At 32.3% G+C, this 132,500-nt stretch overlaps 1 protein-coding gene across 1 annotated transcript; it reads right to left on the bottom strand.

Moving 5' to 3' along the window:
- Positions 1-12,822: 12,822 nt before the first annotated feature.
- LOC140450897 (sodium-independent sulfate anion transporter-like) lies at positions 12,823-122,167 on the bottom strand. The gene is made up of 9 exons (XM_072544580.1): positions 121,963-122,167; positions 41,991-42,154; positions 40,718-40,926; positions 38,766-39,000; positions 36,166-36,386; positions 34,512-34,866; positions 30,245-30,547; positions 18,071-18,216; positions 12,823-13,894 (listed from the first exon to the last, which is right to left on the bottom strand). Exons 1-9 carry the CDS (start codon positions 121,989-121,991, stop codon positions 13,535-13,537), a joined length of 2,022 nt encoding a protein of 673 aa, XP_072400681.1. The 5' UTR covers positions 121,992-122,167; the 3' UTR covers positions 12,823-13,534.
- Between the last annotated feature and the right edge of the window lie 10,333 nt (positions 122,168-132,500).

Below are 132,500 nucleotides of genomic sequence, written 5' to 3'. Positions count from 1 at the left end.
CATGCAATCCTATTAGAAGTAAATGTAACATTATTTACAACTTCAAGATTTTGCAAATTACACAAAATTTAATAAAACTATTTTCTTTGAAACATTTTTTACTAAATTATACAGGGTGTAACATCAGAACGGAGTCAACTAGGGAAACTGCTACAAAAAAAATTCGTAGCTCCGTAGTGGCTACAAATTTAAATTGTTAATTTATATACCGACAGGATATATACCAACTTGGATCAATTATTACTATTAACAGCCTCAACAATTATTACAAAGGAAAGTGTGTATACACCAAAGAATAAAATTACGCTAATAAAAGAATAAAAATTTATGTAGCCTAAACGCTACTTAATGAATAAAGATAAGACTTACAATAACAGTGTCTGGTCTCTACTCCATTTCGGAAAAATCGTCCCCACTGGAACTGCCGGTGTTGGCTGTGATAATCACCGGTAGGATATTTTCTTGTAGGTTGTCAGCTATCCACATTTCTTTTTTAATTCTGATGACATGCTGTATATAATTTTGCCACGTTCAGCAGAGACATTGGCAAACGCTTCATGGATGAGTTGTTGCACACGATCTTTTTTAAAGTCAGTGTTTCGGGCTGCAACGTAATGTTTAACTTGACTCCAAACCATATCTATTGGATTAAGCTCACAGTGATAGGGAGGCAATCGTAATACTTCTACGCCGTATTTCTCGACCAAAGTTTCGATGTTATACTTGTCGTATATATCTGCATAACTGTTTGCTACATCCAATAATTCTGACTTTAAATAATCTTCTTCATAAAATATATCCTTCTCTCGTAACTATTTTTGAATTTGTGGTTTGTTCCAGGAGCTTTTTGGGAAATTTTATTTGAATGAATTATATGGAGCATTATCCATTACTACCATATTTTTTTCTCCTTTTGGGAGGTTTGCGATTAGTTTATTTTCAAACTAGTCTTCGAAAGACTCGCCGTTCATTTCGTCATGGTAGGTGCTGAATCTTTTTTTGCTAAAAGTACACATTCTGAATTTGGTAGAAAACCTCTATCAGATCCAACATGTAACAAGACAAATCTCGGACCTCTTTATTTTGGATCATTTAGACCAGTAGTCAAGCCTTTTAAAAATGCATCCTTATAACTGGTTATGGTTGAATCCATCCATACATTTATTTACTGTATGACCGATATTTACCCAACTTTCATCCAAATAGAAAATTTTGTATCCTTGATTTCGATAACTCTGTATTTTTCTAAGAAATTTATGCCTCCAATTTATTTTGTCAGGACGTTCCATCATTACTGCTTTCTTTCCTCTTTTTTCATCAACAAACCCCATCTCTCGCAATAGTCGATATAGAGTACTTTTGGAAAATTTAGGCAAATGTTCGTGTAAATTAACGGCATCCAGGATAGCTTTGATTGTGGGTTCTTTAAGAAAAATTCCATGTGAACAAGTGTCTAGTCTTCTCAACTAGCTTCTGATATTCTCATCGTAGGTAAACTCCCGATTGGTTTCCTTCTTGGTCCGTTTATGTGGATTTTTCAGAATTTTGGGTAAATCTCCATTATGATCCAATCCTTCCTGACGAATTTTCCAGACTGTCCTATCGCTAACACCCAGCGCTGTACTTGTTGTAGAAACAATTTGTGTTGGAGTCAGATCGGAATTTGGTTTTGTTGTATATATCAACATATTCAAAATAATTTGTCGCGCATATAAATCTAAGATTTGTCCTTGTTTGAAACTTTTCACCTCTAAATGCTCCATGTTTTTGACACAGTACATAAAAAAGTTTAAAAATAAATTTCACTTATTTTTTGACAAGTTAACGTACCTTCTCGAATGCACACACAAAACAGTTAAACCGTTTCTACAAACTGCAAAACTGCTATAGATATACGCACTCGTATAACAATTAGTAGATACTATTGTCAGGAAAATTCTAAATGGGTATTTAATTACAACAATACCGAAATTTCTACACGGTTAAACCATTTCTACAAACGCCCATTAGTCAGTAAGCTATTCTACGAATTCTACGACTTTCACTTCGGAGGTCATTATCAAAATAGAAAATATTAATCAATTACAAAAATTTTGTTGTTAGTAAAAAAATTCTTCTAATAATTAAATTTAATCTGACTCATTCATATCGGCAAATCAGACATATTAAACATTTTAAAGTAGAAGACATCAAAATGATATTGCCAATATTTATGAGTTGCAAGGATTTTATTGAAAGAGAGTTCATTCAATTATATGAAATCAACTTTAACTTAAAAATATCAGTCACAAAAATCATATCATGTGATTAGTGTTTTAGGTTAAATCTTCGTATTTTGTGCTAAGGTATCTCCAGTTACTATATGGATAACTGTTAATGAAACACCCTGTATAAATAATACTAAAATATAAATGATTTATCCTCGATATATTTTTGACTTATCTACTAATCGTGGCATTTTCTTTCTATTCATTTCAATTATATTCAAAAGGTCTTGAAACATCCATTTCCGTAAATATGATAACAAGAGATGTAAGAAATTTTCTATTCGTAAAATACAACAGTGCTCAACAATTGATAAGGATCAAAGGAATATTTTACTCCAGAAATAGCCGAAGTTTGTAAACATTTAATATAATTAAAATTATATTAATATATACATCGGTTTAGAACGTCTTTCGACGTTGTCCGATACCTAAACACCATCTCTTCCTATCTTCGCAGTCGTTTGTTGTTAAAATTTCTTTCGCTCATGGACTTGTTTACGCCGTGTTGCCATTCTAATCTGGGTCTTCCTCTTTTCCGTCGACCTATCGGTTGCCATTCTATTACTTTTTTGGGGAGTCTTGATGCTGGCATCCGTTGAACATGCCCATACCACCTTAATTGTTTCTTCTCTATATCTTGAGTTATATTTCCTTCTATTCCCATACGTTGTTTTATTACATCATTTCTGATTCGGTCTCGTCTGGAAATACCTAAAGATCTTCTCATTGCATCCATCTCTACTGCTTCTATTTGCTTTTTGTTTTTTTCACTAATTCTCCATGTTTCAGCGCCATAAAGAAGAGTAGTTTTAATCATGGTCTCATATATATTAAATTTCCTTCCTTTCGTTTAAAATCATATTATATCATAAAAAATCATAAAAATCATATTAATACTCCGACTTTATTATCAATTTTAAACGAAATAAAATAAATTTTGCCATTATGGCCATTTTTTACTAAGGTCAGCAAAAAGTTGAATATTAAAGTCGTCTATTTTCATTTATTCTATTCAAGTCATCTTGATCTCAACAAACTTTTAAAATATTTGAAATCATAATTATGATCCTTATCAATTGTTGAGCACTATATTACGACGACATCCGAATATTTTCTGGAACAGTCATTAGGGCAAATCAGTGAATGTTACATAGTGCAAAATTGCAAGTGCTCCGTATGTAAGGGAGTGTTAAGTTCGAAGCCGACTCTGCCACGTTGAGGCCGACGATGAACTAGCAACGCTGCAGCGTTTTATTCCATTTGATTAACATTATCCGTAACAGCCAACGCTGAAATCTACTGGTGAATCCGTGTTTAGACCATATAATACGTAATGGACAATCATACGACCTACTTCAAGGTAAGGTGCATGGAAAAAGAGTTTCAGTAAGAAGAACAATATAATGTCTTCATAAATGGTTTAACAGGTTAGTGTTGAACATCCGTGACTGATAGGTAACATAAGAAGAAAACGAAATTTTTGTCGATAGACAATATGGCAAGCGCTGTTAGACTTTATTCCGACGTTTGAGTTTCTGCAGTTGTCATTGGCGCAGTTATTAAAATAATAGAAGCTTTAATTATGCCACAGAATATTTAATCCAATTCATGGGAGACTATTAAATTTAAAGTATGTAAGCAACCGATTATATTTTCGTTTTCTTGTGTTATTTCTAGTCGCGAATAAAATATTCATCATATTTTTTAACCATTCAAATGCATTGCAAAAGATATCTATGTCTACTAAAGGTAGCTTGTTTTATAATGTTCATATAATTTTTTTTAAAAGATTTTGCACCAGATAGGTGATTTTTAAAAGCAAAGTAATCCTAAATTAAATATTTTCAGAGGTTTCCCTCGCAGATAAAAATCAAATTCTCCGTCTCTTCAGTCCCTCGATTCTTGAATATTTTCCGTAACACAGGCCATGCTGTTTCTGATATTAACAACTATTTTTTCAAAACGGTCAATAGCATAATGCCATTAATAATGTCACAACATGTTGTGACGGGTAGCTTTTTTAGACAGCAGACTAAGCAAAACTCAGCTTTAATTAAAATAAAATATATTTATAACTAGACTTCGGCAAATATGCAAATGAAAATGTAGAAAATATGCGCTTAAATATGCACGTGTTTACCCGAAAATATGCAAATATTTTACAAAATATGCATACAAATAAATAAAAAAATCGTAAAATAGTAACAATTTTATTAAAAAAAAAAGTGTACATAACTAAATATTTCCTACTATTCATTAAGATTTACATTTATTTTAAGTAACTACATCATTTTTAAGTATGAATAAACTTATTTAGAATTATGGTAACAATAAATGACCAAGTGGTGTTCAAAATTTTCTAACAAAAACTTGTGGCTTCTGTCTGAGTACATATATTTATATATGGAAAAACTTCGTTCAACATCAACTGATGTAACGGGAGCATTTTTCAAACTAACCAAAACATTTGGTTCTAAATTAATTGATTCCGAAATATTTCCAGCTAGAACACTGACTACTTCAGGAAGAATATGGTAACCTTTATTTTTTTCCATAGTAGCTTCAAATTTTTTTAAAATATCTTTTCCAATATTACCTCTAACGTTCCGACAACATGACGCAAATTCTTTTATTAATGCTGTACTTTCGAATAATGACAGTTTTGGTGATTCTAAGACTAAGACTTTCTAAGAATGTTGAGGGCTACTTAAATTGATCTTCTTTGAAATTGTAAATGTTTTGTACCTGTAGAGATTACGTACTTAGATCATTTTCTTGATTAAAATGACTACAAAATTTTATACAAGAATTGAAATAAATTGGTATGTTTAAAAATTTTCAAATACAGTATAAAAATCTGAACTTTTATGCACTTTATGCAAACTTTTATACAAATATGCCAAAATATGAAATATTTGCATAAAATATGCACAATATGCAAAATATGCAATATGCATATTTGCCGAAGTCTATTTATAACAAATAAATAACAAAATAAAATTTTATTGGAGATAACAATAATCAAAAGCCAATACTACGGTGGAATCATGGCTCGACGACCACTCTTTAATACCTGCGAAAAATAAAATACAATTAATGTCATACAATTGAAACGACATATACATGAAACGGGCCGATCACCATTCAGTCCGGCGAGGAACAGAAAGTGACTTATTAACACTTAGCCACGGGAAAGAATAAATCTCTCTCACATCAATACTCCAAGACCGAGTACGGAACTGCCACTAGATCAACACTCTAGCAGAAGCGGTTGGCCTCCAGTCAACACCCAAAGAGCCGGTCGAGTTCCCACTGGATCATGACTTTAGCGGAACTCGGTTCTTTCTTATGACGTACGCTGTTTTTGTGGCATCGATGGAAGAGGACCTTGTGGTGAGAGTGCGTGTGTAGGACTACTGACGGGACTTTGCGATGCACATCGTTTTTGTAAGAGAAATCTAACCAGGACAGGAATGTAGGATCATTAAAGAATTTAACAAAACCGGCGGCTTGAACTGTGGTCTCCATGTTAAGCTTTTTCAAAATATGTCAAAATATGATGTTGTTTCGAATACAATTTGTATCGCTCTAGACTGAACGTTCCATCGTGTTTCGATGGTTTTTTAATTTATTTGTTAATTAATTACTTTAACACTGTTCTAATTGGATAAGTAGAAAAAATACGAATATGTTACCAACAAATATACGGACACCAGGAGTGCTTGACATCGCATTTTCAAAGTTGTTAATTTGGTGCGCGTTAAATATATAATGTGCACTTTTGTAAATTTCTCCAATACTAACAATAACTTTGTTCAATTGTCCACGCTTTACGACAACACCGTCACAAGTCTGCGCAATTAATTGTTTAATTGTTAGGAAGAGTCTCAATATTCCAACAGCATCTTGAAAACCCCAAAATCGTTAATGCGTTTTTCCGTCAAGAATCCAAAAGAACCAAAATTTAGTTTCATTAAATTACATACCCTGTTTTTCATTTTTTAATGCTTAAACTTAACTTTATAAACACAATAAAATTATGTATGTTTATGTTAGATTTTATATAGGGGCCGCTTTCTGAACACATATATCGGCTAAGCTTCATGCTGGGTGGGAGTATGCTTCGAAAAGATTCTAGTTACTTGTCGTTACTAGTCGTTTCCATAGTAACTGTTTGCATTTATCGTGCGTTATAAAATCAACTCAGGATATAGTGGAGTGGGGTCACTTAAAACAAATGTAATTATTGTAAAATTTAGTTCAGTTAGGTGAACATATTTTAATGAAATAAAGTTTCAACAGAAAAATGAATGAAGTTTCAGTAGAAAGATGCGAATATGAAATATGAAAAAATCAAATGCAGTTAATTGTTTTTACATCATTTTTCCAGGGAGGATGGCGCCTCGTAGCCCTCACCCGGCTCCACTGACTATGACTTATGGTCTGTTTAGGTGGTCCGCAATCGCATTGTTTACTATCTGCCCGACCCCATTGAAACAATAAGCCAATGCATTTGACTTATCATATACCATTGTGATTTAATTTAAGAAATGTGGTGTGTGGAAGAAGTAAAAGCTTGTGTATTGTTGGATATTTGGATATAATCCGATTTTATTGTTGACATCCAACTTGCTTATTGATCAAAGCCACTGCAGAGGTAAGAAGTGTCCAGCAAGTTTTAATAATTATATTTTGACGCTTACGTGTAAAAGGTGACATTTAAATATTAATGTGCTGCCAAGTGTTACACAAGTGTTATTTTTGCTAGCCTTACAATCAAAGACACATTTCAGTCACGATTACAATCGCATATAGGAAGGTAATTGGCACAGGAAAAATAGAGAGAACATTATGCAAGGCTCAATTACTGCGTATGCCACCTGTACCGATATTTTGGTACAGTCGGTTCACAATTTGTTGATAGCTCACTACAAGTTTAACCCTAATTAGAAAACTGAAATACAGAGAGGATAGGTAATACGATATAATAGTAAAAACCAACCTAAAACTGACGGTTTAAGACGTTTTCGCCTAACCCACCTTATATCTGAAGGAATACAATACCTTATAATCCTATTACGGGGGTATTTTGAATGGATAGAGATGAACGACCAGTGTCGTAGAGTATATGATTGAAACATTTATTTGAACTAAATAAATATATTTTTTAAATTGTACTTATGTAAATTGTATTTTTTAATAAAACTTATTTATTTTATTCAAAAATAAAAAGTTTCTTGCCATTTGTAAATGATACATTTATTTAATTAAGGAAAATTTCCAATGTATTTTAAATGTATCCATTATTTTCGAATCCGGAGAAAACTAATAAATATTTTTGAAAAATTTAAACGCAGAATGAAAGATTACATTATTACTCAGGGCAGAAAGTCCCTGAAAACTTCTACAATGTTTATTTTAATATGTTATGTAACAGGGGTGAAAATAAAAGAGAAAATATAGTATAATTTTTAATTGAAAATATTGCATGCAAAAGAAACTTTTTATTTATTCTAAAAAATATTTCATTCTGCCTTTAAATTTTTCAAAAATGCTGTTTAGTTTTCTCAGGATTTGAAAAAAAAATGGATACATTTAAAACACATTAAACATTTTGACAGGCGACATTTTGCGCCTTTCCCCTTTAATACCCTACGATTACAACTATTATTACTTACCTTATATAATTACGATTAGAAAACTATTCAAATTCAAAATAAATAGGATCAACTTCGGAATCCGAGTCATCTTGAGGGTTAATAATTAGCGGTTGTGTCTCTACGGTCGCATCAATTATGTTATCAAGATCCCATTTTTTGTTCTTCTTCTATTACATGCCTTACTGCATCTTTCCAGTTTTGTTCTATAATATGTTGTAAAGACTCGTATAACAATTCACGTACAGCTTGTATTTTATATAACGTATTTTTTCTAGCCACATAACTTTTCATTTGTGCCCAAATGAGTTCAATTGGATTTATTTCGCAGTGGTAGGGTGGAAGTCTAAGGACTGTAATGTTTCGCCTTTCCGTCATTTTGTCAACTACATATTCCTTGAACTTAGATTTGTGTTGCCGGGCAATTTTTAGAAGTTCTGCTTTTACCATTCCATCTTCGTAAGGCAGATACTTATTCCGCAGCCAGTCAAGAATATCCTGTTTCTTCCACGCAGTCGTTGGAAGTCTTTCTACTAGTCGTGAATGATAAGGTGCATTATCTAATACTATAATTGAATTTGGTGGTATGTGTTCAATCATCTGCTCAAAATACTCTTCGAAAACATCAGCTGTCATCTCCTCGTGATAGTCTTTTGTGCTTTTGGACTGAAATTCCAACAAACCATGCTTAACAAATCCTTTTTCACTGCCAATGTGAGAAATTATTAATCTACTGCCTTTACCAGAAGGTAGGGAGATACCAGTAGACCAACCTTCCATAAAGGCTTGCCTGGAGCTTAATATATTTTTATCTGACCAAATTTTTTTTAGAGTATGACCTGAGTTTACCCACGTTTCATCCTGGTAGAAGATGGGCCTTCCTTCAGCCCGGAATTTTCGTATGGATCTTAGATAATTTCTTCTCCAACATATTATCTCCTCCCGGTCAATAAAAAGTGATTTTCGGTCTGATTTCTCCCACCGGAAATTTAATTCTTTTAAAACTTGCCACAATTTAGTTCGTCCGATATGAGGCAAATCCATGAATTTTCCTTCGAATACCATTTTTGGCAAATTCATCAATTTCAATAGGTTTTTTCCCTCTCTTTAAGTGTTCGTTTGTGTTTGGGTTAGCTATACCGTGTTTTTTTCTTTCTGATAGGAACCTATATATAGTTGACTCTCCTACGCCAGTCATGTTGGCACAACTTTCGACTATGTTGCGAACAGTGTTTGTGGGATTCTGAGAAACCAGAGCATCGTGAACATTCAGGACAATAGTCTTCTCTCTTGGTTAATAGACAGACTTACTGACTGTACGCAACAGTACCGGTGTAAAACTTGATGATGTTGATGATGAAGCCATCACAAACAATCCAACAAAACGAGCACGAGCGAAAGGTACGTATATGTTCGTAGGTATATGGAATAAAAAATCACTCACGCACTGCATATAATTCGCAAAAGAACTATTCGAGACGATAATTACTGCCGTAGACGCGGACACACCGACGAGCCGTAAATTACATGCGATCAAAAACGTACTAAACAAAAAAATTGTTTTCGTTCGTAATAACTTCACCCTTTTAAGTTAAGTTTCGAATATAAACTGAACAAACGCGGCACGTGGCCAAAGCATACCCATTATATTATTAAAAATCTGGGGAATTCCATCCTAATTATCTTGCAACGAATAGTACCTTCGGATATGATTTCCAGGTTTTCTAGTAAAGTGGTTAAACGCGAAGATTAGTATTGAAATATCCAAAGAGATAAGGTATTATTATTTACAAAATTGTTAATAGTTAAATTCTTATTTTTATTAATATAATATAATTACATAACATTAGCCGTGAAAGTTTTAATTGTTTTTTTGCTAAATATATTAGTATTAAAATATTATTAATATTATATATATATATATATATATATATATATATATATATATATATAACAGTATTAAAAAATATTATATTATTATTTAATGAATAAACACCTCAGGAACGCCTATGGTTTACGACCGTTTTATGAGTTTCAGGCACATTTCGTGCTTTCAACAATTTATGAACGGAGAATAGATCTTTCAATCCGACACATCATCTACCGATCTATCGAAGAGGTCTTATTTTATGCAGATTTACATTCTTCAGTACTGTACCCAAAATGTACCTAATTTTATACATTTTTCCTCTCGAGTTCAAAGAATATTTTGTCTGGGGTGAAGTGGCCTTGTTCCGCTTTAAGAGCGTAGGCGCAAATTTCGGGCCAATGCTTTTTAAATGCATTCATTTTTTTCGAATCCTAAAAAAACTAATAAATATTTTTGAAAAATTTAAACGCAGAATGAAAGAATACATTATTACTGATTGCCGAAAGACTCTGAAAACTTCTATAATGTTTATTTTAATAAGTTACAGGGGTGAAAAAAAAAAAGAGAAAATTTAGTGTGATTTTTAATTTCAAATATCTCATTCAAAAAAACTTTTTGTTTATTCTAAGGGACTTTCGGCCCTCGGAAATAATGTAATCTTTCATTATGCGTTTAAATTTATCAAAAATATTTGTTAGTTTTCTTAGGATTCGAAAAAAATGATTGCATTTAAAAAGCATTGGCTCGAAATTTTGCGCCTACGCTCTTACACTATGTGGTAAGAAGCTGTGGTTTATATTATGTCTAGCTTTTCTTATACTTATATTTTTATACCACATCACAACTGTCAAAAAGTTTTCTCATTATTATTTGGTAAAAATTTAAAATAAAGTTAGTGTGTGCACCTATTTAATTGCATAAAACTTGTAACTATGTAAATTCCATGTTGACATGATAGGATTCAGGATGTGAGTCAGGAAAGTAGATTTTAATTATGTGATTATACAACATAAATTTGAATAATAATAAAACTAGAGAAACCTCAGAAATTACTAGTTTTACAGTCCATCTTTATTTCTATGGTTTATCATATCGAATACCTTATGAAAATCTATAACAACAAAAATCAGAGATTTTCTTTTTCTTCCTTTTAATATATAGGCTCCTAAGCCAATTTCTTGTTCAATAATAGCCTTCTGTATTGTTTAAATTATCACGCCGCCCCTTTCTTGGTCCTGGTTTGATGAATTGTCTCGTGCTATTCTTACTATCATATCTACTGACATTCTGCTAATGTGTTCATTCCATTCCTATTTTCGTTTTGTTACCCATGTATTTATGTCTTAACTGTTCCTGATTTTGTGCTTCCCATCCGTTATTATACACTTTCCGACTTAATATTGCCCAGAATTCTTCAATTGGACGGGCCTGAGTTAGGTCGGGGGGATTGTGATCATTTGCATGATGTGTGTTTACAAACTGAAGCAATTTAGAGAGACATCTTTGAATATAAATATTTGCGTTTAAGGCTTCGCCTCGAACAACACCAATGTAGGGCTGTGAGATAAAGCCAGCCTCAGAAATTGCACACCATACCAAAATTTTGTCCTCAAATTTTTTCTTACTTTTGAATTTTATTTCATCAGGTACATTTTCGTAATCGTTCGTGTAAAACCCATCGTTACCCTTCATCTCAGAGTTGGACAAAGTAAAATATTTTTCATCGTCCATCACGATCAACTTGTAGATAATATTGTTACTCGATAGGGTCCTGTATACTGTAGTCTTTCCAACATGAAATCTTCTGGCCAGTTTTCGCTGTGAGACCCCAATTTTGTTCTTAGCTGCTTCAATCAGTCTTGCCTCTCTTATATGGTTCAAAATCCGCGGTCGGTCACTTTTACGCAAGTTAACACATGGTATCCCTTCTTCACATTCTCTGATTGTGCGATAAATTGTCGATTTGCTTATGTTTTGATCTCGATAAATATTAACAATATCTCGTTTTGACATTCGCCAAACCATATTATAAACACCTCGACGAATATCAATTTTATAAGACATTTTGCAGAGCACAAACCAAAATATTCTGCTTTGTTTATTAAATGTCAATAACTGATGACATTTCAATTCCATGGCCTTCTTTGTTAAATGCATTTTGCTTCTCAATCAGACCAGGTGAAATTTTTCCCAAAACTTTAGGACCATACGTTAGTCCTAATTGGTGTTTTATAGATTCTTGCTTTTGTATCTTGTTTTAAGTGCTTGTTCTTCCTCACTATATTATTATGAGATCCCGCAACTTTATTTACTCTCATAACGAGTTTTCAAACTTCTTCTTCTATATCTTTATAACTAGCTAATCTATTCCCAGACATTTAAATTTTTTTCGCATTTTTCGCCTTATTATTTTCTCGTAGATTCTGACTTTACATCGAAGTAGTTATTTGGATGTGGTCATACATTTGGTTTTCTCTACTGAGATTATCATATTATATTTTTTGCTTGTTGTATTAAAAGTGTGGCTTTGAAGAAATCATTGGAGATTATCTTTTGTTTCGGCGACTAGTGCAGTGTTCTCTGCATAGCATATATTTTCTGTTTCCCATTTTGTAACCATGATCTTAACGTATTTCTTCTATTATTTTGTACATAATTATACTAACTAGCAGTGGCCTTAATGAATCATCTTGCCTGACTCCGCTTTGTACTGGTATACGCTGTGTTAGTTTTCTATTTAATTTTGGCTGCATTCGATTATGCCTGTGGGTTTTTAAGCGCGAGAACTGGGTGGAACTGGGTACCTTAGAACCAGTACTTATGCTTACAGACAGTCTCAAGCCCAGATAAAAGAAGAAGTTGGAACAGCTAGGTTAGCAGCCTACACATTCTAAGACTCAAACCACCGATACAAAGCCTAAGAACCCGATGGAACCCACAATGACGAAACGTTTTTGATGATTCGTCGTATCTAATTTATTCACATGTTTTACCAACACAAACAAAATAGTGTTAATTAAAGGTGCCAGTTTTTAAAAGAATATATTTTTTTATCAATTTAATAACTTACAGATCAAGCTTAATATAAGTTACTACTAAGTAATATGTTACAAATTTTATAAATAAGAATTTATTGTTCAAAAGGTTGGACGCTCGAGAGGTTGATGTCACAGGCTCAAAAATGTGGAAGATATACTTTACAAATTGTAGTCAAATTATATTTCCATCCTTCACATGCGGTTTACGCACTAACTCCAAGCATGCTATAATTTTGAAGGTTATCTTGATTACAAACATTAAAGAGTAGAGGATTCGTAGAAATTAATTTAAAACCCTTTAGAAATAGTTCAAAAGTTTATTTCACCATTTTTATCTTTGTATAGGATGAAATAAAAATTATTACGTTTTTAATATACCGATCTTTTTAATTTTTATTTCCTATATTAATTTGAAAAAAATTTTTCTAAAACTTGTTCGTCACTTGCTAGAATGATCTTCTAAAGAGTTTTTTGATTTATTGCAATTATGTGAGTAAAAAAATACAAAAGTGTTTAGCAACTGCCGTTTTGTTTTAGTTTTTTAATAAAGGATGGTAACAAAGATAATTAAAAAACTATTCTGACTTATCATGATCATTAATGGAGCGTGTAACTATAATAAAAAGATCCACAATTTTATTTAAAAAGTTATCAGATAATGATTTCTAAGGTGGAATATAGATAGATAAAATGACTATTTTTCTAAACATTTTCTCCTTTAATATTCTCGCCTTTAACATACTTCAACAACAAATCATCGAGTTCATTGCCGTTGTAAAATACCACGAAGCCTTTCGGAGAGAGCCCTTCAAATACTGAACACACCGACGGTTTGAGGTTAAAAAAAAAGATGATTTGGTCTCTAGTGGCGAAGTCGGAAGTTAGTGTTTCAATCACTGTGGCTGCAGTAAAATCTGCGCCGTAGATGTGCGAGCAATCGATGACCACGGGAATTCCTTGGCGAACACCATATTTGGTTACAATATGACGGACATAGTCAGCCGAGGGGAAGATCAGGCATCGGTCGGGGGTTAGGAGCAGATATTCTACACCTCCAGTGGTCTGTAAGACAGAAAAAAGTTTTTTAGTCAATAGTTAAATTTACGTTTTGATTTTTTTTTAGAAAATATTTAATTTTATTTAATTTCATTTAATTTTATCGAATTTTATTTAATTTTATTTAATTTTTTTTAATTTTATTTATTTTATTTCATTTTATTTATTTCTATTTAATTTTATCTAATTTTATTTAATTTTATTTAATTTCATTTAAATTTTATTTAATTTTATTTAATTTTATTTAATTTTATTTAATTTTATTTAATTTTATTTAATTTTATTTAATTTTATTTAATTTTATTTAATTTTATTTCATTTTATTTAATTCTTTTTAATTTTATTTAATTTTATTTAATTTTATTTAATTTTATTTAATTTTATTTAATTTTATTTAATTTTATTTAATTTTATTTAATTTTATTTAATTTTATTTAATTTTATTTAATTTTATTTAATTTTATTTAATTTTATTTAATTTTATTTAATTTTATTTAATTTTATTTAATTTTATTTAATTTTATTTAATTTTATTTAATTTTATTTAATTTTATTTAATTTTATATAATTTTATTTCATCATCATCATCATTGGTGCTACAGCCCTATAAAAGAGCCTCGACCTTCCCAAGTCTATTACGCCAGTCAGTTCTATCCATTGCCAACTGTTGCTAGTTTGCTGCGCCTATTTGTCTACCATCCTCATCTACACCATCCCTCCATCTGAGTTTTGGTCTACCCCTACTTCTACTTCTCACAGGTTGTGACATAAGTATTCTTCTAGGAGGGTTGTTCTACTGTGATCTTGCCAGATGTCCTGCCCATCTTAGTCTTCCTATTTTTATAAAGGATACTACGTCTTTACCACCAAATATATGTTTATATCTGTGATATATCTTGTAGTTGTACCCCCTTCTCCAAACACTATTTTCACAGATGCCATCAAATATTCTTCTCAGAATCCTTCGTTCAAATATAAGCAGGAGATTTTCATCTGCCTTGGAAATGGTCCATGTCTCCGACCCATATGTCAACACTGGTTGTATAAGGGTTTTGTATATGGTTATTTTTGTTTTCTGGCTTAAGTTTCTGCTTCTCATATGTCTACTCAGTCCAAAATAGCAATTGTTTGCTAAGATTATTGTTCGCTTGATTTCTTCCGTCATGACGTTCTCCTTGGTGATCAGGGAGCCTAAGTATGTGAATTTGTCCACCACTTCAAAGGTAGAATTATCAACCGTGAATTGGTGGCCGATGTTTCTGGCTCTATTGTTGGGTGTTGATGCCATTATCTTAGTTTTATTTTCATTTACTTGCAGGCCCATATTTTTTGAGGCGTTTGACATATACATATACATTTCTTCTAGCTTGCGTGTTGTGCGGGCAACTAGATCAATATCATCTGAATATGCCAAAATTTGTGATTTATTAAAAATGTTTCCTCTGCTGTCTATTTGAGCATCCCTGACCGCCTTTTCCAAAGCTATGTTGAAAAGGAGACACCCCAGCGCATCTCCCTGTCGCATCCCAACATGCGGTTCAAATGCCTGTGATTGTTCGCCCTGTATTTCGACTTTGCAAACAACTTTACGCATTGTAGCCTTAACCAATATTATCAGTTTATCGGGGATGTGGAATTCATCCATGGCTTCATACAATTTATTTCTTAGGACACTATCATAGGCCGATTTAAAATCTACGAAAAGATGGTATGTGTCGATATTGAATTCATTGGTTTTTTCCAGTATTTGCCTTAGCACAAAGATCTGGTCTGTTGTTGATCAACCAGGCCTAAAACCACTTTGATATTCGCCAACAAGCTCCTCTGAATATTTACTCAGGCGATCATATAAAATCCTCGAAAATATTTTGTATGCTGTATTAAGGATGGTTATTCCCCTATAGTTTCTACATTCTAATTCATCGCCCTTTTTGTGTAGCGGGCAAACGATCCCAATACACCACTCTTCTGGGATTTGTTCCTCATTCCAGGCTCTCAGTATGATTTTATATATATGATTAGTCAAAGTAGCACCTCCACATTTAATAAGTTCCGCGGGTATACCATCACTTCCTGGAGATTTATTATTTTTTAGGTGTTTTATTGCATCCCGTACTTCCTAAATTGATGGAGGCTCCAATGGTGTATTGTTGTTTGCTCCTGGGGGTGGTTGATTTGGATCTTCTACTTCGATAGCAAGCAGTACTTTATAGTGTTCCACCCACCTTTTCAATACTTCTTCTTTTGTATTGAATATATGCCCCTCCTTATCCTTACATAGTCCGATCCTTGGTTTAAATTATTTTCTTGCTTTATTTAGATTTTTATAGAATTTCCTTGTTTGATTTTCCTTTTTTAATGCCTCAAGTTCTTCCAATATTCTATTTTCATAGGTTCGCTTTTTTATCCGATGGATGTACTTCTCTTCTCTTCTGAGATCTTTATATTTTTCCACAAGGAAACTAAGTTCCTGTGTTTGGCTGTATACCATATATTAAAAATTTTGAATAAAATCCTTTATAAAAAGGTATATAAAAAACCCAGTTGGGCTATGTTAAATTGGCAAAACGTTTTCGGAATAAGTATTCCATCATCAGTACCAAGTTAATACATGGATGTAGCCACTAAATATGCTCAGTTGCTTTATTGAAGTCCTCGTAGACATACCGTCTCAGGACTTGCAACTTATTGCAGAGTTATATGTCACCATGTTACCAATCCAACGGTAACTTTACCATCTAAATTGTAAAACAGACATTATGTAAACTAAATTTCAATTAGCAATTTTTAAAGGGTTTGTAACCCCATATTTAGTGGCTACATCCATGTATTAACTTGGTACTGATGATGGAATACTTATTCCGAAAACGTTTTGCCAATTTAACATAGCCCAACTGGGTTTTTTATATACCTTTTTATAAAGGATTTTATTCAAAACTTTATATTTTTGTTCATTTCTCTGGTTCTTCTTTGCTGCATCAGTTTATATGCATTGTTCTTTCTTCTTTTAATGTCCTCGCACTCAGCATCGAACCACTCATTGCGTGGTGGTGGTCTTTGCGGCCCTAGAATGTTATTTGCTGCGTCTTTAATGTAATTTTTACACATTTCCCATTGTTCACTAATTGTTAGATTCTCTTTAGTTATATATTTAGTTTCGATATAGTCTTGAAACCTTTCTACCGTTTGCGGGTTTTTGAGGAGTTCAATATTAAGGCGCCTTGTTTTGGTACTTCTCTCCTTCTTCGCATTTGAGATTCTAGCCCGAATTCTTGTGCCAACTAGAAAATGATCTGAATCAATATTGGCGCCTCGATAGGTGCGGACATCTATAAAATTTAATTTTATTTAATTTTATTTAATTTTATTTAATTTTATTTAATTTTATTTAATTTTATTTAATTTTATTTAATTTTATTTAATTTTATTTAATTTCATTTAATTTCATTTAATTTCATTTAATTTTATTTAATTTTATTTAATTTTATTTAATTTTATTTAATTTTATTTAATTTTATTTCATTTTATTTAATTTTATTTAATATTATTTAATTTTATTTAATTTTATTTAATTTTATTTAATTTTATTTAATTTTATTTAATTTTATTTAATTTTATTTAATTTTATTTAATTTTATTTAATTTTATTCAATTTTATTTAATTGTATTTAGTTTTATTGAAGTCGTCTTTTGAAATCGATTTACGCACCAAAACCAAACCAAATAAATATAAACTAACATAAAGCTTTAAATTATTTTGCGAAATAAATTTTACCTTAAAATTTTAACAACCAAAATTTTTGGCTATATAATAAAAAAATAATTGTATTAATTAATATATACGTAATTAATATTAATAGTATTAAATTAAACGTATCGCTTCAAGAAAAAAATATGAATAACTCATGGGTTAAAATGTCAGTTGGTAGTTCAGATTTCTTTCCTTGTTGACGCTTGGATTTTAAATCTAAACTAACATAAAGCTTTATGCAAAATATGATTTAAATGTCAGGTGGTAATTCATTTTTTTTCCGCTGGGCGGAAAGTGGCGCTAGGAGTTATCCTACCGGAGAAACAGTGTGAGTTGTCGTTCTAGCCTTTTATATAGATATATTACAGTATAATATAATATGACAGAAAATAATATGGTAGCTTAAAAAAACACAAACAGAATGTACTCACACTTAATTTCTCCACGAATATTTTTGGTCTTGCCGCATGGTACAATATCAGCAGCAAATTGATACCGATTCCCACCAGAATGCCAATTTCCAAATGAAGCACCAAGCAGGCAATGAAAGTAACGATGAAAATGATGAAACAACTTTCTGTAAAATACAAAAAAAAATTATATTTCCATTATCTTATATTTTTAGTTAGACACTCAATTTTCACTAAATTATTCACTTCCACTTTATTTTTATTATAATTATATTTATTAAAATATTTGACAAAAAAAATGTATCAAAGGCATTATATATATATATATATATATATATATATATATATATATATATATATACTTACTATATATATACTTTTATATATTTATATATATATATATATATATATATATATATATATATATATATATAAATAAATAAATAAATAAATAAATAAATAAATAACTAAATAAATTTGTTGGAAGTGCATTCGTATGATCTTTTTAGTTCTTTACACTTTAAAATAAACCTTAATGTTTTTTACTTAAGTTTTTATAATAACTTTTTAATACATGTATTTTTATCACATGTTCTTTTGCTGTGCTAATTTTGTTAAATTGCAAACTATACCTAGTTTCAATTAATTATTTTATACAACGTTAACTCTGAATGTCCAGTTTCGTAAGTTTTTTCATTTTTTTAACATCATTGACTGCTACATGTCTTTGTAAGGTAACACACTTTTGTTGTAACTTCTCTATGGATGTTTGGTTTCATATTGTTCTTTTTAGATGAACTGATGATGCTTTCTGAGCAGAAAGCGAAACGTCTTCAATAAATAGATGAAGTAGCCACCTTCTTTGTCTTTTATTTCTCCACTTTGACCGAAAAACCCACCACTCTTCGAGTGTACCTTAGTTTATTATAAATATATATATATATATATATATATATATATATATATATATATATATATATATATATATATATATATATATATAAATATATATATATATATATATATATATATATATATATATATATAAATATATATATATATATATATATATATATATATATGTATATATATATATATATATATATATATATATAAGAATAAGAAAAAAGAAGTACTTGTGACTCGTTTGGAACAAATATATAAAACTGTTTTGGATGGGTTGGAGTCAATAATAGGGCTATTGGTTAACTATTTTTTTATTCTCGAGCTTTCAATTGTGTTTACAATTATTATCAAGAGCTAAAAAAGACAAAATACTTACAAGGTTGAACTAAAAAGAAAAAACAATTTTTGTTAACTTACCAAATAAAAATTAGTTTGGTAAGTAAAAATCACTGCTTACATCTTCAAAATATTTAATACAAAAATGTTTTTATCTAATAAATGTTTCTCCGAAAATTTTTATAATTTTGAAAACATTTTTTTTAATATAAAAATAATTGAATTTATAAATAAGTTCAAATAGCAACCAATTACAAATAGCCTCAATGTCATAAATGCCAACATAAAATTTTTATTTTTGACAATTATATTGCCAAAAGTAAAATTTCGTTTAAACATTCTTTTTTGTTTAGTAACAAAAAGAAGAAGATTTATTCACCGTTGACAGATGTCTGAAAGAATGTGACAGATATATGGAGAATTAAATATGATATTTTACAAGTTTTATATATAAATCATAAAGAAAGAATATAATTATAAATTTTGCTTAAATTTTGAATTTCAGATCTTTTGTTTAAACTCTTATCATTTTTGCTAATACAAACCATTTCCAAAAAAGTCCTTTTAAATTTATTACTTTCACTACATAAAATTTTAATGTTATCAAAATCCATAATATGATCTTTATCGATTACATGTTCTGCCAAAGCACAAGATGGTTTTTTAATTCTGCAATCACTTTTGTGAGAAATAATGCGATTTGAAAGATTTCTTCCGGTCTCACCAACATATTCAGCCTCACACTGAGTACAACTAATGCTGTATACTAAATTCGTTTTTTCAAATTTGTCTATAGGATATTTAGTTTTAGAATATAAAGATGAAATAGTTTTGATGTTCTTTGTTGCTATTTTTATATTGTCAATAACCTTTAGTGTTTGTATTAATTTAGGTGTTAATGATGGTATAACAGTGATTTTTACTTACCAAACTAATTTTTATTTGGTAAATTAACAAAAATTGTTTTTTCTTTTTAGTTCAACCTTGTAAGTATTTTGTCTTTTTTAGCTCTTGATAATAATTGTAAACACAATTGAAAGCTCGAGAATAAAAAAATAGTTAACCAATAGCCCTATTATTGACTCCAACCCATCCAAAACAGTTATATATATATATATATATATATATATATATATATATATATATATATATATATATATACACTCATAGACAAAAATATCGAATATTTTGGAATTTTCCTATTTTTTTGTAGTCACTATTATTTCAAAATAATGTTAGATTACTGATAATACTCATATAGTAGGCTGATGTACTCAACTGGTTTAAAGTATTTTGATGTTTATTTTGACGTTTATTTAGAGGTTAGTGTCATTCGTACATTTTATCATAAAAATCCTTCTTCACGTAAAGAAAAAATCATACTAATTCGGTAACAGACGCCCCTCCAAAGTTCCACGTCTTCTCCACAAATCATAAGGCTCGTCATTTGGAATTTGCAAGAACACATAGTTAGTGGAATATCGACAACTGGAAAAACATTCTTTTCACTGATGAGACCAGAATCCTATTATGGAAGCCAGATGATCTAAAACACGTCTACAGAAGAGTTGGAGAACGATTCGCCAGCTGCAGTCTCGCCCGGACCATTAGTTTTGGAGTTGATAATATAATTATTCTTTGGGAAGGTATTAGTTGTGAGGTACGTACCGCACTTGTGGAAGTGATTGAACGGATGACTGGTGATTCTTACGTTTAAAACATCCTGCAAGATCATGTTTTGTCATATGTTGGTTATATTGGATATGAAAGATTTATGTTAATGCACGATAATGCTCGACCACATGCCGCTGCCGTAGTAAGTAATTATCTTGATGAGGTCCAAATTCGAATATTGGATTGGCCACCGTCTAGTCCGGATTTAAATCCAATAGAGCACATGTGGGATGTCCAAAATTTACTTGCAAGCATGCTGAGAAAGATGCAAGCAGTAATAAGAGCTAGAGGGGGGAATACTCGTTACTGATCGTGCACTTCTTTCAGTTTAAACCTGTTGTTTAAGCAATTTAAATTATCATTTAAGTTTAGAGTAAAATAACCTTATTTACCTAATATTAAACATTTATTTTTTTCACAATTTTCTCCGCATAAAAACTTAAAATTTTTCATTAAACATTGTTAAAATAAACTCAATTTTACAATAAACGACTTGCTTGACCAGAATTTATTTTGAAAAAACAAAAATTTGAAAATTCCAAAATATTCGATATTTTTGTCTTTGAGTGTATATATGTTTTCGTTCATGACCGTCAAAGTAGGTGGCGCCTCTGTATGCTAACCACTGTGGTGGTGAAGATTTAGGAGACATTCGTTGGACTTTCCGAGTTTGAATTTGTATCAGCCTAAGTGTCTGATGGGGTGTTTGGGGTGTGTTATAGAGGTAGTACCTTTTATCGGAACGACCACATCGAGCGTCATAGACGGAAGATGGTTCTTGATAACTGGTCCTCATAAGACACCTAACTCTCACTTATGGCTCCACGTGCCACACCCTGGGCAACTGTATTGGTCTGCAGGCTAAACTAAGTGAGGGTAGCCATATATGGCGAAAAACCGAGCGATTGCCAACGTCTTTGGGCGGACGAGCTGGTTAATGGAAGGGCACTCCTTTGTCCTGAGATCGATTAATCGGTCTCAAAGGCGGATGAACCAGGAAGATGGTCAACGACATAGGGCTGGCTACAGAAGGCCACGGGAAACCACTGTAGTAAAGGCTCACAAGAGCATCCCTAGTACAATCATCATGGATAGCAATAACCAAATGAGTAACCTTACTAATCATGGGCCGAGGAAATCAAGATCCAGGCAGGGGAAGTAAAAAAATCCCTGTGATGTAAAAAACGGAACACTTTAAAAATATCACAAGAGGAAATATGAGAATTGCAACATGGAACGTACAAAGCTTACTACAATAAGGTAAAGTAGATAATACTGCGATAGAAATGGAAAGATTAAATATCGAAATTCTGGGAATAAGCCAACGGCCAGGGTCTGGAAAACAACGGACTAAAAACGGAGCTATATATTATAGTGGATATTCTGATAGAACAAAACGATATGGTGTGGCCATAATGGTAAGCAAGGAAATAGATAAATCCGTACTTGGTTTCACCCCGCTTTCAAATCGCATTATAATGCTACAAATTAACACCAATATGGGGAAAATGAATGTTATTTAAGTATATGCACCAACAGCTGACAAGGAGGAACAAGAAATAGAAGACTTCTACGAGCAATTGGAAACAATAATAAAAAAAAACAAGAAGTTCTGATACTAATGGGTGACTTCAATGCCAACGTGGGCAGCGGAAGTGTGGAGAGTTGTGTTGGAATGTATGGATTGGGAGAGCGAAATGAGCGTGGTGAAAGACTCATTCAGATGTGCCAAACAGAAGAACTGGTAGTTATGAATACAATGTTTAAATTACCAAATCGGCTCTACGTGGAAAGCTCCTGGAGACAACAAAGATAGAATTATAAGAAATCAGATAGATTACATCTTGATAACGAACAGGTACAAGAACTCTATTACAGTAGTGAAGACTTACCCTGGAGCAGATGTAAACTCGGACCACAACCCAGTAGTAGCAAATATGAATGTAAGATTGAGAAAACCATTAATGAAAAGACCTAGACCACAAATATACATTGATAAACTAAGAGAACCAAATACATACCAAAAGACTCGAAATAAAATAAATCAGAGTATTCAAGAAGTAAAACAACAAAATAAGAACACTGCAGATATTGAAACAAAATGGAAGAATACAAAGAACACAATAGAGGCTGTGCGACGAAAAACATTAACATTTACAAAAGCTGCCAAATAAGAATGGATGACACAAGACATTCTTGAAAAGATGGACAAAAGAAGAATACATAAAAACAAAACTAAAATTAAATATCAAGAAATTAATAAACAAATAAAACAGAAAATAAAACAAGCTAAGGAAACATGGATATCCATTAAATGTGAAGAAATTGAGGAATATGAGGCAAGGTATGACACTTTCAACACCCGTAAGAAGGTTAAAGAAATGATTTCAGGAAATCGTAACAAACCAATCGGGTTATTGACAAAAGCAGATGGTACCACTATAACTGAAACGCAAGACAAATTATGTAGATGGAAAGAATACTTTGAACACCTATTTTATGACCAAAAAGTAAAACAATTAGAAGTTGACGAAGAAATCACGGGACCAGAAATAATGAAAGGGGAAGTTATTTATGCCATAAAACACACAAAAGGTAGAAAAGTTCCAGGACCCAATAATATATCAATTGACTTATTGAAGATAATTGATTGATGTCTTGGTAGACCTTTTTAACTCCATATACAAGACGGGACACATACCCAAAGAATGGCTTCTCTCAACTTTTGTAACGATTCCAAAAATCGCAAATGCTAAAGATTACAATGACTATCGGACAATTGCATTAATGAGCAACACATTGAAAATCTTCCTTAAAATCATACATAACAAAATCCACATGAAATTAGAACAAGAAATAAGTGATTCACAGATGGGTTTTAGAAAGGGTCTAGAAACTAGAGAAGCTTTATTCGGAGTCAATGTTCTGACACAACGATGTCTGGATATAAATCAGGACATATATGCTTGCTAAATAGATTTTAAAAAAGCAGAGTTTTTTTGACAGAGTTCAACATGAAAAGCTTGTAAGTATTCTTAAGACCAAAAACATAGATAGTAGAGATCTACAAATTATATCGAATCTGTATCAAAATCAGAAAGCAAGAATAATAGTCGAAGGAGAACTGACAGAGAAAGTAAGTATACTTAGAGGAGTTCGACAAGGGTGCATACTTTCACCACTCCTATTCAACGTCTACAGTGAAGTGATATTTCAAGAAGCTTTATTGGATATTGTGGAAGGTATTTTGGTCAACGGAAATAGCATTAATAATATTAGATATGCGGACGATACGGTCATATTTACAAGTAACATGGAAGATCTACAGTACATATTACAACATGTATACAATGCATGTGAAAGGAACGGATTGCAAATGAATCCCAAGAAAACGAAATCAATGATACTCTCAAAAAAAACCACAAAATATAGATAACCTGATCATCAATAATACAACGATCGAAAGAGTAATACTCATATAAATATTTAGGAACGTGGCTAACCGAAGATGGAGATCAAACAAAAGAAATCAGATCTAGAATAGAAATGGCAAGAAACACGTTCATAAAATTGAAGAACTTACTTTGCAACCGTAACCTTAATCTAGAGACCCGCACAAGAATGCTACGTTGTTACGTTTTTTCTACTTTACTATACGGCATGGAAACGTGGAGAATAAAACAGTCTAAAATCAAATAATTAAACTCCTTTGAGATGTGGTGCTACAGGAGAATCCACAGAATATCGTGGACTGAAAAAGTAACTAATATAGAGGTGTTACAAAGAATGAAGAAAGAATGTGAAGTCATAAAAACTGTTAAAATTAGAAAGATTCAATATCTGGGTCATATAATGAGGAGCGAGAAGTAGGTATTACTTAGTTTAATTATGCAGGAGAAGATACAAGGGAAGAGAAACCCAGGATGACGCAAAATATCCTGCCTAAGAAATTTGAAAGAGTGGTTCGGTTGCAGCTCATTAGAATTATTTAGAAGCGCGGCCAATAAAATTAAAATAGCGATGATGATCTCCAACCTTCGATAGGAGAAGAAACCTGAAGAAGAAGAAGTGTCTGATGAGGCTGGGATAGGCTGAAATTATTTAAAACACTTTATTGATACCGATTCGAGCACGGGAAGTTTAACGAATTTGTCCTCCTAGGCCCACTATTTGGCCATTTAATTCAATATATATATATATATATATATATATATATATATATATATATATATATATATATATATATATATATATATATATATATATATATATATATATATATATATATATATATATATAGAAAAGAAATTTAATCTTTGCAGATAAGTTAAATAGTAAACTCTTAAATATTGGGGAAATCTGCAAGAAAGACTCTAATGAGTATCAATTGTTTCGCCGAACGTTTTCGCCAAAGAGAATTAATTTGGCTTCTTCAGGGCTGAAAGAGAATAAATTATAATTAGCTACCATATATTATCTATTAAAAAGATCAATAATGTTTTAATAGATAATATATATGGTAGCTAATTATAATTTATTCTCTTTCATCCCTGAAGAAGTCAAATTAATTCTCTTTGGCGAAAACGTTCGTCGAAACAATTGATATTCATTAGAGTCTTTCTTGCAGATTTCCCCAATATTTAAGAGTTTACTATATATATATATATATATATATATATATATATATATATATATATATATATATATATATATATATATATATATATATATATATGTATATATTATCATTAATCTGTATGGGCACAGGTCATACAAGTTAATGATGCTGAGCGCAGCTCAGCTCTTTCCATGTATCCATTTACTGCTAACACGCTTAAGGTCGTCACTCCATCTATTTGGCGGACTCTGCTCTGTAGTGATTCTTGTCTTAATTTCTACTCGACAATACGTTTTGACCATCGTTTGTCGGATAATCTGGCGACATGTCCTGCCCAATTCCATTTTAGAGACCCGATTTTTTCGTTAGCGTCTGTTGTTTTTGTTCTACGACGTATTGCTTCGTGTGGGATTCGGTCTCTCAGAGAGACACCCAACATCTGGCGCTCCATAGCCCTTTGAGTCACGCAAATCTATTTCACTACCTTTTTTGTAAGTGTTAATGTTTCCACTCCATAAGTGAGTACAGGTAACACACATTAGTCAAAGATTTTCCTTTTGGGGCATGTGGGTAAAACCGATTTAAATACATAGTTTAATTTACCAAACGCTGCCCAGGCTAATCATATGCGACGTGGGATCTCACATGTCTGGTTATCTATGCCCAACCGAATTTCATGTCCTAAGTGCTTATACGATGCAGTCTGCATAATATCCCTTCCATCAACAGCAATATTTCGATGTAGTAGCAGATTAGTCTTTATTTTTGTGATATAATAATATAACATTATTGCATCATCCATACGATCGGCTATAAGGACGATGTTATCTGCAAATCTCAAATGACTAAATTCTCTCCATTTATGTTGATACCATGCGCGTTCAGATCTGCCTTCGTACAAGTATGTTCTAAAAGCATCGTGAATAACTTTGGAGAGACGGTGTCTCCTTGCTGTATAAAGAATTTATTTGTTTCTTGTTCAGACAGTCTTCCGCTAGCTATGGCATTTTGGTAAATATATTTTATTAAGTTATGTAGCCGTGGTCTATTCGGTTTTCTGTCCATGCTTTTAACATCTTCTGAGGGCTTACTATATCGAATGCCTTCTGGAAGTCCATGAATATCAGTGCCAATGGTTTGTTGTATTCTGCATACTTCTCTGTTTTTATCACTAGTAAGTGGTCATTAGTGCTGTATCCCGATTTAATTCCAGCTGGTTCTGTAGGCTGATTGAAGTCTTAGTTAGCGTCCAGCATTTTTTTAATAATTTTTGTGAAACGTTTATACGTGTGTGAGAGTAAACTAATAGGACATTCGTTTTTATGATCTGTTATGTCTCCTTGCTTGTGTAATGAAACACTGACTGCATTTTTTCATTAAGAAGGAGTTTTTCCTTGGTAGATGCATTCAGTGAAAAGCTTGACTAAATCGTGGATAATTTTATTTCCACCTAGTTTGATCGCTTCGATCACTACTCCGCCATCGCCAGGGGATTTTTTATTTTTCATTTCTAAAAGTGTCGTTTGGATTTCGTATTTCGATTATTTCTGGCATTAATTCTGATCTCAGGTTTGTGATTATGGACTGGGGCTAATCTTGCCTTTCGTCGGTGCTCTCATACATTTCGCGATAAAAGGATTCGACATCCTTAAGGATTTTAATTCGATCAGTAGTAATGTTTTCATGTTTGTTTTTTATTTTGTACATATTTTAGTATTATTTGTACAAATATATATTGTACAAATTATTTTAGTTATTTCGCTTGTATTGTTTTATCTTACGTCTTTTCGTATTGACCGATGCATATCTTTATTTAATTTCTTCATTGTTGTATAGTTGGAGGCGTATTTTTCCGTCAACTGTCTTCTTTTACCCAGTAGCTTTTTGGTATTTCGACTTAATTTTTCTTTATGGGTCAGCACGGTTGGGCAGAACTCTCTTTCCGTTTCTTTTATAGCCTTCGTTATGCCATCATTTGCTTGATCTACATCTTCTATTTCATCTTGTAAGTTTTATATGGTTAGTGTATCTTCATACAGGTCGTTGTTTCTGGGGGAATCTATTTCTTTTTTCTTGTTTTTAGAATCACCTTTGTTCTTTCTAATTTGACATTTAATATTATATCACTATGACACTGCCATCTGGGCTGCCTGATTTTTTCCGGGGATTATTAGCCCCCTATACTCCAAACCTGTTCCAAACCGCTACCTTGGTTGGGTATGTTGAAGCCGCCGGAGACAGAGGGCCGTTCAGTGCTTTCGTCTTTCATCGAAAATAACTTCTGGGGTTTTAAGCCATTAAAACGCCACGCTTGGCTAGTGTGTGTTGGCGAGTTAGTTTGGAATTAGAGGAAGGAAAGGGTGGAGATGGGAGTGCTTTGGGTGTGGACATGGTTTTCCCGGGGATGGGAGGCTGAGGAAATCCATGAGCTCGCGTGGAGAGGTGTGCTATTCCTGAAGTAGATCTATCCCCTACCGGGATCGCAGAGAAGTATTTACCCGCTACCCATCTTTGACGGTTATCTATTGCAAATAGCTTCAAAAGTCGTTTTCTTAAAAATCATTATTAACTTTTCTAAAAATACACAAACTTTGATTTTGTGTGATAACAGGGACACTACCACATGTATTCAGGTACAAAAAATTTAAGAAGTTTCATTTAACAGTTATTGCAAAATTGAAATTGTTTTTTTCCCGAAAATTTTTGATCTACAACGTTATTATGCGTAAACTATTAGATCTACATAAATTCTGAAAGCACCAGCTTAAAGAGAAAGGCTTATTTCATTGTATTAAATCATTTCGCAATTAAAAAATTTATGTTAAATATTGTAAAATAATAAGCCTAGATAACTTTATTGCCACCTAGTTTAACCCCTATAAGATATATGCATATATATATATATATATATATATATATATATATATTTATATTTATATTTATATATATATATATATATATATTTATATATATATATATATATATTTATATATATATATATATATATAAATATATATATATATATATATATATATATATTATAGGTGATTATAAAACAGCAATTAACCGAGAGTTGCAACGCTTCACGTCAGAACCACGACAAAAATGAAGAGAACTAGCTGATTTCATGCAGAGGTGAAGGATTGTTGTACATACTTTGTGTGCAGGCAACTCGATATATAGTAGTTTAAACAGTCCGGCAGAAATGGAGTAGGTATTATTTTGAAAAACGAATGGAATTTTGTAAGGGTAACCAGAAGAAGTCATAGTATGAGGAGTGTCCAACTTAATACAGGCAATACCAACATGAACATCATAATATGTGCCTACACCCCACAGGCCGGGTATTAAGAACAGGAAAAGGGAGAATCTTGCAGGGTTCTTGATAGTGGAATGCTCGGGATTCCTGTACACCAAAAGTGTTTTATTGGAGGTGATTTGAATGGATATATTGATAGAGAAAGAGCGGGAATAGAAAGAATTCGTGGAGGTTTGGCAATTGGAATAAGAGATAATGAAGGAAATAGTGTGATTGATCTTGCAGTGGCATGGTATTTTTCTGTCATTAACACTTTCTTTATGAAGTCTGAAGCTGGTCCTGTTATCTATAGTCACGGGGGAAGGGAAAGTCAAATAGATTTTGTGCTGTTTAGAAGGAGTCAGCTAAAAGAGGTTACCAACTGTAAAGGGTAAGTGTGTAGCTAGTCAAAGTGCTAGAAGTTATAGGATAAGAATTTGGCAATATTCTTTAATTATAGAGTGCTGAAAGAGCTTGAGAACAAAGATAAGATAAATAACTGGTGGGAAGCCAACCCCTGCGGTGTTGAGAAGAGGTGTGCTAAAGAGGTGTGCTAAAGTTGGTGTGCGAAAGGGAGACCAAGTGCTAGGAAAAACATCTGGTAAAGGGCGTTCCTAGAGACAAGGAATCTTAATGGTGAAATGATGAAGTGCAACAGAAGGTTCAAGAGAACAACAGAGTATAGAAAGAGGTATAATATGTCTAAAAATAAGGATATGTACAAGGTAGCAAAGAGGGAAGCAAAGCGCCCTATAGGTACGGCTATGGAAAGATCGTCTGCGTAGCTACATGAAGAGTTAGAAGAACTCGAGGGAATGAAAAGGTTATACAGCATTGCTAAAGCAAGGGACAAATCATCAAAGGATTTGACCCACGTACGACAAATAGGGAGCGCGGATGGAAGAGTGTTACGAACCGATGTTAAAATAAAGCAAATATGGTGTGAGTACAAGCATCAAATCATTGATTATTGATCAGTGTAGTAGTGGTTAGTAGTGATCTGGGGGTTCGGGAGACTGAGACCTCGGATGCCCTCAAGTAGACATCGAAGAGGATGTCGAAAGCTCGGCTCAATGATAATCGACGCAGGTCAATACGGTTAAGTTTAATATTAATACCTATAATAATATTAATCTTAGCTCTATGTTTAATTGTACTAACCGCGTATACCTTTTTGAACAAACACACACACACGTACACACAGAAACTATATATATATATATATATATATATATATATAAACTTAAATTTAATTTTATTTAACTTTAAATTTTTCACAATGTCTTTCAGAATTTCAAAAAGGTAGCCGATAGCAACTAGTCCGATTTTATTTATTATAATTAAAACATAATATTTAACTTACTTTTTGATCTCCACATGGGCTTTACAACTTTCACTTCAATCATAAAGATAGTAGCAGCTATAATGACAGCACCTAGCACTGCATTCGGGATGTAGTAAAAATATTCTGTGCAAAACAACAAAGCTACAATCACAAGAATCCCAGTATACAATCCTCCAAGAGGAGTGCGTACGCCACTGGCATTATTAACAGCACTGCGCCCCAAAGCACCAGTTCCGGGATAGCCCTGGACGAAGGAATTGCCGATATTACAGAAACCGAGAGCTATCAGCTCTTGGGTGGCATCTACGGGCTTTCCATTTGCTGAAATAAAAAATTAAAAAGGTTGGAAACGAGTATTATATTATTCGTCAAGAAGGAAAGAAGCAAGGAACTCTTAGTAGACAGTAAAATGGAAAGAAAACCTAAAAACAAGAACATATTATAACATAAGAGTAGCAAAGTAACTGTTACTCCCAAAGTAACAGTAATGTAGGACAAGTATATTATCAATAACCACTTGGAAGTGGGAGTGGGAGCGAGTCATCCTTGTAGCAACTGCCGTAGAATTTCCGGAGAGATGCCGAATCTTCTACGTGACTAATTTGCTAGACAGGGATATTGGAGGCACTTCAAGCCATTGATAGAACATTTTTAAATATTTTTGAATAAGTACATATTCAGATTGTTTGTTATCTGCTATTTTTATTGGGAAATAACCATTTTATTAATTAAAAAGTTTATTTTGACGTTTTTTAAAATACAAATACAAATAAAAAACAAAATATTTCGTTGTTATAACATGTTAATACAAAAAAAAATCTTCTAATAGTTTAATTTTATCTGCTTCATTCATGCTGCTAGTTCAGACCTATTTTTACATTTTAACCCTGCGTTAGTCTGCTAGGGTCTAATAGACCTAATGGTTCAAATATCTAAGCGGCATTTATATGCACCTACTCCAACTACGCTATCGCGGCAAGTATCTGCCTGCTTTGAGTCGAGACATCCTTAGTGGAGTCAGTGTAATTTTAACCGTCAAGCAACGCCTGGGTTCTCAGACTCCACCAGACCAAACAAGAGATAGAGGTAATAGATTTTGACAAGAGCTGTAAGTCATGCCGATGCAGTACACCAGTTTACCTGTTATTTACAAGGTTATAGCTCTTGTCAAAATCGATTACCTATACATTTTATTGTGACTGGTAAGTTTATTTTTATTGGTTTTCTAATCATTTATTATTAAATTAGTCTAATATGTATGAATAAATAAAACAAATTATTATTACTTAGGCCCGCATTCAGCAACAACGAATAAACCGCTATTCAAAGAATAACTTTATGCGTAGAATAAACTCTATCAACTTCGTTTCACCAACTACAAATAGCCTTATTCGTCTTTTATTCGCCGAATAACTATGTGTAGATTTATTCGTAGTTGGTGAAAATGGCTCTTACTCCTTTACTTTTTGTCTAATAATTAATAATGATATAACAAAAATTATATTTCAGGAATAAAATGTAAGATTGTAAAAAAGAAGAGGCAAGACTTTTGGCTCTCTATGAAGAATGTACTCTGATATAATAAGCTTAGGATCTGTATCTGATGATTCTGAATTTGACAACGACCTATTAGAATCGGGAGAACATGACCTGGATTCTGAACCGGATCCGGATGAAGTAAAAACTGCACAGACAAATAAACCTAATGGTGATGGATCCGTTCAAGAGGATGCGCATTGTTCTTTATATTACCTTGGAAGAGAGTAAATAAGACAAAGTGGTGCAAAAATCTAATTAAAGAACTTGTCCTAACGTCCTAATGGCAAGTTACCAATAGAGTGCTGAAAGTACTTTATAACTGATAATATGATCAGTAAAATTGTCATTTACATGAACAAGAAGATTAAGGAAAAGTCCTTAGCATACTTGGAAAATAGTAAATATAAAGTAAAAGAAAACTCTAATTAATAAGAACTCGTCCTAACGTCCTAATGGCAAGTTACCAATAGAGTCCTGAAAGTACTTTATAACTGATAATATGATCAGTAAAATTGTCATTTACATGAACAAGAAGATTAAGGAAAAGTCCTTAGCATACTTGGAAAATAATAAATATAAAGTAAAAGAAAACAATAGTCAAGAATTACATGTTTGTTTGGTCTTTTTATTTAGTCGGTTTTTATTGGACGACTTTTGTACAACTGATGACACAGAAGTTATGATTTTTAGAAAGGCTATGGCACTATAAAGATTTCGATTTCTCTTAGCCTGCCTACGTTTTGACGACATCGAAACTCGTGCCGAGCGAAAAAAACAAGATAAGCCCGCTCCGATTAGAGAGATATTTGGTTTGTATCAAATTCGAAAGCTGCTTTTTCAACAAGTAAATATTTGACCAACGACGAAAAGCTTGAATATTTTCTCGGAAAATACTCTTGTCACCAATATATTCCAAATAAGCCGGTCAAGTATGGTCTCCAAAAATTTTTGCGTTGGTAGATGCTAGAGGTTTCTACACGTTAAACAAGGAGGTTTATGTCAGCAAACAGCCTGAAGAGACCTTTCCTGCAGAGCAACACAGATGAAGACATCGTTATTTGTCTTATTAAGCCAGTATGTAAAACTGGCCGTAATATAAGATTTGATAACTGGTTTATCAGATACAACCTTATGATACGCCTCTTATCTGAACACCGATTGACTTCAGTGGGAATTGTTCGAAAAAACAAGAAGTACACGTGCTGCCACGTCTACTTTTTACAAAAGATCGGAGAGTGCCATCTGGTATGTTTGGTTTCCAGACTAATTTATCAGTAGTGAGTTAAATGGGTAGAAAAAAGTAAAAATGTCATTTTTTTTCTACTTTCAACCATAATGATTTTATTAATACGAATACAGGAGAACAAAAAAGCCACATATAGTTAGTTTTTATAATCTAACAAAGGGAGGTGTAGACATTGTCGAGCAGCTGTTAGCAACATATGATGTATCTAAAAATTGTCGCAGATGGCCACTTACAATCTTTTTCTCCCTCTTAAATACTGCCGCTATAAACGCTTTCGAGGTTTACTGAAATAAAACAAATGATCATAAAATGATGAGGCGTGCTTTTAGTAAATTACTTGGGAAGGAGTTATTAGACGAGCAACAAGAAATAAGACTACAAAACAAAAGACCTCGTTCACTACGTAAACTTACCATCAGTAGAAGTGTGCCTGTAGACAGTGAAGAAAAACCTAAGACACGACGATGCGAAATGTACCCACGAAGATGGGATAGAAAATCGCAATATTTTTGTGTTGAATGTAAAAAAACAATATGTATTCCACATTCCGTTATGACATTTAAGAGTAAAGAGTTGCAAAAACGGACAAGCCGCAAATATTGCTACCGATTAATTCGATCTTGTTATTCATTTGTTTATTTAGAAATATAACGTTTTTTTATAGTGTATTGTTTTATGTAAAAAAACAAACATAGGATTTTCAATATGATTTTGGAGCGACGGCATTTCAGATAGTTGGGTCTACCAGACCTTACCAGACCTAAGTCGCTAGAATTAAGTACCAGACTTATCCAGGGTTAGTAGATAACCTTAAAATAATATTGTCAATATTTTTGAGGTACAGGATGACTGGGACATGGGACAGCTTTATTGGGGGATAGTTCATTATTTGATTACATGAAACCAACTTAAAAATACTTGTCAAAAAAATGATAGTCTGTAATTTGATTTTAAAAAGAGAGTTCTACCCAATCAAATCAATAAAATTTTCTCGTTAGTAATCTCTTTGTAAATAGTGAGAAAAAAAAACAGAAAAAACTCATCATACTACCTCGATATGATGAGTAATCCATTTTAGAATTTAGGCATATATTTTAGAATTTTCTTGCATATTAAGTAACAAAATAAAATAATTTGTATTTTAATAACGATTCCCGAAGTGAAAATCAAAACCTATTCTCATTAAAAATAGTAGATAACCTAAAAATGTCACAAATCAATAGTTTCAGATCCAGTTTTTTTGAAAATTCATGAGTTTGTAGTTTAAATTTTAAAAAGTAATTGCGAAAATAAATAAAATTGTAAACAAAATGGTGTGTATTCAAGGAATTATAGGTTTAAATAAACATAATCATATAATAAATATTAACATAAAATAAAAAAAAATAAATAAAAAAAAATGTTAAAGAAAGAAACAAAAATGGAAAAAACCAAAAGAGAAGGAGATACATAAAGACAGAAAGTTTCTAAAGCTCTACATTGTATATTCTAAATACTTACCAAAAGCTTTACAAATGGCGATATTCTCGAGCAATCCTACCAACGGTACAATAATTATACCACTTCCCAAATTGGACAGCATTTCCATGAAAGTATATTCTTGTACTACTGTTCCATTGACTTCCTTGGTGTATCCAAATGATGGCAGTTGAAATCCAGGCAATCCTTGTGGTACTTCTCCAATGACCAAAAATGGAGGTTTTCCCATGGAACAGTATAAGTAACCTATAAATGCACATATCACTACCAGGATGGCATTGCGACCAGTGCCAATGATCCAGGTGATGTTGTTAAATAGTTTTTGGAGTGCTGTCGGTTTTTGTTCGTCAGATCCAAGCTTTTTGGTACCGATTGACTAGAAAAGAAGATAATCTTCATTCTTGCTTTCAGAAAAATATTTAGAGTAAGTAGCTTTCGTCATTTTAATATTGTACTTTTGTCAATTTTCATTAGCCTATCAGTTTTTGCACCATCAGTAAAATGTCTTTGGCAATTTTTTTCTCAAATTACCCATGCCCAACATAATTTTTATTTATTACAAATATGATAACTCTTTTATTATTAATTTTACGCAAAAAGTTATTTGAAATAAAAAGCCCTGCATAATCTAAACCCTAAGATACACCCATCAGATATTAAATTTTATTAATATTATATGAGGTACGTAAAAACATATGAATTTCACTGAAGAGTAAAGTAGATTTATATTTCACAATATAGAAAATATACATGATTAAAAGTTGTTTGGAATTAAAAACTATATTTTAATATGTAATCATATCCTTCTATTTGAAAAAACATTTGCAAATTTTTTTTTTTTTTTTTTTTGTGGCATTGACTTTCGTCATTCAGCCAGTCTCGAAAGGTTATAATATATTCCTTAAAAAAGTATCAGATTATTTCTCTCAGACAAATGCACAGCGATATCCCTAAAACGAAATAGACGAATAATTAATAGAAGAACACGTCGAAGGAAAATACAAGGACATTCGCTTCTCGTCTAGGGGTCCGTCAAGTGCAAATTTTTTTCAGATTACCAATACCGAGCATAATTTTTATTTATTACAAATATGATAAGTCTACCGTTCCGATAGAAAAAAGGTTATTAACGCTTCAATGTTCATTAGATTTTTAATGTATTTTATTTTGTGAAAATTTGATTTTTATCGAAATGTTTGAGTTATCATATTCGTAATAAATAAAAATTATGTTACCTATCGGTAATTTGAGAAAAATTGCAATTTTTTTTTCAATTACAAAGGTATAATTACATAATAAAACATAGTTTTTAATTACAAACAACTTTTCATCATACAAATTTTCGATATTGTGAATTATAAAGGTACTTTAATCTTGGGCGAAATTCATATTTGTTGACATACCTTAATATTGATAAAATTTGACATGTGGTGTTTGCATCTCAGATTTTAGTTTATGCAGAGTATTTTTATATAAAATAACTTTTTTTTTTTCGAAAAATGAGTAATAAAAGAGTGATCATTCACAACTTTTCATAGGAAATAACTTTTTTCGTAAAATTAATAATAAAAAAGTTTGCCATATCATGCCGACTTAATTGGACACACTATCTATATATATATATATATATATATATATATATATATATATATATATATATATATATTTGATTTACCTTCATGACCAGCAGCAAAATAATACATGTTATTCCCATTACAGTGTCCCACAATCTAGTGTTAGGTAGTTCCTGCAGAATGTTGTACCACGTTTCCACAAAAGTGCCACTCTTTGGATTGATCCCTAAAATATCTTTTACCTGCGAGGTTATTATTATCAGGGCTACAGCAGAGGTGAATCCTGATGATACCGGACCAGATACGAAGTTTATGATAAAACCTAAAAAACAATGTGTTTTTGTTTTAGTCTGATTGAAGAAATGTTAGCGTTGGATATTAGATCAGTGATTGGTTTTAACACCGTGATTATTATGTAACAAAAAGATAAACGGGTTGAGAAGTTTTTAATAAAATGGCAACAGAATACTTAGTTATTAATTGTTAAAGATTATAAAATCAGATAGAAATAGGAAATATACTTAGACCACCTAAAGTGACGACTGGCTTAAAATTTTACATTATACTAGAAAAAAAAAATCAGAATAATGAGAAATGATTATCCAAAGTTGAAAATAAAAAGTAAAATATGTTTAACCTTTTTATATATACTGTTACGAACATGCATTCGGCGTGGCCCGTGTAACGGTTGCATCTCGAAAGCGACTAGAAGTTTCCGGCGATGTATCGAGCGCGAGAGAGATCAACTTGTCAAATAGGCGAATTAGAGGTGAGCTACTCCAGAATGTTCTAGTACATAGCGATTTTTATATATAAGCATACCTTCTACAACAAAGGCACGATTTTTTTAATTTACATAAAAAGGTAAAAGAGTTTACATCGACTACCAAGAGAAGGACTTTTCACACCATGCTGAACATGGATGGCAAACTGCTAGAATCAACGGAAGACAAACTGAAAGAATGGGAAAACTATATTAAAATTCTTTTTCACGACATACGAGAAGAACCAAGATTGGAAAATAACAACGAAAGGCCAACAATTCTGAAATCTGAAATCATAAATGCAATTAATCATCTTAAAACAAATAAAAGCCCAGGTCCATACGGAATATACCCAGAGACGTTAAAATTAACCAGCGAAGAAAATATCGAAATATCTGTCCTTTTATTCAATCGCATTTATGATACAGGTAAAATACCCCAAAATTGGCTTGAGTCAATATTCATCCCACTACCAAAAAAGCCAAACCCACAACACTGCAATGAGTTCCGTCTGATAAGCCTTATGAGTCATGCAGTAAAAGTCCTACTAAAAATCGTACATAATCGTATCTATAGAAAGTGCGAAACAATCATCGGAGACGATCAGTTTGGATTTAGAGCCGGCATGGGAACGAGAGCCTGTTCAGTTTACTAGTTCTCGCCCAAAAATGCTACGACCAACAGAAAGATATATTTATATGTTTTATAGACTTCGAAAAAGCATTTGATAGAGTAAGACACTACCTACTATTAGAACGTTTGCAAGAAGTCGGTTTAGATGGAAAAGACATCGAATTCTTAAAAAACTTGTACTGGAACCAATACGCCAGAGTTAGGATCGAAGGTTCCAAATCCGCAGAAGTAGAAATTAGGAGGGGAGTTAGACAAGGATGTGTTCTGTCGCCTCTGCTGTTTAATCTTTACTCCGAGTTTCTATTTAAAGAAGCATTGGAGGATTCCAAGGATGGAGTCAAGGTGAATGGCGTAAATATCAACAGTATCAGATAAGCCGATGATACAGTGTTAATTGCGGATTCCGACTTAGGTCTACAACGACTAATCGACAAGACCAACTCGACCTGTGAGCAATTTGGTATGAAAATAAACATTAAAAAAACCAAAGTGATGTCAATCCGAAAAAACCAAAACGTATCTCAACCTTGCACAATAAATGGGCACATTTTAGAACAGGTCAATAGATTTAAGTACCTGGGATGTTGGATTGATAGCAGCCTAAATCCTGATCTAGAAATAAGATCAAGAATAGAACAGGCCAGAAAATCTTTCGAAAAAATAAAAAAAACTGCTTTGTGATTCTCGAATAAAACTCGAAATTCGACTACGTTTATCAAAATGCTACGTCTGGTCGACTCTTCTATATGCAGTTGAAACGTGGACCCTTAAAACATCAACCGTAAATAAATTGGAGGCCTTTGAAATGTGGATCTACCGGAGAATACTCAAAATTTCATGGACATCGCATACCTCAAACGAAGAAGTGGTGCATAGAATAGGCAAGGAAAGAGAACTTTTTAACACAGTAAAAGTTAGAAAAACATCATACCTAGGCCACATACTGAGAAATAATAAGTACCAATATGCCCAACTTATAGTAAAAGGAAAAATCGAGGGAAAGAGAGGCCTAGGAAGGAAAAGACTATCGTGGCTCAGAAACATCCGACAATGGACAGGGCTAAATTTTGAACAGCTAATAAGAACAGCCTGAAGATAGAGAAGAGTTTAAAATTGTAGTAGCCAACCTCCATTGAGGAGAGGGCACTTTAAGAAGAAGAATACCTTCTAGGAGTGAAGTTTAGTTGATAAGAGATAATCGTGCTGTAAACTTATAAATAAATATATTTATATAAATTCGAACCACTCGTTTTATTTAATCTCGCTACAATACTTTACACATTCAAATAAATGTTTGCACTCACCTAAACCAAAGAGTCCCATCATTATTTGTATCAATCCAGCCATGAACGAGAGCAAGATCGCATGTTCCGGTCCTCTTCCTTTGATAGCTTGCGCTGCAAGTATGGCGTTCAACGCAGATGGTCCGAATGGCACATCTTTACAACTGCCAAAAATAATATAAATAAAACATCCTATAAACGAGCTGTATAAGCCATATTGAGGCGGTAAGCCGATAATACTGTGATATGCCAAACCCTGGAAAAATAAAAAAATATGATTATCATTTATTGCACAGTAGTAATTAATATAAAAAATAAAAATTAATTAATTAATAAAAAAACTTTTACCGTTAACTACAACTTTAGAAGCAGTAGCGGTTACTGCTTGGTGTAAAAACAATCTTACCATTTGCAGTATATACATACATCCCTCCTGACCATACCCTCAATGAACCAGAGTTACTCGATTTAATATTTTCTTAACTTCCCCCCCCCCCCCGTACTCTCTTGTTGGTGACTTTAATGCCCATAACATACTTTGGGGCTCAATCCGTACTTTTGGTAAAGGCAAAGTTATTGAAAACGTCATAACTGTTCAGACACCTTTCTGTTAAATTCTGGACTTTATACCCATTTTAACATCTCTTCCGGATCATTTCCAGCCATTGCTCTTAGTTTGTGATCCAAAAATTGCACTCTCTGACCTACGTGATAGCAACTACTTTCCTATAATCATATTCAGTTTCTCAATTAGCAAACCACTACTAGAAGTTTCTGGAACTTTAAACATGCTGATTGGTCAAAATTGAATTCTTAAACCGATATATTATTATCTTCCTTAGCTATTACAGAAGATATTAACATTACTCTAAATTTGTTTAACGAATTTACTCACAAAATAGTATTCTGGTGGACCTCTGATTGTAACAACGCCATCCGTTTATCCAAGAATGCTTTTAATAACTATCGGCAAAATAAAATCCAGGAAAATCTCCTTATACACAAACTTAAGCTAAAGCCAAATTCGTTATTAAGTAAAACAAAAGAACCTAATGGCAAAATTAGACTTCCTCCCTTAGACACAATGCAAATTCAATTCAACTATAGAGACAAATTTCACAAATCCAAGGCAATAAACCTAACCTTAAGATTTCTTCTCTAATCTTTGACAATGCCTCCAACCGTTTATTCGTTATTTCTTCCTGGACTTTCTAACTAGAAGAGAAGTATCGTTTATTAGAAGACTTCAAATCAATCACACCATATCTACCCATGGTTTCTTAATGTCCTCTGGAACTCGTCCAACTTGCTACCATTGCAATGTTTACCTGACTGTGAAACACATCCTCACCGACTGCAAACAATTCACCAAACTGTATAAAGCACTGGACTTGAAACCTACTCTTAAGGAAATGCTCAGCAACTCTACAGAGATCGCAAAAACTATACAATGTCTAAAAACCGCTCAACTCTATCACAAGATTTAACTAGACATTAGTTAAAGTGATATAATTATTATATGTTTTCCGAAAACTATATAGTTTCCAAAAGCTGCTCAACGCAACCACAAACTTTAACCTAATAGACATTAAAGTGATATAATTATTATTTGATTTCATTAATTATTGTTCTTGTACCAATGGCCATAGTTGTCGATGTACCTTATGTAAATAAAAAAACGTAAATGATTAATTGAAACACAGATTAGAAAAATAAGATATAATATCATCATCTTTACAGAAGTGAAACGATACCAAAAGAACCTTTTCAAAGAGAATAAGATGCTAACGAGGATTGATGATGAAATTTAACTTCAAGATTCACTAAGAATATTTATTATGTTTTATGAGTAAAATTATAGGGATCCTAAAACATTTTTTTATTAACTGTATCATAGATCTTTGACTTTGAATCTTCCATTATCCACAATATTATTTTATTCTTACAAATTATAGCAAAGAATACCTACTAACTTGTGGTATTAGCGTAAGACCGACTGTTATTCCAGCTATAAAATCACCAGCGGCATAACTTGTGTTGTACTTTGGAAGCCAAGCGAGAATGGGAAGCTTCCTGTAAAGCATCTTTTTCGTAAAGCCTTTTCTTATTCGATTTTTGGTCCATGGGACTATGTTTTTTATGACAGACGAAACTGAAGTATTTTGGTTGTCTTCTTCTAAAACTAAAACAACAAAAAATGTAAAGTAAAAGTATTTATAAAAAATATAAATGAAAATATATCTTTTCATAAGGTTTTTTGGCTGCGAGAAATGAAACACTCGCCGAATTTTTATTGATAAATGGAATCTCGTATACAACTTTTACGTACATGGATGTAGAGAACAAAAAAAAAAACAATCAAATATAAGAAAAAGAAAAAATATGTCTAAAATAATTAAACAGGGTGTCGACAATGATTAATTTTAAAATAGCTTTACTGTTCCCGACACAAAAAATACCTGGTCTATTAACTGATACAAATGCTAGTAAAAGACTAGCGGTACTGAAGACTAGCGCAAAGCTTCATACTTACTATGTTTCCTGTATTTTAAAAATGTATCTAATATTTTTAAAGTTGAATAGGGAAATTTTCGCTTGCTTTGACTACTACTGCCAGTTCATCCACATAGGCCAGGCAGTAAAACCCATTTTTGGACAGTTTTGCTAAGAGGTCGTCTACTAGTGTTGCCCATAGCAGTGGAGATAATATTCCTCCCTGTGGACAACCACTTTCTACCCTCGTAGACATACTTACCGTACCTAACGTAGACACGATGTTACTATTGACCAAGAACTTTTTAAGTGTGGTGATACAGCGTAAGGTTTGTTATTTGGGATACCTCTTGCGTGGATCAAGGTATTCCCTCTTAAAATTTATACTTTCGGACAAGATTGTTCGTAGAAGAGGTCCGGGAAGAAAATTATATTGCTGGATTAGAACCATACGTAGCTGATTGGATGTCGAAGATTCTGGGTCTATTTTCCGGCGGCTGAGGAGAAATACTTTAGAATAGTTGATTAGCACAGCAACTGAAACGCCTATACGCTGCTAAGCATATGACACAACAACAACAACAAGAGTAAGGTATATTTCAATAATTAAGTAAATCAATAAAGAGTAAAACGATGCAGAAGACATCATGAGATAACGACACGAAAAAGGCGAAAAAATAAAATTTAAGTATATTGATTATAGTCATTATCATTTGATGTGTCATATGACAAAAATCACAAAAATGATCTTACCTATAAACTGATTACTTCCTAAATAATTTGGTCCTAAATAGGCACTGCCTAAGCATGGGGTGCTTCTTTGGCTGTGACTCGTGGAAATATCCGCCGAAGAGTGCGTGAAGCTAGGGTTGTCGTAGGCTTCATCGTTTCTAGTTGGAAATTGTTGTGGATTATGCCTGCAATAAAAAAACATTTCTTTATTTGAGTATATTTATCAAACTGCTTATAGTGATCATATATTACAATTAACCATCAGATATTAAAAAATATTTGACATTTGATATTTATTAAATTTAATGAATACATTTACAGTGCTGTTTACATTCTTAAATTAAAACTAATAAAAAATCGATTAACAAAATTTTTATGTACACTGGAAACGGTTTATGTCGAGTAAATACTTTATTTATAAGTAAATAGTTTATTTTAAAAATTCCCATAATTAGCGTATCGTCTCTCGGGCTGAGGGCTGGTGAAGGCAATTAAAATTTAACGACTTTTTCGTCTGAGAATGTAGGAGTATCGAATATCGTATAAGAATATATACAATTACATAGTTAGAGTTAGTTGAGTCGAATTTGTACCACCGAAGGAAACTGAATTAAATAAAACTTTTAAAGTCCCTATTCTTGGTCTTCTCTGGGAGACTCTTCAAGAGACACTTTGAAAATCAATAGTGAAACTTTTCAAGGAATGGAATTGAAACGATCCATAACTAAGAGACTGATGCTGTCCATAGCTCAGAGTATATTTGACCCTATTGGTTTTACCTGTCCAGTATCCCTATTCCCCAAACTGTCGCTACAGAAACTTTCAGAGAAGCGCCAGGGATGGGATGTTTCAGTCGAGAATGATATGGCGGAAGAATTTTGTAATTGGGTTACTCATCTTCCTGAACTGCCGAGTATTGAGATTCCACGATGGATTCAGGCTGGACTCATGGAAGCTGATCATTGGAGCTTGCACATATGCAAGTAAGAAAGCTTATGCGGCTGTAGTATTTTTAAGAGCGGTTCGGAATGATGTTGTCTCAATTTTCCTTGTAGCAACTAAGAGTCGTGTGGCCCCTTTAAAGAAGATTTCTATACCCAGATTGGAACTGTTGGCAGCCACTATTGGTTTTGGACTTTATCAGTCAGTAAAAAGACAATTTTCTCAATATGTTGAGTCTTATTTTTGGAGTGATTCTACTACTGTTCTTTCTTGGATTCACCGTAAGGATGACTGGTCTGTTTTTGTTTTTAATAGAGTTCAAGAGATTAGAAGTTTAGTCAATCCTGAGTGTTGGAAATATGTACCTGATTCTCTCAATCCTGCAAATCTTCCATCAAGAGGCTGTGGTGTTCGGCAATTGTTCGACTCTCGATGGTGGGAGGGCCCGGAATGGTTGTACAGAAAAAGAAAATGATTGATTCCAACAAAAATTAGGTTGATGATGAAGAAGTCTGTACCGAGAAAAAGAAAAATGCCAGTTCATCACTTTTGAATATGACAATGACGATTGGCATCTTCATTACTTTTCTCAGTACATAAAACTTTTAAGAATAATAGCTTGGGCGCTACAATTTTGTTATAATATAAGAAATTCACACGAAAAACGTACAGATGAATTGGTCGCTGAGGAAATCGATAAAGCCGAAATATTTGTATTGAAGCTAGTGCAGAACGAAGCGTTCGGTTCAGATACGAAACGAATTTCCTCACTAAACACGTTTGTCGATGAATTTGGACTTATACGTTTAAAAACTCGCGTTACTGAGAGACTTGACACGGAAGATTTTCGTCTGCCTATCTTACTTCCGGGTGAACATTTTATAGTGCGTAAATTAATTTTAAGCCAACACAAAAGCTCTTGTCACGTAGGCATACAAGGACTACTTAGTTTGCTTCGTGAAAAATATGGACTTTAGGGGATAGACGGATTGTGCGGTTCATTTTAAAAGAATGTGGTGTGTGCAAGAGACAAGAAGGGAAATCATTCGAAGTACAAACGCCTCCATTGCCGGCTGATAGAGTTCGATATAGTACAGCTTTTGAAATTTCCGAAGTGGACTTAACGGGACCTCTTTACTTGAAATCGGGTGAGAAAGCATGGATTTGCTTATTCACTTGTGCCGTTTATCGTACAGTTCATCTGGAACTCGTAACCTCGTTGTCAACAAATGCCTTTATTCAAGCCTTCCGTAGCTTTGTTGCAAGGCGAGGACGACCGAGAATAGTTTACAGTGACAATGGAACAAATTTTACGGGATGCGAGAATGCGCTTTAGCAATTGGACTGGAATACTATCGCGGAATATAGTTCTACACAACGTATTAAGTGGCGTTTCAACCCCCGTACAGCTGCTAGGTGGGGTGGATTTTGGGAGCGATTAGTAGGTATCGTGAAAGAACTTTTGCGAAAAGTTTTAGGTCGAGCGTCTCTCAATTATGAAGACTTATTGACATTGTGTGATTGTGAGAGTATAGTCAACTCGCGTCTGTTAACGTATCTTTCGCACGATCCTACTGAGTTAATCGCGTTAACCTCAAGTATGTTTTCAAAGGAACAAGTCAGTAACGAGTTGCCGGAATGTGATTTGCTAGAGCAGAATTCTCTCACACGCAAAATACGGCGTTTACAAGAGTTGAGAAATTATTTGTAAAAAAGATTGCGTGCTGAATATCTGGCTCAACTTAAAGCAGGAACGAAGAAGCCGAAGGTATCTAAATTGTCTATCGGGGATGTCGTTTTAGTCGGCAATGACAACATCAAGCGTCTTCAGTGGCCTTTAGGAAAAGTTATCGAACTTATACCTTGTAGGGATGACCAGGTAAGATTGGTTCGTCTTACGACTATACAAGGGCAACTTCTGAGACCATTACAAACGCTTTACTCGGTAAAGGTCGTCGATATAGTTACTACTGGCGAGAATGTCCAAGGTGATACTCTACCCTGTGACAGTCAGACGGTTTCAGAGAGGTTATCTCAAGAGAACGTTGGTCGAATCCAGTTTGAGGAATAACCAAGTGAAAAAAGTGCGAGAGTGATAAAAAGCAGAGCACCCGACTTAAATGAAAGATATACGCGTTGTGGCCGGATGGTGAAAACTCCTTTAAGATTGAAGTGATATTTTCATGACATTTTCGTAACTCTCTTAATTTTTTTAAGAAATTATGTCAAATTTCTCAAGGTGGGAGAATGTCGAGTAAATACTTAACGCGTATTGTCTCTCGGGCTGAGGGCTAGTGAAGGCAATTAAAATTTAATAACTTTTTCGTCTGAGAATGTAGAAGTATCGAATATCATATTATAAGAATATAATACAATTGCATAGTTAGAGTTAGTTGAGTCGAATTTGTACCACCGAAGAAAACTGAATTAAATAAAACTTTTAAAGTCACATTTGTGTATTTTAAATCAAAAGTAATTATTTGTAATAGAAATTTAATTTTGTATTTTTTTGAACCAGGAGTCTCATGCGAAAAGTAATCGTAGGACATTCCTAACGTAATAGTTTACATATTTACTAATACTGGTCAGTTCAGAAGAAGATCAGTCATGGATTAAAACTGGCCGTAGAAGTGCCAAAAAGCACCGCTCATGACCAGAAAAAATCTGGGTCCGAAGATAACGCAACTCTCACTGGGAAAGTATATTTGGTCAAGTACATGAAAAAGTATATATTAACGGACATGCATTACTAGGTCTACGTTAGTGCGAAAAATAAACAGGAATCAGCACAGCCTCCTATCAGGCAAACAGTTTCATGGATACAATATTTAAGGAGACGGGGGATCTAATTAATCAATTGGGATTTGGTAGAATTAAACCGACATTTGTTCAACAAATTAGGACGGCGATCTTGCTACGATTTAGAACGTACTAAGTCTTGTAATTACTTCCAAGTTGAAGGACCACCCAGTGGCGTGGGAAATAAGAACACAAGCAGTTTAAACAATACGTAGTTTAATAATTGAATATCACTACAACTAAGTTATTATTAAGCCAAAGTTTTAGCGCAAGTTATTTTATTGAAACCGCTAATCACTGTCCACCTTACACTAGCGACACACTATACAAGCACCGATACAGATTAAAATGTTACTAATAATTATCACTTCAACTAAGGATGTTTTCTTCAATATTAATATGCTTGATTAAGAATGAGCATTTAGATTTTAAGTATAAGCTATGTAACAATAATTAGGTATACTGTAACTAACTACACTCAATACGTGAGAGTCTAAACTTTTAAACCAGAAATTCCTCGAATTTGATCGAATACGAAACTAACACTAACTAATATGCTAGAGTTAAACCTGTAACCGCGACCAGCTAAGCTGGGATACAATTTAATACTAAGTACTTAAAATTCTGATTTTCAATACCTGACTATTGCCAAGGGGTTTCGGGGAACGACTTCGATATTTCTATACCGAGGTAGGTAAAACCCACTTTTTCAATTCTTTCTAACAGGGAATTTTAAGGAATTGGTCAGAGAAAGTTAATGTAATTACTATTTAAATGGAAATAAACCACAATTAAAGGTTAAAGTACGTTTATTGACGTTTCAATTTCCACTTCGGAAATCGTTCTCAAAATACAAACATTAGTAAATTAAACAAATTTTGTTATTTTTCCACGAAGTGGAAATTGAAACGTCAATAAACGTACTTTAACCTTTAATTGCGGCTTATTCCCATTTAAATAGTAATTACTTTAAAATGCCACAAGAAAATAGCTTCAGAACAATATTGAGAAAGTTAATTTGTGGGTAAAAATATCTTTTCAATACATTAACGGCTTACATGAGAATTTGCTGGAGAATTTACCTCGGTAGATTTTAAGACGTGTAAGTTAAATGCTACCAGTGGCGTAGCAATACTTGGATACATTTCATACATAAATTTATCCATGCATTTAAAGATACTTCACTCAATTTTTCGGACTTCCTTCTATTTAAGGCTAGGACAACAAAATGATATTTTAGTCTGTTGTACCACTTTCATAACAAATAAGTCTTTTGGGGGATTAACTGAACTGAACTAAAATCGTCTTATGAAATCGATCCACGTATAAAAACCACCGTAAATCTAGTTTGGTGTAATTTATTTGTTGGGAAAGATCAAGTTTTGTATTATATCTTTTACCGATCACCAAATTCGCAACCAATATTTAAGGATCAATAAACTTTCAGAAAAATTAAAAATAAAATTTTTAAAATAATACACTTTTTGCATAAAAGGGTCGGTCTTTTAACTTCCAGATAAATATTGTCCTGCTATCTGAAGCATAGACATTTATTCATAGAATAAAATTTGCCCGTTTTTTCATGTTAAACACACTACCAATATTTAATTAATTGTCAAAGAAATCACTCTTACGTTTTAATATCTCTTTTAATTATACAATTTGTGGTGTCAAAAATCAATTAAATTATGTAAAGAAAAATTTAATAACAAATAAAAAAATAATACATGTATATTAATGATTCTTCTGAGGTTTCTACATGGCGCTAAAATATTATATAAGGTTAGCTTAAACATCTTCAACTTCAGAAAGTTCAATAATGTCTTTATTCAGTAATTTATCTTCAAAATTGGCTTCATGTTGAGATGTCGCTATTTTATAGTAGGTTTGCTGTAAATTAGATTACAATTGAATCTTTTCAACTTTACAGCCACTTCCATTGTATAAAATAGTACCCAAACCTTCCCTTTCATACATAAAAAGTTTTGTTACGTATCTGGTTTTATTATGGAATTCATTATAGACATTTTCTTATGAAAATTCTGGATTGTTTAGTGGACTCCTTAAAAATGGCTTCACTGTATAGTCAGAATCTCCAAGTTTTAACCCATTTCTATTATCTGCATGTAAACTTCTTATCTAAAATACAGAATTATTTATACCTACCTGGTAGGTATCTACAAAAACATATCCAAAAAGTATCACGAAATTATTGTCAGAATTTAAAATCAATATTCTATCATAGGTACTACGTCCAAATTTTTCATTTTAAAATCCTATACTGCTATGATTTAATGAATAGCTCCAATATCTCGTGGAAAACGTTAATTAATTCATATTTTCAAATCAAATCAAAATTATGAAAACATTGAGTGCCTAAACTAAGTGAAGAAAAAGTGGTAAAATACCCAATTTTATAATTTTTTATTAACAATTATATACATTATATTCTCAAAATATAGATCACTGTCGGTTTACTTATTCTAAACCTCTTAAAAAAGTCTTTTATCAGTACAAAAATTAAAATGGTGGATTCTGCCTCAAAGATTATATTCTCGCACTAAGTTTATAAATATTACACATCACTCTCTTCGATTCTTCTATCTTCGATTCTTCTTCACTAAATCTTCTAATACCGGATTCAGGTCTCTGACCCACAATAAACAATAATATTTAGATTATATTTGTGATTTCGCAATAACCTACAACATAACAAAAACTACAATAAACATAAATTACCGTTCAGATAACTTCTTATTTGGTACTTAAGTTGGCAAATATTTTACATTTCACTTTCAGCTTTCTTTCCTAGGTGGCGCTAGGGTTTTAAATCTAAACTAACATAAAGCTGTAAATTATTTTGTTTATTAAATTTTATCCTAAAATTAAGGCAACCAATATTTTTGTCAATTTTGCGAAAAAATTAATTGTATTATTAATTATATTATTGCAATTAATATTATTAACAGTATTAATTAGCCGTATCGTTTCAAGAACAAAATATGATTGACTTAGTAAATTGACATGTAAGTTTATGGTTCAGATTCCTTTTCTCCTGGTTTCCCACCGGACAAACAGTGTGAGTTGTCATCCTAGTCTTTTATAAAGATATATATATATATATATATATATATATATATATATATATATACGTCATATACTATACATCACTTCGTTAATGTCAGTGTCCCGTTTTACGTTTTGAATCTTGACAAAGGCAAGGGTTTCCTGCTAAAACGTTGATTTCTATGGAAAATAAAATCTAGTTCCACATGTAATATAATTTATTGAACCTAAACCCAAGAAAAATTTATTTTATATTATATATATATATATACATATATATAATTACCAAACCAATATATATATATATATATATATATAATATATATATATATATATATATATATATAATATATATATATACATAATATATATATATATATATATATATATATATATATATATATATATATATATATATATATATATGGTCCGGTAATTCTCGTCTCACAGTGTTAGTCGCCATATTCCTCCTAAATGGCTAGAACGATTTTTATATTTTATATGTGTATTCGAATGCCTGAGAATAATAGGTAAGGGTGGGATAGCAAACATTTTTTTAAAGTTTAAACAAGTTTATTTTAGTTAGTTTTATTTTTTTGTTAATACATACAGTCCTTAATTTTTATCTCTCTATTACTAATCCCTATGTTTTAATAACGATATTAGTGTCACAGAGGTAGTTGCCATACTCCTCCAAAATCGCTACATCGAGTTTTATGAAATTTTATATGTGTACTCGGTAGGTCTTAGAATTGGTCGTAATCTATTTTTCATACCCCCATGGGGTAAGAATGGTTCACCCCAAACATTTTTTTTTATTTTTTGGCCAAAACTTTTTATTTTTTTCTATGACCAATCCCTATTTTTAACGGCCATATTAGTATTACATAGTTAGTTGCCATACTTCTCCCAAATGGTTTTTATGAAATAAAAAATACATAGAGACCTTAATTTTCACCCTTCTATAATCAATTTCTATTTTTTAATGAAATTTTGTAGTCATATTCAGTAGGTCTAAGAATAGTTCGTAATATATTTTTCATACCGTGATAAGGGTGGTCGACCTCAAACATTTTTTTATTTGTTGGGTAACATTTTTTATTTTGATTTTTTATGATATGGCATTAAATAATACATACCACCCTTAATTTTTACCCTTCTATCACCAACCCCTGTTTTCTAATAGCCATAATAGTGTCACCTAGTTAGTTGCCATACTCCTTCGAAACGGCTTGACCGAATTTTATATGTATATTCGGTTGATCATACTACTCTTAATTTCTTTCAGAAAAGTTGTTTTCGTTCAAATTAGTTGACACACATATAAATCAGGATTACGTATTCAACTATTCTATGCAATGCAATTCTATTGGCTATGCAATGGAACGAGACTGACTCTGAAAAAGCTAATAATATCATTGAGGCAATAATTATCAAAGAAAAATACAAAGGAGGGGATATCTTGATCCCACGTATACCAAGAACTCCAACGAATGTATACTTTTTCCAATGTAAGTTTGCCAATCGTCGGCTTTTGAGATTCTTTGATGCCAATGCCGACCATTGGCGTGGAAATTAAGAAAAGGGATCAGTTCATCAAACGCATATTTCAAGAAAAATCATATAATTTTTATTAATTTTTACATAATTATATTCAGGAAAATTTCTCAACTTTTGACCAGGAATTGTTTAAACAATTTTTTAAACAAATTCAAAATATCACCTTTTGTGCTCCAAAAAATATTTTTTAGGTTTTTGGGTGACTCTAAATAAGATCTATGTCATTTTTCTCAAAAGTTAATAGTTTTGGAGATATAGGCGATTTAAAATCCGAAAAATGCGATACCTAATATGCATTTTCGAGGCTTGTAACATTTTTTTAATTAATATATTAAATTAATTTTAATTCCTTTTAACCATGTGGATGATACGCTGATTATCGTGTTTACGATCAGAAATTTTTGTTGAAATATGACTGAAGAATCTACCTAAGTATTTATTTAATGACGCCGGTCTGGCGAATCCTTAGTTAATCCTTTTCCGGGACCTTTGTCATAAATTCGGTAATTGTCGTCGAACGCCCATTATAATGTTTTTCGGGAAAAACCTAATCTAGGAGATTTGATGTTTCATCACGTTTGTAGGTAGAAGTATACCGTTATGTTCAATGTTAATTAGAACTTTTTACCTTCTCAGAAATACATACAGCTGGCCTATCATTTTTGGGGGGAAGATACCCTCACCTTTTCTTGGGTAGCTTGGTAAAATTTTAGAGGAACCAAGTTACTTATCGGTGGGCATCCGTCGAGTTAAGACGCTTAGTTCACAATATCGTATCTGCTACCTTACCGTCTCTGTGCATTTTCTTTATAAGTGTGTATACACTTGCTTATTAGAGTTTTTTTTATCTTACACTATATTAGTTTAAGTATAGTTGTAAAGCACCTTCAAGGGTAAATAAATTTAGTGTTTAATACCAGTACAGTATTAACTTCAGTGACTTAAAGCAGCAGCCGCCAGGAACCACTGTAAGCTGACATAATTTTCATATCTCCACCTATCTGGGCAAGTAACATGGTATAGCATCATATCATCTCCCATTATCTGGACGTATCGAACGATCATACATGTCTTCAAATGTAATTGAGAGTAGCTACTGAATTTTGCAGTCAATTAAAGAACATTCTATATTTTTTTTTGTTATGAACCAAATAATCGACTTAACCAAGTGCGGTTTGGTTAAATTTTTATGATTTCACGTCAGTAAACTTTTTTGTATTTTTTTAAATTTAAATTTTATTAATTTTTGTTATCTTTTGTGTTTGTTATAATTTGTATTCAATTTTATTTGCAATAATATCTCGAGATTCGCCAAAACTTTATTTGTGCATGCTTGTGTTATACTTATATCTTTGTAAAGATATTTTCTAATTATATTTCTGCCTATTTTTATATGTATACCACCATTTTATAGTTGTTGGTGTATCTTTATTACTTGTGTTGCATTCAGCAGCGTCGTAATTGTGTTGTTGTTTAATATATTGTTATTGTTTCATGTATGTATTTTATTTGTCGACTCCAAACAAAGTTCCCTGATATATTTGCTTTTTACCTTTAAATATAACTATACCTTTGACCAGTAGAAAGATCAGGCTTATTAAGTTTCGTAGGTAAGTAAGTGTAATACCTTATATATTTATTTTTTGTTTATGTAGAGTGTTAACCAAATTTATTTAATAATTAACTGTGATATCTTTTCTTGGGTTTGGTCTCAGAACCTAAACATCTTTCCTTATCTCTTTTCTTTTCTAAGGTTTCTTAATTTTCTCCTTAAACCCCAAAAAATTAAGTGGCGCCCTGTTCCCTATCTTATCTTATCTTTGGTAATTTTACCCATCTATCTTTTTGTTTATTTCTGTGTCTTTTCCAATAGCTCTTATCGTATATTTACTTATTTCGTCCGTTGGACCCATTCCTGGTATCAAAAGCTAGTTTCGAACCCACGACTCGCTCTCCACCAACCATCTGGCTGCCGTCCGCAGTGTCTCCATTGGTGACCTTTCTAGCACCATCCAAAAAAGGTTTCCGAGGTTACACATATTTTTATGCCGCCCAAAGCGTGGGGCTTATATACTTTTGTTTCTTTTCCTTGTCCGTTGCCTTTGCTTGTCTTTCACATTTATATAACGCCAAGCTACGAGAACCCCGATCAGCTTCCGTGTTCTATTTCTATTTATTTCTTCTTCTATTTGCTTTATCTCTATCTCAGTATTCCTTATTTTCTTCTTTCGTTCCGTCTGGTAAACACACTACAAAAGTTCTCCAGATTTATGTATAAATTTTATAATTAAACCTGATCTTTCTTTGGTATATTTGACTATTTTTATATTTTTTTATTACCTGTAGACTTAAATTAAAAAATGAATAATTTTGAAGTCAATTTTCTTACTTCAGTTAAAATCAGAGGAACTGTTACGAGTAGAGAAATAAAAGAAAGGAGGAAAATCCTCAAGAGATTGTTAGTTAGGGACAACAGCAATCAATTATCTTTAAATACCTTAGATTATGATAACGAAAAGACTGCTATTAAAAATTCTATCGATAAGATTTCAAAGTTAGTTGAAGAGTTTAAAGGTTCTTCAACAGATTCTTGTTTTCGCCAAGTCAAATCACGACTTATTCATTTGTTAGGTAGAATAGATCGTCTCCCTATTCCCGAGCCCGATTCTGAGGAATCTATTTCTTTTCGAAATGAATCTAATGCTACCTGTTGGTTATTGGAGCAAGAGATGAATGATAAAGTCATTCCTTTAGCTTCTAGTTCTTCTTCTTTCGGGTATGTCTCTTCTGCTGCTCCGCAGATAATACATGTTTCGACTCCCGATTCAAATATATCCCAATATTCCATATTTAAATGGAATGTTAAATTTAATGGTGATCCCAAGACTGTGTTTGATTTTATTGAACGAGTTAATGAGTTATCTGAGTCCCGTAATGTCCCGAAAGATATTTTATTTAATTCGGCTATTGAATTTTTCTCTGGCGATGCTGCGGTGTGGTTTCGCAGTATTAAGTCCTCAATAAATTTTTGGGATGGACTTGTTGAAGTTCTTAAATCCACTTTTTTATCTCCCGATTTCGACGAAGATCTTTGGGATCAAATCAAAGGTCGCAAACAAAAACGTAGCGAGCCTATCGTAATTTTCGCCGCGCAAATGCTATCCCTTTTTAATCGTTTATCTCGCGAAGCATCCGAATCCACAAAGTTAAGGATTATTCGTAAAAATATCTTACCTGAGTATATTCCTCATGTCATTTTAAAAGACTTTAATACCGTGAGTGAACTAACTCAAATTGTTAAGAAGTTGAAAGATGCTAACCCTTCATTGTCGGCCAAGTTCTTCCAAAATTCTAAAATCTCTGTTGTCGAGACTGATACTCCTCAGTCGAAGCGTCATTCTCACAACAATGCCTCAAATGCCATATCTTCTCCATCTACCTCTAATCACGTATCTAATTCATCTAATTCGAATGATAAAAACACTTCGAAAGTAGCTACCTGTTGGAATTGTCAAAAAACAGGTCATATCTATCCCGTCTGTAAAAAGGAACGACAGCACAAGTTCTGTTACAAGTGTGGTAATCCTAACGTGACTGTCCATACCTGTAAAAAATGCCGCATGCCTTCAAAAAACTAAGTCGTCGAGTTTGTTCGGTCGGTGCAATCTCGTTACCTTTCCGTCCTAATAAATCCGACGTTAGAATTCAAAATAAATGGAAACAGTGGTTAAAGACCGTCAAATATTTTTATCGTAATAGTGTTACGAAAATTGCCGCCCCGGTGCTAATTAATAAAATTAGCGATTCTAGGCCGCATATTTCTGTCTCAATTTTCTCGAGAACTTTTACAGTCCTTCTAGATACTGGTTGTTCTATAACTATTGTTGGCGCAAAAGGCATTAAATTCCTTGAATCCAACAACTTATCTGTTGATCCATCTCAACATCAAAATGTTTCATTAGCTGACGGCTCTAATCGCGCTGTTACCGGTGTAGTCAATCTCCCTATCTTAGCTAACGATGTTTGTCATGTCATCAAAGCACTAATCGTACCTACGTTACCTTATACCTTTATCCTCGGTAGCAATTTCGTTAAGACTTTCTCTCTTATAATAGATTTTTCTAAAAATACTTGGCTTACCGGCGATAATGATCCACAAACTTTTACCGATATCGATAATGAGCTCGATGAAATATCTTTATGTACTATCGATCATTTAAACCCCACTCAAAGATATTTCGCGACTTGAACTATCGAATCTTTCTCCCAAGTTAGCAATATAAATGGATTAAGCCACACGGATAAAATCCAAATGAATATTGATACTGGAGACGCTAAACCTTTCAAAAAACGCCCGTTTCCCATGTCTCCCTATATGTCCAAAATTCTCAACGAAGAATTGGACGAAATGCTTAGTTTAGGTGTTATTGAACCTTCTAATAGTCCGTGGTGTTCACCGGTGCTATTAGTCAAGAAAAATAACGGCGAGTACCGCTTTTGTTTCGATGGTAGAGCTCTCAATTAGGTAACTAAACGAGACTCTTACCCTTTGCCTAATATTGATAGGATCCTTTCGTTACTGAAAGGTACCAAATTTATAAGTTCCGTTGACTTGAGAAAAGCTTTCTGGCAAATACCTTTAGATCCCTCTTCGAGAGAAAAAACTGCTTTCAGTGTCATCGGTAGAGGTTCCTTTCAATTTACTGTCATGCCTTTTGGATTATGTAATTCGGCTCAAACTCAACAGAGATTAGTCGATGCAATTTTTGGTCCTAAATATGAACCGAACATATTTTGTTATCTTGACGACATCATCATTTGTTCCGATAATTTCGAAGAACATATTAAATTATTATCTGAGGTTAAAGATAAGTTAAAAGAGGCCAATTTAACTATCAATGTTGATAAGTGTGAATTTTTCAAGTCTGAATTAAAATTTCTGGGTTATATAGTAGGTGATAATCTTTTAAGGACTGATCCGGAAAAAGTCTCTGCCATGATTAATTATCCCCGTCCAAAAACTTTTACGGAAGTTAAAAGATTTGTTGGAATGTGCTCTTGGTACAGGCGATTTATAAATAATTTCTCGACTCTTGTCTCTCCTATAAATGACCTATTAAAAGGTAAAAAGAAGAAACAGTCGGTAGACTGGACTGATTCCGCTGAAAACTCCTTTATTTTAATTAAAGAGGCTCTTATCTCTGCCCCTGTTCTAACTCAACCTGACTTTCTAAAACCTTTTGTTACTCAATGTGACGCTAGCGATACTGGGTTAGGAGGTGTCTTAACACAAACCGTCGATGGCTCGGATGTAGTTATTGCTTATGCTAGTCGTACCTTATCTAGGGCTGAACGAAACTACTCTGCCACCGAGAGAGAATGTTTAGCCGTAATTTTCGCTATTGAAAAATTTCGTCCCTATATCGAAGGAGTCAAATTTCAGGTAATTACCGACCATCATTCCATGTTGTGGTTAAAAAACATTAGTAATCCTTCTGGCAAACTTGCGCGTTGGGCAATGCGTTTACGTCAGCATGATTTTGATCTTATCCATCGGAAAGGAACTTCTCATATCGTCCCAGATGCACTAAGTCGCATGTTTACGAATGAGTCTCTCTCCGAAAAACCACAACTTTCTTATCTGGAAGTCGACAAGGACCGAATTGATCCTTGGTTCGATGATTTTCGCTCTAAAATTTTATCAGAGCCCAATAAATATCCTCAGTGGAAAGTACAGGATGATTTTGTTTTTAAATTAATTCCTTCCGAATTACCTGTTTCCACTAATAATAAAGAGTGGAAAATTTTAGTACCGAAACCCCAAAGAAATGATATTATCACTTCTTGTCACGATCCCCCTACCTGTGCACATCTTGGCTATTTCAAAACTTTAAATCGTATTCAAGAGTTATATTATTGGCTTAAAATGCGGAAAGACGTACTTCGTTTTGTTAGGTCTTGTAAAATCTGTGGAGCTCAAAAGATGTCGACTTTGGCTCCCATGGGTTTAATGGGACGAGAAAAATCAGCTAGGTTCCCTTGGCAAATAATTGCCGTAGATCTTATTGGTCCGCTTCCTCGCTCAAAAACTTGTTGAAACTCAAAACTTGACACTTGTTACCGACTGGTTTTCGAAATTTACGTTGATTCATCCTTTGCGGAAAGCTACCACGCAAAATATCATTAATTTTCTTGAAAATGACGTTTTTCTTATGTTCGGAGTCCCTCAATTTCTTATATGTGATAACGCCCGAAATCTTAATAATTCTTCGTTAAAGAATTTATGTAGTAAGTATAAGGTCCAAAAAATATGGTTTAATGCTGTCTATTCGCCTCAGTGCAACTTTGTTGAACGTAGCAATAAAACCATAGGAACTGCTATCAGGTGTTATATTAAAGATCATTCCGATTGGGATAAAGAAATTCCAAAAATCCGTCAAGCTATAAATACCGCTAGACATGAAGTCACTAAATATACCCCATCTTTCCTTAATTTTGCCAGGTATGTCCCTATTGCCGGTAACTATTATTCTTTATCTGCCGATAATTTGATATCTACCGTTACTTCAGAGCAACATGACAAATATGTTTCTGAAATACGAGGGTTAAGTGAAGTATTTGATGAAATACAACTTAATCTGAATAATGCGTACCAACGCAATGCTAAAACGTATAACTTACGGCGACGCGATGTTCAATTTCACGTCGGTGATACAGTTTGGCGACGAAATAAGGTTCTATCAAAAGCCGTCGATAAGTTTATGGCTAAGTTAGCACCCAAATATACCTTATGTAAGGTAGTCAAAAAGCTGTCTCCCCTTGTATATACACTGAGAAATCCCGATGGTTCAAATGCTGGGAACTGGCATATTAAAGATTTGAAACCATATCTTAATGATTCTGATAATTCGTCAGGTGATGATGAATCCGATCAGGATGTTTGTTTTTTATCATATAACATTATCTACCGTCCTATCTATATATTTATATGAATATTTTTCTCTTCTATCTTTTCTCGTCTACCTCCTCGATTGCCCACCAGAAGTCACATATCTTTAAGTACGGTTGGGTGAAAAATATCACCATACCGTTATCTATTAGATCGGCTAGTGAGATAATTACTCGCTGGTCTCTAGTATCTTACCTATTCAAGTGAAAAATCACTTGAATTATCTTTGAGCCAAAACTCATTACCTTACCGATAAGTGAGAAATCACTTGAATTATCTTTGAGCCAAAACTCATTACCTTACCGATAAGTGAGAAATCACTTATATTATCTTTGAGCCAAAACTCATTACCTTACCGATAAGTGAAAAATCACTTAAATTATCTTTGGGTAAAACTCATTACCTTACCGATAAGTGAAAAGTCACTTAAATTACCTTTGAGTAAAGTTTAATTTATCTTTGCTCGCTATCTTATCTTATCTTCTTATCTATCTTATTTAGGTGGAAAACCACTTAAAATTATCTGTGCGAAAGCTCATTACCTGTTCAGTACGCGAAAAACCATTTGCTTACTGCACCGTTAAAGGGTAATAACTTTAATTACGTTATTATACTTTTATTATCTATATAGTAGTTATAGTAACTCCTTCATTATCTAGTATAAGTTTTTTTATTTGTATAAAAAACTAATACTCAATCCTTAATGGATTTATTAACCCCGAATGGCGATAAATTATTTTTGCTCTGTCCTACAGCCAGTGATAAATCAAGCTACCATGGTGAATCATGAGAATGAAATTCTCGACGCACAATCTTTTTTTTCTTTTCCTTCTATATTTCGGAATCTGTTTTGACCTTACTAGTTGTCACGAGAGGAACGGCTAGGATGATGATCTGGGATTCGTCCGCTAGGGACCTGTTGAGCTTTTAAGGAAGACAGACACATTCCTCTTAATTCTTCTTACCCTTTCATTCTTTTAGTACTGATGTTGTCTACAGACCCCTTTCCCTGATATGACTTAGAAGTTTTCTTTATGTCAACTTCAACCCGATTGTGACTTTACCGATTGTGACCCTAAATTAAATTTAGGCGTGTGATACGCGAAGCTATCAACTGACAACCAGGTACTTAATTTCTTTCTTTCTTCTTCTACTCTTATTAATGCTAGTTGAGTTTTATTTAATTCTTTTCGACTTTCACTTTGGTATATGCTTTACATTGTGATTGGGATTTTATCCAGTGTTGTTATTTAAGCCATTTCGATATCTTGTTTTTAATTAAAGATTTCCTAAAAATATCTCGTTCTCTAATTTATCTTAACGAATTACTAATGAGTACTGATCTCGATGTTATCTCTTAAATAGGCATTTCTTTTGTATCGAGGTTTAACTTAAATAATTTTATTATCTTGACGTTTGGTTACATCATTTCTTAATGATGTTAACGTCTCTTATATCTTGTACGTCTTTTCGAGGCACGTTCTTCGAATTGTTTAAAGGGTATATAAAAAAAATGTATCCTTAGGTTTTGATCGGAAACCGTTTTCTTTCTTCTTCTTCACCAGTTTCCTCTCTTGAGAGGGGGCTGTGTAACATTTTTTTAATTAATATATTAAATTAATTTTAATTCCTTTTACCCATGTGGATGATACGCTGATTATCGTGTTTACGATCAGAAATTTTTGTTGAAATATGACTGAAGAATCTACCTAAGTATTTATTTAATGACGCCGGTCTTGCGAATCCTTAGTTAATCCTTTTCCGGGTCCTTTGTCATAAATTCGGTAATTGTCGTCGAACGCCCATTATAATGTTTTTCGGGAAAAACCTAATCTAGGAGATTTGATGTTTCATCACGTTTGTAGGTAGAAGTATACCGTTATGTTCAATGTTAATTAGAACTTTTTACCTTCTCAGAAATACATACAGCTGGCCTATCATTTTTGGGGGGAAGATACCCTCACCTTTTGTTGGGTAGCTTGGTAAAATTTTAGTGGAACCAAGTTACTTATCGGTGGGCATCCGTCGAGTTAAGACGCTTAGTTCACAATATCGTATCTGCTACCTTACCGTCTATGTGCATTTTCTTTATAAGTGTGTACACACTTGCTTATTAGAGTTTTTTTTTATCTTACACTATATTAGTTTAAGTATAGTTGTAAAGCACCTTCAAGGGTAAATAAATTCAGTGTTTAATACCAGTACAGTATTAACTTCAGTGACGTAAAGCAGCAGCCGCCAGGAACCACTGTAAGTTGACATAATTTTAATATCTCCACCTATCTGGGCAAGTAACATGGTATAGCATCATATCATCTCCCATTATCTGGACGTATCGAACGATCATACATGTCTTCAAATGTAATTGAGAGTAGCTACTGAATTTTGCAGTCAATTAAAGAACATTCTATATTTTTTTTTGTTACGAACCAAATAATCGACTTAACCAAGTGCGGTTTGGTTAAATTTTTATGTTTTCACGTCAGTAAACTTTTTTGTATTTTTGTAAATTTAAATTTTATTAATTTTTGTTATCTTTTGTGTTTGTTATAATTTGTATTCAATTTTATTTGCAATAATATCTCAAGATTCGCCAAAACTTTATTTGTGCATGCTTGTATTATACTTATATCTTTGTAAAGATATTTTCTAATTATATTTCTGCCTATTTTTATATGTATACCACCATTTTATAGTTGTTGGTGTATCTTTATTACTTGTGTTGCATTCAGCAGCGTCGTAATTGTGTTGTTTTTTAATATATTGTTATTGTTTCATGTATGTATTTTATTTGTCGACTCCTAACAAAGTTCCCTGATATATTTGCTTTTTACCTTTAAATATAACTATACCTTTGACCAGTAGAAAGATCAAGCTTATTAAGTTTCGTAGGTAAGTAAGTGTAATACCTTATATATTTATTTTTTGTTTATGTAGAATGTTAACCAAAATTTATTTAATAATTAACTGTGATATCTTTTCTTGGGTTTGGTCTCAGAACCTAAACATCTTTCCTTATCTCTTTTCTTTTCTAAGGTTTCTTAATTTTCTCCTTAAACCCCAAAAAATTAAGTGGCGCCTTGTTCCCTATCTTATCTTATCTTTGGTAATTTTACCCATCTATCTTTTTGTTCATTTCTGTGTCTTTTCCAATAGCTCTTATCGTATATTTACTTATTTCGTCCGTTGGACCCATTCCTGGTTTCAAAAGCTAGTTTCGAACCCACGACTCGCTCTCCACCAACCATCTGGCTGCTGTCCGCAGTGTCTCCATTGGTGACCTTTCTAGCACCATCCAAAAAAGGTTTCCGAGGTTACAGGCTTGAAAAATATGTAAATGAGTATTTTTAAGATTCAAGAGTATCTAAAATAAAGTCTCAACATTGATTTTGGTGAGAAATCGGGGGAATATTTTCCGTAGCAGAAAAAGGTGATCTTTTGAATTTGAATCGTTTCCGGCAAAAATGTCCGGCACCCTTCAACCTTCGATTTGTTTAAAAGGGGTATTTTTGAATAGGACTCTTCAAAGGACAGAATCAGTTTTTTTTCAGATGGGAGCGGGCTCACAACATTGAATAAATAACAAATTAATTATTTCAAATTAAAGCTTGTTAATTTTAATGATTTATAAGAATATTGGACTTATTATTTAGTTTTTACATCCATCCATCCATCCAATGGCGCTACAGCCCAAATCGGGCCTTGGCCTCCTTCAACAGGCTTCTCCAACCATCTCTATTTACCGCTGTTCTTTTCCATGAACGCGTTCCCAGGCAGTTCCTGGCATCCTCATCGACTTCATCTTCCCATCACTTTTTAGGTCTTCCAACAGGTCTTTTTTTCTGCATTCTTGTATTTAATAATTTTCTGGGGATTCTATTCTCATGCATGCGGACCACGTGCCCTGCCCATCGTAATCTCTGCAGTTTAGTATGTTGTGCTAGAGTTGGTTCGCTATATTGCTCGTATATTTCTCTATTGTACCTAATTCGCCAGTTGTTTTCACTTATTGGGCCCAGGATCCTACGTAATATTTTTCTTTCAAACACATCTAATGCATTGGCAGATTTCTGTGTCACCACTTTTAGTTTTTACATAAACCATAATATTTTTTTACAATTATCTGTAAATAATGGCTCATTCTGTCAGAAAATTTTAAAATATTGTCTATCCAGCAATTAAGATAGTCAACTGAAATTTAATTTTTAAATACGGCCTACTGTTAATGCACAAACAGGGTGAATCTTCAATATTTTGCTTCGAGTTAGAGATATCGGAAAAAGTTATTTGGAAAAGATGTTCCAAATATTATTATAACCCCACATAACAAAGTTTTATGTCAAAATTCGCACTTTTACTTTTTTCATTAATTGAAGAGTTTATTTCCAAAGTGTCTTAAATCCAAAATTTCGATTTTTTTAATTTTCTTTTTTAAACTTTATAGATTTCTTCAAGTCTAGAATAAAGTTATATGTACCAAAACAACTTCTTATTTACCATTTAAAAGTGCATATGAAAATTGTATAATTTGTATGTTAAATTTGTATGAAAATCTGTAATTTCATGGATTTCATTACATGGATTTAAGACACTTTGGTGGAAATAAGCTCTTCAATTGTAGTCAGGATTCTAAAACGGACAGTTGGCTGTCCCGAGATGCATCTTTAGACAGCCAATTGTAGATTTAGGATCTAGATTACAAATAATACTAATACTACCTAATAATATTATAATAATACCTAATAATATTATTAGGTATTTTATTTAATACGCGGGAATGATACGACGCATTATCCATAACAATCACTGAATTCGGCGGAATATTGGGCAAGAGTTGTTCAACAAAACCACTTTTCAAATAAATCGGCTGTCATATCTTCGTGATAATCGGTAGAAGACTTTGTTATATTTTTGGCCGACAATAGCAATGCATTAGATACAAAACCATCTTTGCTTCCGGCATGAAGAATAATAACACGTTTTCCTCGTGAACACGGTGTATTTAACGCACACTTGTTTGTGTTGTCAACCCAGCCGTACTTGACAACATCATGCGTATCGAACCAGGTTTCGTCTAAATAGATTATGTTTCTGTTTAAATTACGATACTGTTTTATTTTACTCAAATACTCTCGTCGAAGTTCAACAATACGCCGACATTCCATTATTACCATTCGATTATCTAATTTCTTATATTTAAATCCACAACTTGCGCAGCAATCAAAATCTCGCGCAGTGTTTCCAAAGATGTATAATTATATTCAGGGAAATCTCTTAATTTTTCACGAATCAGTTCTAAAGTAGGCACTCTATTTTCTTTGTAAAAATTGTAAACTGTTCGCTGAATAACGTCTTTTGCAGCAGTGTCAATCCTACCCAATTTTTTATTTGGTCGCTTTCGTTTTAAGGAATGATCTGTAACAGTGCCTAATTTAATAATTTTATATATCGTCTTATACCCGATTTTTGTTAATACATGAATTCTCGAAACAATTGCATTATCAGCCATCCCAATATTTTCTTTTTTCAAACACTCATACATATTTAAAACTATTCTTTGGTATTGTACGTGCAAATCTTTATTTTTTAATTCGGGGCTGTCATTAACATAATTGTCGTTATTTATTGATAACACAGAAGTTGATGCATCTTGATCATTCGTATCAAATGGTCTCCAAAATGCCATCCTAGAAAAATATAATATTACTTACCTTATAATAAGCCTCCGCCTCTGATAGCTGGTTGCAAAAAGGAATATTTTAGGGTGTCACATAGCGAGACAAACATGTGTTCATTACGATTTATGGCTTTGCGCTTCGCTGTTGCCCTAATGCATGAGTTTAAAATTAGTGAATATAACTTTAGTACCATATTAATATATCTGCAATTTTTCATGTTTCCAGGTAAGGTATAAAATCAATGAAATTTGGAAAAAAATAATACAATTCTTGAAACCGTTTTTGAGAACTGGGATTCTTAAAAGTTGTCTGATTTCTTAAAAGTCGATCATTATATCTATAAAAGTATTACCGCTAAATTCACCAACATAGCAACGTAGATATAGACGGAACGTTCAAATTCTCTCCAGACTACAATGTTGCCGATATTCGAAAATTACTTAGAGTATAAGTAATATATACAAAGTTCACGGTTGCTTTAATTCATTAGTGAAGAGTCCATGGAAATATTAGTACCTAGTTAATTAATTTATAGATATATTTTTTGAGAATATGTTCATATTATTTTTTAAGAGTGTCGTTCGTTTACTAGCAATTGAATAATAACGAATAGAGAATACTTTTTAAATATAACCTTAGGAATTTTAGGAAATATGTCTGACAACCTTGATTTGATAGACGGTCTCTTTGATACCAGAATGAGGCATGTTTATGTTGGAAAATTATTAGTGGATGTACTTTACCATTTAATTATTAACGTTTACAAATTTCTGTGCTTTTGGATTTTTCAATGGCAATTAATAAAGCACAATACCAACCGTTAGCAGTTTGCGGAATTAAGTTGAAATTTCCATGTTTCGCGAATTGACAATTATTCGCTTGTCGGAAAACCATCATCGTTATATATTTATGCAACGCTAATAAAATACAAATATTTTTATCATAAAGTATTAAATTGATTCGAATTTATTTATGCATAGTATGTTCGAGTGTTTTTTTATTTTCCTATCTGTTAATTTTTTAGACACTATTTTTAATTCTAAAGGCGGGGTCCCACCAGTCGCGCTGCGCTGCGCCGCGCTGTTTGTTTTGGTTCGTTTGTGCGCGGAGCGAGCTTGAGCGACTAGTGGGAACGACAAGTAGCGCTGCGCCATGCAAGTTCAAACAAGAACGAACATTATCCGTTGGTTGTCGGTAAAGTAGTGTAGATCAAAGAAAAGTGCGCGTTTAGTTGAAACGGTGTTTGTGATTGAAGACCATTTTTACAGATTATTGTGTTTCTGTAATATCTCCGCAATGAGTTTTGAGTGGAATCATGAAGAAGTTGAAAAACTTATTTAGGCATAGAGAGACAAACCGGAATTGTGGAATCCGAAAAGAAATAATTATCATATAAAAAGTAAGAAATATGATGCATGGGTATTTATTGCAGACAATATCGGTTGTTCCGTCGCTGAAGCTAAAACAAAGATGACGTCTTTGTTGTCTTCATATAGAAGAGAAAAGGTGAAAATGAAAAAGTCAATGGACACAGGCAAAGCTAATTTTACATTTTAATTTCAGTAGACAATGATAAATGCTTTGTTTCATCTCTTTCTTATTACTGGTTCAATCATTGTAAACAGGTACTCGAAATCGTGTAACGACATACGAAAAAAAATTTTGAAACTGTCCTGCAACTAAATCACTTAAAAGATTATTTCCATTATAAACTTGTCTACTTTTAAATACTGGTGTAACCCAATAACGACGTTTCCTCTGGGTCTTTTGTTTTTCTTATAAAAAATGGTTAATTACTATAACAGCAGCACTTGCTATTGCTAATTTTGTTTCCATCGTGCGCGCGTAAATAAAAACTAGAACTTATTTGTTCTTCTAGAATCACATGCGCAAAGTTGCGCCGCTCTGTGTAGTTCTGCTCCGCGCTGCTCGAAGCAGAGCGGCGCAGCGCAGAATAGCGCGACTGGTGGGACCCCGCCTTAAGATGGTACGAAGTTGGCCGCGTCAGGTAGTATATATATTGTTATGATTCTCGATCTTTAAATTTAGAAAAATCTTTTAATAGTGATATATGCATGCATCTCCTTTATAATTAAGATATATCCTCAATAGATTTAAAATGACAAGTATAGGTATAAGAATTTTACGAAACATGGACATTGAAAATAAAATACGGTTTCGGGTTTTTCTTAATATTAAAAAATTATTTGTAAGCGATTGTATCTAGGAATATATAAAACAGTAATTAGACCGGTGCTCATGTATGGGTATGAGACGTGGACCCTGACCAAAGAAACTGAAAGAAAACTTAAATGTTTTGAGAGAAAAATCTTCAGAAGAATCTTTGGGCCTTATCACGACAATAATAGCAACCAATACCGAATGAGAACAAATGCTGAGGTCAAGCAGATGTATAGAGCGAGCGATATAGGCCAAGAGATTAAATCCCAACGTCTTAGATGGGCTGGCCATGTCCATAGACTCCCTAATAACCGCCTTGCCAAATTAATATGGGAGGAAGCCCCCACAGTAAGAAGACCCTTAGGACGTCCACGAATGCGATGGATAGACAATATATGGTCAGATCTAAGAACAATGGGGCTGCCCACTGACCCAACTATTATGGACGACCGTTCAAGATGGAAGCAAGTTGTGCAGTCAGCCAAAACCCACCCATCTAGATTGTATCTTTAGATAAGTAGTAAATACTAGAATTTTAAGCAGTCATTTACAAAACTAGTTTAGAAATAATAAGGAGAAATTGGTGTCTAATACCTACGACAACAGTAGAGTTTGACAGAGGTATTCAAAATGATTTTATGAAGTAGATTTTATTGTCAAGTCAGAAGTGTACGTTAGTGTATAATAAAATGAAAGAAGCAGACAGACAGATGAAGAGGATTGGCAAAAAGAAAGAGTGGGAAAATATGCTTTTTATTGGAGCGTTTTGATTGGTCAAGGAAGAGATTTTAGGAAATGGTATAAAAGAAAACGAGAGGTTTGGTTTCGAAAGAAAAGAATTTTAAATATTAGTGTTAGATTAGATTTAGATACGACATTTAGAAGAAAAACGTTGTTTTGATTTTCTTCGTAAAATTATTTAAGAAAAATAAATTTTTCTATTTTTGCCGTTTTGATAAAAAGTAAATACTAGGAAAAGTCGTTAAGTTTTTGTGGTAGTAGCCAATCAGTGCAAAGCAGATATTTTCAAACAAATTGTAAGTTTTTTTTATTAAATAAAACAAATTATTTGAGGCGAGGCTGTCGATGTCTTTTTAAGAGGCCACTAGATTTGGAGAGTTGTAAGCAGCATTTTGTGGTCACTATTTTATTTCGATAAAAACTATTTTCTTTGGGATAAGATAGACCCAGGAGGAGAGTACCTTAAACAAGGAGAAGCAGGATTTTAAAAAGGGGAAGCCCTGTCAATTTGTAAATTAAATTTTAATTTAAAATTTTCAAAAGACAGTCAGAGGGAGATAGAGGTGTTTTGAAAAGTTATCGGTTTGTGAATAGAAACAGTTTTTCATACTTGATTACTAAAATTGAAGAACTTAAATTGAATTGAAGAAATATGTTAGAAACATATGATTTGTATATTTTTGGATTTTTACAATTTACATGTCATAATTTTGATCTGTTAAAAATTTTTATTCATTTTATATAGCAGTTATAGGTAATGGTAATCTTACGTATATCCTGGGTTGACAGAGTTACTAATGTGGAGGTCCTGCGTAGAATGGGAAAAGAATGTGAAATTCTCATGACCGTCAAAACTAAAAATTTGGAATATCTAGGACATGTAATGAGAAATCAAGAACGTTACGGTCTTCTCCAGCTGATTCTTCAAGGGGAGGTAAATGGTAAGAGAGGACTGGGAAGAAGACGCATTTCCTGGCTTTAAAATTTACGAAAGTGGTATAACACGACTACCACTGAACGGTTCCGCGCTGCAATAAACAAAGTAAAGATAGCCGTGATGATCGCCAACATCCGGAACGGATAGGCACTTTAAGAAGAAGATAGGTAATGGATTTTGAAAAGAGCTACGGACTTGTATATAACAGGTAAACTTGTGTACTGCATCGGCATGACTCATAGCTTTTGTCAAAATCCATTACTTCTACATTTAATATTTAACAGCGATAATGAGCTACGGGAATATAACCTGAGACAAATTGAATTATAGGTAAGATTTTTGAAGTAATTTATTATAATTTAAAATTTATATTTTTGCGTACTATACTATATAGTACTTATATACATATAAGTATATATATACTATTTTTAATCATTTTAATAAAAAAATTATCAAAACTGGTCCTATTTTGTTATTTTTAGTTAAACTTTTTGTAGTGAATAAAAAAAAATAAAGAAATTACTTTATCTAATTTTAAAAACATTATTTTAAATTTAAAAATACAGAAAACCTGGTATAAAACTTTCTGCTAGTCTACAGTACCGCCTACTGTATCACTTTTGTTTAAATACTTTAGCGTATTAACCTATTAACTTTAAGGAAACTTTCAATTAAACTAACTTAATTTATAAATACGAAAAAGGTAATATAAAATAGGTAATTCCGACTGAGAAAACGGAAGACACATAAGAAATATCTTATGAAAAACTTATGTAGCCATATATAGTTAAGGTTACGTGCTACAAACATGGAAAAAAAATTAAAAAAAAATGTTTTTCATATTTTAAGGAGTCTCTGGTCTGAAAGGGACAAACCTAATTCTGCTATTAGAAATAACGATAACATATAAAAAATCGTTATTTACTGTCATGCAGTTGAGTTTATGTGATAAAAACATGTGGGCAAATAGCAAAAAAATCGTTTTTTTTTAATTTTAAGGATGTTAGGAAGAAAAAATGGCAAATCGTCCCACCATTTAAACTAACAGAAAAAAATACATGAAAAATAATAAATATTTAAAAGTTTGCCAAAAATTACCTACATAACCTAAAAATTCTTTGAAAACATCAAATATTTTTCCTGAGCTCAATTTTGATCCAAAAAATCTGAAAAAAATCAGAGTGTTTTTGGACATTTTGGAAAATATTCAATGATAATCACCACTCGATTAAAGGAGGGAGAGAAACAAAAATCGATATTGGCACAGCCACCTAAAGCTTTTAGGTGGCTGTGATATTGGTCATGTTTAAATGAGGTTATGTGCTTAAAACATGGGAATAATATAAAAAAAATTTTTTTTTTAAATTTTGAGGATTTTCCGGAGCGAAGATTACATGATTCAAAAGACCGAAAACACAAAAATAATGATTTAGAAGTTTGTCAAAAATTACCTATATAACATAAAATTTTTCCTAAGCTCAATTTTGATCCAAAAAATCTGAAAACAATAAGAGGATTTTTGGGCAATAAAGTGTATGTTCATCAACTTCTTCAGAGTTTTTTAAATTAAAAGATCACTCAGCAATTTTCATTTTTTGCGATAGGGGACCACCTAGGGAGCTAAAAATATGGCAAAGGGGTTTTTAAATATGTTCTTGCAAGTGCCCAATACCTAAATGAAACTCACCTTTGTAAACCTTCAGTACACAAAAAAAATTAAACTGAACAAGCATTATATTATAAGTGAATTATGAGGAAATTGGGTAAAATAATGATTTATAAAGCATGATTCATGTAGAGGTACTTTTTCAACAAGAAAAAACAATGAAAAAAATAAATTTTATTTGAAAATATTTATTATCATACAAAAGAACCATTGTGAACCAAGTTGGTTCATTCTGAAGTTCCAATTCTCCAATGACTCGTTCCAGCATTTCGATTGGTATTTCATCAATGACTCGAGTAATATTGGCCTCCAATCCCTTAATCGTATCTGGTTTATTCATGTAGACTTTGGATTTTAAGTAGCCCTAAAAGAAAGAGTCTAGAAGTGAGATGTCACAGGATCTAGGCGGCCAATTCATTGGTTCAATGTGTGAAATAATTTTTACACTGAATCGTTCTCGCAATAAAGCCAACCTTTCACGGGCTGTATGGCAAGTGGCGCCATCTTGTTGGAACCAAATGTCGCCGAGACCACGAGCTTCAATTTCAGGTACCAAATATTCCGTTATCGTGGCACGATAACGATCTCCATTCATATTAACATTCTGGCCGGCCTCTGTCTTAAAAAAATACGATTCCACTAGCCCATAAACCACACCAAACAGTTGTTTTTTCAAAGTGTAATGGGATTTCTTGAACCTCTTTGGGTTGTTTATCACTCCAAATACGAGCATTTTGTTTATTAACGTACCCATTAAGCCAAAAATGGGCCTCATCTGAAAACAAAATTTTTCTCGAAAACAGTGGATCTTCTAAAAGCTTATCGTCCCATTTTCAAAATACAACTTTCTAGACGTTGTGCCGGTCTAAATCTTTCCATTATGAAATGTCAAACAATACTAAACAAAAGTGAAATGCCAGTTTGTTAGTATCCATGCACGATCTTCAATCAAATCCCCACCAAAAAAGTATCTCTAAATGAGTCACCCTTTATTAGGATATTTTAAAGCTATAGACTACAAGCTCATGGGACATTTTAATGGGTCATTTGACTCAACGTGAATCATATATAAATTAATACTACAATATGTAATAACAACTTTAGAAACCACAATATTGAGAATTATGCTCTTCAATTTAATCATGGATGAAATTATAAAAAGAGTTAACAAAGGAAGAGGATACAAAATGGGAAACAAAGAAGTAAAAATCTTACGCAGACGACGCAATATTGATAGTCCAAAATGAAGATACTCTGCAAAGACTGGTCCACAGATTTAACATAAGAGCAAAATAATTTAATATGACAATATCATCCAATAAACATAAAACAATAGTAATTAGCAAAAAACCAACCAGATGTAAAATATTGTACAAGTAATGGAAATAAAATACCTTGGAATTACACTGTTCAGCTATAGAGACCAGCACAAAGAAGTGAGAGATCAAGTACAATAAGCACATAGACTAACAGGATGCCTTAATAACACTAAATGCAGAAACAGACACATTAACACTGAGATAAAGCCAAGAATTTATAAAGCCGGTGTAACACCAATAATGACATATGTATTAGAAAAAAGATCTGATACAGCCACAATACAAAGGCTACTGGAAACGGCAGAGATGAGAGTACTGAGAAGAATTACAAGAAATACGCTGAAATATCAAAAGAGAAGTGCAGACATTAGAAGAAAATGTAACATACAGTGTATAAACGAATGGACACTAAATAGAAAAAAAAAAGAATGGAATAACCACATAGGCAGAATGGGAGGAGATCCGTGTCGTCAAAATAGCAAGAGATAATTCACCAATCGGTTGAAGAAGTATCAGACGACCGCGCAAAAGATTGAGTAACAACTTTCTATAGAGGTATTAATCCGCTAATGAACAAGCAAAATTGCTTATAAAGAGGAGAACTTAAGAAGCTATGCCGTCAATTATTCTTATCGGTGCTTACAGTATAGGGGTTAAATTAAGGGCTTCTCCTTAGATTTCTCACCGCTGTTTGTTCCAGCCGATATGTAAGGCGTTGCAATAAAATCAATTTAAACTACGAGGAATAAGTTAGGGATATAGCTAGATATTAAGTAAACAATAATACACCAATTATACAACTGTATAAATCAATTAAGTCACTTATCTACATCAACAATTATTAATACTATTTTTTTGATTTTTTTTTGTTCAAAAAAATAAATAATTAAATTAAATTAAATTTTTATAGTTTATTAACCCATGAAACAAAGCCGAAAAATCACTTGAAAAATCTAAAAATTACTTGACGCTATTTTCTACCTGGAATATCTGGGGGAAGTCAACAGAAAGACCTTATTATCTCGTGGTTATCAAAACTTTCACTGCGTCATGACATTTAAGCAAAAAAGAGACTTTTTTCATTTATTTCAGTATTGTGAAACAATTACGCATTCTAGATAAAATCGTTAAACAGATGACTTTCTTAAAAATACTTTCTCTATAAAATATGATTTTCTAAATTAGAAAATGTTTATAAATACAAAAGTTATTGCAAACTAAACCCGAAAGTAAGCATGTTTTTTGTTTGTAAGTAATTATTTACAAATATTAAAATAAACAATAAAAACGTTTAAAGCATATTTTATAATGTTAGTTTTTATGTAGTTACTACGTTTGCGAAAGATGGTCACAATCGGTCAAGTAGTTCTTTGACAATTATATTTGTTTATCCCATTTGAGAGAACATTCAAAGGTCATAAGGTCATTTTCAAGTGGCTGTGCAGGTGCTTTGTCAATACTTAGAATGTTTTTTTTGGTCTCTCTCTCTCTTTATATACTCTTTATAAGGTCTCAAATTTTCATGTTTTTTTAAAACTATAATAATTTTTAATTGTTTACATACAAATAATTGATGCAGAATTCAGTACCATTCCCATTATATTGGCAATATCCCTAACTTATGCCGCGCAGTATTAATACCGACCCTATACTCTGCGTATGAACCGTTCCGTGTCAAATTACCGAATATGGGGAAAAGTTTTGGTGAAATAAAAAATTTTTCCTGCTCTTGGTACAAATATTTTTAAACGGCATTAGGTCCATATTTTTGTATGACCAACCTAAGGTATAAATGCCGTACAAATATGTTTAACCAAAAAGTCCCCCCCCCCTTAAGTGGTAAGTCTAACTTACATGTGGCTCATCTGTACCGATAAGAATTGACGTCATAACTTCTAAAGTTGTTATCACCTATTGTAATATTGTTTTATATGTGTGATTCATACTGGGTCAAATGACGCCATAAAAATCTTCCATGGGCTTATAGTCTACTGGTAAGCAGTGATTGTACAGAACCCTGGAAATCTAAGTTATATAGTGAGTAAGCTACAAGAACATACTAAAGCATGCTTCGAGATTAAATTCTCCTGTAGTTACTGTTGACATAACGTCCTTTGAAGAAATAGCCCGTACTTCGATGATCATATTAATAGCCAAAAAAATTGTTTTGATTTATATGGGTTTAACAGGAAACATTGTACGACTAGGTAGACGATCATCTTTGATTGTCATTAGCATTAATATAACTAGCAACTTATGAGTTAATTAAAAGTTATTTAAGTTAAAATGCCGGAATGTATTAAACATACGACAGTAACCCACAAATATTATTTACTGAAATCTCAGAACTTTCACTTTATATGGTATATAAAATATGCCACATATATTTTTATATTATATAAAAAAACTTAAGGCTGTACTAGATAGTAAAAATAGAGTCCTGAAGCTCGATGAAGAAGAGTTTACCTTTTATGAAAAAAAAAAAGAATATGTTGTCCGCTTACTAACTGGGACATAATTATCCCTAGCCTTGGTAAAAAATTCTAATGACCATACTTGGTTCCTGTCCTAATGATTTCCTGTCTGAACGAAAGTTTAAGTATAATGTAATATGTAAAGAGTAAATAATTTTTAACAACAGAAGCTGTTGTAGAAATTCTAAACATCGTTCCTACCAGAGTTATGAAAGTAAGTAAAACTGCTGTTAAATTGATTAGAAGGACTTTAGAAGGATAGTGTGATATGTGATCCTGTAGCATCCATTTGTTCTGTAACTACGCCTGACAAATCTTCGATATGGTCATTAACACAGGCCAAAATTTTAAAAACAAAGAAATACGAAAAGTAAACGCTATTCTGGTAGAACTTTAAAAAGTTTGTGACACAGATAAAAGTAATAATTGCAAAACAAGCATTAAGAAAATTATTAGAGATATGGGTAAACTATTCATTATTGGGTAAACTATTTATTATTTGATTATAAATCATCAAATATTCTATGGAATTCAGCTGTAGTCGTTCACTTGTAGACTTCACCGTTTAATCTCTCTGGGTCCTGTTGGTTCTCCACACTCAACATAAAAAGTAGGTACTGGCAAGTAGAAATAGAGCGAAATCATGAGGAACTGCGAAAGATATGGGTTGAATAATTCTACAAGGAATAGTAGAAAGAAAACGACGACCAGGAAAGCAAAAGATTTCCTGGCTAAAAAATCAACGTACGTCGTTCAACGCCAACAACCGAAATGAATAGGAACTACAAGAAGAAGAAGAAGAAGTCTTAGAGCCAGCTGATCGAAAGAAAACTCCATTTCTGATCAAATATTTGGCTTTGGATTGTGCTTTGTAGTCTCCGTAATGACGAAAGAGATGTTTTAACAAGAAGGTAGACACTTGGACCAATTCGAAAATGGTCGATATCAACAGATAAACACGAAATTAGAAATTTTTCGCAAATATCTCTTGTCAATGCAACACTATTATACACTATACTACCCGAGACAAGAAATAAAATTCGTTTTGGGTATGGATGCTAGCAATATAAAAAATGATGCCGGTTTTTCCGCGAATCAAAATGGAAAGAAAAAGTCATCGCTTACTTCTAAAAAATCTTATCGAAACTAGAAAGAAACAACTGCATTACTAGAAGAACACTTCTAGGTGACGTGAAGTCTCGTGAACATTTTCACAAATACCTCTACGATTAAAAGGTTCTTTTACTATTGGATCATACAGCTCTGAAGTGGCTTCTACATTTCGGACTCCAGAAGGTCAAATGGCCAGATGGCTATAGCGATTACAGGAATATAATTATGAAATGAGCATAAAGCAAAAAAAACCAGAGGGGGTTGACAATTGACAGTTATCTATATCACTAAAAGATGACCCCTTTAGAATAAAAATCGATAGCATTATATTGCCAAATATCAGAGGGGACCCTTTTGAGTTTTCAACCCTATATATATATATATATATATATATATATATATATATATATATATATATATATATATATATATATATATATATATATATATATATATATATATATATATATATATATATATATATATATATATATATATATATATATATATATATATATATATATATATATATATTGTTCTGAAGCTATTTTCTTGTGGCATGTTAAATTAATTACTATTTAAATGGGAATAAGCCACAATTAAAAGTTAAAATACGTTTATTGGCGTTTCAATTTCCACTTCGGAAATCGTTCTCAAAATTCAAACATTAGTGTTTTGAAATACTAATGTTTGTATTTTGAGAACGATTTCCGAAGTGGAAATTGAAACGTCAATAAACGTATTTTAACTTTTAATTGTGGCTTATTCCCATTTAAATAGTAATTAATATATATATATATATATATATATATATATATATATATATATATATATATATATATATATGTATATATATATATATATATATATATATATATGTATGTATATATATATTATATATTTATATAGACAAGAAGGTAAATGTCGAAGAAAAAACCAGATTTTTAATAAAGAAAATAATTTCTTAATTACGTGTTGATCACGTGATCTAAATTTTACATTAGCTCAATTATAGCACATAGTATGTAGGAGTAAAACAAAGAAGCGTATACTAAATTAAAAAATATGTATCTTTAATTGCCTTAACTATATCCCAATTTTTCTTTCAACTCATATATTTAAAGACCCACGTCGCGTTGAGTTTATTTCAGTAGGTGTAAGTATTACCTATGATAAATCTGCAACTCACACCACAATTGAGTGTCGACTGAGATTTTCTTTTAATTGGCAAATTGCCTTTATAATGGTCTTCCGTCGACGGCTATTTTTATCCTAATGCATGTTACTGTAAATAAGAAACTCGACACGCAATAGTACAAAAAATAGGTTTTATTATCATAATCGGTAGGTAATGATATATTAAAATGAAAAATACAAAAATGGGCTAAGAATAATTAAAACTTGGAAATAAAGAAAGATAAAAAACAAGATTATAAATCTCTCATGTTCTATTCTATCATTTTTAAGATACCATTTTTGGCAGAGGCTTTTATTTTCAAAGTTCCCGACTTCGGAATTTGTGAAGACACAGCATATTGCAGACGAAATCTTGATGGTTATTTCACGAATCTACGACGAGCCAACCCAACTAAAAACAAACTCATGTCTATGAAAAATAAAGCTGTAGCTTTTGTATTACGACAAACTAAACCTTATAGAAATAGTAATGTAATGTAGTGTTCGTGTAACGCACGAAAACCTGCCAGAATTTGAAGCTGATCTTAAAAGACTATTACATTTGGCGTACTCTCAGGCACCTTTATGTCCAAAACCTTTGATGAACATCTAAAAAACTTAAGCAAAGTATTCGACAGATTGAGAAATGACAATTTAAAGTTAAATTATAAGAAATGTTCACTATTTCAAAGAAAAGCATACTATTTAGGCATACTAATAAGCCTCTTTATCGACTGACTAAAAAAAAACATTGTATTTGACTGGACACAGGATCGTCAAAATGCCTTCATAGATTAAAAAAAAGACTTACAAAGAATTATTCTCGCGTTACTAGAAACTAGCTTCTAGCTATTATAAAAACCCTAGAACGTTTTTTCGTACTTACCTTTACAATAAAAATTTTATAATTAGAACTGACCATAGCTGTTTGCAGTGGCTAATGAATTTTAAAAAGCCAGAAGGGCAAGTTGCTCGGTGGATAGAGAGACTCAAAAAGTATGACTTTGACGTAATAAATCGAAAAGGACGTCTCCATAACTATTCAGATATTCTTTCTAGGTGACCCTGTTTGAAACGTCAATGCCAATACTGTGAAATACTTGAAGATAAACAGAACATAGCCGAAGATTTTCTTTATTCTTTATCAATAATTTTAAGCAATGTTTCAATTTGCATATTTCTGACAGTAACCATTCTGTGGAATTTTATAATAATTCTATTGTATTCAATAAAACCAAAGATTACTGGGGTTGATGTTAGATATTTTCATTTAACATCGATTTAGCATCGATGTTATCGAATACCTAAATATTGATGGCAAAACATTGACCATCGAGCCAAGGAGTACGATGTTTATCAATCATCGATGAATATCGCGCATCCCTAGTCTCAGTTTCAGTTTTGCTTTTCGCATTGCAATCTTCAATCAGTCGTCATATCAGCGGCGGCTCGTGGCCTCAAAAAGTGGTGAAGATGAGGAAAGCTTGCCGGACCAAAAGGGGGTTTGGTACCTACGTCGCGCCCAAAACTCATTAAAATTTTGTTAAAAAAATGTATAGAGTTTAGGGCCCTAATAACTTGAAAACAGTTTTTTAGGGCACTTATACTAGATACGATTCGTTCTGCTTGCCTGGGGTATATTAGTTCTGAACCTTGACATTTCATTGGGGGTTTTTTGGCGATTAAATCATCACGCCTGCTTAAACGGGTTGGTGAGTTTCGATTCAGCCGCCCACTCTGAGTCAGATGCTGATTGCAGCCGACCACTCTGGATCAGACGCAGATGTTTAAAATATTGGTTGGTCGACCATGTAAAAGAACATCCCTTTTATCTTCAGTTTTCCAATGCCTAAACGGAGTCTCTAATATATTACACACCAAGTCATTAATTTAGCCACCATTTAATACAGTCTTCTGCAGGTCATCATGCAGGATAGAGTCGATGGCAAAAAGGGAATAAGTAGAAAGAGGAAATCATGGCTGCGAAATATTCGAGACTGGACAAACATGACTGTAGACGAATTATTCCACGTTGCAAAAGACAGAGAAACTTTTAGAAACGTGGCCGCCAACCTCCGTTAATGGAGACGGCATAGGAAGAAGAAGAAGTCATTAATTGGATTTATGTCTGTCTAAAATTATTTTTGTTCAAACGAAATCCACGAGAACACTTTATATCCGAAATCCGAAACAAACCACAGAGAAATGTATTAATAAAGTGCACTAAACAAATAAAATTAATACTGTGACTAAACTAAGCTAATAAATACTATACTATACACTATACTATATAAAAAATATCTATAAAATAGACTAAATTTCAAAATATTGTCGCTGAGAGAAATTTCCGAAAAATAGGAATACCAAATACACATCCAACAGTGGGTGAAGACGAATAATATATTTATAGTCGGAACTGCACTCACCAGTTTTCTCAGCTATCACTAAGGATAGGCTGACGTCACGTTGCCATAGCAACCGTGAACGCTCATGCAGATGCATTCCGAATTTCAAAAATTATATTCACCTATTCCTGAATATGAAGATTCAGTACACGGCTAGTGACACAGGTCAGGACTTGACCGTCAAGTACGTACCGCTAATAAAGCTAGTTGTCTTTTTAATTTTTAGATTAATTAAAAGAGAATAAATAATTGATTTCAGAATTTAGATATAATAATGTTGCTTTCATTTTTTATTTATTTGTCTCAATTTAATTATATTTTTTTGGAGAACCTCACCTTCACCTACTTCACCTGGCCGGCCGCCGCTGCGTCATATCGTATTGTTTACGTTTTTATTCTTTTTATCGTGTTTCTAGTTAATACTTTCAAGTGTTGTTTTCTATATAGTTCAAGCGTTGTTTATATTTTACATTCATATCAATATGGATAAGAAGAAAAGAAAAATTGTCATTGGCATCGTCAATTCAAATCATACCTAGAAAACACTAATGCTCAGTTTGACGATTTGCTTCTTTATAACAAGGTGAGATGGCTAAGCAAAGGTTTAGTGCATGGAAGATTCTTTACAATACTTGACAACATAAAAGAATTTTTGTCCACTATTAATAATAAAGCTGCAAATGACCATTTGGGCTTCCTCTTGGACACAGAAAACGTAACTATAGCATGTTTGGCAGATATCTTCACACATCTGAGTTTCTTGAATTTAAAACTACAATGCAGGGGGAAAACTTGTTTGTGAACTTCTGTCGGATATTAGAAGTTTATCGAAAAAGTTTTACTTTTTTCTGAGTATATTAAGGCAGAACTTATGCATTTTCCTCTCCTTAAATCCGTTTGTGATAGTAATAAAGATATTGATGTTACCCAGTTTTCACGTTTTATTAATGAACTTGATTTGAACAACTGTTAAGCCACAGTTTTTCACTAAAGCCCAATGGTGTATGGAAGCAGCAGACTTTTAAGAGTAACAAAGCTGTCTCTTAGATGGAAATGATCGAGTATCAGGAAGATTCCATTTTAAAGGAGGTTTATACTTAAGTTCCAGAAACGCTTGCCTGTGACAAATTTTGGATTAAATATGTGTGTGACAAAAAATATCCAGAACTAAAATCTTTGGCAATGAAACTGTGTACTATTTTTGGCTCAACTTATGTGTGCGAAGCTGCTTTTTCATAAATAAACTCTATTAAAAATCGGTACAGATCTCGGTTGACAGATGAACAATTCGGCTTCCTAATGAGAATCAGTTGCACTAACCTAATTTTGAATTAAATTAAACTTATGTAAAATTTGTTATGTGCGTTATTTTATATTTCCTTCTTCTCTACATGTTAAATAAGAGTACTTTTCAGCTGAGAATTTAACTAAAACAGTTTTTAGATTTATAAAAGTTTAAAATAAACATTCATCTTACATTGAAACTAATGTAGAAAAGATAATGTGTTAGTTACCATTTTGTACCATTTTATATAAATTTCTAACATTTAAAATATTTTCAGTAACAATTTACAATATTGCTGTGTTCAAAATCCAAAATGTACTGATAAAAATATCAAAACAATACACAATTTATATTTAATTTACTGTACCAGGAAAGTATTCAACTGTACAGTGGAAAAAAGAAAACAATGAGATATTAGTTTACTTTTCCATACTTATATAGTTTTTTTATTCGCCGTAAAATGTACAGAACTGCAGCTGTAAAGTAAACAAACGCCATTTAAGATAAGCTGTTGGATATGTTCCATAAAATTGTGAACCCTATAGTTCCAATACGAAAACAAATCATTAAATTAAGTTCTAAGATACAAATATTTCAAATTACGACGCAAAAATTTATTAAACAAAGACGGCAGAAAAAACAATATATTAGCTTTAAAATAATTTCTTTCCTTGAGTTTATTTCATACCCCTCCCTAAACCAGGTGGTCTAGTCACCTGGTTTTAACTACGTATCGAAGATTATGTCCTGAGGGGGGTTACCAATACTGGAGTGTATCTGAGTAACCTCCCCCCCCGGATAAGTTACTGCCTGGTTTAGTGTTGAGTGTCCGGACCACGGAAGTGTAGTAGGGTTTCGAAACGGACTTTCAGGAAATATAATTAGTGACCCCTGGTCTATTATATCGAAAGTGGGCAAGTCCCGATGGAGTACGTAGAGTCCAACAAATGGTACTGCCAAAATCACGCATTAAAAGTTTGTTGCAGGTTTTCTAGACGACATTTTGAAGTTAAAAGAACACTGGCCAGACTTCGAGACAGATTTTACTGGATCATTCGTCGCCGAGATGTAGAAGATTGGTGTAAGAGATGCGATTTATGTAATAGCAGAAAAGGCACTAAAACAAGAAGTCGTAGTAAAATGCAAGGAACGACTTGCAGTAGATGTTTTGTTTTCTGAAAATTTTACATGTTAATTTCCCCAAAAAAGACAAAATGCATGGTTACAACAGCAAATTTACTAAGATGTAAATTGGAGCTGAAAGGTCAGATAATAGAACAAGTGATGGAGTTTGAATATCTAGGCATCACATTATCGAGCTACGGAAAGCTCGAACCTGAAGTGGAAGATCAAGTGAATGGAGCCAACAGAGCCTCAGGCTGTGTATCTCAGGCCTCATGAACGATCATATAAGTCGAATGACAACAAATAGAGTAGCAAAGACGGCAAGAGACGGTTCCCCAATAGGAAGACGATCAGTAGGAAAACCACGAAAACGATTAAAAGACAACTTACTGAAGGCACATTGAAAAAACAGACAGAGTCATGTCTACATAAAAAGAAGAAAAAGAAGAAGAAGAGGAAAAATACCATTGCAAGATTAAAAAATGAGAATGATGATCTGAAATCTTCGAAATCTAATAAGTAAGACTATGAAGTTTGTAGATACGTTAAAAATAGTTGACTGCATTCATAAACCAAAATGGAAAGGACAAAGGGCGAAAGAACTCGGTAAAGAATACAAAGGGTTCCCCCGTTAAGATAGGCAAAATGCCCTCACTACCAGAATTCTGTATTTGTGGATAAATACCTGTAACTTTGGTTTGGATCAACCGATTTTAACGAAATTAGTGTCATTAGAAAGAGTGTGGATGATTTAATTTACATCTACTATAAAACAATTGCATTTAGTTTTAATTGTCACGAGTAGAGGGTACTTTCGAATAGAAAAAATTAAAATTTGTTTTTCTTCAAAATGTTTAATGGAAACACCTATTTATTGTAAATTATAATCGAACTGGATTAAATTCGTAACAAAATGGCGCAAATCGCATGTTGATAGCTCTTGTCGAACTCGAGATATGAATAAAAACGCATAAACATAACTAAGTATAGTACTGACTCACCCTTTATTATAACTTAAAATTAAATATGTGAAAGATCATACAAATATTCCGATCATTAAAACTTGATGTCCAATTAAATGTTCAAATTGTTTTCCATCGTTGTCCACACAAAGATGTAATATTTCGCGCGTAGACATAAATGCTGCTTCAATCTCAGCAGTTGATATACTATTTATTGCGTTTATAATGCGCTGTTTCATGTCGTCTCGCGTGGTTGGTCGAGTTTGGTACACTAAGTCCTTCAATCTTCCCCACAGATAAAAGTCCAGACATGTTAAGTCTGGAGATCTAGCTGGCCATGAAAATATACTTCCCCCTTCCAATCCATTTATTTGGATAACTTGCATACAAATAATCTCGAACTCGTCTGGAAAAGTGCACAGGACAACCGTCATGTTGTAATAAAATATCTCTTCTTGTTTGTAAGGAAATATCTTCCAATAAAACAGGCAACTGATTTTCCAGAAAATCCAAATATGTTTCGCCATTTAAAGTTATATCAAATAAATATGGACCTAAGATCTTTCCATCAACTATACCACACCAAACATTTAGACTCCATCTACCTTGAACCTGCACCTCATGTATCCAGTGCGGATTTTCTTCAGCCCAATAATGCATATTATGCAGATTAACACCAACCGCACTATTAAACGTAGCCTCGTCTTTCCACAAAATCTTTGACATGATATGCACTTGTTCTTCTAGCAGACCTTACATCCAATTGCAGTAATAGAGCTTTGCATCAAAATATCTCTCATGTAAAGCTTGGTGGAGAACTACATGATAAGGATGCAGTCTAAAAAACAGAATAACAAATATTGGTGAAAAAGAAACCACTATATTTATCGTGAATCTTGAAAAATCCACAATTATTGTTTCACAAGATAAATCGTGCATAAGTATTTTTAAGAAACGGATAAAAGGATAAAAGCGCCGTGTTGCCGTTTTTATCGAAATATTAAAATAACAGTTGAATCTAAAGTTTAAAGGGAATTCCAAGTTTCTAACCTAAACGTTCACTTTATAATATGAAAAACCAACCTGTGATGTTTTAAAATCCTTAGAACAGCAGTTTTGGGTATGTTTAATTCTATAGAGATTTGCCGACTACTTGCCGAATTAAAACAAGAACATTGATTGAATTATCTTCGGTCATATCTCTACTACGTCGTTTAAAACAAGGACGATGAAAACTACCAGTTTCTCTTAATCTTCTTGCTTTTCTTTCAAATACTTCTTTGCCATAATGTCTCCTGTCAGGATATCTTACAGAATATATACGTGAGACAATAGCGCCATTTTGGTGACATTCGAAATAAACTCCAATCATATCATACAATTCTGCAGTTGATATACTCGTCACGAATTATTAGTACTGATAATTAATTACTAATATTACCAATATTAATATCAATAAATAAACAATATGAACTCCCCGTCAAATTCATTGTCGTAGCCTACTTAGTTTCGAAAAAACTATTTTTAATTATATAAATAACATTGGTCAAAATAGGTATCAACATTAAGATTCTTCTGCTATAAAAAAATTTGAAAGTACCTACTGACTTATTTTTTAATTTAATTTATAATACAGGGTGAGTCAATACTATACTTACTTATGTTTATGCGCTTTTATTCATATCTCGAGTTCGACAAAAGCTGTTAACATGCGGTTTGCGCCATTTTATTACGAATTTAATCCAGTTCCATTCCAATTTACAACAAATAGGTGTTTCCGTTATACATTTTAAAGAAATACAAATTTTAATTTTTTCTATTCGAAAGTACGCTCTATCTATGACAATTAAAATTAAATGCAATTATTTTATAGTAGATATAAATTAATTAATCTATACTCTTTTTATTGACACTAATTTCGTTAAAATCGGTTGATCCAAACCAAAGTTATAGGTATTTATCCACAAATACTTTCCCACTCTTCCCCACCCTTTATTTGAAAAAATAAAAAAAAAGTACTTAAACAACTTTGTGCAGAATTTAGGCCTCTTTCTAGTTTACTTATTTATCACTTGATACAATTGAGCATATTTCCCAAAAAACTGGTGTTCAAAGTTTTCTTCACAGGTTACGCCCCCTGGCGGTTAACCCAGAAACTTGAAAGTTATTTCCAGCGATTTCTCTTGGCCACTTTTACTAAGGAATTTTTTCTCCTAAAGTTATAACATGAATAGTTTCTGATATATAGCCGAAAGATCGGCTTATTGGACCACCCGGTACATGTTTTGAGCCACTAAATATTTGGGTAAAAACCCGTTAAATGTTATTAGTTTAAATTTAGATTACTTTATTCGATCTTTAATGTTAAGATGTTAAAGTTACCAGTGGAATTGATAACGTGGCATCTTACATGAGGTTGCTAGTCCTGAGACAAAGTGTCTACGAGGACTTGTTGATAGCAATGCGGATGAATCTTTATCCAGTGGGTTTGACGATTTATTTAAGAACAACTCTCTAACAGGGGTATCCTAGTTATTCTCGACACTAGCCAGTAGCAACACGCAAAAAAATACGTCCATTTCGCCTTTTTCAATTTTTTGCCATACTTTTCCCTTGGCCTCCAATACTCGGTTGGCTTCTCTATTGGTACATATATTATTTCTTCAATCATTTCAGTAGTCATAAATTTATCCCAAGCACATTTCGGAGACATCTTCGTTTCTTACTTTTAGTCCCGCTTTGAAACGAATTATGTTGTGGATTTTTGTTCTTCACTATTTATTATACATTTCGTTGTCATCCTCCTCATACCGCGTGCGTAAGAATTATCATCGTTGAGATGAACTGATCTTTTTCTACTTGAGGATGCCATAATACTGGCCTGAAAATATATCGCATTTTACTTGTAAGGCAATTTTTTGCATTTGAAAATACAATTTTTATTTACTACTTTTGTTTTGATAATCTGTAAAAACAAAACACAGAAGTCTGTCGCGTAAGAGCACTCTTCAAATAAGATTTTCCTAAGAAGTTAGCCTAGATAAAAATATTTATCAATTTTTTACTAACTCACTTATAAAATAAATTTTACTTTTTTGTAAAAATTAAAAAATTAAAATTGTGGATAAAACTATTGACTAAGTAATAAACTCATCCAAAAATGGAGAACTTGAGTAATGATGCGAATAAATACAAACATAAACTATGAGAGCAGACAACATACTAATATCTTGATATTTCAAAACGTGACTAAATTCCTTCTTTCTTATCTTTACAGTTTAGACAATAGATAAATATGAGTAATGGAATAGTACCGAAGGATCGCCGTCATCATCGACAAATCTTTTTTTTTAACATTTATTCTATATGATGTGTCTCCTGTACTCATTGTATGCGTTATAGCGGTATGAATGGAAACTATTTTTTTTTAGTTTTTTTGGTGCATAGTATTTAAATTTTTATATACCTACTAACAAACAGTCATACTTGTCAAAAAAGCGCATTCCTAAATAGGCAATGACTGGAATGGATTTAATCACATTTTACGAAGATGTAAATGTACGCTTGAGTCTCTCAGATTCATGTTGTTAAAAAATGGAGTTGTCAATTGAATAAGGTCATGTCGTTAAAAAAAATGATAAACATAAAATATTTAAGTAAAGAACTAAAAAACTTTTCCAAACACATTATGAGATTTATTTTACTACAAAACAAAACAATTTACGGAAAAGATAAAAGAATTGCATTTACCAAATACTTTTTAAATGTAATAATTGTACATTCACAAGGTATAAAATGGAATAAAAAATATACAAATAAATATGTAGATAGAGTGTGTTTTGGTGATATCATTTTTTACTTACTCAGTATTTTATTACCCATTGCAAACGGTTTTTATTGCTTTACAAACCAGATTATTAGCTGAGTTTCAGTCGAGCGATTGTTTTAATAAGTATGTTTACATGTGCTCTACGTAAAACTTCCGCGAATCAGTAATTCATTAGATCCTAGCATAACCTTACAACACAATAACTAACGATTGCGGCATGTATGAATCCTAATAAACGCACAATTTTATTCTAATTTGTATTACAATTTTCTAAAAGCGTTGTTATAATGATATAATACATTGATAGGTGTCAATGTGACGCTAGAAAAGGCATAATGATATGAAAAGAAGATGAAACTGAGTATTAATTTACCAACCAGAAGAATACTATTACGATTCTTATCCATAAAATCAATTAGATCCTTAGATGAAGCGTAAAATTTAGTCAAGTTATAGGATTACACAAATTTTCATCTTATTTTTTACTGACAGAGAGTGTGTTTCTAGACTTACTGAGACTGCTCTTGTTGCTATTGGGTTCTGGTTTCTTCAAATACCTCAAAATATGATGGATTTCAATCATAGACAGTCGAGATAATTTAACAGGGTCATCTGGTTTAATTTCTTTTCATTTTGTTTACTACTTTTTTCCATATTTGTTTACTGATTTTTGTTTCTGATACTTATTTTTCGTCTGTCTATAAAGGCATATTTATCTAATCTTTTTTTTCTAGTGGTATTTCTTTTCTACTTTTTACTCTCTCTTTTTCTATGCAGTTATTAAGAGACACTGTTATTTATCTTACTGCAATACTAACTTATTTAACAAATTCTTACGTTGTGATACATTCAAGCTGCATTTTTTCGTTACACTTTTCCAGTGAAATTTAGGTTTATGTTTTTTGAATAACATATATATACAATCAGAGTGTGGTGTTTATTATGAGTAAATGTAATATCAAATAATTACCATGTCGAGATAGTATTGTGAGGTTTTTTCCTGTTGTTTCCTCATAATTTACTATGGAATCACTAACAGGAGGATTTTACTGTCATCATGTCTTTTACTGTCTTTTTAAAGACGAATCACATATATATTAATTTAAAGTTGATTTCATGTAATCGAATAAACTATCTTACAGTAAAGTCGTCCCAGGAACGCAAGTCAGCAATATTGGCAATATCATTTTAAAGTCGTCTACTTTAAAATGTATAATATATGTCTAAATTATTGTCAATTTAAATAAGTCAGATAAAAATAAATTATTAGAAGAATGTTTCACCAAGTAACAAAACAAAATTTGTTTAATTTATTGTTTTTATTTTGAGAACGATTTCCAAAGTAGAAAATGAAACGTCAATAAACTTCAAATTTTTTTCAAATATGACTTTATTATACAAAATTGTAGAAAAATTAATTTCCTTCAGTTTAAGAAACCCTCGTGTGTCAGCCGATTATGTTAACTGTATAACGAACGATATATATATATATATATATATATATATATATATATATATATATATATATATATATATATACATATATATATATATATGTAGATATATATATATATATATATATATATATATATATATATATACATAGAGCTCAACAGTCCCTAGAAGTCCATAGCTTGGAAATTTTTCACTGTTTTCCTTCATTTTTTTCTGTCCACCGCCGTAGTTCTCCAATTTGTTATCTCGATTGTTTGTAGGTCTTCCTTACATGCTTCTAGCCACTTTTTGCGTGGTCGTCCTCTTCTCTTTTTTACTTCTTTTCTCAATAGGGAGTTCTTTGTCCACCTTCCATCTGCCATTCTCGCAAGATGGCCTAACCATCTAAGTCTCTTTGTCATGACGATCTGGCTAATTTCTGATATCCCGTACAGGTCTCCGATCTCTTTATTTGTTAGTCTCTTTCAAACGTCATAGTCGTTTACTCAAACCAATATTTTTCTTAAAATACTCCGTTCTCAGATGTTCAGCATATTTTCTTATTTGTGTTCATAACCTATGTTTCGCTTCCGTATAAGACCATGGGTTGACACTGTCCGATATAGTCTTAATTTTGTCTTTATTGAGATGTTTTTTGTACTTAGTAGTTTGCGTAAAGCTTCGACCGTCTTTCTTTCTCTCAAAATCCGTTTATCAATTTCTTGGCTTTCTTCCACTTTACTTGTTAGGGTTACTCCTAGTTACTCAAACCGCGTTACCTTTTTGAAGCAATATTCTCTATTCTCGTTGTTTGTGGTAGTCTTCAAGTTGTGTGCCTTCATATGTGGGCTGTCCCATTTCCATATACTTTGTTTTTGGCTCCTTAATCATTAGTATATACTGTTTAGCCTTATATTAATTTGCATCTTACACTAATTGAGGTTAGTTGTCGTGATTTCGGTGTCGTGATGTTTATCAAATGAAATGAGCAACTCATTTGACCCCTACAAATGATAGCGAAAACTATCCAAAATTGTTTTTAAAAAACGTTCTTTAACAAACAAATATTTAAAATATTTTGAAAGACATATACATAACCACTTAAATAAAATTATGTTAAAATAATTACAGAACATGTACTTAGTCACAAAATAAAATTTAGGTAATAAATATTCTTATCAGAAACAGAAGAATTGGTTGTGAATTCGTTACTGCCAACTTAAAGTTTCATTAGCTGATCTTACATAATCCACTAGTTGTCGTCTTCATCATTTATCGGCAGTTGCCTTGGTAACTGATTAGCGACGTCTACTATTTCAGCAATACAGTAGTTATTGTTATCTTTTCCATCACTTGTCAATTGTGATTGTGTTTCAATTTAAAAAAGCTTTCGCCATGACTTTTGCGAAGTTGTTACTGTCACATCATCCCACGCTAAAGCTATACAGTAAAACACATAGCTAACGGTAATATTTTTAAGAGCTGCTTTCACAGGTCCCTCATCCAACCAGGTCAACAACACTTGGAGAAGCCTTCGACGATAGTTCCGTTCCACAGCCTCGAAATTACTTGGTCAAGAAAACAGTTTTAGTGTCTTTAATGTCACCCCTAGCCAACGAATTTGCATCTGAATGAGATGGTACGTTGTCCAAAAGAAGAATAGCCTTTCTTGTCGGGTTTTTCTTTTTTAAGTAAGCCTCAACAACGCAAATGAACTCGTCAAAAAACCAATCCTAAAAATTTGACAATCCATCCATGCTGTACATGGTATGTAGGCAGTTTATTTAAATATTTTTAAAAGAACTTGGATTCTTCGATTTTCCCATGGTCTTAATTTTAAGGATCCAGAAGGGTTGCTAAACATCAAAAGAGTTGTTCGTTCTTTGCTTTTTTCGTATCCACGCGCAGTTTTTTTACTTTGAGCTGTCAGTGTTTTGTTTGGAAGCATTCTAAAATTGAGACCCGTTTCGTCACAATTGTAGATTTTGTCTGACGCGAGGCCATGCTCTAAAATGAGATATCTTAATTTTAAATTTAACGGCTCAATTTCAGCTGAATCGGTCAAAACTTTTTCACCCGAAATGTTCAGTTGTCGGGTGCCATATCTCTTCTTCCATTTGTCAAGCCAACCATCACTTGCAGTAAAATTTTCTCCGCCATCCTTAAACCGTTTGTGAAATACGACAGCCTTAGATTGAAGCATGGGGCTGCTAATTGGACTTCCCAACTCTTGAAGATTAAAAAACCCTAAAAATGAAGCTTCAGATGTCTGTTCGTATTTTCCTTTCTTCATAGTTTTCCGCAACAAATTACTTCCACTATTCACACTTTTATTAACCTTTGTTCAATATCCTTTCGTTTATGTCTTCAATCTCCCACAGTCACTTCTCCAACATCTAGATCAGCAGCAGCCTTATTTTCTGACTCACCCTTATCCAAGCGTTTTATAGCACTTAATTTTGTTTTCATAGTGGCTAGAACAATAACACTCGCTAGTGACACTTTGTTCTTTTCAATTACTACCTCGGTTAATCCAGAGGCTCGGTTAATCGGGACTCGGATAATCACGAGACTACTATATATATATATATATATATATATATATATATATATATATATATATATATATATATATATAATATATATATATAAATATATATATATATATATATATATATATATATATATATATATAATATATATATATATAAATATATATATATATATATAAATATATATATATATATATATATATATAAATATATATATATATATTTATATATATATATATAAATATATATATATATATATATATATATATTTATATATATATATATATATATATACAAATATATATATATATATATATATATATATATTTATATATATATATATATATAAATATATATATATATATATATATATATATATATATATATAACATTTATTAGACAGAGTATATTTTTTTACAATAATGTTTCTTAGTATGTAAAGTAGCGAAATTTTTATAATAAAGTTAAAGTAGTAAAATAGTTATTTCCCATCCAAACATATTCAAATATATGTATTTCATAAACATATTATATATATAAGACGGAGCTTTGAGGATTATTGAGATACGCCGCGGTGAAATAAGTGTACTTTTTGAAGTTATACTTCTATACGCACGGTCGGCGTTGGAAATTTGCATGAGAGTGAATCTGTGAAACCATTACATATGTAAGATAAATGAGTAAGAGAGAGACAGAAGATATATTTTCTCTCTTTTCCACTCTCGGAATAAAAATTTGGAATAAAGATTTAAAAGAGTACACGTTTCATTTTTTATTGCTGCAAACCCAATATTTAACGTTTACTTCTTTATATATATATACATATAATATTATATATAATATAATATGTATTAATATTATTATTTATATGATATGTTTTGTATTATTTAAAATTAAACGTTTATAATTATTTTAGGCTTTTGTATTTCAAAATATTCACTGTTTTACCGAGAACTGTCAATTTTGAAATCCGTTAGTGTCATGTCTAATTGGCAAATCCTTTACGTGTTTGGTTCATACGCTGGTGGTTGTGAGTTCGAATCCAAATTATGAATTTCCTTTTTTATTTTTGAAATATTTAAAAACCTCACGTTAATCTTATTAAATATATGTAATATACGCAAAAAACATGAATTTTAAAATAAAATGAAAATTTACAACATAATCCGAGTTGTTGGTTTTTTATTTTTATCTTCGTAGTTATTTATTGGCAGTTTTAAATACTTATGAATATTACATTTTAATTTATATTGTATTATTATATTAAATTATGTTGCAGTGTATTTATTGTATTGTAATTTTTATATTAATAACAAAATAAACAATGAATTTTACTGCAGAGTATGTGTAATTTTTTTTGCATTCAACTCCTTTTATACATATATAAAAATAAAAATATATATTTTCATTAAAATATTGATACACCATATACCTATATAACTAATTCTTTTTCTCTTTCTGCTCTCTTACCTATAGCATTACATATGTAATGATTGTGCAGATTGACTACTATATAAATTTTTAACGGCGAACGCGTATATAGAAGTATATACTGCCACACCCGTTTTTTTAACTGAGTTTCAAGCTTTTGAAAATGTTTATTTTCATCCTCAGGAAAAAACTGAAATTAAGTGCTAAGGTTAGTAAAACATTCTCGAAAAAAATTTTTTATTAAAAGATGTAAAGGTTTTTTTTTTACTTACGTTATTGAGATTAGTAACCTTGGATTTTACACTAACATGTGACAATTTTACGCACCACTCATGAGTTAAAAATTAAAAAATACATGGTGTAAAAAATTTTTAAATTGACAAATTATATAAACTGACACATAAGAAAAAGGCAAAATTAAAAAACTGTTTTAAAGGAGAAGTGGCGAGCCAACTGTGAATTGTGATTAAGAAAAAATGTCATTTTGGACATTGTAAATGGCACAACGTCTTCTTTTATTATTTTTTCTTATTCTTATGAAGTGTTACTTACTATTAATAGAATATAAAACAAAATTTACCAGAAAGTTATTTGAAACCAAAATTGTAAACTAAATTTTTTTTTATAAGATACAAGAATGAAATTTGAAAAATTACAATGAATCAATTGATGAGACATCATTCGAATAGAGAATGGTTACCCAAATATAATAGGTAGGAGTAAATAGTACTTAATTGATTTTTATCACTCCTTTTGTCCATTGCATTGGAATTCTGAGAAATGAATGCCATTTCTAAGAAAAGTCTTTTAGTGTCGTTAGACTCTATAGCTAAAATTTTGACCGATTCATAATTCATTTTACGATGTTCTTTGTTAACATGTTGTGCTAAATCTGCTATATATAGGATATATTCTGGTATAATCTGCTATCACTCCGGTGACTAATTAAGAGAGTACTTAAACTGCGTGAGGTTTGTCCCACATATACCAAATTACAGTCTTACATGTCTTTAATATATTTTAAAGAAGTACATAAGCGATTGGTATTCGGTTCTTGGCTTGTGACAGTAATTTGCAACTCATCATTTTGGCGTACTATGTTAGGTGTCAAACTGAATATTATCTTAGTGACTAGGTGTTTTGGATACGAATTGTCAATAAAAAGGTTATAAAGGATTCTCAGGTTCTTCTGATGGAAATAAGGATCACTGATAGATGTAATTCTAGCTTTCATTTGCTTCAGTGAATTGATTTTTATTGAATAACGATGATATGACCAATAGTTAAGAAAACGTCCAGAACTATAGGTTTTCTATGCCAGTCGATTATCAGGGAGTTATTATGGGGCTAAGATTAAATCAAGAAAAGACAAAAATATTAAGATTAGGGAAAAAACCAATGAAAGAAAAAAACAAAATAGGAAGTTCTGAGTTTGAAGAAGTAGAATACTTCAAATACCTAGGAGTTACAATAAGTAAATCCGGAGAAAGGAAATCCGAAATAAAAGAAAAAATATTAGCAGCGAATAAAGCTTATTTTTCAAACAAAACATTACTTAAAAGCAAAACACTGATTAAAAAAAGTAAGATGGGCATTTATAACACCATAATTAGGCCAATATTATTATATGCAGGAGAAACAATGACGATGGTTAAAAAAGATGAAGAAGACTTAAGAATAGCAGAGAGAAAGATTATGAGAACCATACTAGGACCAATCAGAACAGAGCAAAATGAATATAGAAGCAGAACAAATGCAGAAATTAAGGAAGAACTTAAGGAAGACATCGTAACTAAAATAAAGCAATGCAGAGTTAGATGGTTAGGTCACATTTGGCGAGCAGGCGATGAAGCAGTGACATACGCAATGATAGAATGGAATCCAGGAGGAAAAAAGAGAAGGGGAAGACCGAGATTAAAGTGGCTGCAAGAAGTTGAAGAAGACCTTCAAAGGGCAGGAGTCAGAGAATGGAGAGGAAGAACTAGAGACAGGAAAAAATGGAGAGATATTGTCAAGAAGATAAGATAAACAAAAAAGACTGATCCACTTAAGAAATCGGATCTAGAAAGCATTTGCGGTTTAACCCCACACTGGGGTGTATAGCCATTATATATATATATATATATATATATATATATATATATATATATATATATATATATATATATATATATATCATCATCATCATCATGTTAGTTTTGATATTTCTGCGGGAGCTGTATGTTATATCAATGGTATTCCGGGTTTGACTCCGCGTTAAATGTTGTTGGTTTTGATAAAAACCATTTTGACGACGTTTCGGCAAGATCTCACTTGCCATTTTCAAGTCTCTCTGGATGGTCTGCTTCTTGTCGATGTTCGAGTGGAAGTGGATAGTAGTGAAGTGAGTGGAAGTGGAAGTATATATATATATATATATACATATATATATATATATATATATATATATATGTATATATATATATATATATATATATGTATATATATATATATATGTATATATATATATATATGTATATATATATATATATATATATATATATATATATATATATATATATATATATATATATATGTTCGGAAAGATTTCCGCGGTTAGTACAATTAAACTTAGAGCTAAGATTAATATTATTATAAAAATTAATATTAAACTCACCAGTCTTCCGGGTTGAACCACGTCGATATCCATTTTGCCGAGCTTTCGACATCCTCTCTGATGTCTTCTTCAGGGCTTCCGAGGTCTCAGTCTTCCGAGCCCCCAGACACTACTACACTCACTAGTCACTTCTAGTTCACTCACTAGTTCACTACTACGACTGGGACCAGGGGACGGTTCATTTATACCGTCGATGGTGACGTGGCCTAGGTGGGGGTTAGGGTGGGGATTGGCGCGAGAGTTGGCGCGAACATTTCCGACAGTGGGATTTTGATTCGAAGATGGAGGGGGCGATATTTTGTTTATGAGAGGTCTCCATGTAGAAGGTAACCGTATGGCGTCATCTCTTTTATTAAGGCAATTTGGTCTTTTTTCTATTTCTATGGCTTCTCGGATAATTCTTGGTTTATAAAAGCGGATGGGGGCTATGGTTCTGGAGTTTTCGAAATCAATTTTGTGACCTGTATGAAGATGGTGTTGACCGAGAGCTGAAATTGAATCAGAATTGCGAACAGAAATGGAATGTTCATAAATCCTATTTTGAATTCTACGATTTGTTTGGCCTATATAGGATCGGGGACAGTCTGCACAAGGAATTTCATAAACTCCGTGCTGTTCGTTTGGAATATTGTCTTTGATTGATCGAACAAGAGATGAAAGTTTTTGTTGGGGGGTAAATATTGTTTTTATTCCTCTTGGTTTAAGAATTTTGTCGATTTTGTCAGTGACACCTTTGATGTAAGGAAGAAACGCTTTCGTATGATAAGGTTCTGAGTCTTTGGATTGAGATTGAGTGGGAGATTGATGTCTGTGGATGCTCCTATTGATGTGATTTTCGCGGTAGCCATTTTGAATGAGGGCTTGTTTTAAACAAGAAAGCTCAGCGGATCTACTTGCATCATCGGAAAGGCGTATTGATCTGGATACAAGAGTATTAATGACTGAATTAATTTGTGAAGGTGCGTGGTGAGAGTTGGCATGCAAGTAACGATTGGTATGTGTGGGTTTTCGATAGACAGAGTAATGAAAACCTTGGGATTGGTGTTTCTTTATGAAAACATCGAGAAACGGTAGGGATGAATCAGTTTCTACCTCCATCGTGAACTGGATACTAGGATGTATACCATTCAGATGGGTTTGGAAAGACACCAAAGCATCCCTGCCATGGGGCCAAATGACGAATGTATCGTCAACATATCGTAGCCAACATGTGGGTTTGAGCATTGATGTGGATAGTGCTCGGGTCTCGAAGTCTTCCATAAAGATATTGGCAATCACTGGAGATAGAGGGGAGCCCATTGGGGCACCATTTATTTGTCTGTAGAATTGATTTTGGAAGATGAAATAGGTGTTGGACATACAATGTTTAATGAGAGATAAGTGGTCTTGTTGGATACTGTACTTAGTTTTCAGAATGTTTAGAGTTTCATCTATAGGAATGTTTGTAAAAAGTGAGACAATATCGAAACTTACTAGAATGTCTGACGGTGATATAGGGTATTGTTTAAGAAGTTCGATGAAATGAAACGCCTTTCCGATGATGCAAGTAGATCCGCTGAGCTTTCTTGTTTAAAACAAGCCCTCATTCAAAATGGCTACCGCGAAAATCACATCAATAGGAGCATCCACAGACATCAATCTCCCACTCAATCTCAATCCAAAGACTCAGACCCTTATCATACGAAAGCGTTTCTTCCTTACATCAAAGGTGTCACTGACAAAATCGACAAAATTCTTAAACCAAGAGGAATAAAAACAATATTTACCCCCCAACAAAAACTTTCATCTCTTGTTCGATCAATCAAAGACAATATTCCAAACGAACAGCACGGAGTTTATGAAATTCCTTGTGCAGACTGTCCCCGATCCTATATAGGCCAAACAAATCGTAGAATTCAAAATAGGATTTATGAACATTCCATTTCTGTTCGCAATTCTGATTCAATTTCAGCTCTCGGTCAACACCATCTTCATACAGGTCACAAAATTGATTTCGAAAACTCCAGAACCATAGCCCCCATCCGCTTTTATAAACCAAGAATTATCCGAGAAGCCATAGAAATAGAAAAAAGACCAAATTGCCTTAATAAAAGAGATGACGCCATACGGTTACCTTCTACATGGAGACCTCTCATAAACAAAATATCGCCCCCTCCATCTTCGAATCAAAATCCCACTGTCGGAAATGTTCGCGCCAACTCTCGCGCCAATCCCCACCCTAACCCCCACCTAGGCCACGTCACCATCGACGGTATAAATGAACCGTCCCCTGGTCCCAGTCGTAGTAGTGAACTAGTGAGTGAACTAGAAGTGACTAGTGAGTGTAGTAGTGTCTGGGGGCTCGGGAGACTGAGACCTCGGAAGCCCTGAAGAAGACATCAGAGAGGATGTCGAAAGCTCGGCAAAATGGATATCGACGCGGTTCAACCCGGAAGACTGGTGAGTTTAATATTAATTTTTATAATAATATTAATCTTAGCTCTAAGTTTAATATATATATATATATATATATATATATATATATATATATATATATATATATATATATATATATATATATATATATATATATATATATATATATATATATATATATATATATATATATATATATATATATACATATATATATATATATATATATATATATATATATATATATATATATATATATATATATATATATATATATATTATGGGTTCTGATGAACCGGGTATCAAGAAAGGGGTCTGAGCATAGATCATCCTCATGCTTGATTGTGAACTGTAGTAGAGGGTCATAACTGTTAAATACCTGTAGAATTTCTGTTGCACCCTTACTAGGAATAGCAAGGATTAAGTCACCTACATACTTTTTTACAAAAGGAATATAGAAGGACAATTCTGAGATCACCATATCCAGTAAATGATCCATAACATAACAGGCCAAAATGGGAGAGATAGTACCTCCCATAGGAGTTTCTTGTGTTTGTCTAAAAACACTATTATTGAAAGTGAAATATGTGTTATTGAAAAGAAATGCGATGAGTATTTTGAAATACTCCAAGCTAATATTGAGAATTAATGAAATTCCAATTGTTTTCAATAGCTATTAAAGCTGCATCTAGATGTACATTAGTGAATAATGAGACTACATCTAGACTGACAATAACATAACCATCAGGTAACTCATAATTATTGAAGTTGTTAAAATTAAGTTGTTAGATTTACTATATTTAGAGTACGTAGATTTACTCATAGCTAAATCTACGTACATCATAACTGACTATTTACATAAAATCAATAACAAAAATAACTTTAATTTTTTCAGAACTGTGTTACATAAAACTCATAAGTTTCTTAGTGAAAACACTAACATTATTGTCATGCCTTCAGATAAATGTAATGTAACTGTAGTACTGGAAAAGCAAAGATATTTAGAACTATGTCTCGAATTGCTTAATTCTGATAATGTAGATCTAGTTAAACAGAGATCCAACTAATACTATTCAAACCAAATGTAATAACCTCATTAAAGAATTATGCAGTTTAGGACAAATAGATGATAATACAAAGAAAAAATTAACCTGTTATAAAGGAATTGCTCCCAAATTTTACGCTTTACCTAAGATTCACAAACCACAGCTTTCAGTTCGTCCCATTGTTGCATGTATTGGTGTTCCTACTAATTTTTTAGCAGCTTTTTTGACTGAGATTTTGACTAATGCCTATGTGTCTAATGAATACTACATTAAAAATTCATTCGATGTTTTTAACAACTTCAATAATTATCAGTTACCTGAGAGCTATGTTATTGTCAGTCTAGATGTAGTCTCATTATTCACTAATGTACATCTAGATGTAGCTTTAATAGCTATTGAAAACAATTGGAATTTCATTAGTTCCCATTGTAATATTAGCTTGGAATATTTCAAAAAACTCATCTCATTTCTTTTTAATAACACATATTTCACTTTCAATAATACTGTTTTTAAACAAACACAAGGAACTCCTATGGGAGGTACTATCTCTCTCATTTTGGCCTGTTATGTTATGGACCATTTACTGGATATGGTGATCCCAGAATTGTCCTTCTATATTCCTCTTGTAAAAAAGTATGTAGATGACTTAATCCTTGCTATTCCTAGTAATGGTGCAACAGAAATTCTACAGGTATTTAACAGTTATGACCCTCAACTACAGTTCACAATCGAAGATGAAGATGATCTATGCTCAATACCCTTTCTTGATACCCAGTTCATCAGAACCCATAACAACTTCCTAATTATCGACTGGCATAGAAAACCTCATAGTTTTGGACGTTTTCCTAACTACTGGTCATATAATCGTTATTCAATAAAAATCAATTTACTGAAGCAAATGAAAGCTAGAATTACATTTATCAGTGATCCTTCTTTCCATTAGAAGAACCTGAGAATCCTTTATAACCTTTTTATTGACAATTCGTACCTAAAATACCTAGTCACCAAGATATTATTCAGTTTGACACCTAACATAGTACGCCAAAATGATGAGTTGCAAATTACTGTCACAAGCGAAGAACCGAATACCAATTGCTTATATACTTCTTTAAAATATATTAAAGACATAACACCCAGACTGGCAAGATTGTTCAAAGATTTTACCAACTTAAAAATAGCCTTTAAAACTTCATTAACTTCAAGATCTATATTTTCTAAAGTTAAAGATAAGAATGATATTAAGAATTGTTCCAACGTTGTCTGCAAAATTCCATGTAACAACTGTCATTTGGTATATGTGGGACAAACCTCACGCAGTTTAAGTAATCGCTTAATTAGTCACCCGAGTGATAGCAAATTATATCCTGAAAGATCTGCATTAGCAGAACATGTTAACAAAAAACATCATAAGATGAAATATGAATCGGTCAAAGTTTTAGCTAGAGTCTAACTACACTAAAAGACTTTTCTTAGAAATGGCATTTATTTCTCAGAATTCCAATGCAATAAACAAAAGAAGTGATATAAATCAATTAAGCACTATTTACTCCTACCTATTATATTTGGATAACCATTCTCTATTCCAATGATGTCTCATCAATTGATTTATTGTAATTTTTCAAATTTCATTCTACTATCTTATAAAAAAAATTTTTAGTTTACAATTTTAGTTTCAAATAACTTTCTGGTAAATTTTGATTTATATTCTATTAATAGTAATACTTCATAAGAATAAGAAAAAATAATAAAAGAAGAAGTTGTGTCATTTGCAATGTCCAAAATGACATTTTTTCTTAATTCACAGTTGGCTGGCACACTTCTCCTTTAAAACAGTTTTTTAATTTTGTCTTTTTCTTATGTGTCAGTTTATATAATTTGTCAATTTAATAATTTTTTGCACCATGTGTTTTTTAATTTTTAACTCATTTTAGGAGTGGTGCCTAAAATTGTCACATGTTAGTGTAACATCCAAGAAATACTAATATCAATAACGTAAGTAAAAAAAAAACAACTTTTACATCTTTTAATAAAACATTGTTTTTGAGGATGTTTTACATTACATACATGTTTTACATAACATTAGCACTTTATTTCAGTTTTTTCCTGACGATGAAAATAAACATTTTCGAAAGCTTGAAACTCAGTTAAAAGAGTTTATTTATTTCACCGCTACGTATCCCAATAATCCTCAAAGCTCCGTTTTCTAACGTAGTCAGCAAAGATTTCTTTTTCCTTTCATATATGTATATATATATATATATATATATATATATATATATATATATATATATATATATATATATATATATATATATATATATGTATATATATATATTTAGTTTATCACATATACCTTGGGTTACTTCCGCCCTAACATTTGCTTTTAATTTATTTGAATGTCTGATACGGTGTTTATTAATTTTTTTCACATGTCGTTGTCTACGGACTAGCCTACTAAACATAACCTTAAACGTTTAATATTGTAATAAAAGTGTAACAAATAAAAACTATTATCTTTAACAAGGTGAACAATGTAGAAACTTAAATTATTTCCTATGTCACGCAAAGGTTGATTGAAAAAATTTAGGAAACGTTCGCAAATATTATATGGTGAAGAGTGAATTTATTCAGAAATACATAGTTAGTTAGTTAGTTGCTTTCTTTTTTCACTATATTGGGTATATTATCAACAATTGAACAACTTTAGTTGCTCTATATATTCTACCTTTGTTCTTATACAAATTTATTAAGCGTTATTATAAACACTTGGTATTTCAGCTAATAGGCAAGGCAAAAAGCTTGGGTTCTTTCGGAAAAATATTCCTACGAGTTTTTTGCATAATCGCTTTTATATAAGCGAAAAGTTGTTCAGATCTTTTTAAACAATTTTTTGTAAACATATGCAACAATCAATTTTTTGGCCCGGACATTTTTTTTTAGACAATTTTTTAGATCATGTTGAACAAAATAAGTTTCTAGTAGTTTTTTTTGTAAACTTGATTGTTTTCGAGTTAGAAATAACTTAAAACACAAATAAAAAACATAATTTTTGAATTCACCAAGAACCTAAATTCAAGTTTATTTTAAAATATTGTTTTTAATTTGTTAATGAACCCCTTATAACAGGAGAGAGCCCGGGCTACGGGGTGTATAAGGAAGAGAAACAAGATCTAGGGCACACATTTTTGCTTGTTTGAATTCTCATTGTACAAATGAGCGCCCGCCCTGTCATACGCGCTTCATTATCAATTTAAAAAACAATGGTTTAATAGTTATTTATGCTTCAACGTTGTTAATAAGATGATTACGCCCGGAGAACAACATAATCCAGCCAGTGAGAATCTGGCCTGAGAGATAGATATTGATCGATGGGCGTAATCATACGGTAATACTAGTGGTACATACAAAATTTTATTTTTCACTTCACATAATATAAAAACTAAAATTAAGACGTCATTTTTTATTTTAGCGAATATAAGGAGGCGAAGACTGTCCTATCGGCCGGAAAAGTGATGGCCACAATTTTCTGGGAGTCATAAGGGGTGATCTACGTCGACTACCTAGAGAATGGTAAAACAGTCACAGGACTCTAGTATGCCGAATTATTGGGCCGATTCGACGCCGAATTCCAGAAAAAAAGACCCCGTTTTGAGAAGAATAAAGTGCTCTTCCACCATGACAACGAACCCACTATATCTCCGCCATCGCCATGGCGAAATTGGTTGAATTGGGCTACGAACTGTTGCCCCATCCACTATATCCTCTAGATTTGGCCCGGTGTGATTTCTTTTTGTTTCTTAACTTGAAAAAGACACTCGCCGAGCTATATCTAAAAATTTCAGTTTTCAATAAATATTTTGAAGGACTTGTAGCTGCAAAACTTGGTTCATTATTGAATCTCACTAAACTACCAATCTTTAAGTTTTACAAGAAATTTGTTGGATGCTTTTGAAGGGTATGACCAGGTTGATGTCATTAACACCGACTTTTCGAAGGCATTCGATAGAGTTAATCATAGTGTCCTACTCTCTAAACTTTATAATGCTGGTTTACATGAAAGATTATTAGGCTGGAGGGAGAGCTATCTCACAGATAGAACTCAAGTTGTAAAAATTAACCAATTTTTGTCATCTACTATCAATGCAACTTCTGGTGTTCCACAGGGCGGACATTTATCTCCTCTGCTTTTTAATTGTTTTGTAAACGATATCAAAAATTGTTTTTATCATAGTAATATTCTTCTCTATGCTGATGATATAAAAATTTTATAGAGTCATAAAAAATTCCAATGACTGTAGTTTATTACAGAATGATTTAAGTAGATTATTGGATCGGTGTAACTTAAATGCTTTGAATTTGAACAAAAATAAATGTAAGGTAACACGATTTTTTTAAAACCAAACACCTGATTTCATTTGAATACCATATTGGACCGAATATTTTAGAGGTAATGACAACATTTAAGGATCTTAGATCGGTTTTGGAATATGGTAGCACTATTTGGTCTTCTCATTATAAATGCTACAAAGATCTATTAGAAAGAGTACAGAAAAAGTTCTTAAGATTTATTGCTTTTAAATTGAGAATACCCGAATTGAATACATAGTTTGCAATCTTTACTTAAATTGCTTACTCTTGAAGAACGGCGAATATTGCTAGATGTAGAATTTATATATAAATTAATACGAGAAGACATTGATACTATTGCTCTTTTGGAAAAGGTTTACTTCCGTACTCCCTGTAGAGACAACAGATCCCAAGACTTATTTTATTTAGAATTTCATAATCGAACTTATACAGTAAATAAACCCTTACAGAGAATGTGTAGAAATGCAAAGAAATTTAATAGTAATGATTTTTTTCATTTATGACTAAGTACTATTAAGAATAAGATCGAAAATACCTTTTTATGTAATCAGATTATGCTTTAATAGTTTAAGCTAAATTTAAGTTGATCTGTAAAAATTGCAAGTCCGTAAATAAACATTACATTATATAAATTTTATTCACAAACTTTTTTGAAAATATTTCGAATCGAATACAAAAAGATGCACACCGATTTTAGTGCTTCTAGAGTTTACTACTTTTTAGTGCTTCATTTCCTCGCCAATAGTTGTATTACTAAACATGTTTGTTTAATTCATTAAAAAGGTATTCCGTTTTGCAAAATTAAAAACCCCATTTTTTATATACATTTATGTACCTTTCTCTATATATAATAAATTTAGTTAAATGTGGGTTAGACAAAAAACCCAAAACTTTTACAGACGTCACAGAAATATCCAACAGAAAGGTGGGCGTTTTATATAAACGCTCTTTAGCATGATTTAATACAATATGATCTTGGATATTTCCCGAACCAAAAGATTTTACGTCGCAAATTAGCAATAAAAAAGTTTTTACCGTTAGAAAGAGTATTTATTATGAAAATACCACAAGGTTACTGCGGAATAATATTTAAATTCTTTTGAAAGAACCACCTTTTTTATTTAAAGATGATGTTCTCTTTGGGTGGTATATACCTAAGTATTACGTAGATAGGTAAAAAACAGAAATAAATATTAAGAGATACGATAATTATTATTCTTCATCTATTTATAAGATCTATGCTAAAATATATTTTAAAGTTTTATTGTGTTTATTATTTTTTTATAAGACTATATTTCTTAGTAGTAGAAGTTTTATGTGTTTCATTTTTTCTGTTAACTTGTATTCCTAAAATATATTAAATGGGGTAGTGATGCGCATTAAAAGGTGTTGCTTCCAGTTAACACCTCTAGCCTCTCCTACTCAATTCCTATCCTCACCTCCTAGAAGTGTGATCCGGATCACACGGGTAAACCCCGGTAAACCTGAGCAACCCTACTGGAGACTGGGTAACCAACCCCAGTGGAAGGTGGGGTCAGGGCTAACGAGGAAGGGAGAAATGGTCCACCGAAAAGGGGGTTGGGCAGTGGGTTAACACCCGCCTCCCGTAAAAAAATTTTACGTTACGGAAAATTCACAACAATCTGCCGGACGGTCTATTTGTCGACGACTTGGCAAACGAAATAAGGCTAATGATATTGGATTATTCACTTGGAACGTTCGTACGCTTTATAGCACAGGGAAGCTAAGATGTCTCTTAAAAACGCTAAATTAATACTCAGCAGACATTATAGCACTCCAAGAAATTAGATGGACAGGTAGCGGCAGCCTGGAGAAAAAGGACTACGCTCTATACTATAGCGGACATGAAAGCAATCACACTTTTGGCGTAGGCTTTATACTAAACAAACACGTAAAATCAACAGTCATAGCTTTCGACCCAATAAGCCCAAGAATATGTAGATTGCGAATAAGGGGCAGGTTCTTTAACTACAGTATTATCAACGTCCATGCTCCAACTGAAGATAAAGAAGACGAGGAGAAAGATCTATTTTATGAGGAAGTGGAAAGCACTTATAGGAAATGCCAGAACAATGACATAAAAATTATTATTGGCGATCTTAATACTAAAGTTGGGCAAGAGACAACCTACAGACCCACTATTGGTGAACATAGTCTCCATACGGTCAGTAACCAAAATTGTTTACGGCTGGTTGAACTCGCGGCATCGTTAGGAATGGTGGTAGTAAGTACGTGCTTTCCCCACAAAAACATCCATAAAGCTACATGGCAGTCACCAGACGGACAGACCAAAAATCAAATCGACCACGTACTTATAGATAGTTGACATTTCTCCGATGTACTGGACGTAAGAGCATGTAGAGGTGCTAATATAGACTCCGACCACTACCTTATAAAAACAAAACTTAGAGCACGGATATCTAACGCAAAAAAAGGTCACAGCACTAAATCCACAAAATATAATATTGAGGTGCTAAAATCTGAAACTGCTAGAGTTAATTACATGACAATATTAAACGAAGCGTTACCAACAACCGGAGAAAAAGTATAGAAGAACATTGGACTAATAGTAAAGAAGCTATTGTAAGATTGAGGATCCCATGTTTCAAATGAATGAAGATGATCGGCAACCACCCCCCACCGAAGAAGAAATTAGAGAAGCCATCGCAACACTGAAAAATAATAAAGCTCCCGGTTCGGATAATCTCCCTGCCGAACTTTTCAAAAATGGCGGCGACCCCCTCATGAAACACATGCATAAACTGATAACTGCAATCTGGCAACAGAAAGAAACACCCACAGACTGGAAGTTAGGTGTACTGTGTCCTATACACAAAAAGGGAGACATGATGGTGTGTGATAATTATAGAGGCATCACTTTACTCAATATGGCATATAAAGTGTTGTCCAACGTATTGTACAAAAGACTCCTCCCCTACGCCGAACAAATAGTGGGAGGATATCAGTGCGGTTTCCGTCCTAATAAATCAACAACGGACCCGATATTTACAGTGAGGCAGATCCTTGAAAAAACCCTAGAGTTCGGCGTCGACACCCACCACATATTTGTTGACTTCAAAGCCGCATACGACTCCGTTAATAGAAATAAACTTCTACTTGCTATGGTAGAATTTCGCATTCCATTTGATCTTGTCCGGTTAACTGAACTTACACTCACAGGTGCAGAGAGCATGGTAAAAATCCAAAACGATCTCTCAAGACCCTTCCATTGCAAAAATGGACTAAGACAGGGTGATGGACTATCGTGTCTCTTATTTAACCTGGCATTAGAAAAAATAATTCGAGAGTCGCAGATTACTACGAATGGTACTATCTTTAACAAATCAGTACAAATTGTCGGATACGCTGATGACATAGACATCATAGGTAGGTCCACAGAATCTCTGACTGAAGCATTTCGGTCGTTAAGAGCATCTGCACACAGAATGGGACTAAATATAAATGTTCAAAAGACCAAATATATGTGTTGCACTAGGTCAAGCAACCCGACACCTACACGAATAATAATTGATGACCTAGAACTGGAAGGTGTTGACACCTTCATATACTTAGGGTCGCTGCTAACCAAAGATAACAACGTCAGTGAAGAAATAAAAAGAAGAATAGTGCTCGCCAATAAGTGTTACTATGGCTTAAGAAGACAGATGGCCTCAAAAATGCCTAGAAAAATTAAACTGACTGTATACAAAACACTAATAAGACCAGTGTTAACATATGGTTCAGAAACTTGGACACTAACACAGAATGACCAAGAATTGCTCAAACGTTTTGAGCGAAAAATACTAAAACGAATATATGGAGGCATAAAAGAACAAGGTTTGTGGCGCAGGTGTTACAATTTTGAGTTGTATAGAAGATTTGGAGAACCTGACGTTGTAAAATTCATTAAGGTAGTACGCCTCAGATGGATAGGTCATGTAATTAGACGAGAGGAAGATGCCATAGTCAGAAAAGTTTTTTGTTTTTGAAGAAGAGGAAGACCGAGACTTAGGTACCAAGACAACCTAGAAAATGATTTGAAGTTTATCGGAATTAGAGCATGGAGAAGAGTTGCCAGAGACAGGGGCGAATGGAGGATTGTTCTGAAGAAGGCTTTGGCTCATAAAGAGCTGTACCGCCACTGATGATGATGATTGTATTCCTAAAATAGTTAAAAGTACTTCTTCTAAGCTGAACAATATTTTCGTAAGCATAATTTGATATGTAGAGTCCGCTTCCTTAATTAGACTTCTCCATATGTATCTTTTTCCATATGCAACATCAATAAAACTATACTTAAACGATGACACCTCCTGAGGTAAAATGTTTCAGAAGCAAGTACAGCCTCTATTCGAATTTTCGGGTGTTTACAGGTTACAGTACTCATGACGTATATGCATGTTTTTTATATCGAATTAAAGCTAATTTTGTTCTTAATATAATTATATAAGGTTACCTGAGAACAAATGGTCAGCTACTAAAACCGCGAGGTATCAAAGATAAAATTAAATAGAGTTAGGGCGCAACGACACTGGTTTGACAGTGATAATATGTATATTATTATATATCCATCGACGCATGCTTTAAAAACTCACACAACTGACACTTTAAACCATTAGCTTTGCGTGCTAGATATCTTATATTTCGGCTTTGTTACCTCGCGTTTTTAATAGCTGGCAACCTCAATGTTAGACCATTTTTTCTCAGGCTAACTTATATCATCGCATTAAGAAAAAAATTAGCTTTAATTTGATATAAAAACATGCATATACGTCATAAGCTACGTATTTTATTTAAAAATAAATGAACGAAATAAAATTGTTGTCAAAAATTAATTACTATTAATTGAATTCAAAATATTTGCGACCACTTTTTGACTGACAACCTATTATCAATGAATTCTCGTGATTTTTAGCAAAATAAATATAATCAATATAATAATAATTTATAATGTTTATTCATAAAAAATGTCACTTGTACTATATATCACGCTTTTCATGTGCAAAAAAGGTATGCGAACTTATAGTCCGCCGCTACTATCGGTGCACAGAAAACGAGCGCCAGTCACGGTAGGTTAAATACAGAGGTATATCATTTTTTTCAGGGCAAGCATCCAAAAAGGAAACCTCAAAAACTGGTGACACCTGGCTATTGTCATAGGCAGTCATATTTTCGTGACAATAACACAAACAGGCATTCTTATATCAGATCTCTTATAAGACTTTCCTATTTCTAGAGTCACTAACAACGAATAAACGTTTTTAAGGGCAAATGGATTATTAATAATTTCGAATCATATCCTGGTTAACAGTAACATTTTAGACAGAAGACAGATACTTCATTGGCGATTCATCATAACATTCGACCATGATCATGATCATGATAAAATTCGACCAACTTCCAATCCTGGTCAATTCAAATATCTGTTCTCCTATCACTTCAGCTAATTAGAGTGCAGAGGAAGCCCTGAAGAAGATATCAGACAAGATGTCGAAATCTCGGCGTAGTAATAATCGACGCGGTTCAACCTTAGCTTAGCTTACCTCATTCTTAGCTTTAGGTTTAAATATATACATATATATATATATATATATATATATATATATATATATATATATATATATATTTATATATATATTTATATATATATATATATATATATATATATATATATATATATCGAGAAAAGGAGTACGACCGTCAATCCAAAAATAAACTAAGGTACATTCGAAGAGTGGTGGGTTTTTCGGTCAAAGTGGAGAAATAAAAGACAAGGAGGTGGCTACTTCATCTATTTATTGAAGACGTTTCGCTTTCTGCTCAGAACGCATCATCAGTTCATCTAAAAAGAACAATATGAAACCAAACATCCATAGAGAAGTTACAATAAAAGTGTGTTACCTTACAAAGACATGTAGCAGTCAATGATGTTAAAAATATGAAAAAGCTTACGAAACTGGACATTTAGAGTTAAAGTTGTATAAAACAATTAATTGAAACTAGGTATAGTTTGCAATTTAACAAAATTAGCACAGCAAAAGAACATGTGATAAACATACATGTATATAAAAAAGTTATTATAAAAACTTAAGTAAAAAACATTAAGGTTTATTTTAAAGTGTAAAGAACTAGAAAGATCATGAGAATGCACTTCCAACAATTTATTTAATCAATTAGATTTTAATTTTAACTTTAGGTAACATTATAAGTTATTTAAGATTAATATAGTAATAAAGATAAAATGAAGTTACCAGTCTTAAGCTTACTGACTCTCGCAGGTAAATGAATTTACAGGTTTAACACCCACGCACACAACGTGAATAGATATGGCCTTGAGGTCAAAATGACAAAAACAGCAAGGCAAACTACCAACCTTTATATAATAGGGCGGTATATTCAAAGAATGTGATAAATTTGGTTGACAACTTGTCGTTAAAAAACCAAACAATGAAAGGAAAAGGTGGTTAAGATCACCATTTACCCTACAGTGGTTGATCTGTCAACAAAGAACAAAGCATGCGAGGTTAATCCAAAATATCATATATTATAATATTATGACGTCACTGGTTAGCCAGCCAACAGGTGAAGATTAATAAAACTTCCACAGTCCAAAGGTTCAAAACATTTGGGACCGTAACGAAAAAGATTCTATGAATCAATTTCAGTTTAAAATTTTATCAAACAAGTTCATCAAAAGGAACAATTACTTAATTATGTAAAAGTGATATTGACAAATAGTTAATAAAATGTAAGTTGATAAATCTAAGATAAGGAAAGAATAATTTATTTTATTTTATTTTTATTTATATTTATTATATGAAAATGTGATAAAAAAACCCATTGTGGGACAAAATTTAAGTAAACAACATATCAAGCCTAATTCTGCAAAATTAATGCGTGATAAATTTGGCTCAAATTACTAATGTCGGTTCTCTTATTAAGGGTATTTGGATGTTTTAATATTGAACACATTTCTAAAAACTGTCTTTTAACGAGATTGCGTTCAGTGCCAAGAATTTTAACTTCATTAAAGTTTACTTCGTGCTTAGTGTTAATAGCATGTTGGGCAAGAGCACAAGTATGCTTAGATAAATTAATATCACTGCGGTGTGTCGTAAGACGCCCTCTCAGTGATCTCCGTGTCTGACCGATGTAACATGAGTCACACTCAGCACAAGGTATATGATATATTACATTAACTTGTTCCAGAAGGGACAGAGGTGTTTTAGTTTTAGAAAACAAATTCCTGACAGTCTTAACATTCTTAATTGCAATTTTAACCGGTACGTTGTTATGTTTGTACAGTTTAACGAGTTTCTCAGTAACTTGAGGAAAATAAGGTAACGATGAGTAATGGGTAGTTGGATTCCCAAGTACACTATTAGGCAGAACAGTGTTGTTAATTGAATTATTTGATATTATTCTAAGTTGGTCACCATTGGGTATGTCATTTAAAGAAGAACCATAGCTTTGAACGAAAAGGTATTTATTAATAAGGGAGGATGGATAGGAATTCTCAATCAGAATATTCTTAAGTAATTGAAGGGATTCCCTTCGATTAATCGGATGTGTCAGTCTATTTAGCCTGCAGCTTAAAGCTTTAATAAGGTTTAATTTATATTTAAAGGGATGACAAGAGTGGTAGTTGAGAAACCTGTTAGAGGCCATTGGTTTCCTGTACCAACTTGTAGTTAGGGTGTTATCTCCCATTCTAATGACACGCATGTCTAAGAAGGGAATACTATTTGTGTTAGAGTCCTCAAGTTCAACAGTGAACTGTAAATGAGGATCAGACTCATTGAATAAAGACAAGGTGGCCTGAATCTTGTCTGGAGGTAAGGCTAGTAATAAGTCATCAACATACCGTTTAATAAAAGGGATTTGGAAATCTAAAAGACCCAAACGGTCAGATACTAAATCATCCAGTACATAATTAACCAGGATGAGAGAGATTGAGAAACCTATAGGTGTCCCAAAAATTTGAAGGTAATATTTGTCGTTGAAGACCAAAAAATTAGTGTCAAATATTAATTGTAAAAGTTCTGCAAATACATCCCAGGATACAGGATAGTTTGGTTGGATGGAGTTCCAGTGATTTCTTAAGGAGGTAATAACGCTAGAAAGAGGTAAATTAGTGAAAAGAGATACCACATCAATCAAAACTCACTAAAATGTAGCCTTGTGGAAGTTCAAAATTATTAATAAATTCACTAAAATGAAAATAATCAACAATATTAAAGTTGTTATTATAATTATAAGATTTAGATAAGATGTCAGTTAAAAATTTCGCAATATTAGTGTTTGGTGAATTAATGGAGGAAACAATTGGCCTCATGCTCAATGTGGGCTTATGTATTTTAGGTAGACTGCTCCCAGATTTTATTGTCAAAAACCCAATTTATATTTATATTATATATTTATATTTATATAGTTATATTTAAAAACCCAAATAGAACCAACTATGGAAGATACACAATGTGGATTCAGGAAGGACAGAACCACGCAAGACCACATATTCACAATAAGACAAATAAGTGAGAAAGTAATCAATAAAAATAGAGAAATACATATATGCTTGTGATCTGGAAAAGGCCTTTGACAGAATACAAAGAAAGGACGTATGGAGGACATTAAAGGAAAGAGGAGTTGACAGGATAACAATTGATGTAATAAAGGATATGTACAATAATAATACAAATACGGTGAGAACCAACAACGAGGAATCCGAAGAATTTACCACAAGTCAAGGCGTCAAACAGGGATGCGTGTTGAGCCCACTGCTGTTCTCAGTGGTACTGGATGAAGCAATAAAGAAAGCCAAGAGAAGAATGAGAAAACTAACATTAGGATACTGGCAAATGAAACAGACTCAACTATCAGAGCTTCTATTTGCAGACGACATGGTTTTGATAGCAGAAAACAGAGAAGACCTACAGAACAACCTTGAAATCCTAGAAGAAGAACTGTCAAACATAAATATGAAAATAAATACAGAGAAAACAAAAACAATGATAATTTCAAATAAGAGAAAGACACACGCAATACAATTAAACGGAAAACAACTAGAACAAGTGGAACATTTTAAATACCTAGGAGCAATAATTGAATCAAATGGTAAACAAGACATGGAAATAAATGAGAGAATGGGACGAATAGGAAGCTTATTTAACACTATGAAAACAACATTTTTGGGGAAAAAAGAAATACCGGAGAAGGTAAAAACGGCAGTCGTTAAATCAGTAGTTAGACCTACAATCATCTATAATAGCGAGTCATGGACATTGACTGGGAGACAAAAATCTCGAGTCAATGCTATGGAAATGAGGTTCCTGAGGAAAATAGCAAACAGAAAGAGGACAGACAAAATACGAAACGAAACAATCAGACAAAACCTAAAACTAGGACCAATAAACGAAAAAATAGTAGAGGGGCAACTAAGATGGTTCGGGCACGTGTGTAGAATGTCGAATGAAAGATTAACAAAACGAGTGTTTGAAACGAGAATGCAAGGGAAAAACAAACGAGGAAGACCAAGAGTTATGTGGGTAGACGAAATCAGAAAAGAAGTTGAGAAGAAAGGATTGACATGGGAAAGTGCACGAAATCTAACACAAGACCGGATAGCATGGAGACAACAGTGCAAATCTTAACCCCACCAGCCTTACACCTAACGGTAGAAAGGCTTAGGACTAAGTAAGTAAGTAAGTTATCACATGTTCTTTTGCTGTGCTAATTTTGTTAAATTGCAAACTATACCTAGTTTCAATTAATTGTTTTATACAACTTTAACTCTAAATGTCCAGTTTCGTAAGCTTTTTCATATTTTTAACATCATTGACTGCTACATGTCTTTGTAAGGTAACACACTTTTATTGTAACTTCTCTATGGATGTTTGGTTTCATATTGTTCTTTTTAGATGAACTGATGATGCTTTCTGAGCAGAAAGCGAAACGTCTTCAATAAATAAATAAAGTAGCCACCTTCTTTGTCTTTTATTATACTATATATATATATATATATATATATATATATATATATATATATATATATATATATATATATATTGTTATGATGTATTGTTTGTTTGAATGATGAGCAATGAGTGTTTTAATATAGGGTTTTTATCGCGGTTCTCAAAGAATTAGTTTGTAAGTACTTTTTTAAATTATCTTTATTATATCTATTATGAAACACACATATATATCTAACCTAGCCAATGTAAATTTAAAATAAACTATCTTTAAATTGAAATTCTTATGAAACTAATTAAATTCTATAGACAATGTAAAATTTAAACAAACTATCTTCAAAATTGAAATTGTTATGACACTAACTAAATTATATTAACAAAATTTTGTACCTTTCTGTCACTGAATGCCTAAATGAACTGTTTTCCACTATATAGATTATAATCACCACTCAAATGTCTTCTTCCCAGCTTCGGTTATCCTTGTTTTTGTGAAATTACTTTTTCCAATTATCAGCTTCCACCAATTTAAGATATTTTTCTTCACAGCATTTATAAACCACCAAGCAAACCAGCAAACAGCATTTATTTTTATTCTTCTTTTCAATATATCAATATCCAATCACCAAAAATATTATTTAATTTTAATATTCAATTAATACTTCTTCCATTATCATCATTTATACATAACATAATTTTTAATCTTCAATAATATTTTCTTTATACTGTTTCTTAATCTTGATTTAACTCACTATATTGAACAATTGTAACTGATTGACTGCCTCTAACTAATTTTCATACTAAAACTGGCCATCATAGTAACTGTAACTCATAACTGATTGACTGACTGAATGGACTCTAACTGAATGGACTGGACCGACTTACTAAACTCCCTCTTGAATCCAAATCACGGGTATTTATATCTTTTCAATCTTCCAGAACCATCTGGTAAGAAATCATGTTCGATTTATTCCATTAAACACATGTCTGAATTTTCTGGAAACAGTATATGTTCGATCCACAGACATAACCATTATTCCCGAATGTTCGACTGTAAACAAAGGTCAAATTCTGCATTCTGGAGAATTCGTTAATTTTCTATTGATAATTTTGTTGACATTTAGGCTTTTCAGATCAGAACAAACACTTAAATCAGTAAATATATATAAATTAAACATTTTAAACTAACATTATTATTATAACCCCACTTTATATTCCTAATTATTTAAAATGTCACTTGGAGAGTATGTATATCTGTCTGTCACTCACATGTATAGTTGGTTGCCTAGTCACATGGCTCACTTAAATATATCTACCACATTATAATTACTAAAATACAACTTTTTACAATTATTATATGCTAATTTCTTAAAAATGCCCTCACATAAATATATTTTTATAAAATTCTCTAGTATATAACTTATTAAAATAACCAAATTTAATATCTAATATTATCTAATGTGTAACTTATAAATTAATTTCTATAAGCACCAATCATATCAATATATATATATATATATATATATATATATATATATATATATATATATATGTATATATATATATATATATATATATATATATATATATATATATATATATAAACAATATATATATATTGTTATGATATGTAAAATCGAGAAAAATATTGGTTTGTTTAAAAATATTTCAAAATTCAATAACATTAAAATAATTCAGATAAGTAGGATAATATCCAACAAACATTTCGAAGAAGGAGAGTTATTAATTTCTTGAATTACCTGTACCAAACAAAAAGTAAGCTTTGCATAAATTATTTCTTTGTTATACTTGAGTGACCCGCATAATTTTAAGTGAAAACAAAAAGACAATTGAACGGGGTTTTCCAAAATACATTAATGCAGTGATTAGGGACAAATAGAAGAGATTTTAGATAGAGGTTTTTGTTAGTTTTTAAGAATTATAGAAAATATTATTTGTAAATAAGTTTTAGGAAATTTTATAATTATAGGTAAAAATTTGTTTGTTATCGAAATGAAAAAATGGGGGAATTGTGACGAGTTTTGATTGGCGGAGATTGAAAAAGGTGGGATAAGTATGTAGGAAAAAGTTTAGCGAGATTTAGGAGAGAGAAAAGAGAATCAGTTGATTTTCCAATTCTGTAAGAGGAACAGTGATTGTTCTCTGGCGGTTCCTGAAATGTAGCAAGCAGTAGTGTTGAATGTTAGTGAGTTTTTGTGGAGTTAGTGTATCTGACAGAAGCTGAAGCAGCAAAATATTGTAAGTCATATTTCTCTACTTATATTCCAAGAGTCACTGTTCAGGCCAACGAGAGATTCAGTTTATCGTAAAGAGAAGATATTCCAAGAGTCATTTTTCACTCGGGCCAACGAGAGATTCAGTTTATCGAGAGGAGAAAGGCTATCATAATTTGAATGATTTGTGCTTTTGAAGGAGATCATTAAGGACGATATACTTGCAACAATCTGTGTAAGATTGCTGATTACATAGGGAGCGGTTGAATTGTGATAGAGTCATAATCATATCATTTAAATAATTTTAATTAATCAAAAAAATTAATTAGCTAATTATTGCTTGGCGCACCAAGACTGTAAATATCACAATAATATATATATATATATATATATATATATATATATATATATATATATATATATATATATATATATATGTGTGTATTTATAAAGTAGTTGATAGAGCAAGACGTGAGCAATGCGAAATACTAGAAATTATGTTTGGATTTATCAACTGAGTGTCAGATCAACAACATTTTCGTTATAAGGCTACTGATAGAAAAATATAGGCATAAAGAGTGGTATTGTATGGTATTCATTGATTTCAAGACAGTATAAAACTGACTGTTTTGAGAGGTTCTGTGGTGGAAAATGAATAATAAAGGTGTCTCTGGTGAATAGATCAACGAATATCTTAACGAAGGTTCGACAAGACATACCTGTGAAGAGTTGTATTATTAATATGATGTAAATTACGTATCATCTACATACTTCTGCTCAGTTCGTCTCTAACTTCTCCTTCCTTAGGTAGCGAAGTTAGTTTCACTTCCATCCATCACATGTAGCAGAGTCGCTTCCGTCCATCCGCGTCACGTTACCCACCCATTTTAAACGGTATATACTCTTTGTTAACTGCACCATATTATATGCTCCTCAATACTTTTTTATCAAAGATTCGTAGCAGCTCCTTGTCTCGTGTCGTATTTGACCAAAGTTTCTGATTCGTAAGTAAGTGCTGGATGTATTATCCTTTTATAAAGTTTTCTATTCGTTACTCTTGATATACTTTTTGCTCTTAGTTAATAGCCTAAGCCAAAGTGATAGTGATTGCATATTCACTTACTGATTTCATTGGATGTATTGCTTTTCCAGTCTGCCAGTGAACCTAGGTAGCAAAATTCTTCCTCCGTTTCGATATATTTATGTATCCATAATAAAAGTTATTTTGTTGCATCATTGATGTTTCCGGCATGTGTTTAATTTTTTGTTTCTTGGGGACAAATTCAATGTGGATATTTACGTATCTATGGTATTTCTGATACGTGTGAAAGCTCCAACGGCTTTATCTCGAGTTCTTCCAATTATCACGATATCATCAGCATATGCCATTATTGGTGGACTTAGATTGCATCATTGAAATTTATTACCGAGTCTGCCATAACTTTTTCTAAAGCCAGGTTGAACAGCGTGTACGACAACGCGTCCCTTTGGCGCAGTCTTCATCTAAATTGCGTCATTTTTTGCTACTATTTGTCTGAAGACTGATATGTACTCTTTTTTTAGGATCCGATTATATTGCTAGCGTAGTGTGTCAGTAGTTCATTTTATAGTATTAGGGAAAATAGGGTTTGTTGTATTAAAAAGGTAAATGTTGTTTGAATTCCACAAAAAGTACCCATAATATCATTCATAACAAAATGACTAATTTACCAGATTTTTCCTAATATCGGTACTGTTTAACGTTTAACTGCGTTACAAAATGAAAAAAAAACAGTGAAAACAGTTCATTGAATTTTATCAAAAATGCTTTACGGCTTATTTTTAAACTATTCTACTGCCCCCATTTTGACTGTAAAATTAACCCACGATGGAATTTTCCTGATTTTATTGCCCATTATTATATACAATGTATATATTTCTTCAATTACATAATGTACTTCTGTGACAAGAATTGCAAGTGATTATTTCCCCCTTATGTTATAAATAAATTACTTCTGTATAATAATTTACGATAAAATATTTTAATATTACGATTGAGATTTATCTCTTGGTTTTTTATATAGATATACAAGGTGCTCACATTGGAAAGACGAATACCTATCTATTTTTTTCTTAAATTGGTCTAAATGTTATTATATATAACGAGTATTGTTTCAGAAAAGTACAAAAATAACAACATATGTGGGTAACCTTAACCGACAAGAGATCAGAAGTCTAAAACAATTACAAAAAGAATTGCGAGAGTAAAGAGAAAAACTCCTTTTTTCCATTCTTCTGAAATCTAATAATAGCGCATGAACGGCAATAGTAATAAATATTATATGGAAGGGATAGTGGTGAAAACCTAAATTAAAAAGTTGTATGTGAAGCCAAGAAATAACGATACAAAATGATAAAAATTAGCAGTAAGTTTGTATATGTGGTAACTACTTCAAATAAGAGTTAAACAAAAAATATTTTGCGGGAAGGTGATGAAAGAAAAGGAAGAAGATGCCTTTAAAAAAATGCTTAATCCATCCAATCCCCAACTGCTAAAAGCAGTTTTACTAAGTAATGTTGACAGGAAATAGTAGGGAAAACAGTAAAAACAAGCCAAAAATACTAAGAAAACTGAATGCTGTAATATACTTCTATAATTTTAGGTTAGAATACAATTATTTTGATATTTTGATTTTCTCTTCAAATGTCTTTAGAAATTTTGAATTAGTTAAATGTCGTAAGGCAATAGTTTCAGAACAATACTTATATAATTTAAAGAATATCCAGAAAAAAAAACATCAAACATGCCAGTGAATTGCCAGTAATCAGAAGAAGCTACAGAACCTAATAACCGTAATGACATCATAAACCGAAGCACGCTTCGGATAGATCTTGTATAGATTTATTAATTATTAAGAAGGAAAGAAAATTAAAGTATTAATTTATATTATCTAAAGAAATATCAGATTTTGGCAATGTTAAGGTAGAAGTACGAAAACAAGCATTAAAATCCGCAAAAATATATGTATTGTTATTTTTATAAAACGTAGGTGAGAAGAGAAAAAGCTTAGACAAGAAGAGAAAGACAAAAAGATGAGCCGTAGGAAGGTAAAGGAGAAGCGTAGACAAAAGAGAAAGAGATGAAGGAGAAGCGTAGACAAGAAGAGGAAGAGAGGTGAAGAAAGTAGAGGTAGAACTTATGAATGGTTTATCTCAAATTCACGAAAATTTTCAGTTAGAGGTAAGTCAAATCACTACTAAAATGGATAAATTAGAAGAACAACATAATTATTTACAAAATAAAATAATAGATCAACAAAACAATTTAAAAACCGATTTAGAAAATAAATTAATATAAAATCAAAACGATTTAAAAGAACAACAAAACTATTTAAAATACAATATAGAAAGACAAATAGTTGAATTAGCAAGAAAAATTAATATCCAAGCTTTTTTATCTAATATTATTTCAATGCCTAACGTCGAGTCTGAACAAATATGTTTTGTGGAGACTAGAATTTCTGATAAAAATTAAGTCCGACAGAAATGAAAACCACAAAATTTACTACTTAGACGAAACTTGGCTAAACGCTGGTCACACCAAATCTAAAGTATGGGTCGACAATTCGGTAACGTCTTATAAACAAGCGTTTTTAGATGGACTTTCTACGCGGTTAAGAAATCCTGCAGGTAAATGTTTATGTGCTTTTTGACTTCAAGTAAATTTTAAAATAATAAAATTTTCAGGAAAAGTGAAAAGCCTAATAATCTGTGGAGATCATTGTGAAGACATTGGCAGTGAAGATGGGTTTGTTCCAGAAGGGCTGTGGGTGTTTGAATAAAAAAAAGTGGGGACTGCCATGAAGAGATGGGCGGGAAATCTTTCGAAAATTGTTCAAAAATATACTGCCCCGATTAGAAGACAACTCCATCATCGTATTGGACAACGCGTCTAATCATTCCAGAAAATTGAAAAAAATTCCAACTACTGTTTCTAGAAAAGCTGACATCCAAGCGTGGCTGAAATCAAAAAATATAGGGTTTGAGGACTCCATGTTAAAAATGCAACTGCTGGCTATCGTTAAAGAACATACGGGACAATATAATAAATGTATCATTTATCAGATGGAAAACAGCCAAAACAAAGTAGTGTTAAGGCTGCCCCCATACCGTTACGAGCTCAATCCGATTGAGCTCATCTGGGCAGAAGTAAAAAATTATGTAGCAGCCAAAACCACTACTTTTAAATTTGCAGATATGAAAATTATTTTTTATGATGCAATAAATAATATTAGTCCAACTACGTGGCAGAAATGTGTGCCACACGTTCAACAAAAAATCGAGTCCAAAATGTGGAAGTTGGACAATATAATAGAAAACCATATCGAACCCATAATAATAGATCTAGACGAAGGCAGCAGCACATGTAGCTCCTCAGACTCTGAGTAATTTAAATGGTATGTTTTTATGCTTTGATAAACTTATGACAATGCTACTTTATTCAAAATGTTTACTTTGTTGTGTATGTCTCAGGTAATGAATATTTTATTTTAGCCCATTTTTCTTCAATGGAACATTAAATTTTGCTCCCTATGATTAAATTTCAAGAAATTCTTACACGAATAGTTTCAAAAGTAAATATTTTTAAAAATCATATGATACAGCTCAGTAAGACCCTGTTTGGTTTTCACGTGCGTTTGATTACAGTTGGAAATAGTATATCTTAATGATATAATGATTGTGTCCAAAACCTTAGATTAACATCTGAAAAACTTAAGCGAGGTATTTGACAGATTAATAAATGCCAATTTAAAGTTAAATTATAAGAAATGTTCACTATTTCAAAGAGAAGCGTACTATTTAGGACATATCGTTTGAGTAGAAGTATATATATAAATATATATGCTGTCACTATTTTTCCGGGTTTGACTCCGCGTTGTAAAATGCTGGTTTTCTTGAAAACCATTGTTTTGGCGACGTTTCGGTAAGGTCTCACTTGCCATTCTCAAGCCTGGTGGATCTACTTCTCCTCGTTACTCGATTAATACTGGTCTACCAGTCTGTCAAATTCATCCAGAGATTTTAACCATACTTTTACAATGCTCAACTGATTTTGGTGTCGACAATGTTCCCGTAGTTTTATATTCATGAACCACATGTTCCAAAAACTCTTTAGGTGCCCGAGGGTACGCCAAATAAATAGTATTTTAATATCATCTTCAAATTCTTGTAGGCTTACGTTATGTTTTTGATATCGATTTTTCAGATGACTTTGAAAAACCTGATATAGATGCTGCTGGCCATATCTTGTCTAAAGTTTTAACGAGAGAGATATAACTGGGTGCATCCCGGGGAAGAAATTGCAACGCTATTGCCGCCTGTCCTCGAAACGACACCAAAGAAGTTGCTACTTCTTGCTCATTCCAGCCATTTGCTCTAGCTGCAGTTTCGAATTAAAACCAATAAGTTATATGGTCTAGACCAGTACTAATCGAGTAACGAGGAGAAGTAGATCCACCAGGCTTGAGAATGGCAAGTGAGACCTTGCCGAAACGTCGCCAAAACAATGGTTTTCAAGAAAACCAGCATTTTACAACGCGGAGTCAAACCCGGAAAAATAGTGACAGCACATATAGCTCCCGCGGAAACCTCAAAACAAACATAAATATATATATATATATATATATATATATATATATATATATATATATATATATATATATATATAATGGTTAACACTTTATTACATTAGTTTCACCCGTACAAATTCTTCAAGAACTAGGCGATGATGATCCAGACCGACGAAGTGAGTTTTGTGAACCCATGACTGAAAGAATTCGCATTGAACTGAAATGTTAAAAAATATTTGTTTCAATGATGTGTGTAGTTTTATGCTGAATGGTAATTTAAATAACCAAAACTGTCGGACTGGAGTGATCCGAAGGTGACATCATGTCAGAGAAGGTGACACTCGATATCCTGAAAAACTGAATGTATTGGCAGGAATATTAGGCGATGCTTTAATTGGCCCCTTATTCATACCAGGCAATTTAAGTGGCGACATTTATCTCGATATGCTGGAAAACACCATCGAACCTTTAATTGTGCATGAATTAGAGAACCAAAGGGACGATCAAGGCAACCTAGCTCTAGACGATTTGCTGCACTTCCGTGTTTCCATGGAAGATGGAGCACCTCCTCCCTATGCAGCTCCAGTTAGACACTGATTGGATACTAATTAGCCGAACAAATGGATTGGAAGGAGAGGTCCTATTGAGTGGCCATCGAGGTCACCAAACTTACCGCCATCTGACTTTTTTCTATGGGGTTACCTCGAGTCAGTTGTTTATAAAACTCAATCTGCGTCACTTGGCGAATTGCGAGAAAGAATTACGCAAGTATGTCGCGCTATTACTAAAACAACATTTAGTAAAGTTCGTGCAGAATTTGAAAATAGGCTTTATTATTGTTTACAAAACAACGGAACAAAATTAGAACATTTACTTAATTGACATTTTAACACATTTGTAGTTCAATAAACACCTCATTATTGTTAAACTGTCGGTTCGGGCTGTTAGGCCGTTGTCTTCTGAGATTAGTTCTCGACGTTTCGCCAACACTAGGGGTTGGCATCTTCTGGAGATGTTACTGCTTTGCTCGTTACCCTGCGTTGTACTACAGAGGCAATATTTATATTTCCCACTCGCCTCCCCTCCACTGGTTTCGGCTTGAGGGGGCGTGTCGTTGTTTGTACTAGCTTTTTCTTCGTGTTTGGCGGGAAGGGTGTTTGGGGATTTTAATAAAATTAAAACACCCTTCCCGCCAAACACGAAGAAAAAGCTAGTACAAACAACGACACGCCCTCTCAAGCCGAAACCAGTGGAGGGAAGGCGAGTGGGAAATATAAATATTGCCTCAGTAGTACAACGCAGCGTCATTTTCAGGTTACGAGCAAAGCAGTAAAATCTCCAGAAGATGCCAACCCCTAGTATTGGCGAAATGTCGAGAACTAATCTCAGAAGACAACGGCCCAACAGCCCGAACAGACAGTTTAACAAGTTAGACGATGGCCGTGAAAGCCTAAAGCAGTTTATCACCTCATTATTGCTTCACCCTGTATATTTATTATTGAATAGCATTTTTTATAGTCTTTTCAATGATGTATCACAAGTAGGGGTTTGCAATTTAAACTTTTTTGGCTGATGGGGGTAAGTTCTCTTTCATGTCATTTTAGTTCCCCATGACATGCTAAAACATAATATAAATTTCTCTAAAACAGTTTTAAAACGTTTTGGAGCAATATTAAAAAAATCTGTTTTATTTTGTAACTTTAACACTCCATAACTTTTCTGGTTGAACTTTTGCATCTAGATAAGTTAGGCCACATCGATTTAGTTTCGTCCCTACAAATCCTGGTACCAATAATTTATAACCAATCTTTTTGTGACATCGGGTATAATAGCTTTTACAAAAACTATCTAAAATTTTAAGCGAAATAGAAAAATGGAACTAGATCCAAACATAGAATTATACACATGTTTCATTAAAAATAATAAATTTATTCGATGACGACTTCCGGTATGAGCGTAAGTGATAACGACCTATAATCTTCGGCGAGTCTCTTATCTAAGATCGTCAACAATTTTGGCATATTTTTGCTTGTTTTGGATCTTCTTCAGAAAGTAGTTTGAGCCCAAGCCTATCCAATCTCGTATGTTGGTCAACTGTCTACGGCCTAAGCACGGATTTCTGAGTTATAGGAACTTAATCACTACCGACTGTACCGCACGGAGGAAAACCAAGTCATAAATACATATTTACGGTTGCCCTTCATACCTATTTTCATTCTTATTATAAGCTATGCCAATACTCCAATTTTTTATACGTATTATAAATACGTATACAATATTTTTAAAAATGTATCGAGTAACACCAAAAAAAAGACCTCTCATTCCCACCCCGGGGGTGGGACTGGGAACAGCTTTGAAATCTTAAACAGGAACTTTATTTTTTATTACATGTTTGCAGTTTATGCACAAATAAATAACTTTTATTTAAAACATTTTCTTGAATCGTTGAAAGATGGCGCTATAATAGGAAAAAACGATTTATTCTTATACCCCAGGGAAATTAAAAAAACGATTTATTATCTCGAAAAATACATCGCTAAATAAAAACCAAAAAGCACATCTTTATTATTTTTTAAAAATCTATCAACGGCGACCCCCAACCTCACTCCCTAGGGGTAGGGCGGGGTGCAACTTAAAAATCTTAAGTAGAAAACATTTTTTTTTAATACAGATTAAGATTTTGCGTAGAAAAGTCAACAAGTTTTATTTAAACTTTTATTTGGATTCGCTATAAATGGCGATATAATTGCAGGAAAACAATTTTAGATTAGAAGTATGCAAATTAATTTTTATGGTAGTGAATAGTTTTTTACGATTTTTTTGAAGAATTCTAATCGGAAATTTAAAAACGGAGTTTCTATTTAAAATTTCAAAATTGTCGTGTTTGATGTCACTTGATAGATTTTTGAAAAATATTAAATACGTATTTCTTGAGAAATATTAGACCGTTTTCATAATTTTCTCCGAGTATACCAGAATAAATGTCTCGAATAAAAGTAACTCTATATTGCATAAGGAATCCATATCTGCAATAAAAGATGGGGGTTCCTAATTAAGATTTCAAAGTTGTCCCCAGCCCTATCCCCAGAGAGTGGACATGGGAGGTCTCGTTTGGTGTTATTCGATAGATTTTTGAAAAATAATGTTTTTTATGTAACTTTCGCGAAATATTCAACCGTCTCGTTTCATTTCTCATACCATATTATAAAGTTAACAGACGCAATTACATTCAACTTTAAAACTGGTTTCGCATTGCAAGTTCGTCAATTTATAAACACATGTGTGCGAAATAAAGGTTGTATAATACGCACATCTAAGATAATAACAGGAAAAACTAAATATGGAGAATACGGAACAGATATATTAGAAAATTAAAGGACATGAAAAACGCAGATAAAATTAATATAATAGCAACAGTTACAGTAGGAACGACAAAAGAAAAAAAAACTTTAGGAAGGGACGGATCAAAAAGGAGCTTTAGCTGGGAAATAATTACAAGGAAACGCAAAGTAAGATCACATGAAAATACAATATCAATTTACATTGAAGTTTTTTTTATACATATGTTAAACAAGGATTTAGGCTTTAATCATTCCTAGAACTAAAGCTAAAGATCTCGACGGACACTTTTTATATTGTGATCAAATGAATCTAGTTGAATACACCATCAAGAAAAGCGCTACACATTATTTTTATTGCTAATTGATACTGCGAGGTGTCAAAGAATTAATGAAAGAAAAAGAGAAAAACTGCAAAAAAGAGTATTTTGGTCATATAATGGGGGAACCAGATATTAAATGTTACGTCTAATAATGAAAGGAAAGTTAAAGGCAAGTGCAACATTTCTTGGCTTAAAAATTTAAGGCAGTGGTTTAATATGAGTTTATTTCAATTATTTAGGATACTGTGAATAAAGTAAGAATCGTCCTAATTATTTCCAACCTCCAATAGTAGAAGAAACTTCAAGAAGGAGAATATTGCTAATTATTTAGTTGTTCAAAAATTATCAATATAATTAAAAAAAAAAGAATATGTATAAAATACAAACTTACGTAAAACTATCCTTATCATTGGAATGCATTTAGTCACTTAATAAAAATCTTGTTCAAAATGATATCATAACTACATAAAATCTTTGAATTGTTGTATTGACAACCACTGAGTGTTTTACGAGCAATTTGACGTACAAAGTTGATTTTAAAACCTTATTTCCTTAGCCGATCCAACCGGCAACTAAATATACAAATAATGTCGCGCTGGTGATACATGAATAAGGTGCTAGTGTTTATTGTTTGTTGAGGGGGAACTGCCAAATACAACGTATTGTCCACTTTTTGCAAATGACCACCTGTAATAGTTGAGGAGCTGATAGCGACGTACAACATATGTAGGAAAAAATATTTTGACAAAAACTGCAACATATTTTCTCAAAAAAGGACATTTATTAAAATTATATATATATATATATATATATATATATATATATATATATATACTAATGTATACTATATACTAATTTTTTAAATGTGCTGGCTTGGATTGGGAAAGTTTTCAGGGCCGGAAATCATCAAAAACTGGCGCCAATCACGGGTTGATCCATAGTGAGAGATAAGCGATACTCCTCTAAACGTAGTCAAAAATAATAATCAGATATTGAGATCCCTAACTAAATTAAAAAAAAAAGCGGAAAAAGCTAGTTATATGAACAGGTTAACAAAGTTAAACAAATAGCGCTAAGTTAAGGAGGAAAAAAGTTGAGCCCAAATTTATGTCATGTAACGAATTATTCCTCATACTCAAAAGCCCCTAGTTGTAAATTTTTAAACATAAATATCCACAAACATGAAAGTTATAGAGACAAAGAATATTTTAAATTTCAAATTTAACACCATCTATCTCTCCTAATATCAACATTTTTTTTTATTTAATTAATGGTTTTGGATAACTTGATCCATTCAGCCACGATAACATTTAATCAAAGCAAGTTGGCTTAAATCGTTGTATTTTTAAGTGTAGAATCTACTGTTTCTTTTTGTACAGTTACTGTTATTATAGGCCACCCTATATACGAAAGAAAAAATATAAATTACTCACATAAATATGTCACATATGTGTCATTTCCCATTTACTCATGAGTTGTTGGCTCCCGACTGCTGTGTCGATCCTTAGCAGCTCTGAAGACTTGCATACCAATGCCGATATACCGGCAATCCAACGATAATGACTCCCAGTGCGAATGCAGCAACGCCTAGTAGTCTGGTAATGGTTACCTTTCCCTCCGTTTTGGTCACCACTGTTGTTCCCCCATTACTCTCCACCTGGCTGATAAAAATTTGTTTTTGTTTCTCTTAATTTTGGTGGTAGCCCATCTTTGCGAGCGGCGGCTATGAGTTTGTAGGCTTTCCCTTTGTTGTTTCGCCTATATGGTGCGGACCTGACAATTCCTCTCTTTAGCTGCAAGATCGTCATGTGATGTGTAAGTAAATAGTAGAAATCAATAAAACAAAAGGAAAAAATAATCTTATAATAACAAAATTTTCATCATATGACTCAAAACTGTAAACATATTTGTTACTAATATCCTTATTCATTTGAGTATTTTCTAGTAAGAAGATCCACGGGTCTCCCTCGGCTAAAAAACCAGTATGGCGTGACCTTCCAGTCTTTTCGACCCTTTTCCAAGGGTCAGGAAGGTCGACATCCTTCAACGAGATTATAGATTAACGATGCTTATATATATATATATATATATATATATATATATATATATATATATATATATATATATATATTAATATATATATATATATATATATATATATATATATATATATATATATATATATAACAGTTAGTTTTTGAATATCGAGTTAGTTTGAGTCCGAAAATATAATTGTACGCGGAAATAAATATAAATAAATATTATGAAATAAATTAGTAATAAAGACTTTAATAAATTTGTAAGTGTTATAAATAGAACCTTTGATAATAAATAAAGTTAATAAATTGGATTAATAAAAATACAACAATATATAGACTTTCTTTTTGTATTAATAAAATAATTTATACTTTAATAAACTAGATACAAAAACCTAGAATAGAGAAAAAATCAGTTACTATCAACAAGTCCTCGTAGACACTTTGTTTTAGGACCAGCAACACCTAGCAGAGTCTTCGTTGCCATGTTATCAATTCCCATTATAATTTTAGCATCATAGTATATTCTTAATCTTAAAGTGCCTATCCGTTCCGGATATTGGCGATCATCACGGCTATCTTTACTTTGTTTATTGCAGCACGGAACAGTTCAGTGGTAGTCGTGTTATACCACTTTGGTACATTTTGAAGCCAGGAAATGCGTCTTCTTCCTGGTTATCTCTTACCATTTACCTTCCCCTGGAGAATCAGCTGGAGAAGGCCGTAACTTTCTTGATTTCTCATTACGTGTCCTAGATATTCCAACTTTTTAGTTTTGACGGTCATGAGAATTTCACATTCTTTCCCCATTCTACGCAGGACCTCCACATTAGTAACTCTGTCAACCCAGGATATACGTAAGATGTGCCTATAACACCACATTTCGAAAGCTTCGAGCCGATTCATAGATGCAACAGTCAGTGTCAACGCTTCCATTCCGTAGAGCAGAACTGTGAATATGTAGCAGTTCAATAGACGGCATTTTGTTTTTAATGACATGTCTCGACTGTCGAAAATGGTTCTAATCATAGTATATAAGATTAAATAATGTAACTTAAATTCAAATTAATAATATTTAACGGGTTTTTACCCAAATATTTAGTGGCTCAAAACATGTACACTTAGACACACTGATGATGGAATATAGATTCCGAAAACGTTTTGTGATGTAGACCGATTGGGTGTTTTAATTATATACCTTTTATAAAGGATTTTTAAATAAATTTTTTAGGGAAAAATGAACGAAGTAGTCGATAAAAAGCGATTTTTTTCTTTTATTTATAACTTCCTCTTCCGATATACTAAAATTCTGTACAATTATGTGTAAAAGTTTGTTTGCTTTGGATATTTGGTTTACATTGTGTTCCAATAGCATTTTCTGCCTTAATATTATAATTTGTATATAAATAGTTGTAAATATTATTCAGCAGTTGGGAAAATATTTTACCCATAGTCAGTATGATGTAATGAATAATTTTATAATTTTGTTTACTTACTACACAAATAAATGATAAATATAGTTTTCCTAATTAAAAATGTATAACGAGCAATTGTCGGAGTAAAATATAATTGAGTAGATAAATTTAACGCAATGACGTATTTATTAAAAAATAAAGATTCAGATAATATAATAGACCAGAGTTTTAAGCCCTTTTCGTGACATTAGTTGATATACAGGGTGAGTCATGAGGAACTTTACATACTTCTACCATATGTAGAGTCCCTCAGGGAACATATCATGTGGCCACTAAAAAATGTCAACTCCTCTTCTTTATTAATTAACAGGTTGATTTGTGTAATTGACCATTTATTTCATTTTACTGTAGTGTTTATACGGCTCATTTGATTTTTTTAATTTTTGCATGATACAGTACACTACTATCAAGCATTCGACTGGTATTAGCTAAACTAAAAAATTCCAGGACTGGCTTTGGAAAAATTAATTTAGGGTCGTAATAAATATTACACCGTGTATATATATTTTTTTAAATGCAATAAGTGATTTTCAAACTACATAAATAGCCAATGAAAACGACATATGCGACAATGTTGTCGCACTTTTATTAAATTTTTAGTGAACGATCAAATCTTACCAAAAATAGAACAACCATAATGAAGTATCAAATTATAAGGTAATTAATTTAAACAAATGTTATAAATTTCAAACATTTTAATTGAAATGATAAACTGAGTCACTGCACAACAAAAAACACTAACTACTAACAATAACGAAGAACAATTTACAAAAAAAACTAAAAATATGTACATAGTTATGATAAACCCATAAATTAGAACTGGAAAAGATACAATAATGGTAACAAAATAAAAATAATTTAAAATAGATTTTCGGAATGGAACCCTGCAGCCTGTACACATTTTTGTTGCCGAATTGTTAATTGACGTATTGAATTACGGATACTCTGGGGATCGTTTCTAATAGTATTACAACAATGTATAATTCTATCAATTAATTGTTGTCGGTTATTAATATTCACTGCGTAAACTAGTTGCTTCAATCGTTCCCAAATATGGTAATCAACGGGATTGAAATCAGGGGATCTTGAAGGCCACGAAATAGGACCTGCACGTCCTATCCACCTGTTGCCATAAACATTATTGAGATGTTGTCTCACTGCCAGTAAAAAGTGTGGGGGTGCCCCATCATGCTGAAAATACATCCCTCGGATAGCAACGTTCGCGTTGGCAAGCAAATTCGGCAAAATATTTTGTAGAAAGTTCAAATAGACCTGCCCTGTTAAAGGACCATCAAAAAAGTGAGGACCTACTAATTGGTTATTTATGACACCAATCCACACGTTAACCGAAAACCTTAACTGAGAACGACGTTCTCGAATAGCATGGGGATTTTCTTCTGCCCACATATGTGAATTTCGTGAATTATTTATCCCGTCTCTGGTAAATTGGGCTTCATCTGTAAATAGTGTCCTGTATAGCGTTGGTCGATTATTGTTAATCCATCTACAAAATTTCAACCTATCGATCTCATCTCCAGCATGTAGTCGCTGAACCATTTGAATGTAATATGGGTATAGATTTTTTTTTGTAAGACTCTACTTACTTTTGATTGAGTAACATTGAGTTCTCGGCTTACTTGTCTAGTGCTTATTGTAGGGTTCATAGTAACGGCGTCCATAATGTCATCTTCCTGCGCTTCATCTACATGTCGCTCTGTTGTTCCACTAGGAAAAGTGCCATTTTCTTGCAAATAATTAAAAACTGACTTAAATGTTGGATGACTGGGAGTTCGACGATTAGGAAATCTCCTGCGATATTCTCTACTAGCAGCCCTACCATTCCTATTACAGAATCCATAAACAAATATTATGTCTGCATATTCTGTGGTCGAAAACTGATGTGGCATTTTGACCGAAAGTAACAAAAGCTCTACCAAAACTAACACAATGTGTAGAAGAAAGTGACAGAAGAAATATGTATTCTTGTACACATAAATAACAATTGATAATGACAATAATGACAATGGGTATAAAATATCAAGAAACGTCAAACGGTCAACGCCAACCTTCATTTTAAACTTTTTTAGATTTATTTTTATTTAGTACAGTTGATGCAATGTATTATTATTTGACATAAAATTTTAATCATTTACAATCAACAAAAACTAACACATACTAGAGGTTTGACTTTTTAATCAATTTAATTTATTATTTATCGAAAATAATGCCCCAATACGATCTATGAGTAAAAATTTAAAATTGAAAAACAATTGATTCTATCGTAGAGATAATACAAAGTGACAGTAAAGATGTTAATTTTCTACGTATTAGATTATGTTGTAGGAACTCATTTTAATTAAAATGTTTGAAATTTATAACATTTGTTTAAATTAATACCTTATAATTTGATACTTCATTATGGTTGTTCTATTTTTGGTAAGATTTGATCGTTCACTAAAAATTTAATAAAAGTGCGACAACATTGTCGCATATGTCGTTTTCATTGGCTATTTATGTAGTTTGAAAATCACTTATTGCATTTTAAAAAAAAATTATACAGGGTCTAATATTTAATACGAATCCCTAAATTAATTTTTTCAAAGCCAGTCCTGGAATTTTTTAGTTTAGCTAATACCAGTCGAATGCTTGATAGTAGTGTACTGTATCATGCAAAAATTAAAAAAATCAAATGAGCCGTATAGACACTACAGTAAAATGAAATAAATGGTCAATTACACAAATCACCCTGTTAATTAATAAAGAAGAGGAGTTGACATTTTTTAGTGGCCACATGATATGCTCCCTGAGGGACTCTACATATGGTAGAAGTATGTAAAGTTCCTCATGACTCACCCTGTAGGTATATAAGAACTGCTTTTGATAAATTTGGTGATAACAATACGTAATAAATAAAATAATCAAAAGAACAAACGTTATTTTTTACTCATAAACATTATATAAACACTGTAAGATCGGTATTTAATTTTAAATATTAAAGGTGATGACCGGTAAATTATATGGAAAAGTGACACAGTTTTTCTGAAAAAGCATAAAAAGTTCTTTAAAATAAGTTTGTAAAGTTATTTTTGTTAATGTGTTGCTTAATTATCACAAAAATAGCTTTAAAAGTCGATTTTTTGAAAATTAATAATAACTTATCTAAAAATGCACAAACAAAATTAATTTTGCGTGATAATAGGGACAATATAACAGTATTTAGTACTCAGTTCTTAAAATTCAAGTTTCACTTAACAGTTATTGCAAAATTGAAATAGTTTATCCCAGCAAGCTTTTATCTACGTTATTATGCTTAAACTATTAGGTCTACATAAATTCTGAAAGCATTCAATTGAAGAGAAAAGCCTATTTTATCAAATTAAATTAAATTTCGGTAATAAGTTTTTGTGTACTACGTATAGCTGGTAAAGAATCAGGCAATTTTAATGTACCTCTTTTCTTTCGTTTATGATCAACGACTCAAAAATTTTCCTCAAAGTTTGGCTTGTAACATAATGTACCAACTTCGCCTTGCCTGCCTTGAAAATGAACTGCTGACGAAATAAGAAACAGTTCTTTGTTTGTAGTAAGTTTCCGTTTAACAAATAGTGCAGACGTGTTATCGTAGAGAATCTCAAAATTCAACATATCTAAAACCTCTATTTTTTTTTAATTTAACATCAAATTTTTTTAATTTAACATCAAATCTATACCTAGTTAATTTTTCTTGAATTATGCTTATTATTTTTAAAACTACTACATAAACTTTTAATATTTTAAATTGTTCTTTTCGAGTTGGTTATTGTTTATAAACAAAGCCCTGTTGAATTTTTGGAAAAAGGGGCTAACTTAAATTTATAGGGTTGTGGGATATTTTGTTTTTTTTTGTAATTCGTGTAAAAATGCAAACATAACGAATACAAAAAAAAAACTTCCTACATGTTATTTCGTCGTTATTTTATAATTGTTTAAATGCTTAACATAACAGCACTTTTGCTAACCTATTTTACAATATTTAACATAAACGTTTTCATCATTAAATATTTTATTTTGATAAAATAAGCGTTTTTCTTCAATCTGTTGCTTTCAGAATTAATGTAGACCTAATAGTTTATATATACATACATATATATATATATATATATATATATATATATATATATATATATATATATATATATATATATATATATATATATATATATATATATATATATATATATATATATATATATATATATGAATCGCTTATTTGAGAAACCCCATAAGTCCCAAAACCAAAACTTTCGGAAAAACAGAAAAAACTGTGTGAGGAAAGCACGAAGATTTCTACATGTTAAATACTGACCTAATTCCATTTATATACTGCTTGCTGACGTTTTCTATCCAATATTTTTTGAAAAAAAGATTGAGAATAAGCTCTATTTAAGCTCAAAGTTGGTTGACTTATGGGGTTTCTCAAATAAATTGTTTAGCGTCACCTAAAACTAAACTTTATAAGGAATTAAAATGAAAAAAAAATACACATAGCACTGTAGTTTATATTAAAAAGTACAAAAATATTATTACAATTAAAAAAAAACGAAATGTGTGATCATTCATCTTCTTCTTCACGTATATTATTGGTCGTTGTGGGCCAGTTGAACAATTCATTATAATAATCCTGGATATTTTCTACATCCGGTATATAACTTTGTAGTTTTTTTATATCAACAATCTTCTTATAATTGATCGGAATCTTTCCACTGGGATATGCCAATGCTTCAGGCAATATTAGTGTATTTTTTTTATTACTGTTAAGCCTGAAGGTGTGATTGGTTAATCCGTTAATAAAAGGGTGTGCTACAACCAAGTTTGCGTTCTCGTAGGAGTGGTGAAAATGCATGAATTGGCTTATTTTTAGTTGAACCTTCTGATTCCTTGGAATATTTTTGCCACTGGATTCCGCAGATAACATGGTTTTTTTGTAGTACTCTGGCCACCAACTTTTGTAATCAATTACGTCTTCAGCATTGACCAATACCACATTAAAGCGGTTATTTTTACATGAAGTTTTTATCAGTTGTCCATATTCTTCGATGGTGTATATACGGTCTACTTTTCTAATTTTTCTTTTAATCACCGCAAAATCCCTATCACAGGGTAGAAAGGAATGACCCCTAATAGGAAAATAATGGTCAATAGTCTTAAATTTTTCGAGCGAAATTAAAGCGGAAAAAAACCTTAACACAGTGTGGTTTTTATTTTGCGCCCCACACCCGTCCGAGAAAACATGAAGATATTTCACTAACGGCATGTTTTCTTTAAAATATCTCATGAGAAATGAGCAAACTTCATTCGGCCCCTTCGTACCGTTACCCTCATGATACAAGAAAAACGTCGCTTTTCCTGTATTATTATTGTGAATACAAAAAACGTTCACTGTTACCTGGCGAAGATAGAAAACTTCTTGCACCGGAATTTGTGGCAATTGAAGATTCTGCATAAAATCTATAGAAATAACCCCAATTTCCTCGTTGGACTTGGCCATTTCTTTAACCAATTTCATTTGAGTTGAAAATTTCTTAGCTCGACGTAGATGAACCATTTTCTCGGCGGCTGCAACTCTCTTTGCATTGTCGTTTAAATGCGTACTATTTATTTTCATTGCAAGCCCCTCACACACACAACATGTGTCTACCTGAGGTCTTCCAAATGATAATTCAAAGTCTTCTTTAAAAACTTTTCTGTAATATGAATACTTAACAGTGGCATATTCCGGAAATTTATCTGTAAACATTTTGTACATAAGGGTTATATCTAGTTTCTCATTTAAATAATACTTTTCCTTGCTAGTATAATGAGCTAACTTTGTGGGATATGATTTAATATGTTCACGAATAGCATCTGTAATAATACCAGAAATTGCATTGCCTGGGGTATTTTTTCCTCGTTTGTCGAATGGTGATTTTCCTGCACTTAGAAGAAATGCAAGTCGCCTCACTCGATCAATTGTTACTCCGTGAAGAAAACAGAAGGCTAATTTACAAACGGTAATTTTTCTATTAGGGGTTGATATGGAGTATACATAGCTACTACTTCTATTAGGTTTTGAAGACTCACCAAGTCCTTTTCTTCTACGTCGTTGCTTAACTTCAGTTGCGGAAATTAGGCTTTGTAAGTAACAATCTTGCTCATTTTTTGTAGTCAGGTCCCTAAATCGTTGGAAAATCTGAATTTTTTCATCGTTACTTATCAATGAAAAGCACTTTCTCCTGCACCTAAAAATTAAGTACATATTAATAAATTTAATTTGATCAGTCAACAAAAACTTGTTTTCAAAGAAAACTTTTTAGTAGAAAATTAACAAATTATCAACTTACTTGCAATCTTTGGAGGATGGAGAAGGAACTGCAGGAACATTTTTTCCCTTCCAATTGATGTATTCGTTTCCTTTGACTCTAGCTCGTTTTATTATTTCATTTCTATATTCGTAGGGTCTTTTTATTCCTTTCTTTTTCTTATAAGGTAAATTAATATCGTTATGATCACTGTCGCTTTCACTCATTTTAAAATGTTTTTGTCAAGATATAATAGAAATAAGTAATCCACAATATTATTACTACTGTATTCGTATTCACTACACATTTATTTATCTACGTGTAGTCACAACACAAGATTAAACTTGACTGCAAATTATTGGCATTATTGCATCATCCGTATCGACGACATGCGCGGTGCATAGGAGAAACGCCTTTAGTCATGGACTTATGGGGTTTCTCTAATACATCGCCAAATCACACCGCTGTAAATAGGTTACGAATACACTGACTGAAGGCGTTTCTTTACAAAAATGTGTATTTACAGTTTAAAAGTTCATTTTAGTGAAAAAACGATTTTTGTAAAATTATGACTTATGGGGTTTCTCAAATAAGTGATTCATATATAATGTTGTGATTTGCTCAAACTGTATGTTTATAATATTTATTTTTTTAACAAATTAATATATGATATCTCAGGTCTCTTTTACTTATTAAAAACAAAACGTGGCTTCAAAGTATTTTTTGCTAGTTGCCTTTAAGGAAAAAAAGGATAGACAATAGGAAAATAAAATTAAAACACAATTATGACTTACAAAGCAAATGTTAAAATTTTGAATAAACATAAATATATCATATACAATGATTAGAATAAAAATCTCAAACATCCATCAAATCATACATCCACAATTATCAATACAAATTAATTAAGCTTATATGCAAATCCAAAATTTCTTAATTTTAGTGACTCCCGATAAATTATCATGTATTATAATTCTCAATAAAACCAACAAAAAACGAATAACTCTAATTTAAATAGGTGGTCCTGATTGGAAGTCTCTGTTTCTAAAAATGATGAAACTAACCTTTTGTTCCCAAAATTGATGACTTCACCTCTCTCTC

Source organism: Diabrotica undecimpunctata, chromosome 1 (genome assembly GCF_040954645.1).
Source record: "Diabrotica undecimpunctata isolate CICGRU chromosome 1, icDiaUnde3, whole genome shotgun sequence".
Lineage (NCBI taxonomy): Eukaryota > Metazoa > Arthropoda > Insecta > Coleoptera > Chrysomelidae > Diabrotica > Diabrotica undecimpunctata.
This window is presented reverse-complemented; position numbering and strand designations above follow the sequence as displayed.

Coding starts and splice junctions, on each gene's coding strand:
- LOC140450897 (XM_072544580.1), bottom strand. CDS start 121,991: ATGCATTCCAATGATAAGGATAGTTTTAC. Junction 40,927..41,990: donor AGGAAGTAATCAGTTTATAG/GTAAGATCATTT, acceptor TTGTTGTTTTAG/TTTTAGAAGAAGACAACCAA. Junction 13,895..18,070: donor TATTCGTGGAGAAATTAAGT/GTGAGTACATTC, acceptor TCTGTCTTACAG/ACCACTGGAGGTGTAGAATA.